At 41.8% G+C, this 144179-nt stretch overlaps 2 protein-coding genes across 4 annotated transcripts; one reads left to right on the top strand and one right to left on the bottom strand.

Annotated features, from left to right (window-relative positions):
• The first annotated feature begins 35241 nt into the window (after positions 1–35241).
• LOC147435976 (pentatricopeptide repeat-containing protein At1g07590, mitochondrial-like) lies at positions 35242–80219 on the top strand. Of its 3 annotated transcripts, none has more exons than XM_086488879.1 (4): positions 35242–35388; positions 35472–35605; positions 35692–35995; positions 78777–80219. In XM_086488879.1, exons 2-4 carry the CDS (start codon positions 35562–35564, stop codon positions 79977–79979), a joined length of 1551 nt encoding a protein of 516 aa, XP_086345005.1. In that variant the 5' UTR covers positions 35242–35388; positions 35472–35561; the 3' UTR covers positions 79980–80219. The 3 variants fall into 3 exon arrangements, with proteins under 3 accessions (XP_086345005.1, XP_086345004.1, XP_086345006.1); XM_086488878.1 differs by having other exon boundaries at positions 35245–35388; positions 35469–35605; XM_086488880.1 differs by having other exon boundaries at positions 35246–35388; positions 35482–35605.
• Positions 80220–82732: 2513 nt separating this feature from the next.
• LOC147435975 (uncharacterized) lies at positions 82733–85153 on the bottom strand. Its single transcript, XM_086487814.1, has 3 exons — positions 84989–85153; positions 84303–84590; positions 82733–84198 (listed from the first exon to the last, which is right to left on the bottom strand). Exons 1-3 carry the CDS (start codon positions 85151–85153, stop codon positions 83383–83385), a joined length of 1269 nt encoding a protein of 422 aa, XP_086343940.1. The 3' UTR covers positions 82733–83382.
• Positions 85154–144179: the final 59026 nt, after the last annotated feature.

Below are 144179 nucleotides of genomic sequence, written 5' to 3'. Positions count from 1 at the left end.
AGTGGATCTTATGGATAATCCATATGTTAATTGTAAGAGATAGCACGTACTGAAAGAGAAAGAAATTCACATCATGTGGATACCTTCATTCATCTAAGATATTGTTGAGTATGGGCAAAATGTAGATGCGAGAGAAGTGAAAAGAAGATAATTTTCCCTCCCAAGCCCTATTCTTGCATGTAGGTAATAAGGATATTATGGGGAGAGATATACATGTAGCATGGAGAACCTAGAGCTTGTAGAAAGAATGAGCTTCTAAAGAGTGAGAGAGGTTTAGGAGACTGTTTGTATGTGAAGATAGACTACTCACCTTATGCATTAGCAGAGCTTCCCAAGAAGGTTTCTTGTTGCTAATTTGATGGAGAGAGAAAGAGAGAGAATACTTCAAGCCTTGATTGATGCACCAAATTCAATTACTTCTTTGAATAGAGTTTATATTGCAAGGAATGCTTATAAGATTGGTTGGTATTCCACAAGGAGTAAGTATAGGGCTTAATTCTATGGCTAAGTAATGCTTAGGAATGCTTATAAGATTGGTTGGTCTTCCACAAGGAGTAAGTATAGGGCTTAAGTCTATGGCTAAGTACAATTTGGCATTAACTCTCTCACCTCTTATTGCATGCCTTTCAAGGAATAAGAGTTCTCTTTTTATAGGTGAAGGAAAGCCCCAATGGTTACAAAAGAAAGAGAGGAGCCAGTGTGAACAAGAGCTAGCAGTTTTGAAATTATCTCCTGCATTCTGTGGACAGACTGGGGTCTGCTATTTTGAGCAGATATCCTCAACCATGGCTCCACCAAAGAAAATGAAATTATGTCTAAAAATCTCAGCTCGTGGACTGCGATCCTATATTATATATGTTCTCCAAAATTGACAAAAACTATGTGTACAAAATCATCAAAATATGGTATCATTTTTACAGCAATAGACTACTTGTGTTCCCCTCAGCTTAGACTTCTACTTGATTAAAATGGACACTTCATGCAATATGAAATCATGACATTGATCCTTGACAAGGTTTTAAAATCATCCTTTCAATAATGGATTAAAATAGGTGCATCTTTGAAAATTATGCAAGCTAGTGTCCCACTAGGATTTGATACCTTCCTAGTATACAACAAAAGGAATATGAGAAAAATATGAAAAATAAATGAAAACTATATACATTGGGAATGACACTATCTATATGAGCTAGCTAGAGCGTGATATGATAACGGGATAATAGAAAAAAAGCACCAATGCTTTGTTGACCACGTTAAAGAGACACATCTGTTGACACTAACACTTTCTAATGGTAAAGTAAAAAAATGTTACCCTGAAATAAATACTAGGATGAGACAAAAAAGCTTATCCTTATACTTAGACATGCATATGTATATTATGGAAAATATACTCATGCATCTAAAATGTCACAAAATAAATCTCCTAACATTCATTCCCACTATGTACATCCCACTACACGACATCCACCCCCTCTAACAACCTACACATCTTCTGATATGTGCCACATTTTCTTTTTTGCACGTTCAATCTCCTTGTCGATCTTCCATGATTTCATCTTCATTGATAGATTCCAAAGTTTCGTTATCACTTTGATCTTCACCTATGTTTTTCTCTTCCTCTTCCTCAACATCTCCTGGATCACTATCCTATCTTCTCCTAAACACTTTGATGCTTTTCCCTGCAATGGGAACCTTTACTTATGTCCCATCTAGTTCAAACAAGCTGTAAGTAGCATTTTCATGCACATGTTTTACAACATATACTCCAAACCATCTTTTTGAGAATTTAGGCATGATTGGGTGTTGGTTATCAAGGCAACTATCATACACTAAAGCCTAGTCACCTTTGTCAATTTCTTTGTCCCTGAGCCAATGTCACTTATCAAAGTATTCCTTGTTTTTCAACCTTGAATGTTTTTAAATTGCTCTTTTGTAGCCTCAATAACTACAGGTTTTCCCTCTAGTTTCCTTATATGCAATGCAAGAAGCTCTTCCCTGCTAAGCCTATGTTTCCAAGGTAGGACATTCCATGTGGGAATTGTATCTTCAATTGGCATTTCGCGCTCTTGACCATACATCAGCTCCGTAGATAGCCAAATATTGAGATATGTGTTGTATGATCAGCCCATAAATCATATGGAAACAATTTTGGCCACTCATCAAATATTCCTTCACAACCCTTGTCCAAAGCTTTGATAATGGGACTATGCTCTCTTTCACTCTTTCCCTTATGCTAGCACATAGCTAACATCGTGAACCTATAGCCCTAAAGTGTTGTAATTATTTTGTTTTTAAAATTATTGTGTAACCATTATATGATTATGAGTCAGACAGAATAAGGCCATGATGTCGGGTTCTGTGTGGTCTAGCTAGGAAGGTGTGAAACTTATGCCTGTGAGAGTTCGTGATGAGAATCACAAACACTTTTTGAAAAAGTGATTATAAAAAATTACCAAACCTCCTCCTAAATATGGTCTAAAGTCTAAGAGCATTCGTAAAAAATTAGTCGCAAACCCTCTCTCCTATTGTGCTTGGAATTTGCTTGTTCTTGAAAGCAAGTTTGTGATTAAAAGATCAGCAATTCACATCCAAGTTTACTTACAAAGTGCAATTAAAAACACTAAACTTTCATCCATGAAACCTCAACTCCCATACTAGCACAAATACCATTCATAATCCAAACCTCTTTTATGGAATCATGTAGCCTCCCCCAATTACGTTGTCGTAAAAAACTTCAAATAGTTGAAAGGAATACATGAGTTCTCACCTTCATGGTGACCATTTTCTCATTTTTCAGGGATTTAAGAGTTTATAAAATTGAAGCCCACACATTATTTTGATCAGGGGAAACCCTAATTCACTCCCTCACAAGCTCAGATACAAGATTGCAAAGAGGCGGGACAGCACTACACACAGATTGAGCAACCATGAAAGGGATTGCATAGTAGTAAAAAATTGTAGGATTTTCACTTAAAAGAAGCCTTCTCTCTCTTCCCCATAGAAATATGAGGTGATGTGTCAAATTTTAGGCCATTTTTCCACTTTGGACCAAAACTAGGTCATTTTTAGCTCAGTTTTGATCCAAAAAGGTCATCTTTTATGTGAAAATTCCCAAACGCAGTTAGAAGAATTCTTAAATTTATGGGATCACTTGCATGATCATGAATAGCATAGACATGCATCATTTTCATCAATATTCCATTTTGGGTGACTTGTCATTCAATTCTACTTGTCAGCTGCTATTTTTGGCAATTTTTGCTCGTATCGATCTTTGTAGGCGAGATGAGTGTTCCACCATGAAACACTTGGAAAATGTACCAAATTAGGCATGTTATCAAATAGCAAATCATGTAACGATGCCACATCTAGGTCCATGACTCTCCATATGGGTATGTACATAATAGTCACCGCTTCAGCATATATCACATAATGTACCGGCATGCTTCTATTCCCATGCATCAAAAGGTGTCAAAAGTGGGGTGAATGTTTTTATTTCACATTATGCACGTGCCACAGCATGACATCCACCCCCTTTAAACATGCACATCCTTCGGCATGTGCCAACATTTTTGCTATGTAGGTTTCATCTTCATTAATATCCACAAATATTTGGATGTGATTTTCATCTTCTGCAAAGTTTGGGAGATCATCCCCTGCTTCTTCATCCTCATCAATGGAAATTTCATTAAGTTATTCATCTTCGTTCTATTGTGAATCAAAAGAATCATTATCATGTCTCCTCTAGAACATCTTGATTATTTTGCCTATTAATACAGCTTCAGTCGCACACTGTTCACCCTGTCCCTAAGAAGCTTGCCATTTGCGTGCACCAACTGGTATGTCCCATTAGGAAACGCCTTATGTAATTTGTATGGACTATCCACTTCTTCTAGAACTTATTTTGGAAATTAAATTCAAGGTAGCTCTCATACTTCATCACTAAGTTGCCTTCTTGTATCTTCTTGCTTGGTAGGTTTTGATTGAACTTCATGACTCACTTCTCCCGCTGCATCACATAGAAATTTTCCATCACCTTTGGCCATTTGCAAGGCTTCAATACAAGTAATTTGATCATGCAAGACATCTTGATGAGTTATGTTGACTTGCCACATACCCTTCAAAGATAAACTAGATCAAATGAGGTAAAGTTTGTGGCTACCTTGTAGGATGTCTTGAAAGCCCATATACACTTTTCAAGGTTAGCTTCCCACTCTGCCTTCTACTTGTACACATACTTTGTAAGCATTTTAATGATCTGCACATTAGCACTCTCCACTAAAACATTGCATTGGGGATGATAAGGTAATGAAACCAATGCTGAATACCCAATTTCTCAACCAATGTGCATATGAGAACACCAAACGTAAGTGCCTGATAGGTACATAGTCGACCCACAGCTATGGGTCAAGGAGAAGATTCAGGAGGGAGATATCAAAGTACAAGGATATGGTCTTTATCTTAACCTATGCTCACTCTTGGATATACCAAGTCGTGAAATCATCCTTAGTAAGAAGGCACCCATGCTCAATCAAAGATATGGCTTTTGAGAGAAAGTCATAATCTGAGTCTGGAAGAAGCCAAGTAGTAGCAACCAATTATATTATGTACCTCAATATTGGTTTAGTAGAGTCTATGGACCTATCCTTAAGTTCAATCCTCACAATGTCACCATCACTTTTGATGATTATGAGAAGCCTAGATGTGTTTGGGATTTTGCTCAAGCATATCCAATGGCAGTGAACTCAAGTAGGTATTTCTATAGAATCCCTGACCTCTATCAAAACCAACACCCAAGGTACTCCAAAACGACAACAGATACAATAAAGCACAAATTGAGTCGTTATATGAGCATTCACCTCTTTAACTGCCTTGGCCTCGACCAACCTAGTAAGATAGCCAATGGCTACCAAGATGTACTTCTTACCACTCATTCACTTAGGGAGTAGGGCAATGGCATTCAAACCCCACTTCTCAAAAGCTTTTTGGGTTATACTAACGCCCTGCAACTATGCTACTAGTCGTCTTTCACCCATGGTTTGACACTCGTGGCATGTCTTGCACTACTATTGCACATCTCATACAATAGATGGCCACCAAAAACTAGCTCTAATCTTCATGATGTTGCTCCAAAACTATGCCAGTTTTCTCTTTGTAGATGACCCTTCTCAACATTCCATCCCGACCATATACCATCAGGTCTTCCCCTATCAATGTGAATTTGTTTTATCCTTTTTGAACAATCCCTCTCTTTTGTAGCTTGCATAAACCCTCCAAACATTGACCTGTTCTTAGAAAGTCATCTATTTCCTTTTAGGTCTCTCTACGTGCATAGGTAACAAGTGCCACATATAAACCTGCCACATGGGCTTGCACTCAACTATTTTCCAATTGATTAGCTTCTTGATTTTTCTCCCTCTTGACATGCTTGAATTGTATTTCTTCGAAGAACCTCAACAATTTTTTTATGGAAAAACAACCAATACTTAAGGGAATTCCTCTTTACCTGTTATTGACCCAAAAGTGGCTCGATAAATGAATCACCTTTCACCGCTAGCTTGGAAATTCCAAATCCCACACATTGCTTCAGGCCCAAATGGAGAGCTAGGTACTCTAGTTCATTGTTGGTGTGGACACCTTCAAGATCATAAGCTTTGGAAAAGATAACCTTACCCTGTGGGTCTTGAATCACCACATTGCCTCACAATTTTTGCACCACTCTTTTGTACTCCCCATTGAACCACATCACAAAAGCACCTTCCAAATCAGGTTCTTCTCTAGCTTCTTCTCATACCACCCTTGGATATATTGGTAAATCAGCACCCTTATTCACAAATTTTTTTTGCTAAATGAGACCTGCTGGTATGATTGATCTTGAACTCAAACTCAAACTCCTAGAATTCTAGTACCCACTTCCTGATACACCTCCATGGCTTCAAATGCAGTACCACTTTAGGTCATGGATTGTTAGATGTGAGCACATAAAGCTTACATACTATCAAGTGGACTTTAAACTTCCTACATGAAAAAAACAATGCCACCACCCATTGCTTTGGTTCAATGTAAGTCATTTCCCTAGGGCTTATCACTTTGCTCTCAAAGTAGATGGCCTTGTAGCTCCTATCTACCTTAGATACAGCAACATGGCCCCAATAGCAATTGTACCTCTACTGTCATGGCAACATAAAAATAATCTTCATGACTTGGAGGACACACCATTGATAGCTGACAAAGAATCTCCTTCACCTTGCCAAAAGCTTTATGTGCATCTTCACTCTACACATATTGCCACTTTAAAAGAGGATACACATATTGCAAAAGCATCCAAAAAAACTATGTCAAATACTTCAGGTTATGCACAAACGAATCCAAATCTTGAGCACTTGATGGAGGCTCCATCAACACTAGAGCCTTAACCTTCTCTAGATTGGCCTCTATCATCCCATTTTCTGACACCACATGATCCAAAAATTGCACACAAGGATGTACCAGTTTACAATTCTTGGGGTTCAATTCACCACCCTCTTTGTCAAGACTTTCAAAACATAGCTTTATCTTTTATAGATGTTCCAGCCTAGAAATATAGCATCCAATATTGTCCATAAATTCTGATTTTGCAGGGATTTATGAGCTTCTAAATTGAATCCCACACACCATTTTGATCAAGGGAAACCCTAATTCACTCCCTCACAAGCTCAAATACAAGATTGCAAAGAGGCGAGACAGCACTACACATAGATTGAGCAACCATGAAAGGAATTGCATAGTAGTAGTGGAAAATTGTAGGATTTTTCACTTTAAAGCAGCCTTATCTCTCTTTCCCACGGAAATATGAGGTGATGTGTCAATTTTTAGGCCATTTTTCCCTTTTGGACCAAAACTAGGTCGTCTTCGGTTCAATTTTGTTCTAAAAAGGCCATTTTTTATGTGAAAAACCCCAAACGCAGTTAGTATTCTCCACATGTGGAATACGTCTCAAACAAGGATATCAAGAAAAGTGACATCCATCAAGTACGAGATGTACTTGTGTGTGGAGGTAACTACAAACACTCTGCGACAAGAGTGAGAGGGACCCTCGTTATCATGCTCCACACTGGCTAAACTGAACTCCTTGAGTCCCTAGACCATGTTGTATCCCATGTGACAACATGTGCCAAATCGAACCCTACAACTAGGTTCGTAACAGCATAATGTATAGTGGATACTACGGTCCAAAATACTCTGTTCCAACATGCCCTTGGCATGGCTTTGAAATATTCAAGCTTATTTATACAACTTGCACTGGAAATCGTGGGTCTTGCCTGCACAATCCAACCCTTTTGGTTAACATCTACGTAGTCAAATCCCTTGGTAAGACCCTCTGTAGAAACTGCTCAACTAGCAGGTAACGATTATCAACATAGTCAACCGTATAGAATCTACGTTGTCAAACCCCTTGGTAAGACCCTGTGTAGAAATTGCTCAACTAGCAGGTAACGGTTATCAACATATTCAACCATATACATAATGATTGGAATCAACCAAAAAAGTTGAATTTGTCCACTACCGTGTGGTAGATTGCGAAATTCGTTCCTTGAAAGGCTAACTGGGAGAGATCAAATTGTGATCTTCAATGCCTATGGGGTGATGTAGCAGTCACCCTCCGGGTCGTACCCCAAACAATATGTCCATAGACACTCTGTAGTGCTATAGAGAGAGCAATAAATCCACACAAGTGAACTGCGTAGCTCTTGTGGACAGCCATGCTGTCTTAACTGATTGCTGCATCTATACTTCCTTGTAGAGATCAGCTGCTGTGAGTGGAAGATTTATCAAAAACTCAACTTGAGTGTCGCACTGAAAACATGTAGTGCAAAAATGACACTTTAAACATCCTGAATGACAAGACCCTTGCTTGTCCATTAACGTCGATGTATACTTCCCTGGGTAGATTGATTCACTCTTGAAAACAATCACCCAAAGAATGCCAATAGTTGGGTCTTACCCTTGGCCTGACAATAGCTCTTAGCCCGTGTGGCTCATAGCCCTTGTGCAAATTAGTGTTCAATGGACGAGCCGATGAAGAGTAATTTGAGTAGCATCTTAGCCACGTGCTAGCTGAGAGTTAGAGCACCTTGGCTCAGACGAGCAAAACATGTATCAAAAGCTTCTTAGAAGATTTTCATTATTCCCTTAAAGAGAGAGAACGAGAGAGAAGAAGAAGAGCATGCTCGGACTGCGGAACTTTCCTTGAATGACTATGACGTGTATAGTTGATTGCCATGTTCGTGTGCATCTTATGCCTAACGTGCATCGTATCCTATAAGCATGCAACAAGTTTCTGCTATGACTCTCTTATTGAGAGAGGTAACAGAAAAACACAACCACATCTTGATCTACCTGCCTTGCAGGGTCGTGATTGTATGAAAATGACTTAGCATTGGCACATTGCCCGTGAAATAAGTCCTAGATTTAGGTTCCTTTTAGTGTTGTTGGGTGTTGATAGCAACCAACTAGCAGGTTCAACAATCCATCACTTAGTCTGTCCTTGACAGAGTTGCGAGTGTGATAGCGGAAACATAATACATAAAGTGGTGGAATTCATGCCACCTGCTTAGCATGCCTTGCATGCAAAAACGTAAGCCCTTTGCTACTATGATGGCCTCAAGCGTGCGAACCAAAACCATAAGTGCCTTGCACAGAAGAAACTGGTAGGTTCCCCAAACTTGTGTGCCAAAGCCCTTGATTCCAAATCAATGGCAGTATCTCGGCACAAGGGAGGAGTCGTGCTTCATGTAAAATTGCCAAAGCACTTTGCTTTGCACAATAACAGTAATTGCCAAGTAAAGTGTAAACATGGAAAAAAAAAACTAGAAAAAATTGAACTTGGCTAACCTGGTAGGTGTTGCTGCACATCTTCCGTACTGTTGAAGCACGATGCTCGACAGTTTCTGCAGAAATTTTTGAGAGGCTCGAAAGGCTGCAAAGCGAGCAAGTCTCGGTCGGGTCTAGGCCAAGGGCCATTTCTATCTTAAATTTGGAACTCACTTTGAGCTCCATCATGCCAAGGTTACGCGCTGAACAACGGGATCATACGCAAGGATACGACAAGCTTGGTAACTCATGCATTATGCAAGAATTTGACAACACAGTACGCCGAGTCATGTGATTCAGGTATGCACTCAATTTTGCGGCATCTTTTGTTTGCAAAGAATTAATGTTTTGGTTGACGGATCGGAATCAAGCATGGCTTGAGTACACAATCCCTCGCCACCACCCGCAAGTCGGAGGTTGATTGTTGATACAAAGGCAACTCAGGCAGGGCTCGTGACCTATCCGATTATGGTATTCGGCAAGGCCGACCGGTAATTATCCTTTCAAGCAATTGTCGACCATCAGATACATTCCAGGAGCAAGGCTCCCTTTAGCGACACTTCAATAAACCAATTTGTGTCTTACGTCGGTTGTTAATTTTTGATCTCTCCTCGTTGTGCTATCTCGAGGCGGAGGAAAGCAAGATTTCTGGGAGCGCGGCTCCATGCATTGGATGCATACTCTTTTCCAAGCCATTGCTGCTTGCTAAGAGCAGGCCATATGGGTACATGAAGCATCGTGGAACAGACATTGACATTCACAGCTAGGAGCGGAATGCAATGTTGAACACCATATGAATTTTCACAATGCCAACTTGTCAAGCACAGGTTGCTTTGATCAAGCAGTATTGGACAATCGCTGACATTGGATAGTTCAGCTGTAGCTGATATCTCTCTCACCGTCGAGCAATCTTATGATTCTCAATCAGAAGCAAAGTTTGGCAAGGCCAATTTCCTATGAAATTTTGACAAGGTCAATCTTTTTCTGCTCGGACATATGTGTGTCACCAAGAGCATCTGTTAGCTATGAGCTTTTAGGTTACATTCTTGTCTCATCCATTTGATGAACTTACGTGAAGCAAGGCTTCTATTTATGCATCATGCATTGAAGCTCCCCACGTTTGGCATATGCTATGAGCATACAAACTTGGGAAGGATTTGGCAAAATGTTTGCAGATTCATTCATTCTTATACGAGAGATGTATGTGATACAAGAGGGCGAATATACATATGCGACAACTCTCTCTCTCACGGCAGATTTGGCTATGAGCCACCTTTACACAAGCTTTTCCTTTGGAATTTCATGACAACAGGTTGCAGCAACACCTACCAGGTTAGCCAAGTTCAATTTTTTTTTTTTTTTTCCATGTTTACACTTTACTTGGCAATTACTGTTATTGTGCAAAGCAAAGTGCTTTGGCAATTTTACATGAAGCACGGCTCCTCCCTTGTGCCGAGATACTGCCATTGATTTGGAATCAAGGGCTTTGGCACACAAGTTTGGGGAACCTACCAGTTTCTTCTGTGCAAGGCACTTATGGTTTTGGTTCGCACGCTTGAGACCATCATAGTAGCCAAGGGCTTACGTTTTTGCATGCAAGGCATGCTAAGCAGGTGGCATGAATTGTTAAGTATGGAGCCTGATTTACCCTTGTAATTTTCTGTGGTAAAAGTGCACATTTGTAAGGCCCTCACTATGAGGAGAAGCCATTGTGCGTGAAGGAAAATCACTCACCGGAAACCAAAATTTTCACGGACAAGAATCAGGGGCAACTTTAAAGGCCTTGCGATCAAAAAAACGGTAAGCAAGCGTGCGAGACGACTCCAAATATAAAAGGATAAAAAACGATGAGACGTTGAAGTACCATAAAGTAGAATGGTTAACGAGGGCATTAAGGGGTGATTAGGGAACAAGGGGGTGGGAATATTATGGCCGGACGGCGGCCGGAAAGTGGTCGGAAAACAACCGGTCGGTTGGTCGGTGGCCGGTAGTCAATGGCCGATGGCCGGTGGTCGGAAGTCAATGGCCGGTGGCCGGTGGCCGAATTCAAAAGCGGACTTGTCTTCTCAAGGGCGGCCACACATGGGCGGATTGGAGGGTCCGATTTGGACTTATTCACACAAAGGCGGATACACATGGCTGTCTCTCATAAGAGAGGGCAGCCCTTTTGGCCTATAAAAGGAGGCCATTTCTACACACATTTCATAGTGTGAAGTTGATGCAACAAGGTGAGTGTGAGGTGGTGAGAGTGAAGCAAGGCTGGAGCTCTGATAAGGGTATAATCTCTTTGTAAACTACTTCTTGTTTTGAAGTACTAAAGCCATTGAGTGGCTGCTTTCCCGTGGACGTAGCCCACATTGGGTGAACCACGTATATCGTGTGTACTCTCTCTCTCTCTCTCTACTCTATAATCTCGTGTATATAAATCTGTCTCTCTCCATTAAGTAATCTACTCAATTATCTATTTAGCTACGTCTTATTTCCTAACAACTGGTATCAGAGCAAGGTTTGCTCGTAGCTAAATTATCTCAAGGAAAGGATTCCTTGAATTGAGTGGGAGTTATGGCGGAGGAAGGGAAGCTCAAGATTGAGAAGTTCAACGGCAAAAACTACCAACATTGGAAGATGCAGATTGAAGACTATCTCTACCAGAAGGACCTCTATTTGCCACTAGGCGGTCTTGAAAAGAAGCCCGCAACAATGGCAGATGAAGCATGGATTGTCCTTGATCGAAAGGCAGTGGGAACAATCCGGTTAAGCTTGGCGTCAACGGTGGCCTTCAATGTTTCGGATATGAAGACCACGGAGGACTTGATGAAGTCACTTGACTACTTCTACGAGAAACCATCGGCATCCAATAAGGTATTTCTTATGAAGCGCTTGTTCAATCTAAAGATGGCAGAGAATGGTTCAGTTGCAGAACACCTAAATGACTTTAACACAAACATAAGTCAACTTCGATCAGTGAAAATCAATTTCGATGACGCAGTGCGAGCTCTCCTTATACTATCATCTCTACTGGATAGTTGGGACAGCCTTGTGATGGCTGTAAGTAATTCTATCTCTGGCACAAATACTCTTAAGTTTGATGATGTGGTTGGTGTTCTCCTAAGTGAGGAAATGCGAAGGAGAAGCACAGGAGAATCATCAAGTGCTGCACTATCAGTGGAAACAAGAGGAAGGCTTAAGGAGAGGTTCAAAAACCAAAAGGGTCGTGATCGCTCAAGGCGGAGCAAGTCACGCACAAAGTCAGTTCTTGAATGTTGGAATTGCGGCAAGAAGGTCCACGTCAAGAAAGATTGCTGGTCCAGGAAGAAGAAGGAGACAGAGTCTCAAGACAACAAGCCAACATCGGAGGCCAATGTGGCAGGTAAACAAGAGCAAGATGCTCTAATTCTCTCATTAGACAATGTGTCTAATTCCTGGATAGTAGATTCCGGGGCTTCATTCCATGCGACACCACACAAGCAACATTTCCAAGACTACACCAAAGTTAATTTTGGGTATGTATACTTGGGAGATGATGAAGCTTGTGAGATTGTCGGCAAAGGTACATTTTCTGTCAAAACTGCTAACGGAAATGAATGGAAGCTTAAAGATGTTAGGCATGTTCCTTCTCTTCGCAAAAATTTGATCTCTACAGGACAATTGGACGATGAAGGTCACAACATTGCATTCGGAAACAAACGGCGGAAGATCTCAAAGGGATCTTTGGTGGTTGCCAAGGGTGAAAAAGTCGGTACACTTTACTTGTGTACTATTAGCACGCAACCTTCAGCTTGTGCAGCAACTACAGAAGTTGACAGTGCGGTGTGGCACTACTGACTTGGGCATATGAGTGCCAAAGGAATGCAAATCCTTCAAACAAAGAAGCTTCTACCAGGTTTGAAAGAAGTGGACTTAGAGTTCTGTGAAGATTGTGTTTATGGTAAACAAAAGAGGGTAAAATTTCAAAAATCAGGAAATGAAAGAAAAAATAAAAAACTTGAGTTGGTTCATTCTGATGTTTGGGGTCCTGCAAGTACACCATCACTTGGTGGCTCATTGTACTATGTAACATTCATAGACGATGCGACTAGAAAAACATGGGTTTATGTCATGAAGAATAAATCCGATGTATTTTCCATATTTCAAAGGTGGAAAGCCTTTGTGGAGAATAAAACAGGTACCAAGGTTAATGCCTCAGATCCGACAATGGAGGCGAATATTGCAGCCAAGCTTTTGAAAGATTTTGTGCTAGCAATGGCATTCGGAGGCAAAGGACAACCCCAAGGACACCTCAACAAAATGGGATTTCGGAAAGGATGAACAGGACAATCATGGAACGAGCACGAAGCATGCGGCTACATGCAGGCCTACCGCTTGAGCTTTGGGCGGAAGCTGTAAGTACGTCTGTGTACTTAATCAATCGGTCACCCTCAATGGCATTGGATGGGGGAGTTCTAGAAGAGGCATGGACAGGTAAACCGGTGAATTATGCATTTCTCAAAGTGTTTGGGTGTGAGGCTTTCATGCACATAGATAGAATCCTAAGATCAAAGTTAGATGCAAAGTCCAAAAAGTGTTTCTTCATTGGCTATGGAGAAGGAGACTTTGGGTATCGCCTATGGAATCCTGAAGATGGTAAAATCTTAAGGAGTAGGGATGTAATTTTTAACGAACAAAATATGTACAAAGATTACTTGGAAAGAAAACAAACAAAAGAAACAGGTGATGAGTACATGGAGCTTGAGGACGGTGAAGACTCAAGGACTGCAAACGGTGATAATGTGCAACAACGTCAACCAAATGAGGAGCCTCAACCTATTCCCCAAAGATCTACAAGAGCAAGTAGACCTCTAGAAAGGTTTGTTCCTTCCTTCAACCATCTCTTGATCTCAGATTCTGGAGAGCCGGAATCATATGAAGAAGCTATGCAACATGAATCCAAAGAAGAATGGACGAAGAGCATGCAAGTGGAGATGGACTCACTACATCGCAACCAAACATGGGAGTTGGTTGAGTTGCCTAAAGGTAAGCGGCACTTCAAAACAAATGGGTGTACAAGCTAAAGAAAGAAGAAGGTGGGAAGAAAAGGTACAAGTCTAGGCTTGTGGTAAAAGGTTTTTCTCAAAAGAAAGGTATTGACTTCAATGAAATATTTTCTCCTGTTGTAAAAATGAACTCAATTAGGCTTGTCTTAAGCCTTGTGGCTGCTCATGATCTAAATCTCGAGCAAATGGATGTAAATACGGCATTCCCTCACGGTGACTTAGAGGAGGAAATCTACATGATTCAACCAAAGGGGTATGAAGTAAAAGGTAAGGAGAAAATGGTTTGCAGATTAAAGAAGAGCTTGTATGGTTTAAAGCAAGCATCAAGACAATGGTACTTGAAGTTTGATCGATGGATGTTGGATCATGGATTCACAAGATGCAACTCGGATCACTGCGTCTACACGGAGAATTTGGAAGATGGGAAATTCATCATCCTAATGTTGTATGTTGATGACATGTTGATTGCAAGTGCTAACATGCAGGACATCAAAGACCTAAAAGAGGAGCTGTCCAAATCTTTTTCAATGAAAGATTTAGGTGCTACAAAGAGGATACTTGGTATGAAAATATCAAGGGACAGGACGAAGAAGACAATAAAGCTATCTCAAGAAGATTACATCAAGAAGGTACTAGAAAGGTTTGCAATGCAAAATGCAAAACCAGTTTCTACACCTTTGGCTGGTCATTTTAAACCAACGAAGGATATGTGTCCAAAGACACAAGAGGAGATAGCCTATATGTCTAAAGTTTCATATGCTGCAGCGGTAGGTTCTCTAATGTATGCTATGGTCTGGACAAGGCCAGACATTGCACATGCAGTGGGAGTTGTGAGTAGGTTCATGGACAACCCAGGTAAAGAGCATTGGCGAGCTGTGAAGTGGATACTTAGGTATCTAAAAGGGACAACAACAAATGCTTTGTATTTTGGAGGAACTGATATTTTTCTAGAAGGGTATGTTGATGCAGATATGGTAGGTGACAAAGATACTCGAAGGAGCACTACTGGCTATGTGTTCACGGTTGGAGGCACATCAGTAAGCTGGGCTTCAAAGCTGCAGAAAGTGGTTTCACTTTCTACCACGGAAGCAGAGTATGTAGCAATGACGGAGGCAAGCAAAGAAATTCTGTGGCTTCACAGATTCTTAGAAGAGCTTGGATTCAAACAAGACAATTGTGTCTTGTACAGTGATAGCCAAAGCGCTATCCATCTTGCGAAGAACTCAGCCTTTCATTCAAGGACAAAGCACATTGAGGTGAGATATCACTTCATACGCACTCTTTTGGAAGAGGGACAACTAAAGCTAGGAAAGGTGCATACAAGTGAAAATCCTGCAGACATGTTTACAAAGGTGGTCAACAAGGAGAAGTTGAGCTTTTGCTCATCTTCAATCGGCATTCAAGGATAAGAAGCCAGAATGGAAAGCAGTCACAGGTTTGGTTTGGAGATCAGTCTCCAAGTGGGAGATTGTTAAGTATGGAGCTTGATTTACCCTTGTAATTTTCTGTGGTAAAAGCGCACATTTGTAAGGCCCCCATTATGAGGAGAAGCCATCGTGCGTGAAGGAAAATCACTCACCGGAAACCAAAATTTTCACGGACAAGAATCAGGGGCAACTTTAAAGGCCTCGGGGGCGGAGACCCCCGAGACTTTTTTCCGCCGGAATATTCTCTTTCGCCAGAATATTATAGCCGGCCGGCGGCCGGAAAGTGGTCGGAAAACAACCGATCGGTTGGTCAGTGGCCGGTAGTCAATGGCCGATGGCCGGTGGTCGGAAGTCAATGGCCGGTGGTCGGTGGCCGAATTCAATGGCCGGTGGCCGAATTCAAAAACGGACTTGTCTTCTCAAGGGCGGCCACACATGGGCGGATTGGAGGGTTTGATTTGGACTTATTCGCACAAGGGCGGCTACACATGGCTGTCTCTCATAAGAGAGGGCAGCCCTTTTGGCCTATAAAAGGAGGCCATTTCTACACACATTTCATAGTGTGAAGTTGATGCAACAAGGTGAGTGTGAGGTGGTGAGAGTGAAGCAAAGCAGGAGCTCCATTAAGGGTATAATCCCTTTGTAAACTACTTCTTGTTTTGAAGTACTAAAGCCATTGAGTGGCTGCTTTCCCGTGGACGTAGCCCACATTGGGTGAACCACGTATATCGTGTGTACTCTCTCTCTCTCTCTACTCTATAATCTCGTGTATATAAATCTGTCTCTCTCCATTAAGTAATCTACTCAATTATCTATTTAGCTACGTCTTATTTCCTAACATGAATTCCACCACTTTATGTATTATGTTTCCGCTATCACACTCGCAACTCTGTCAAGGACAGACTAAGTGATGGATTGTTGAACCTGCTAGTTGGTTGCTATCAACACCCAACAGCACTAAAAGGAACCTAAATCTAGGACTTATTTCACGGGCAATGTGCCAATGCTAAGTCATTTTCATACAATCACGACCCTGCAAGGCAGGTAGATCAAGATGTGGTTGTGTTTTTCTGTTACCTCTCTCAATAAGAGAGTCATAGCAGAAACTTGTTGCATGCTTATAGGATACGATGCACGTTAGGCATAAGATGCACACGAACATGGCAATCAACTATACACGTCATAGTCATTCAAGGAAAGTTCCGCAGTCCGAGCATGCTCTTCTTCTTCTCTCTTGTTCTCTCTCTTTAAGGGAATAATGAAAATCTTCTAAGAAGCTTTTGATACGTGTTTTTCTCGTCTGAGCCAAGGTGCTCTAACTCTCAGCTAGCACGTGGCTAAGATGCTACTCAAATTACTCTTCATCGGTTCGTCCATTGAACACTAATTTGCACAAGGGCTATGAGCCACACGGGCTAAGAGCTATTGTCAGGCCAAGGGTAAGACCCAACTATTGGCATTCTTTGGGTGATTGTTTTCAAGAGTGAATCGATCTACCCAGGGAAGTATACATCGACGTTAATGGACAAGCAAGGGTCTTGTCATTCAGGATGTTTAAAGTGTCATTTTTGCACTACATGTTTTCAGTGCGACACTCAAGTTGAGTTTTTGATAAATCTTCCACTCACAGCAGCTGATCTCTACAAGGAAGTATAGATGCAGCAATCAGTTAAGACAGCATGGCTGTCCACAAGAGCTACGCAGTTCACTTGTGTGGATTTATTGCTCTCTCTATAGCACTACAGAGTGTCTATGGACATATTGTTTGGGATTTAATGCATGGAGCCGCGCTCCCATAAATCTTGCTTTCCTCCGCCTCGAGATAGCACAACGAGGAGAGATCAAAAATTAACAACCGACGTAAGACACAAATTGGTTTATTGAAGTGTCGCTAAAGGGAGCCTTGCTCCTGGAATGTATCTGATGGTCGACAATTGCTTGAAAGGATAATTACCGGTCGGCCTTGCCGAATACCATAATCGGATAGGTCACGAGCCCTGCCTGAGTTGCCTTTGTATCAACAATCAACCTCCGACTTGCGGGTGGTGGCGAGGGATTGTGTACTCAAGCCATGCTTGATTCCGATCCGTCAACCAAAACATTAATTCTTTGCAAACAAAAGATGCCGCAAAATTGAGTGCATACCTGAATCACATGACTCGGCGTACTGTGTTGTCAAATTCTTGCATAATGCATGAGTTACCAAGCTTGTCGTATCCTTGCGTATGATCCCGTTGTTCAGCGCGTAACCTTGGCATGATGGAGCTCAAAGTGAGTTCCAAATTTAAGATAGAAATGGCCCTTGGCCTAGACCCGACCGAGACTTGCTCGCTTTGCAGCCTTTCGAGCCTCTCAAAAATTTCTGCAGAAACTGTCGAGCATCGTGCTTCAACAGTACGGAAGATGTGCAGCAACACCTACCAGGTTAGCCAAGTTCAATTTTTTCTAGTTTTTTTTTTCCATGTTTACACTTTACTTGGCAATTACTGTTATTGTGCAAAGCAAAGTGCTTTGGCAATTTTACATGAAGCACGACTCCTCCCTTGTGCCGAGATACTGCCATTGATTTGGAATCAAGGGCTTTGGCACACAAGTTTGGGGAACCTACCAGTTTCTTCTGTGCAAGGCACTTATGGTTTTGGTTCGCACGCTTGAGGCCATCATAGTAGCAAAGGGCTTACGTTTTTGCATGCAAGGCATGCTAAGCAGGTGGCATGAATTCCACCACTTTATGTATTATGTTTCCGCTATCACACTCGCAACTCTGTCAAGGACAGACTAAGTGATGGATTGTTGAACCTGCTAGTTGGTTGCTATCAACACCCAACAACACTAAAAGGAACCTAAATCTAGGACTTATTTCACGGGCAATGTGCCAATGCTAAGTCATTTTCATACAATCACGACCCTGCAAGGCAGGTAGATCAAGATGTGGTTGTGTTTTTCTGTTACCTCTCTCAATAAGAGAGTCATAGCAGAAACTTGTTGCATGCTTATAGGATACGATGCACGTTAGGCATAAGATGCACACGAACATGGCAATCAACTATACACGTCATAGTCATTCAAGGAAAGTTCCGCAGTCCGAGCATGCTCTTCTTCTTCTCTCTCGTTCTCTCTCTTTAAGGGAATAATGAAAATCTTCTAAGAAGCTTTTGATACATGTTTTGCTCGTCTGAGCCAAGGTGCTCTAACTCTCAGCTAGCACGTGGCTAAGATGCTACTCAAATTACTCTTCATCGGCTCGTCCATTGAACACTAATTTGCACAAGGGCTATGAGCCACACGGGCTAAGAGCTATTGTCAGGCCAAGGGTAAGACCCAACTATTGGCATTCTTTGGGTGATTGTTTTCAAGAGTGAATCAATCTACCCAGGGAAGTATACATCGACGTTAATGGACAAGCAAGGGTCTTGTCATTCAGGATGTTTAAAGTGTCATTTTTGCACTACATGTTTTCAGTGCGACACTCAAGTTGAGTTTTTGATAAATCTTCCACTCACAGCAGCTGATCTCTACAAGGAAGTATAGATGCAGCAATCAGTTAAGACAGCATGGCTGTCCACAAGAGCTACGCAGTTCACTTGTGTGGATTTATTGCTCTCTCTATAGCACTACAGAGTGTCTATGGACATATTGTTTGGGGTACGACCCGGAGGGTGACTGCTACATCACCCCATAGGCATTGAAGATCACAATTTGATCTCTCCCAGTTAGCCTTTCAAGGAACGAATTTCGCAATCTACCACACGGTAGTGGACAAATTCAACTTTTTTGGTTGATTCCAATCATTATGTATATGGTTGAATATGTTGATAACCGTTACCTGCTAGTTGAGCAATTTCTACACAGGGTCTTACCAAGGGGTTTGACAACGTAGATTCTATACGGTTGACTATGTTGATAATCGTTACCTGCTAGTTGAGCAGTTTCTACAGAGGGTCTTACCAAGGGATTTGACTACGTAGATGTTAACCAAAAGGGTTGGATTGTGCAGGCAAGACCCACGATTTCCAGTGCAAGTTGTATAAATAAGCTTGAATATTTCAAAGCCATGCCAAGGGCATGTTGGAACAGAGTATTTTGGACCGTAGTATCCACTATACATTATGCTGTTACGAACCTAGTTGTAGGGTTCGATTTGGCACATGTTGTCACATGGGATACAACATGGTCTAGGGACTCAAGGAGTTCAGTTTAGCCAGTGTGGAGCATGATAACGAGGGTCCCTCTCACTCTTGTCGCAGAGTGTTTGTAGTTACCTCCACACACAAGTACATCTCGTACTTGATGGATGTCACTTTTCTTGATATCCTTGTTTGAGACATATTCCACATGTGGAGAATATGAGTCTCTGGGACTGACACTGGCGCCCACTATCTAACAATGTGTCGCGACGAAGTCCCTAGGTGTTGGTCGCATCCATGGCTTCGACCATTTTGAGCACACAGTATCAGGAGCAATTTCAGTGGCCAGAAATTGTCGGGTACTAAGTACAAACTTGTTACGATTACAAGTGCTGTGAAACCACCTTAACGGAGGGTTGTTTCTACATATAGCTAAGTATGCTATGTCCATGCGAATGTCTCATGGTTGGTACCTAGGTGTGACTGGGTTGTCACACTTTGTTATGGTCCAAAGTCTCGTCATGGAATTGCGGTTCGGATATGTTTGTGTTAAATGTATGCACACTAGGTGTTATGGGCCCTAGTGTTTAACACAAATTTATTCGGAGCGGCATGCAACTTCATGGACATTATTGTTTCTGCAATTTTTTGCACTGCCAGTGCAATCTCTCTTGCAGACTTAGTATGAGTTTACACCCTGCCATACAAGGTGATGGCTGAGTATGGGTGTTTGTGATTGGCTGCTTGAAACTCCAATCTGCTTTCAACCTAGTTGGTTGTCTCCATTCCATATCGAGTATATGGCTGGATACTCAATGATCGAGTCATAGTTTGTCGTCAGTCGTGGGCGACTTTCTGTAAGTGGTTGGGGGAAAGCACCTCACTCTTACTGCTGCTATTCATCCCGCGTAGGATGGGCAGTTTACAAGCATTCTATTTAGTACTAAAGGATATGCAAAGTGCATACGTTAAAACACGCTAAAGGATATGCTAAGTGCTTACGTTAGCAAGAAGTGGAACAACTAGATCGGTTACCTTTCTAGTTTGGAGTTTGCTTCATATGATGCAAGGCATGTTACGGCTAGTTTTAGTCTCTGCCTGTTATTCTCAAGTTATCAACCTTAATCATCAGTTTTGGGACCTGGATCCTCCACCCAACCGCCCATACTTATAGGCTCTTAGCCCTAGGATCCCCTGTCCACACTGCTAGCTGGCCCGTGGCCGGGGTCCATGACTCCCCTTTAGGGTAGGGCCCTGCCCGTAGGACCCGTGTCTTGACATTGGGTGAAGAGTGGTTCTCTTCCATTCTTGTGGTCTCCCACATGGCCATCAAGTGGGAGAATGTTAGGTTTAATGGGTGGACGACCGCCCATCACTAACTGGTACTAACCCTAAGTGTACAACTATACACTTGTGTGAGTCACTAACACTAAGTACAATGTGTATTGTGCCTTAGTACTGCATAAGATAGAGAAGAAAGAAAGGGTGACACACAGTGTGTGTTGGCTCTCCCCTCCAACCTGTGTGTGTGTGGCTATGGTGGTGTGTGTGTGTCTTCCTCTCTGCTGTGCTCTCGGCTCCTCTCCTTCATCAGCTTGCAATGACACCATTAGCTTTTTCTACCAAACCATTTGACAAGGGATAGTAGGGTGTTTAGTGACGATGTAAAATGTGAAGCTCTTCACGAACTTCTGTGAGCAAACCCTTCCTAAATCCTAGACCGTTATCAGAATCAATCTCCAAAGGTGTGCCAAATCTACAACAAATGTGAGTGTAGACAAATATGCTCACTATCCTCTCATTTACCCTTGCCACACTTTGTGCTTCCACCCACCTGGTCATATAGTCTACGACCACTAGGATGTAGAGTTTACCATTTTTGTTCTTGGTAGTGGACCCATAGCATCAATGTCCCACTTTTCAAAGGGTCCATTTACAAGCACTATTTTCCTTGGACCGTGGACCAACCTTCTATTTCCATTAACTTGGCAATTGTGACAATTTCTATGCCAATGTTGAACATCAATGTGCAAGCTTGGCTAAACATACCCTGCCATATAAAATCTTCTTCACATTTAACTCTTGGACAAAATGACCACCACAGGCTTCCTCATTCAAGACTCTAGAATCGTTGGAATTTTCTCGTTTGTTGGTACTCTTCTATGCACTTGATCCTTCCCTCTTTGATTGAGAGAGCCTTCTAGGAAGAGATAGGAGCTTACTTTCCTCACGAGTCTCCTCTTCTGAGCCTTTGTGAAGCCTTGTGGAAACTCCCCCTCCAGAATGTAGCCAATAATAGAAGCCAATGTCTCCATTCCCTGGTACCTTGGTTGTTTGACAGTTGTTGCTGCCATGATGACCTGCACTTTTTTCTCAACACATGTAACCACTTGTTGTGCAAGTAAATCGGTATTCTCGTTTTGTTTCCTAGGAATATGATATTGTTGCACTTCTTCAAATTGATTGAACAACCTACGGATAGCATGAACTTTTTTCCTTAGGCTGTCATTCTTGCATGCCCAAATTCCTAAAATCTTCTTCACAATGAGAAGTGCATCCCCCTTTATCATGAGATGTTGTATACCTTGACCAATGCACATCTTTAGACCATGAAGTAGCATGTTGTACTCTGCTTCATTGTTGCTAGTTGAACTTGGTAGATTGACCTTCTCTTTCATGACCACCTCTCCACTTGGATTGATCAACACCAACCCTCTCCCTACTTTACCTGTGGCTCATCAAAAAGCTCCATCAAAGAACAAGGTTAAATCATTGGGAATACGTTTAGATGGTGGCAATGGTAGCGTCTTTACTTCAAGCACCTTAATCTCCTTCTCATGCACCCTATAAGTGAGAATCCCTGCCGATTATGCACGCACACTATCTTCTACCTTGAAAGAGTATTGGAACTCTTGCAGTTCCATAATCCACTTTGAAATCCTAGTGTTAAGGTTCGTTTGAGATGACACCCAAGGAGAAAAAAATTATTGATGCAAACATGAGAGCAAGCATCATGAATTCTGCCTATGTGTAGCCTCTCTCCAAAGCATTCATGGCCCTACTAGCGAAGTAAGTGAGTTGCATCCGAGTGCTGTGCGGATCTTATTGTAAAAAAAACCACACCAATTGTTTCTTTCCCAACACTAGAGATAACAAAGAATGTGTAATCCCAACAAGGAGGCATAAGTGTTGGTAGTTCTGACAGAATGACCTTAATGTTACAAAATATCCTTCAAGCTCATCAGACCAAACAAACTCAACTAGTTGTGTCAAATTTTGCAAGGGGTGAAGTAACTCCGAGGCTAAGTGAATGAAGCGTGACATATACTTGACATTTTGAATGAATGAGATGACCTCCTTGAGACTCTTGGGTGATGGTAACTCAATAAGAGCCTTTGCCTTTAAAGAATGCACCTCCTTGATGTCTTTGTAAGAAACTTTGTGACCAAGAAAGATGATTTCATCCTCACCTGTGTGGCATTTGTCGGGATTGAGCTGACCTCCCATGTCGTAAAGTTTCTTTAAATCTTCTTTTACCTTTTGTAGGTGCAATGATTTTGAGCTATAATTACAAAATCATCAATAAAAACCCTAACGTTTCTGAAGTGTTGGAAAGTTACAGGATCATTTGTCAGGCCAAATGGCATGACTCTAAAAGCATAACAGCCCCAAGAAGTGATGAAAGTTTTTTTCAACTGATCCTCCAATACAATCCCTACTTGAAAGTAACCCGAGTAGCCATCACACACAGTGTACTTCTTATGACCAGCTACCTCATTTAGTATCCCATCCTAAAATGGGAGGGGAAAGTGATCTCTCTTGGTTGCCTCATTGAGTGGCCTATAGTCAACACATACTCTTCACTTTCCATTCTTTTTAGGAGTGACCACAACTGGAGAGACCCACTGTGAATTCTCCACTAGATAAATGAAACCTGTTGTTAAAATCTTTCTTACCCCCTTGAATAGAGTCTGCTGTTTGATGACTCCTAGCCTACATAGCTTTTGTGCCTTAGGTGTGGCATCATGATTTAACTCGATCTTGTGTTGAACAACATCTACTCCACGCACGTCTGTGTATTCTTTAGCAAAAGGCCTAGGAAAATTCCTTATAGCACACATTTGAACTCCTCTCTTTCTTCCTTTGTAAGTGTTGTTGATAGCATACCTTCTAGCATCACTTCATCCTGTACGCCGTGGTTCTCTTGGGGACCTACCTCCTCCAAGCCTAGGTAAGAGGTCTCTTGGTTGCTTAGCTTAAACCTTACCCCCATCACTTCAATGGAAGACTCCTCCTCCGTAGTGCTACCACTACCTTCTTCTTTTGAAGTGCTATCAATCCAATCTTCCTTGTCTCACTTTGTGATGATTCTTCATGAAGCTCCTCTTGGCTTTGCTCCTTCATGTCAAAGCCTTCAAAGCTCGCATTTTCATCAGCCATGGTCTTTATAGGATAAATGGGTGATCATTTCCCTTAGTCGGACATAACATAGAAATCAAAAGCATTCTTAATGTCAAATGCCTCCACAAAAATATTTTTACAAATGCCTAAGCACCTAGATTTGGTATTGTATACCATCTTGACTTTGATTTCAGGTGTCTCATGGATGTGCATGCCTAACCTTTGCTTGAGGCCTTTCATCATGATGCAAATATGTGCACCCTCATACACTAGACCTTTTCTAACCAACTTCCCTTTGATATAACAATCTAGGACAGGTGTGATATCCTCATTCATTTTGGCTTGTGAAATCTTCAAAACAAACACGTTTTCTTTTACCTTTCTTCTAGTGCTAACCACCTTTGTTAACTCCCTCCTAACTTGTGGACACAATGCATAAATTGAGGCCATGAAATATCAGGATCCTTACCTCTCATGTCCTCCAATAGGTTGTATGGAGCCATATCATGTCCAAGAGGGAAGTCTTGGAGGTTAATACGAGATCGAGTCCTCTCGGCTTCCTTGGTCTCCTTTCCCTTCTTGCCTCATCCATGGTCACTTTGGATATGACTCCTTTTTCCACGGCCACACTTAATACCATTTGCTTCCATCTCCACCTCATTTGAATTTGTCACCTCTACCATATGAACATTTGGATCTGACAAAGGTGGAACTCCTTCCACTCCTCATGGAGGTGGTCTTGTTTCATTTGGTCTTTGCACAAGCATCGGTTGTTGACTAGTTCCTTCACTTGCATTCATCACTGGATAATTCAAGTTAGGTCTCCCCGGCTCCCCACGGGCCAAAGGACAATCATACATCCCATGTCCAGACTCCTTGCAATTCCAACATTGTATTATTGGCCTAGGTTGTGGCTCTTGTTCCTCAGCTTTCTTTGTTTGTCCCTTGGGACCTACAACTTGTGCAAGGTGAATTGACAGGTTGTGTTGGGGTATAAAGCCCAATGTGGTCGCCCAGGTAAGTGGGCGGGCCGCCAGGTATGTACACATATTCTTTTGTAAAAACCTAATAAGAACTCACTATGCTCTACACATTACAGTAGAGCGAGTTCACCATATTGTCGTGCTCTTCTTCTCGCACTCTCTCTCGCGTCGCACTTCCGCTCGTACTCCTTCAACTGGTATCAGAGCTCAGATCGAGGCTCGGGGCAGCACTGCAGGAGGCTAGAGTCACCAGCTCAGATTGGAGTGAAATTCGACAGGCAAAGACACGGCCCCAAATCTTGTGGGGGAGCCCGTTCTGAGGTCATCTAGATCACCGTTCAGCTTCGACAAAGTTCTACGCAAGCCATTTTTGACTACGTGGTCTCAGCGGGTGCAGATCCGACTCTGCAAATTTGGGGTTTTCGGCGTACGACTGCAGGTGCTGAGGATATCGACACTCCCAGAGTGTTGATTTGTGGTTGTCTACACATTGAAGGACGGCTCACAGTTCTTGGAGGCGTGTCACATACGACACGGGCGCATCTACACACAGACTGGAGGCGACATCCACTAGTTCATCAGGTAGCTTGTGTTTGCTGCTTGATATTCCAGATTTCATCCTGACATTGCAGGTACTTCCACATGGGATGTATTGTCAGAGATGATGTATGTTTGTTGAGGGTTTGCTGGCTGTGAGTCACGCAGCAAACAACCGTCGCAGCGGTTACAACATACAGTGGGAAATTTGTGGATGTATGACTTTGTGGGAAGTCTATGTACTGTCATATTCACTGCAGCCTTTGTTGAGGGTCGAGTGAGGTTTTATTGAGCTGGGGGATTCTCGAATGTTGAGATCCTTTCGGTGATACAGGTCTTGGAGCGATCCCTCGAGCACCCTTAGATAGGCAACTAGGATGTATTGACTGTGAGTTAGACAGTTGGGATTGCATCTTTGCTTTACTGCCGTTGAGGCATTGTCGCAGTCTATGCTTACAGAACAGTGACAGGACAGTCAGAGACAGTACAGGTGCAGGACAGGTTTACCCACAGCTTACAGTGTTAGAGAGACAGTGGTTTTTTGGTCTGTTTTTAGTACACCATAGCCATTTTACAAAGGAGACTCTGCCAAAATTTCTGCAGAATCTGAAGCTTTCTTGGTTCATTTGACAGGTTGATATTGGTTCAGAGGTCAGTTTACAGGGGAAACTTTGCCGAATTTTTCCCACGAAAGTAAACTACTGTGAAGCGTAGCTATGGCTGGATCACACGACACTGCTCTTTACAATATCAAGAAGCTGGATGGAACCAATTTCCCATTGTGGAAGAAGCAGATTTGGCACGTGTTGGTACAAAAGAAGCAGATAAAACCTATAAATCTCAAGGGGATAAAACCAGAAGATATGGACGAAGATGAATGGAGCGAAATGGATGAATTGGCACTTTCTACCATTATGCTGACTTTGGCAGAAAGCGTTTACTTCAATGTAGCAGACGAGATGTCGGCTTATCAAGCATGGTTAAAGCTGAGTGATCTTTATGAGAAGCAGAGTGTAGCTTCACAGGTATACTGGCTTAAGAAGCTTGTTGACTTGAAGATGAAAGAAGGGACACCTATGTCCAATCATCTGAATGAATTCAACACAATCTATAGTCAGTTGTCAGCTCAAGGTGTCAAGTTTGATGAACCTGTTAGAGCTATGTTCCTGTTGATCACATTGCCGGAAAGTTGGGACACTTTTCGCACAGCTTTGAGTAATTCTGCACCTCCAGATGGTTTGAACATAGCAGGTGTAGAAGGAAGTCTGGTTACTGAAGAAACCAATAGAAAGACAATGGACAAAGGCAAAGGAACAGCCTTAGTTGTCAGGGGAAGGACCAAAGAAAAGTACAAAGGTGGAAAGAGGAATCAGTCTCGTAGCAAGTCCCGCAGTGCTAAAGGCAAGAGTGACATAGAATGCTACCATTGTGGCAAGAAGGGTCACATGAAAAGAGACTGCAGAGAATGGAAAGTAGAAAAAGGCAAAGAGAAAGCTGAAGACCATGGTGAGAAGAACAAGTCCTCATTGAAGATTCAAGAAATAAATGTGACAAACACTGTTGCAGAGGATGACAGTCTAGTGTCAGAAGACATCTACTTCTTGAAGAATACAATGGACTCAGCTCTTCTTACAGCATCTGATGGAAATGCACTGAGTGACTGGATTATAGACTCAGGGGCATCACTTCATGTGTCTCCAAACAAGGAGTGGTTTACCTCTTATGTGACCACTAAAGATCATGTTCGGCTAGGCAATGGGCAGACATGTGAGATCTTAGGTGTTGGAGATGTTCAATTGAAGTTTCGGAATGGCTCTTCTTTCACGCTGAAGAATGTGAGACATGTTCCCGCAATTACAAAGAGCTTGATCAGCACAGGTTTACTTGATGATGCTGGCTACGTCACCACTTTTGGACAGAACATGTGGAAGATATCCAAGGGTTCTATGACAGTAGCACATGGAGTAAAGTCTGGAGGACTTTACATGATTTATGTATCAAATGTATCTAAAAATGTAATCAATGTAACCGAGCAGCCGAACGTTTCTTTGTGGCATAGCCAATTAGGACATATGTCCAAGAAGGGAATGGAAATCTTGTCTCGTTCTGGTTATTTGCTTGGATTTTCATTTAATGATTTTGAATTCTGTGAACATTGTCAGTATGGTAAGCAAACACAGCAGCCACATAAGCATAGAAGCAGTAGAAGAGATACACAGTTGGCACTTGTTCATAGTGATTTGTGTGGACCTATGCCTAACCTATCTCTAGGGGGAGCTTCTTACTTTATGACATTTATAGATGATTACTCGAGGAAAGTATGGGTTTACTTTCTCAAGCACAAGGATGAAGCGTTTAGTGTTTTCAAAACGTTTGTGACACTTGTGGAGAATCAGAGTGGCAAGAAGCTTAAATGCTTACGCACTGACAATGGTGGTGAGTATGTTTCAAAGGCCTTTCAGGACTTTTGTGAGTCAAAAGGTATAAAACGTGAACTTACTGCTCCTTACAATCCTCCTCAAAATGGTGTTGCTGAGAGGATGAATAGGACCATACAAGAGAAGGTCAGAAGTATGTTGTCTAATGCACAGCTGCCAAATGGGTTTTGGGCTGAAGCTGTATCAACAGATGTTCATCTTGTAAATAGATCTCCTAGCAAGGTTTTGCAGAAGGATTCAGTGCCAGAGATGGTATGGTCACGCAAAATGCCCTCATACAAGCATCTCAGAGTCTTTGGCTGTGAGGCATATACTCACGTTCCAAAGGAATTTAGGAACAAACTTGAGCCAAAGAGTAGAAAGTGCATCCTTCTAGGCTATGGTAATTCTGGTGAGATGGGGTACAGACTTTGGGATCCCGAATCCAGAAAGGTTGTCCGCAGCAATGATGTTCACTTTAATGAATCCAAATATCATTCTAAACCAGAGAGGGTTGAGGAGATTAGAAGAGTTGTCTTCCAAGAAGATGGACCTGCACGTGCAAGACAAAATGTCAGGGCTCAAGAGGAGCAAGGACAGGATAGAGTGGAACCACAAGTTGTGGCTGAGCCTGAGACACCTATTGTGCGTAGATCTGGACGTGTCACGCGACCTCCTGATAGGTTTGTTCCATCTATGAACTATGTCATGTTGATTGATTGCAATGAGCCTTCATGTTACAAGGAAGCAGTGCAAATGAAGGACTCTGGGAATTGGCAATTGGCCATGCAGTCAGAGATGACAGCTCTGCATAAAAACAAGACATGGAAGCTAGTTAAATTACCACAGGGCAAAAAGGCTCTACCTTGTAAATGGGTTTACAGGTATAAGATCACCGCTCATGATAGTCAGCCAAAGTACAAAGCAAGGCTTGTTGCCAAGGGATTTAAGCAAGAACAAGGCATTGACTTTGATGAAGTCTTCTCTCCGGTGGTCAAGATGACTACATTGAGATGCTTTCTTGCATTGGTTGCCATATTAGATTTGGTGTTGCACCAAATGGATGTCAAGACAGCGTTCTTGCATGGTGATTTAGATGTGGAAATTTACATGCAGCAGCCAGAAGGGTTTGTTGAGAAAGGCAAGGAAGATTGGGTATGCCAGTTGTTAAAGAGTCTTTATGGCTTAAAACAATCACCAAGGGCATGGTACCATAAATTCCACAAGTTTATGCTTTCTCAAGGCTACAAACGTAGTGAGTTCGATCACTGTCTATATACAAAGAAGGCTAAGCATGGTAGTTGGTTGATCCTTATTTTGTATGTGGATGACATGTTGATTGCTGGCAAGCACTTGGAAGAAATTTCAGCTTTGAAGTCAAAGATGGCAAAATCGTTTGACATGAAAGACATGGGTGAGGCAAGTCATATACTTGGTATGCGCATTGAGAGAGACAGATCAAAGAAGTTGATTTGGTTATCTCAAACAGAGTATATTGACAAGGTTTTGCAACGTTTCAATATGGAGAAGGGAAAGGCACTGAGTGTTCCATTGCCACCATATGTGAAACTTAGCAAACAAGATTGTCCTGTGTCTGAGGAAGAACAGGCTGAAATGGATAAGATTCCATATGCGTCTGCAGTGGGTAGTTTGATGTATGCTACTCGCCCAGACATTGCATTTGCAGTGGGAGTAGTAAGTCGATACATGTCAAACCCAGGCAAGAAACATTGGGAGGCAGTGAAAGGAATATTGAGATACCTGAAAGCTACAAAGAGTATGCGTATATGCTATGGGAGTCAGGAGCTAAGTGTAAAGGGTTTTACAGACTCAGATTATGCAGGTGACTTAGACAACCGAAGGTCTACGTCAGGGTATGTCTTTACATTGGCTCGTGGAGCAGTATCATGGCGTTCTAGATTACAAGATTGTGTTACTCAGTCTACTACAGAGGCTGAATATGTTGCAGCATCAGAGGCATGCAAAGAATCAATTTGGCTTAATCGACTAGTAACAGATTTGGGAATCAAAGAAGAGATGCCTGTGTTATATTGTGATAGTCAAAGTGCTATACAATTGGCTCGCAATCCAGTTTATCACTCAAAGACAAAGCATGTGGATGTGAAGTATCATTTCATCAGGGAAATGGTCGAGGATAAGCAACTTCAGCTTGTCAAAGTTCACACCACAGAAAATCCTACTGATCTACTTACAAAAGGACTTCCCTTAGAGAGCTTTGCGCATTTTCGCAAGCAGTTAGGTGTAGGGTAGTACATCACTTCTCTACATCTCTTGTATATTAGCTTGTATAGTAGCTTCTCTCACACTTAAAGTACCACATTGGACTTTAAGTGGGAGGTTGTTGGGGTATAAAGCCCAATGTGGTCGCCCAGGTAAGTGGGCGGGCCGCCAGGTATGTACACATATTCTTTTGTAAAAACCTAATAAGAACTCACTATGCTCTACACATTACAGTAGAGCGAGTTCACCATATCGTCGTGCTCTTCTTCTTGCACTCTCTCTCGCGTCGCACTTCCGCTCGTACTCCTTCAGGTTGCTCAAAGATTCGTTCAACTTTTTGATTACCTTGGCTGTCATCTCATGCATTTGTTTAGAAGTTGGTGCTTGTGTTGTCTCCTTAGGTCTAGGACCTTCTACTGGATCTCTCCTTGAATGCACTTCAATTTCTCGTACTTCAAGGCAGCCCTAGTTTCGGTAGCATCAAAGGTGGCAGGTCGCCCGCCTCAACTTCTACCTTGAATGCGGGAAATAAACCCGCTATGAATCTCTCCTTCTTTAGAAATTTTGCACCATCCCTGGGGTTAGCAATGTTCCTTACCCATATAACCCAAAGACGTAGAACCTCTTGCTTGTAGGTGTAGTAGTCATATAGGTATGTTTGCTTGTGGGCAACAATGTATTGCCATAGTTTCTGAGTGTTCTGGGGTTTGATAAAATATGGTTGAAGTGATCCAAAACCTCCCTATAGCTCTCTCTAACTTCCTCAGGCACCGAGAGGAAAATCAAATCCTAGCATCCTTCTTCAGAACTACCTCAGACATTTATAAGCATACCTCATCTTTTATCACTTTTTTAATGCAGCAAGCCATTTTGAAATTTTCTAGAAATAACTCGACATGCTCGCCAAGATCTCCAAAAAAGAGAGGATATCCTGACATTTAGCGTTGGGTCTCCATTGAAACAATTTCAAAGTGACAACGCATTTCTTTCTTTCATTTTTTTCTTTTAAAAAAAATATTTACATAATAATGTTTGCTAAATTACAATCTATAACAAAATAAAAATATGCACATTATATGATCTATGATAGTCCACAAGAGGCAGAATGATAGGGTTTGGTGTGATGGATTTCTCCTACCCTTTTTGGGCACAAAACTTGAACACCATACGTTGTTGAAAATGGATAATTCTACTAATTGCAACGTTTATTCTAATGTGTGGAGTGAAATGGAAGGGAAAAACCTCTATTCCTGGACCATTATCCATGGTCTATGCATGGCCTAATGCTTAAAACAAAGCAAAAATATATACGTCCAAACCAAGGTTGTACCTAATGAGAGGCAAAATAAAAGGATTTATTGAAGCGTTTATTTCAGCCAACCTGAGAGGGCCCAAAATTCTATGAGAATTACTCGTTGAACTTGTAATTTAGTGCTAACAATAATATACACCTTTTTCCTTGCAATGGGAACAAATGGGTCATACAAGTTTTCATAGAACCTACTTGAGTATGTTCAAAGCTAAGCATTCATGCAATATGCAGCAACAAAAGACACCAAGCCCTCCTCAATGGGGGCACCAAAATTGAGGCGGTCTAGGACGGCCACAAAATAGGCGACCTCTAAACACCCCTCAAGGCTCCCGTGCTGCTCAATTGGGGATGGGACAACCACAAGCGATAAAAAACAACAACAAACCCACAACCAAACAAGTGAAGGGGCACCACCTAGTTATGGGATGCGAACTAGGACGCAAGAGAGATTTTTTCACAACCAAGAAGAGGCGCAACAAAACACACACAAGCAATCTCACACCAAGACACACACCAAATGGAGGAAAGAGAGCTAGAGCAAAGGGAAGAGAGATATAGAGGAATGGAACTTGTGTAATACCTCGTTTGTGACTTGCAAATTGGAGATGGTTCGTCATGAAGATATTGTAGAGCTTGTACAAAACTAACCCAATGCTTAGTGAATGCCAAACATTGCCAACACACACACACACACACACACACACACACAATCTTAGGGTGTGGGAGACCTCTCACTATAATACCCTCTTACAATGGACACAAAACTGGCAATGAAAACACACTAAAACACTTTCTCAAACAAGCTCAAATGATGAAAACTTAAAAAGACACAAGTCACCTTGAATTCACCACCTACACAATTGACCGTACACTTGACCCTATTAAATAGGTAAGCTTAGTGCTTTCACTCAAGATATCATTGAATTGAGCTACAACGAGGTTTCTCTCAAAGACTCGAATGTTTTGAGCTTTGCAAATCTGCTTAAGGTACGAGTAGATGGCTATTTGTGCGTATATGAATTTCTTGGTTCTGAAATCTTCTCCCTCCCAGCACCAAGTCATTCTTAAAGTGCAAAACCTTCCACATCCTCTACAACATTCTAACTAAGGCTTCTAGCATTTTCTTTTGTGAGAGAATGCTCTCACCATTTGGCAAACATGTAAAATTTAACATATTTGACTCTTAGGAAGAATGCATTGAAGGGGTACATAAACATTGAGGAGTTACCTTCATTAAAAGCTTTAATGATTTTTAACCACACTATATATAATATAAATTTGGCTCCATTTCACATATTCATTACATAGAATCTCATGTAGATTCCATTGCTAACTCTCTATACAAAGCTTTCCTTTTACCTGCTCTATATAGTTTTACCCTTTCATTTTACCTGCTCTATATAGTTTTACCCTTTCATTTTCCTTCTAGCTAAGGTCTTCTACAACTACTAACATAGTTCAATTCTCTTCCTTTTCACAATTTTTATCATTTTATTTGTTTATATACTTTTGAATGAGTGTCACAAAAGTATTTATATGTGATGAATGCAATGCAAAGGAGTTCGATTCTAATTATATTTCAATTTCAAGATCCATTTGATATACATGCATGTGCACACATGTCAAGTTTTTGGTTCAAATAGATTACTATAAATATAAATAATGTATATTGTTTTACCTTTGTATTGAGCTATCTCTCAATGTTTTTGAAAGAGTTTCTTTTTGTATATGAGGGATCGTATTTTTGGAATTTGAGCCTATTTGCACAAATACCTATGTTCATGCTATATTTTTGTAATTTGATTCTATTTGCAAAGGTACCTCCGCTCACGCTACCTTGTTTCTCTCTAGGACTCTGATTCACTAAATTTTGCTTCAAATAGATTATTATAAGTATAAATATTGTTCTACCTTTGTATTGATCTATCTCTCAATTTTTTTGAAAGAGTTTATTTCCGTATATGAGGGATTTTATTTTTGCAAATTGTGCCTATTTGCACGAATACCTGTGTTCATTCTATAATTTTGTAATTTGAATCTATTTGCAATGGTACCTATGCTCACGCTCCTTTGTTTCTCTGTAGGATTGTGATTCAATGAAAACAACATACTTAATTATAGCTTTTATATCCGATTCTTTTAGATATGCTTATGATTATTTGATTAAATTTTAGAGATGCAGATTAAATTTCTCTCTAGGAATCTAATTCAATAAAAACAATATACTTATTTATAGGTTTCATATTCAATTCTTTTAGATATGCTTGTGATTATTTGATTAAATTTAGAGATGCAAATATGATTTTTTCTCTCTCTAATTTTTTCCAATCTCTTTTAAATCTAATAAATATTATTTGAGATTTTGGTGGATTGTCATGCACATATATGTTCTTTATTTTACAAAACAATGTACTTGAATTATGATTCCTTCTAAGTATAAATTCAAAGTTTCCCAAGATACTCATTAAGTTTTGGATCCTATAGGATTTGGGGGGCTTGCCTTTTCAATTTCATTACACGTGTCTTATTTTGTAAAGTTTAAGAAAGAGAAAAATGTTGCGATTCTTTTTGTGGATTCTCAATCAAGATTTAAAGAAAAATGTATTGCATGCTTTTGTACGATGGTTAAGTTGATTCTGTTTAACTAATGTTTCTAATCAAAATTTTAATTTTCCTCATTTCAAATCAATATGTGAAGCTGCATGCTGTTCTCAGATTCTTTGACGATGTGTCTAAAATATATGTGCAAATTCTTGCTAAGATAAAGATGTGATTTTAATCATTCTTACATGATTAGTAATTTGATTTGATTGACTTAATAATGGTTGGTAATTTGCATGACCATCATGTTTTACGTAACCTTTATGTCATGCTTTTATAGAAACGGACTACCAAGTACATGGTTATATTGTGACACAAAAAAATTTGATTTTTGTGGTGCAACCATTCTAAGCAAAAAGATGATAACAATAATGCTGGATGAAGCTAGGAGAATGAATGCACAAAGGGACCTCACTAGTTTCACATTCACCTCAAGTGCTAAATCGTATGGAGTGTGCTGTGAGTGAGAGTGTGTGTGCGTCCTCTCCATATATAATTATTAAACGTATGCATAAAAAGTATCAGTCATGAACACATTATTTATCATGCCGAAGATTATAAACTGTATGAAATGTTTTATTTTATGCTTTCATATGCCAAAGTACCCTTTGAAACAAGATGTTGTGTATATCCTCATCGCTCACTATTCTTCTCCAACGAGCAGATCACGATTGTACACGTAGGAACTATGCCAAAAAGGTTACATGATGGCTTATAGTGTGGCTTGGAGACTAAGTAACACACAACATTAAATGAGGGGTGGTAAGGGGATCGGCGGCACGGAAGTGGATGGTGGGATCCTGAGGCATATTAAACCCATCTCGAGGTGGACTAAACCCGGCCAACACGAAAATTGAGGTGCGCTAAACTTGGGCATGGCAAAAATCAAGGCGATTATGGGGGCTCGGCCAGTCGGTTTTGAGCCCACAACCTCTCGCCCCAAGCTTTGAGACACATGGGCTAACCACCTCACCTACACACACATGATGTATTCCTCATTGTTTTTATGATTTTTATTGTGACCCAACATGCTCTGCCTGAGTTTAGGGGGTTTAATTTCTGCTTGGGTTTGGTTTTGATGTGAGAGATGCGACTGTGAGCCGTGGATCCCCTCACCACCCCTCATTTAATGTTGTGTGTTATTTAGTCATGAGGTTACTGTGGTGCCATATCCCATAGTTGGTGACTCAAAACTTGTTCAACTATCCTCACCACCCCTCATTTAATGTTGTGTGTTATTTAGTCATGAGGTTAGTGTGGTGCTATATCCCATAGTTGGTGACTCAAAACTTGTTCAACTATCTTTTATTCAAATTAGAATGGGAGGGTGTAACATGGCGCCTGTTCCATCATTGGCCTTTAGCAAACTAAGATGGTCTTCACAAGCATTGCATGAAGGTAAGAATTTTCATCATTGACCCTAGCAAGCTGCGATGGTCTTCACAAGCTTTGCATGAAGGTAAGAATTTTGAGGCTTACTCCTAAAATATACGATGCCATTTTGTATCCTGCACATTGTTAAATGAAGGAATACGTCAGAAGCTCTCTTCAGGTCTGCATCATGGCAGTGAAAGGTGTGTGGCGACGTTTCAAAACATAGGAACACATGGGGTATGAGGTTTAAGTCGATCAATGAGATCCATAGCAAGAGCTTTCTACATCAGAAGCCTCTCCAGGTCTGTTTTTTCACATACTTTCGGTGCTTTACGTTTTTTGGTGTGTCACAGACTTTCTTCTGAGCTTGCAAATGTTCATGCTGCAGCTCTCATGGTAGGATGCCAGCTTGTACCATAGGTCCATTTTTAATCTCACACTATTCACGACTCTGCTGTGGAAGTGATTCAGAGAGGGATGCCACGGAAACAGGGTTCAACACTGATGAGTACAAGAAGGGGTTTAAGTCCAATTTTTTGTTTTTGGAGCGACTCCAAGGAGTTCCCAGGAATCAACCGCTTGTACCCATGCTTCAGAGCTGGATTAAAGCAGGACATCACCTCGGACCTGTGGAGATGAGGCTCATCTTTGGCAAACTAGAATGGAAACAGAAGTATTCACAAGCCTTGGAGGTATTACCATTTCTTTGCTGACTTCATATCATTTTTTGATGTTTTTCCAGTCTTCAGTTAGATTTGAACAATGTCAATCAGTTGGCTGCCCTTCTACTCGATAAATCTGCCTAGATGAAGCGCAAAACGAGATGGTCAAATTTTTGGTGCAATTTCATATTCGTAGGTTGCATTCGAACACTTGAATTCGATGCGAAAGAGGCAGAGTCCACCTTTAGAGAGTGTTGTTCAATGCGGAAGAGGCGGAGTTCATCTTCAGAGAGTGTTGGCCCCCAAATAGGCGCCCTTGGTGGTATTTCTTTATTTTACTGATAGAACTCCAAGGTTACAAATCCAGTGTGTGACCTCACAGGATTCCTTCTTACGACTGAGGACCTTGGGCTTTGATTTATAGGCACAGGGCCGAAAAAGCAACATAAAGATCAATGTTATTTTTGTAAGTGCTCTAAAAGCACCAAAATCATTTGTTACCTTTTACGGATGCATCAAAAGCATCGTAGGTCAACTTGCTCTAAAATTTGGCACCAAAAAATCAGTCCCCTACCGTAGATTTGCCACATCAGCGCCGTGATTTACCGCTCAAATTGCAGGCGGTCGTACAGTCAGCTGGGCGAGGTCTTCTGGGTAGTTTGCTGGTTGGGTCTTTTCTGTCCATTTGGTGGAGATTATACCAAGTCATCAAGTGACATTGCCCCCTCTTCGAGAAAAGTAAAACACTTGCTAGTATGCTGCATAAACTGATATTAGAGCTTAGAGTTGGGCTTTTGGTTTGGGGGGGGGGACTCTCTATATAGGAAGCCGCCCCTTATGTCTGATCCAAAATGCCACCTCGGCCAAAAGTAGACACATCATATTAATGTGCCTAGGTGGCACATTTATGCCACATTATCAAAGATGACACCATGCCTGAAGCAATGGCTTTCCTACCTTTGGGTGACTTAACCAAATCCCAAGTATCATTGGCATGCAATGCCTTGATTTCTTCTTGCCTAGCCAGCTCCCAATTGCTCTTAGAATCACATGACATGGCCTCTCTATATGTAAGAGGCTCTTCCTCATCAATTAGCATAATGTATTGCAAAGAGGGGTCAAATCTCTGAATTGGTCTCCTCACCCTGCTAGACCTCTTGACCAATGATCTACATTATCTGTCATAGGTTCTAGATCAAGTGGGACGACAACATCATCATTTATGGGCTGCTATCCATCATTTTCAGCTCTATTTCTGCATGCTCTCCTTCAAGTCAATGCAATGGCTGTTCAACATCTTCTGGCTCTGGCTCTGGCTCATTAAGAGTTTCGGGCTTTTGTGGTGCATCCTGAGGTTCAATTTCAGGTGGCTGTACATGCTGAAATTTGACCTTTTTAGAGTCTCCATCCGAGGCAACATTGTTTTTAAGCAGCTTGGCCTCATTAAATACAACATCTCGGCTGCTTATATGTAACCGGGACGGCATGGCGTGCCAATAGAAGGAACAGACTGAACAGACTTTTAGCACTTCAATTTTAGAGAGAGAGAGAGAGAGAGAGAGAGAGAGAGAGAGAGAGAGAGAGAGAGAGAGAGAGAGAGAGAGAGAGAGAGAGAGAGAGAGAGAGAGAGAGAGAGAGAGAGAGAGAGAGAGAGAATTCCATCCCAGAAAGTACTGGCTCCAAAGGTTGGTGCCCCTTTTGGTATTTCTTTATATTGCTTGAACACAATATAACGCGGGTACTCGAGAATGATCAGTCGGCTCCCTCTTCATGTGGAGATGCGGGTTGGGATCACAACGAAGATTCAGACAGAGAGTATGGCCCGCCTCGGCCTACTCAGGCGGAGCAAAGAGAGATGGAGCGTCGTCAATTGATTGGCGATGCAACAAAGATGATGCTCAATTTTGCCAAGGACGCGAAGATGGCAAAATATATGAACCAGACCTCTTTGGAAGATTTGGAAGAGGTACAGATGGAGTGACAGAGAACCACAACACCACTCCCGAAACCTGCTCTCAAGAAACCTTCTGCCTCCAAGAAATATACGGAGAAGGAACTGGAGAACGTGGTTGCTGCACGGATTGCTCAGGCTTTTGACGTTGTCAGGAGTTTTTTTGAGCAAGGGATTGCGCATATGTACATACACATGCATGGTGCATCGAATAAAGGATTACCCAATTTCCATAGCCAGGTGGTTACGTGGGGCCCACATGTGTACAAGTAGGACAACATGTACATAGTGCAGCGATTTTCACTATTATCAATACTAGTGTGTTTTTTCTACAATAGAGAGGAGTTGGTAGCGCGTAAAACTTCTCGAGGAAGCTATCCGCGGGCCGACGACGTGAGGTCAGCAGGTGCGTCAGATGGCATCTAGTGGCGTCAGGAGGGCGAACGAGGTCAATATTTGCACGCGGATGAGGACGGACACAACGTGGGTGTTTTCTGGTGAGAGTTATGCAGAAAGGTCATCATTAGGACCACTTTTTGGGGCCACTTCACGTGGTGGCGAGATGCATTATTGGAAAAACGCTGAGTGCCAGGTGTGCGAATGATGCAAAAAGGTGACAACTATGCACTGCGAGGTCAGTTTTTGGCCTGTTCGGGGTCCGTTTGAGGTCATCTAAAAGGCCAAGGGTGCCCAACTAATAAAGCTAAGTGTGGGAACTGAAAAAAGAGAGAGAAGACCAGAAAAAACGTGGAGAAGAGAGGAGGAACAGCCGCAGGTGTGTTTTTGCTCATTTTGGAGCCTGTTTTGGCCGTAAACTGCTCATCCGAGGTCGGATTTGAGCACTTTGACATTGTAGACTGGGGTTTTGGGCCGTTCCGGACGCGATGGCGCTGTCCATTTTGCCAAATTCCTCACTCTTTTTCTGCTGTTTTTCTGTATAAGTTTCTCCTATGAGCGAAGTTTCTGCTCCAGTTTGTGATTGTATCTGGTATCTTTTACCCATATTGTGTGAGCTGTTTGCCCCATTGGTGTTGGCCCAAGCTCATTTGTATCTAAAAATCAGAAATTCTCCTCTTTTGAGCTGAGTTTTTTGGGTGTGTGTGTGTGTGTGTCTGTGTGGAGTGGGCAAGTGGATAGTCTCTCTCCTCTCACTCCAGAGGTGTGTTCCCTGTCTCGGCCAGGTGTGTTGTCTACGCCGAGTGGTGCCCCATAGTGTGTGTGTATCTTTCCAAGAGTGTGTCGGGTCGTTATAGAGGCGCTGTGTGTGTTTTCATCCCCCTCACATTCTTTTGGCGCCCCCACCGAGGATCTTCTTCGAGTACCTTCTGCTTCGAGCTTCGAGCTTCGAGCTTCGAGATTCGGGGTTACAGGTTACAGGTTACAGGTTACAGGAACAGGTACAGGTACAGGTGATTCACACAGGTACAGGCAGCTGGAGTACAGTGATATACTAGCAGTGATGTCACTTGCAGTTGTTGTGGGAATGCATCACTTGGCGCCTATTTGAGCGCATTGTCTGCTGGATTGTACGTTACTTGTGGAAACTGCCATTGTACGCATTTGTGGAGCCATACTTGGTTGTATTTGGCAATCCCAGCCATTTCTGAGACTTGGTCTGGAAGATAGTCATTTCTGAGACTTGACTATATGCGATTTGCATTAGCCTTCATGTGAGGGTCGATAGCGTGAGGTTTTTATTGAGCTGGGGGATTCTCAAATGTGGAGATCCTTTCGGTGATACAGGTAGCTGGAGCACCCTTTTTGTGACCTCGCCATAGGCTATGTACTAGTGAGTCCTACTTGATGCTCGGGTTCTATTGTTGACAGTTTATGCATACATAGACAGTCTATATTTTGGGTTCCTACTGCTCTACTTCTGGGGAAATTGTGTCGAAATTTTTCCAAGTTATGATGGCTGGTCTTTTGGTCTTTTGAGCCATTTTATGCTGTGATGCTGCTGAAATTTTGGCAAAATCAGAGGTTGAGTCAGGTGTGCCTTCTTGGGAGCTTCATGGTTGGCTTTAATGGATGATCAAAATGGCCCTCAGTTCACTCCTTTTCATTTAACTCAAAGAATTCAGATTAATGTTCATGTGTTCAGGAAGATCTTTTTCCAGCAGCGCATAGTCTTTATGTTTGGGCCAAGAAGATTGAGAGAGATCCTGGAATGTCCTTTGCCTGTTGTCATTCCGATGATTAACTATGAAAACTCATTTGATGTGCATGTGTTTGTCCTTATCTAAAGTTGAGCTCCATTGAAGTTTCTGGGATTGGGTAGTGAAAAGTTTTGGGTTCTTGCACGTGTGTTCGAAGGGGTTCTCAAAGCATCATAATTTGGGTAGCCATGGCTTTCTCTTATCCGGAGTTTCATGGAAGAAGTGATGAAGATGTGGAGGACTTTCTGGAAAAGATGGAGGTTGCCTGCATTAGCAACCAGATTCATGACCCTGCGCAGATGTTACGCCTTCTCCAAATTTGTTTGAAGAGTGATGCACGAGTTTGGTCTAAAGCATTTGAAGAGGAGTTGCGTGTGGATGATCCACCTGTAAGGTTGAGTTGGGACAATCTACGACATGGGTTGGAAGTGGAGTTTGTGAAGATAGAAGATCCTGACAAAGTGTGGCAAGAAGTACAGGCTTTGGTGCAAAAGGAAGGTGAGCCAGTAGATGCGTACATATGTAAGTTTTCATTGGCATGGGAGCGAATGTGCAAGGCCTTAGCACCACAGGTACCCCGCCTGACATGATGAAGGACAGGTTCTTAGCTGGTCTTTGGGAGAATATACGTTGGAGGGTGGAGCTAAAGAAGCCTAGAACATATGAGGATGCACTAGAGGTAGCAAGGAACAAAGAGTGGAAGCTGAGGAAAATGAGCCAGTTAGGGGTGGAATCTTTGCCAATGAGGTCTGAATTTCAGCCTATAGAGTCTTTACAAGGGCGCATGTCAGGGGTTCATCATGAACCAGTAGTTCCTGTTACTACTCAGGTTATGCCAGCAGTGGTCACTACAGCAGTGCAAGATGATGGGCTAAGGCAAGACATGAGGCAAATGGTAGATTTGATGAAGAATCTCAGCCTAAACATACTAGGTCAAGTGGGAAATAATCGAGGTCGAGGGCGGTTTGCAAATCAGCAAGGAGGTGAAGAAAGGCCTAGGAATGGTGTTGGACAAAGCAATGTTAGGTTTTGGAGGCAGACGCCCACATGTTATAATTGTGGAGAGTTGGGTCACATCAGCCCGCAATGTGATAAGCCACCAAGGATGGGGGGAGACATGTATCCATTGCCAAGACAGGTGCTAACTAGGTCAAATGATTATGGCATCGAAATTAAGGGAGACGAAGGAACCAGCGGATTAACCCAGGAGGAAAAGGGAAAGACAAAAGTGCTAAGTGTAGTCACCTTGGAGAAGGCATCAAAGCTAGAGGATACATTAGTGATGCCTATTGGGAAGAGGACGACAGAGGAAAAGGAAGGAAGAAGTGTCCCAGGTCCTAGCAAGAAGAAGGGAAAGAGCCATGAAGGCGAGGATGTCAAGGCCAAGAGGAAAAGGAGAGCTCGTCGAAAGTTTCATGTTTCAGATTTTCCACTAGGGGATGGGCAATTAAGCTATGACTTGAAGGAGGATCTGACGAGCAGGAAGGCAGATGTTACTTTTGGCCAGCTTATAGAGATGGTGCCTAAGCTAAAGCGACAGTGGAAGAGGATGGTTAACCCAATGGAGAAAGAGCCAGAGAGAGGTTCAGTAAAGGTGTTGGCAATGGACGAGCTACCAGACATTTGTCCAATAGTAGATGTGGGGCATAAAAGGAAAAATTTGGGACAAGGTTATGTGGATGGCGGAGCCCAAATATGCGTCATAACACACTCATGCGTTGAGAAGATGGGTCTCACAGTGGCTGGGGTGTCAGGTTTTCGGATCAGATTGGCAAACCATCAAAAAGTAAAATGCTGGGTGCTGTAAAGAGCTTAGAAGTGGAGGCATATGATGCAAAGGCAGTGGTTGATTTTCATGTGATGCCAGCAGGGTTGGGAGCATATCCTATTATACTGGGCAGACCATGGTTACGTGCAGTGGGAGCTGTTCAAGATTGGCGACATGGTACGATTAGCCTCTATGGAAAGACAGGTACCAAGAAGCTTTATAATATGGACACAAGGAAACGATTAGAGGAGCTTTATGAAGATGAGGATGAGTCTAGTGATGAAGACTCTTCCACGATGACAGATGAGGACAGTGATAGCACTACCAGCAGTGATGGATGCTGATGTTGCATTTCTTTTGATGGATAAAGAAATCCAGGAGTGTGGTTTAGTCGCATTTGCGAATGAGGTTGAAGATGAAAGTGAAGGGCCTTATGAAGTGATTGAAGGGCTGATGCAAACCAAGGTTGAGTTGTCAAAGAAGCAGGAATTGATGACACAAATGATCAGTGGAGACCTCTCAGCTATGGAGAAGGATATATATTTGCATATGCTGGCTAGTTTTCCTGATTTGTTCATTACTTCATATGAAGAGATCAGAGGGTTCAAGGGTGAAGAGATGCATATAGAGCTGAAAGAAGGTGCTAAGCCAGTGCGGCAAAGGCTAAGAAGGATGGGTCAAGAGCAAATGGAAGCCTTGCGAGAAGAGGTGGACAAGTTATTGAAGGCAGGTTTCATAGTCCCTGTGGAGACCACAGAATGGGTGAGTCCAGTAGTAGTCAGTCCAAAGAAGGATGGGAAGTGGAGGATTTGTGTAGATTTTAAACCCTTAAATGCAGCCACTGAGAAGAACCCATATCCTCTTCCATTCATCGATCAGATCTTGGATTCAATGGCAGGTTATGAGAGGTACAGTGTGTGTGATGGTTTTTCAGGCTATTTTCAATTGAAGATTGCTCTTAAAGACCGCACAAAGACAACTTTTATTACGCCATGGGGCTGCTATTGCTACACAGTATTGCCATTTGGGTTGTCAAATGGACCTTCCTTCTATCAAGAGAGAGCAAATTGGGTGTTGGAACCATTCATTGGTAGTTGTGTTAAAGCTTTTATGGATGACTTCTGTGTCTATAGCAGTAGGGCTGATCACCATGAAAAGCTGCAGATGGTATTGGCTCGATATGATGAATGTGGAGGACAACTAAATCCAAAGAAATGTCATCTAGCACAGCCAAGGGTGAAGTTATTCGGCCATATGGTGTCAGAAAATGACATTGAGGCTGATCCAGATAAGGTGAAGTCTATTATTCTTCTTCCATCACCTACGAGTACGAAGCAATTGGCAACCTTTATACACAAAGTGAAGTACATGGCACGGTTTATTCCATTGTCTTCGCAGCTTCTTTATCCATTACAGCAAGTGGCAAAGCATGATCCATTGCAATGGGATGACAAGTGTGAAGAAGTGTTTCAAGAGGTGAAAGAGGTGTTAGGGGGTTTGTCAGCCATGCAGGCTCCTGATTGGGAGAAAGTTTTTTATGTAAATCCATCAGTAGGGGATGATGCCATTGGAGCTATGCTATTGCAAAAGGGGAAGGGCAGCCATTATATGAGGCCAGTGTATTGTGCAAGCCGAGTGAAGTTGGTAGCGGAGAGAAAGTTATCGGAAGTAGAGCTAGTGATGGTCAGTGTAATATTTGCTTGTCGACGATTTCGTCATTACTTGCTACCACGGCCTTTTGTTTTCTTGACGAGTTATGCCTTTTTGCCACAGTTAATTAATGGTACTAACATGTCAAATGTGGTGAAGAAATGGGTAATTGAGCTGCAAGAGTTTGAGTTCTCTTTTCTAGTGGAAGATAGTACAAGGGCTACCCTAGCTGATTTGTTGACCTACAAGGAGAATCCCCTTATTGTTAAGGAAGAGGTGGTGAGAAAGGTAGTTGAAGAAGTGCCAGAGATCAGCAATGCACATGTGTTGTTCTTTGATGGTTCATACAGAAAGAGCCATGATGCAGCTTCAAGGGGTATAGCACTTTATGATCCAGAGGGGAAGCTAGTATGCAAGAGAGGGTTCAAATTGGATGCTCATAGTAACAATGAGGCTGAATATGCTACATTGGAAGCCGGATTACACATTTGTTTGAAGCATGGGGTTCGAAGGTTGAGCATAAAAGGTGATGCCTTGTTAGTGGTGAAGCAAGTGCTGGGTGTGTGGAAGAGCAAGAACACCTCATTGAAGGAAATGTGCTTCAGAATTAAAGGCCTGTTAAAAAGGTTTGAAGCATGGAGCATCAGACACATTGAACGTGCTCTAAATGGAGAGGCACATGAAGCAGCTCAAGGCATGATTGGGGAGCTATTCGTGTTGAGGACCAATTTACCTCTTTATCATGGCCGGGAAAGTTTGGCTCAAGAAGAGGAGTTTTTGCTAACAGGAATCATTCCAAAGGAGATTCAGAAGTCTAAGAAGTATGGCTTTGTGCGTAGAGCATACAGGTACAAATTGATTGGTGATGTCTTATACATGAAAGGGGCTGATCTCGTGTTGAGACGTGTACCTTGGCGGGAGGAGCTTTACAGAGTGTTGGAAGAGAATCATGAAGGCGCATGTGGTGGCCATTTTTCTCTAAAGATCACCTTGCATAAGATTTTGCAAGAGGGGTATGTATGGCCTAGTTTGCACAAGGATGTTCACCATTGGTGTAGGTCTTGCAATAGGTGTCAAGCATTTGGGAAGAGAGTGTTGAAGCCAGAGCTACGAAAAACCATTATGGCGTTTGATGTGTTTGAAAAGTGGGGAATTGATGCAATAGGCCCGTTACCTATCACAAGCAAGGGCAAAAGCTATATCTTGACGGCAGTGGACTATCTCTCTAGATGGGCAGAGGCTATAGCAGTAAAACAGATCACTGCAAAGGATGTGGCAAAATTTGTGTATGATGAAATATGTTGCAAGTTTGGGGTGCCATTAGAGCTACTTTCAGATAAGGGGCCAGGATTTAGAGCTAAACTGCTAGACTTCTTATGCACAAAGATGAAGATTAGGCACCAGCATACCACTCCTTATTACCCGCAGTGTAATGGCTTAAATGAAAGATTCAATGGTGAGTTGGTACAAATTCTTTCTAAAGTGACAGAGCACCAAGGAAAGAATTGGGATTTGGAATTGCCTAGTGCATTATGGGCTTACTGTACTTCGGTGAAGACAGGTACAGGGTTTACTCCATTTCATTTGGTGTATGGAAAGGAAGCACTATTGCCTGTGGAGGTAGAGTTGCCTGCGGTCAAGATGTTAGAGAAGTTGCTTGGGCCGCCTAGTGATGCATTCAAAGAGAGGCTCTTGCAGTTACAAGAGGTCCAGTTGGATAGGATGAGCGCATTGGAGCATTATGGGCAGATGCAGGATAAGGCTTTGGCAAAGATAAATGAACAGGTCAAAAGTAAGGGTATCAAGAAACATGACTTGGTTTTGCGCTATAACAGTAAGCTGGAAAACACCTTCCAAAAGAAGTTTCAAATTAAGTGGGAAGGCCCTTTCAAGGTAGTGGAGCGTTTTCCAAATGGCACATATCAGCTGGCTAACCTGGATGGTGTTCTACATAAGTCAAGGGTAAATGGATTGCGTCTTAAATTGTATCATGCTAGATTGATGATGGTGGAGCAAGATGAGCTGTCTGTGGAGCAAGCAATGTTGGTGAAGGATGAGGAGACCTGTGATGCGGCGAGTCTCATATCTCTCTTTGCTGCTGCTGATCATGAATGATCTAGCAGGCTAGGGGATGGGCAAATTATGTCAGGAGTTTTTTTGAGCAAGGGATTGCGCATATGTACATACACAGGCATGGTGCATCGAATAAAGGATTACCCAATTTCCATAGCCAGGTGGTTACGTGGAGCCCACATGTGTACAAGTAGGACAACATGTACATAGTGCAACGATTTTCACTATTATCAATACTAGTGTGTTTTTTCTACAATAGAGAGAAGTTGGTAGTGCGTAAAACTTCTCGAGGAAGCTATCCGCGGGCCGACGACGTGAGGTCAGCAGGTGCGTCAGATGGCATCTAGTGGCGTCAGGAGGGCGAACGAGGTCAATATTTGCACGCGGATGAGGACGGACACAACGTGGGTGTTTTCTGGTGAGAGTTATGCAGAAAGGTCATCATTAGGACCACTTTTTGGGGCCACTTCACGTGGTGGCGAGATGCATTATTGGAAAAACGCTGAGTGCCAGGTGTGCGAATGATGCAAAAAGGTGACAACTATGCACTGCGAGGTCAGTTTTTGGCCTGTTCGGGGTCCGTTTGAGGTCATCTAAAAGGCCAAGGGTGCCCAACTAATAAAGCTAAGTGTGGGAACTGAAAAAAGAGAGAGAAGACCAGAAAAAACGTGGAGAAGAGAGGAGGAACAGCCGCAGGTGTGTTTTTGCTCATTTTGGAGCCTGTTTTGGCCGTAAACTGCTCATCCGAGGTCGGATTTGAGCACTTTGACATTGTAGACTGGGGTTTTGGGATGTTCCGGACGCGATGGCGCTGTCCATTTTGCCAAATTCCTCACTCTTTTTCTGCTGTTTTTCTGTGTAAGTTTCTCCTATGAGCGAAGTTTCTGCTCCAGTTTGTGATTGTATCTGGTATCTTTTACCCATATTGTGTGAGCTGTTTGCCCCATTGGTGTTGGCCCAAGCTCATTTGTATCTAAAAATCAGAAATTCTCCTCTTTTGAGCTGAGTTTTTTGGGTGTGTGTGTGTGTGTGTCTGTGTGGAGTGGGCAAGTGGATAGTCTCTCTCCTCTCACTCCAGAGGTGTGTTCCCTGTCTCGGCCAGGTGTGTTGTCTACGCCTAGTGGTGCCCCATAGTGTGTGTGTATCTTTCCAAGAGTGTGTGTCGGGTCGTTATAGAGGCGCTGTGTGTGTTTTCATCCCCCTCACAACGTGCAAAAGAAAGGCAAAAAGCAGAAGAAAGGCACTGACTTCCTGGGATATTTGGGTCGTCGGTCGACATTTGACAAGGCAAAGAAACAGAAGAAGCGTGTTCGATTTGAAGGAGTACCCAGTTCTTCTTCTTCTTCTTCTTCTTCTGACAATTCTTCTAGCTCTTCAGATTCAAGCGAAGAAGACAAAAAAGGTAAAAAGCGAAGCAAGAAACAAAGCTTCGGAAAGGGCAAGAAGAAGGCTATATCTCGCCCATAGACTGACAGTTCTACTGAGGACTCGTCTTCAGACAGCTCAGATTCCGATGACGGAAAGTTTTATGCGAACAAGAAGAATTTTTACAAAGCCAACCAGTATGACTTTCTCGAAGATAAAAGCAAGAAAGTCCGAGAGTTTAAGGAAGGTGGCCACTCGATCAAGTTTGATACTTTTCAAGATACTCAGATGCTTCGAAGGCTTTGTCTTTTATACAACAGTTTGACATCGCTTTCGCGGGAGAACGCTATTCAGAGCACTCCAAGATTCGGAGAGCTACCTCTTACCTTAAGGGGAATGCTCGCACTTGGTGGTCCACGCTTCTTTTAACAAGAGTGTGCCAGTTAAATGGCTGAAATTTAAGAAGCTTTTTATTTCTTCTTGGTAGACGCAAGAATATGAACGAGATGTACGAGCTGCTTGGAACCATCTTCGGATGACCAAGAAAGATACAATCAATGCTTATTGTGAAAGATTCTGGAGCTCTTTTCTACCCGCCTCTTCATTCAAGAAGATCTCGTTCAGAGAACAGATTGAGCGGTTTACCTTGGGTCTACCTACAGAGATCCGAGATCACTGCTTGGAACAGAAGTCAGCTTCTATTCAGGAGTTGATGAGTCATGCGAAGCGGGGCTTTGCCATTCACTCTGGCAATCTGACCTACCCCACAGATAAGGCTATGACACAACGAGCCGAATAGACTTCTGGGAATGAAAGTAGAAAGAAAAAGAGCAACACAGAGAAAAAGGATGCACGACCCAAGCTTACTCCTGAGGAGAGAGCTCGCTTCATCAGAGAGGGGAAGTGCTTTGGATGCGGGGAACATGGACATATCTCCGCGAAGTGCCCTAAAAAGCACAGAAAGAACAGAATGATAAAGACGACGACAGGTCTGAGAGTTCGAGAGCAGCTGAGGAATGTGGCAGAAAAGGCAGATAGAAAAGCAGAACTGGTACCACATGGCGTGGGACCTGCACCGAATCTAATGAATGAAAGTACAAACTTTGCCGCTTTTGGGGCAAAGTGAAGGATCAGGAAGCTCTTTTGAAGGAGCCAAGGCCAACTTCTTTTCACTTGGAATTGGCGGCTCGATTTGGAATTACGCCCGACAGACTGACGCCACAGGCAGAGGTAGTTCGATTGGCACCCGGATGGGATGTTGCCATTACACTGAGCATTGGCAAACTTTGTTTGCAATGACAGGGGTGTTTAGGGCAGGCGAGTGACGTTCTACTCAGGATCCCTTGGTACCACAAGAACTCTGCCGTGGTTGACTACCGGGCCGAGAAAGCGACTTTGATAAATGAAGGGCTTAGAGATTGTACTTGATGAACTTCAGTTTCTTACTCATTCTTTTGGGAGAGAACTGAACGCTGGATAAAGGTTGAATATGTTTTGACCTGATTAAAAGAATGCCAAGATTTTTCTCCACACTCATGTTGATTGCTTTTCAGAGGGCCTGAAGATCAAACCATTGATCTGATACCTGGAAGCACGCCACCGAATCGGCCACCTTATCGTGTGAGCCGAGTATAGAATGAAAAGATTATGAACCCAGTGAAAGACCTCTTGGAAAAGGGTCTTGTCCAGCCTAGTACTTCACCGTATTGCTCTCTAGTGTTATTGGTTTTGAAGAAAGACGGATCTTGGAGAATGTGCATCGATTATAGCGCTCTCAACAAAATCACCATCAAGAACAGATTTCCGATTCCTAGGATCGATGATATACTTGACATGTTACAGGGATCCTCGTGCTTTAGCAGGATTGACTTGAAGAGTGGATATCATCAGATCAGGATAGCGCCAGGAGATGTCTACAAGACAGCTTTTCGGACGACTTTTGGGTTATTTGAGTTTTTGGTGATGCCTTTTGGCTTAACCAATGCTCCTGCGACATTTAACCGGACGATGGACATGATTTTTCGAGAGTTCAGGCTATTTGTTGACACTTTCTTTGACGACATCATTGTTTTCTCCAAGAATGAGGCAGAACACAGAGATCATCTGCTTTAAGTCTTTCAGGCATTACGAGATCACACGTTAGTGATTAATGCAAAGAAAAGTGAATTTTTCCTACCAGAGATACACTTTTTGGGACACATTGTGTTAGCAGCAGGAGTCCAAATGGACCCGGCCCAAGATAGAGACTATCCGTGATTGGCCCGATTTGAGGAATGTCCATGAAGTTAGAAGCTTCTTGGGATTGTGTTCGTACTACAGGCGGTTCATAGAAAGTTTGCAGAGGTTGCTTCCCCTTTGCATACCTTGACACAAAAAGGAGTATCTTTTTCGTGGGGACCCACAAAGGTGACTGCCTTTCGGACATTGAAAGAGAAATTGACTACGGGACCTATTTTGACTTTGCCGGACTTGCAGAAGTCATTTGAAGTATATTGTGATGCTTGTGGTCGTAGTCTGGGTGCGGTCTTGATGCAAGAAGGCCATGTCATAGCTTACGAGAGCCGTTTGTTCTCTAGGCCGGAGATGACAACACAGATCTATGAGAAAGAGCTTTTGGCGGTTATCCATGCTCTTACTCAGTGGCGGCATTACCTACTCGGAGCGGATTTTATTGTCTTTACAGACCATCAGAGTTTGCGTTACTTCTTGTCATAGAAGCAGCTTTCGGAAAAGCAGATACGGTGGGCGAATATCTTGTCACAGTTCCACTTCTAGATTGTCCATGTGCAGGGACAGAAGAATGTGGTGGCAGATGCTTTGTCTCGGAAACCGTTGGTTCTGGCTGTTTCCGCGATACATCATAGGAGCTTCGAGGATATGGTCGATCAGTATGCCATAGATACAGATTTTGCAAATATTTTCAGACGGATATGGGATGGGGAGACAGTAGCTGGATACGCCCTTCGAGAAGGCTACTTGATGAAAAAGACTATATTGTGCGTTACACAACCGTTGAGGGATAAGGTTATGATTGAATGCCACTGTCCCCCTTTTACGGGTCACCGCGGCATTGCTACCACCATGAAGGGGGTAGAGAGATACTTCTTTGGGCCGAGACTAAAAAAGGATGTGGAAGAGTTTGTGCGCAGTTGCTTGGTATGCCAGAAGGTCAAGTTTGACAGGCATAAGGCACATGGATTGTTACAGCCTTTACCCATACCCACCCACCCCTGGGAAAGTATTGCAATGGATTTTATTTTTAATCTCCCAAGAACACAGAATGATCATGATGATTTTCCGATTACATGGCACGTCTGAGACGATTGTCTACGACAGAGACCCCAGATTTATGAGTTTGTTTTGGAAGGCAATTTGGGAGAACATTGGCACGCAGTTGTAGTTCTCGTCATCGTTCCACTTGCAGACTGACGGGCAATCAAATTGCCAATTCAGTGATTTTAGATTTATTGAAGTCTTGTACCTCGCATCCGAAGACTCAATGGGAAAAGAACTTACCTTTGGTGGAATTTGCCTACAATAACATGATACACTCTTCGACGGGGAAGACACCATGTGAGATTGTTGAAAGTGCTGCAAAGGTTCCATCCTTCCTGAGCACGAAAGATTAGATATTTGAAGCGGATGAATATTCGCGAGATTTGGATACGACTTTTGCCAAGGTTCGCGAGACTTTGCAGGAGTCTCAAGAACGACAGAAAAAGGCAGCGGATCGCCATCGTCGCGACTTGAAATTGAAGGAGGATGATTGGGTGCTCTTACTTTTGAGAAGGCACGCCTACGAAAGAAAAAGGGAAAGGAGAGGCTTTTTCTAAAGCTTAGTATGCGATACTACGGACCTTCCCAGATCACTGACAAGATAAATGATGTCTCCTTCCGATGTGAGTCTCTTGAAACCTGCTAAGGGTGACGTGCCTGATGGTGGGGAGCCTGATGAGCAACCCGAAGTGGAAGAAAACGAGGAGATCCTTGTTCCTGAACAGATTTTGGCACATAACGATACGAAGAAAGGTAAAGTCCGAAGGCGGTGCTTGGTTTAGTTTAAGAACTTTCCTGCATTTGATGCGAAGTGGATGGAGGAGGAGGCCTAGCAGATACTCCTCGGATTGTCCTCGATGTTTTGGTTTAGCATAGTCTACTCCAAACGGAACCCAGAATTCAGCTTGGCCGGAGATCTGGTGCAGTGGGATGCACAAGAGGGGAGTCACTCCGCTCCTTTGTCAACAGATGCCTCGATTTTGATACTGAAGTCATTGATGTCTCTTTGAGCTTCAGGGATACTGAGAGCTGACAGTATTCTGTTGGATGACTTTATGAAATGGAATTCCTGATAATGATACTGATTTGTTCTGACTTCTTGTGAGTGCAGGAACTGATAGCCGGAATGACTGCAGCATTTTGGTCTGATTGATCTCGAATAGACATGGTTGCAATAGGGGTTAGTCAATCGTACATCGATGAGGTCCCGATTGGACCTAGATGTGATTGCTAGCTACATTGCCGATAAATCATGGTCTAAGATCCGAATGAATATTGAATGTCATGTGATGTCCTATGATGTCTGTTGATGTCCTATGATGTCGTGTGATGTGACTATCGATTTTGTACATGTGCTAGATGTGTGTTCCTAGTACGTAGGTACTAACAATCTGTGTCTGCTAACGGTTTATGGCTTTTGTCGGTTTTGCAGGCGTAATCACGGTCGATTACAATGCTTTCAAGAGGGGGGTATGTCACAAAGTGATGACGTGGCTACGGACAACAGAAACCCTAAAATTCCTGCAAACCCTAATTTTTGCCAAAAACCCTAATTTTCGGAAATCGCGGAGGCTGATTTTTTTTTCATTTTTATTTTTATTTTTTTTGATAATGATGAGCGACGCAAATTTCGCTTTTTCTCTACTTAATGAGAAAGAGAGAGAGAATGCTTTTGCTTTCAAGTTTTGACTCTCTCTGTGAGAGAGAGAGAGAGAGAGAGCAATTGCTTTTGATTTGAAGCTTTTGGGGCTCTGCTTTTGGGCATCCCTTGTAACCTTTAAATTAGTGGTGAGGGCCTCACTTCTCAGGGCATCTGGACGCAGAGTCTGAGAGTGAACCCCGAGCCACTCTCTTGTACTTTGATGATTGATTGATACAAAAAGAAATACCGAAAGGGGCGCCAGTCTTTGGGGCCAATATCTCTAGGCACGGAACTCCGCCGGGCCAGTGCAAATCAATTGTGATCTATGAATTGTTTTGAAGTGGTTATTTGGTGCTGTCGCGGTTGATTCTTGACTTGGAGTGTCCAAGTCTGTTACAGGGAGCGTGGCCACCACGTGATGGGCCGCCATGGAGGGAAGAGTGGCCAAGAGAGCACAAGAAGGGGAAAGGCTAGCAAGGGAAGCCATGCTGGAAGGCTCTAGAAGCCACTCTCGAGCGGGGACTACAAGGGGCGGCCAATAGCGCAAATTGCAAGGAGCTGAAGAGAGCCGTCAGAGAGGCAGTTGGAGCAGAAGGAGATAGCATTGAAGGGGCTCGTGGAGGAGGAGAGAGGGAGTTACACCAAAGAGGAGGCGGGGTTGGCCAGTAGCTTATTAGGGGTGCACTCTCGGCCATATGGCATGACCGACGCAAGAGAGGGGGGCCTGTTGTGAGGAGGCACCATTGCAGAAGAGCTCATGAGAGCTAGGTCGAGGTCAAGAGGGCTGCAAACGAGAGAATCTGCCATGCTCAATCAAAGAGCTCAGCTCGCCTAGAATCAGAGGAGGAGGGAGTGCTCAAGAAAGTGGGCGTCACCAAGGGACACAAAGGGGTTGAAGGCCGCGAACTCGACAAAAGAAGAGAGGGCTGAAGCTCAGAGATCAGCTACAGGTAGGGCCGTACTAGAGGTGCCGCCATCTGTAGGCTGGGCAAGATGACGAGCAGGAGGGCGGCTGCTTGTTTTGGAGAGCCGGCCATGCCAAGCAGGGACCTGAGGAGCGCTTGAGCTCAGAGGGGTACTCACCATGCTCAGCACATAAGGAGGGAGACGAGCTGAAACCGGCGACGTATAGAAGGATAAATGGAAGGAAGGAGCGCCATTGCAATATCCATATTGCAGCCGATCGAGAGCTACTCAGAGAGGCCGGGGGTAGAGGGAGCTCAACGGGGAGCTCACCACGGGCCTAGTCATCATCCGATTAATTAAGAGGGTTGGACAAGAGCAGCCAACACAGGGAAAGAACTAGAGGGCTGCAAGCAGGTTGAAGCAACCAGCTCAGAGTGCACCAAGCTCGTGTGAGGAACGGCTGGCCAAATCCAGAGGGGGAGCTCTGAAACGGAACTGCAAGCAAGCATGAGAGAATGAGAACCGCAAGTTGGCCAAGAGAGTAAGGGAGCGCCTTCAACAAAAAATAAGAAAAAGGTAGAAAGGGGATGCGCCACTCAGTGTGTGAGACTTCTGCAAAGAAGAGAGAGGAGGTCAAAGGCAAGTCGAGTTCAATAGCCCGACTAGGTGAAGTAGCTCGAGTGTAAGGCGTCTGCAAGTCCAAGCAGGAGTTTGAATGTGTATATATGATCATTTTAGGTCTCGATATGCTTTGGGTTCTAGCACCAATGTTATTTTTGTATAAAGCTTGAGCATGAGGTCCATTGAGGTTTGCAGCATGTGCCATGTAGGTGTGTAGAGAGAGAGAGAGAGAGAGAGAGAGAGAGAGAGAGAGAGAGAGAGAGTCCCATCTATGCGTTCTCTAGAATGAGAGCTCTTTGTGGTGGAGGGGTTTTCTTCTAAAAGAGCCGGACAGTGTGCACACTTAGGCTACAGACAAGAGTGTGAAGGTTGTGTGTGGGTGTGTTTGCCCGAGCCCCATCACCGGCTGAAAAAAAAACGCAGGTTCATCTCCCAATAAACGCAGCAGCAGCCCTGAAAACGCAAGGGCCTGCTGTAAAGGCTGATGGAGAAAGGGGGTATTCCGTTGATGAAATTGAGGCGAGTGCTTGGGGCCAAGAAGATGGTCGCCAGTTGGGGGGAGAAAATAAACGCTGCTGTCTGGGAGTTTCTTCGCGAGGGAAAGGCTTCCCAGACCTCCCTAGACCCCTCGAGACCGTGATTGCTAGCTGAGCTGCAGGAGATGCTGATGCTTTCCAAAAACGTTGGCTGTTGTGATCTCATGGGTAGAAACCTTTACTGATGATGAAGCGTTCGTCCCATGGAGAGCTTGAAGCTGCTGATACCATGTGAGTGCGCGTGTGCAGAAGAGAGAGAGAGAGAGAGAGAGAGAGAGAGAGAGAGAGAGAGTAGACACCAAAACGCTGGGTGTAGGAGGGGGCGATCAACCCCCCATCACTACCATGAGCAGAAGACCCTTAATACAGGAGTATGATGGAAGTGGGTATCCCCTGGCCCTATAAATAGGTGCCCAAGGGGAGGTAGGGCAAGGCCTGATAAAAATCCCCACGACCCAACAGAAAAATGATATATGGAAATATATGAGGCCACCCATAAAAAAGTGGGCGGCCGGCCCCAAACTCGGGCGGCCGGACCAGGAGCAACCTAGACTATGGGTGGCCAGCCCGAAGACATACTAGCAGTACAAGTATGCCCTAGACCTGTGTAAGTCTAACATGAACCCTTCCCACAGCCCTCAACATCTTGAAACGCTGCCGGTGGCGATGCCTTCCCCAGAAGTGGTCTAAAACGCTATCATCCCAACCCGGTTGCAGTTCTCGTCATCGTTCCACCCGCAGACTAACGGGCAATCTGAGATTGCCAATTTAGTGGTTTTAGATTTATTGAAGTCTTATATCTCGGAGCAGAAGACTCAATGGGAAAAGTACTTACCTTTGGTGGAATTTACCTACAATAACACGATACACTCTTCGACGGGGAAGGCGCCATTTGAGATTGTTGAAGGTGCTGCGAAGGTTCCACCCTTCCTAAGCACGAAAGATAAGCTTTTTGAAGCAGATGAATATATGCGAGACTTAGATACGGCTTTTGCCAAGGTTCGCGAGGCTTTGCAGAAGTCTCAAGAACGACAGAAAAAGGCAGCGGATCGCCATCGTCGCGACTTGAAATTGAAGGAGGATGATTGGGTGCTCTTACGTTTTGAGAAGGCACGCCTGAGAAAGAAAAAGGGAAAGGAGAGGCTTTTTCCAAAGCTTAGTATGCGATACTACGGACCTTTCCAGATCTTTGAAAAGATAAATGATGTCTCCTTCCGACTGAAACTGCCCGACACTTGAGGATTCACAATGCATTTCATGTGAGTCTCTTGAAACCTTTTAAAGGTGATGTGCCTGATGATGGGGAGCCTGATGAGCAACCCGAAGTGGAAGAAAACGAGAAGATCCTTGTTCCTGAACAGATTTTGGCACATAAGGATACAAAGAATAAAGGTAAAGTCCGAAGGCGGTTCTTGGTTAAGTTCAAGAACTATCCTGCATTGGATGCGAAGTGGATGGAGGAGGAGGACCTAGCAGATACTCCTCAGATTGTGAAACTTTACCTCGAGGCTTTTGGTTTAGCATAGTCTACTCCAAATGGAACCCAGAATTCAGCTTGGCTGGAGATCTAGTGCAGTGGGATGCACAAGAGGGGAGTTACTCCGCTCCTTTGTCAACAGATGCCTCGATTTTGATCCTAGAGTCACTGATGTCTCTTTGAGCTTCAGGGATACTGAGAGCTGACAGTATTCTGCTGCATGACTTTATGAAATGGAATTCTTGAATATGATATTGATTTGTTCTTGACTTCTTTTTAAGTGCAGGAACTGATAGACGAAATGATTGCAACATTTTGGTCTAATTGATCTCGAATAGACATGGTTGTAATAGGGGTTAGTCAATCGGACATGGATGAGGTCCCGACTGGATCTAGATGCGATTGCTAGCTACATTGGCGATAAATCATGGTTAAAGATCCGAATGAATGTTGAATGTCATGTGATGTCCTGTGATGTCAGTGTCGATTGGTACATGTGCTAGATGTGTGTTCCTAGTGCGTAGGTACTAACAGTCAGTGTCTGCTAAGACAGTTTATGGCCTCTGTCTGTTTTGTAGGCTTAATCAAGGTCTATTACAATGCTTTCAAGAGGGGGGTATGTCTCAAAGTGATGACGTGGCTGCCCGAGAGCAAAAACCTTAACCCTAATTTCTGCCAAACCCTAACTGTTGCTGAAACCCTAATTCTGGAAACCCTAACCCTAAAACCTGCAAACCCTAATTTCTGCCAGAAACCCTAACTGCTGGAAACCCTAATTTCTGTTGGAAACCCTAATTCCTTGGCGGCAGTTATGCCACGTGGCAGCAGTACGGACGCGGAATTTGCGGTGGAAATTACGAGCTGTTGACGACAGCCTTTGACATTGCTTTTCTCTACGCAATTATTAGAGAGAGATTGAGAGAGAATTCCTTTGCTTTATTTTTAGGCTTTTGGGGCTTTGCTTTTGGCAACCCTTGTAATTAAATATGTGGTTTGGGCTCACACTCTGCAGAGCATCTGGACGCAGAGTTTGAGAGTGAGACCCAACCACTCTTGTACTTTGAACACTGATTAATACAAAAAGAAATACCGAAAGGGGCGCCAGTCTTTGGGGCCAATATCTCTAGGCACGGAACTTCGCCGGGCCAGTGCAAATCTATTGTGAACTGTGAACTGTTTTGAAGTGGTTATTTGGTGTTGTCGCGATTGATTCTTGACTTGGAGTGTCCAAGTCTGTTACATCAAGAGACGTGCCTCTTCGCCAAAAGCCACACTCCTTCGACGACTGGTCACACCCCTTCGCTCTACGGTTGCGACTCTCCGTCCAATGGTTGTAGCTCTTTGTCGAAAGGATGCGTCTTTACGTCTAAACTTTAAAGTCGCGTCTCTTCACTATGAGACGTGTCTTTTCATTTGTGTCTCTTCCTCTCCTTTGTAAGAAACCTATTGTACAGAGTTTTAAAGTATTCATTCAATCAATCAAACACGCATTCAGTCTCTTGAGTCTCAGTTTGATCTTAAGTATGAAGTTTTAAGTCTTAATTATAGGATTAGCACCACTAATCCTCACAGTGGTATCAGAACAAAATTTTTCTCCGGACCCGAAGGTTGTGAGCTTCTCACCCTCGTTGCTACACTCTACCCATTTCCTGGTGTTGTATGGAAGCAAAAGAAAGGTGTTACATACATGCTCTTGAGCGTATGAGGTAACTTGAATCTTTTCTGTTCCAATTCTATAAGTAAAGACAGAACAAAGATGTGTGCGTGGCGTACCCGGAGAACTTCATGCGCCCTTTCATGCGAAAGGGCATTGACCCGGCAGAAGGCCACCCATCTCTCCCTTGCTCGCACCTTTTCCCAAGGCGATGTGCCCCTTCGTGGCACCCTTCCCCACACAACCCGAAGGGCTGAATTCTGGAAACGCTGGGCTGATTGCTGAATTTGCGCTGGCTGATTTGCTGGGCTGAATTGCACCTCTGCTCTCGCATCGTTTCACGCGAACAGCCACATAGCAGGCATTTCCTCTACGCTTGCACCCTTCCCAGGAGGCACGCCCCTTGGCTGGCTGAAACGCTGCGTTGGCCGCTTTGCACCTCCTCGCAGGTTCTTTTTTGGCCTGCCCAAAGGGCTGTGTTCCCTTTTTGCTAACGAAAAGAGAGAGGTTAAATTTTTAAAAATACACAATTTATGATTGCTTAGAGGAGCCAGGAAATACTCATGACAAAGACAAGTCGGAAATATATTTAGATCTCTAATGAATCATTGAAAGGAGACCCATCCACGTGGTCACAATACCTTTATTGCTAATGAAAAAGGGAGATTATCTACAAGCGTTAGCAGCCTCTTCATCCACTGTGGCATCCACCCAACCCTTGCCAATGCAACATGCACAGCAGCGGAGCCAGAGTGGGCGCCATCCATTGCCAACTGAGCATGCAGTGCATGCACGGGAGGCAACGTCCAGTCCCGCATATCAAGGGGGTAGCAGACTCCTTGCCTTGAGCAACATCCCGCCGCCCAATGGATGCAAGCGGGGTTCTCACCTCGAGTAGTGGACAATACAGCCAGCAATGCAATAGCCTCGAGCTGCGAATAGTCCAGGTGATCAGTGGCACGCTATATTGCAGCCTCGATCAACGGGGAGACTCAAGAGGGGCCAATAAATGCATGGCTCGGGACTTTCATCACCACAACAAGTGGCCAATATTGCCAAGCCGCGTGATGGGAGAATGGAGGAAACCAGCAAGATCAACTTCCTCTTCCGTCAATGTGAGATGGGCTTAGGTGTGATGGAGCTGCAATTTGACCTTCATGCTTTGCACTCACTTCGTGCATGTCGATGCCGTTGTGCTCATCAAAAGTTGGAGTCACTGCATCGTGCAGAGAGAGCTGTTGGTATTGGCCGTGGTGGTTGTGGTAGCGACAGTTCGATCATTGACGTAGGAGCAGGAACCTTCTCTGTTGGCTCAAGATTGTATTTGGAGCCTGCCATGGAAGCTTCGGTAGAGGTGAGGCCGGAGTGCGAGGAGATCAGCTTGGAGAGCAGGTACCTGCTTGTCGTCATGTAGTTTTAATGGAGACAAATACTCCACATCCGTTATACTCCACATCTGTTGGAGCGCTGCCGGTGTAGACAACACCAAGAATATAATTAAATTAAGCTTGATCAGATGTTGCTAGAGGATAGCTAGAGCTGCGGCTACGGTGGGCTCGTTGCAACGTCCTTGAAAACGTTGTGTGCTTATTAGAAGAGGAGGGGCGAGTGTCACGTGACACATCCAACCCTAAGTGTCCGTGGACAAGCTACACCATAACAGGGTTTCCATCAAGTCCAGTCAGTCTAGATTAGAAGTGATCTGGCACTTTTGTGAGTCTATTCGGAGACCGTGCATGCCTAGTCACTTGGTATCGATGCATATCCTCTGGTTGCACACAGCATGATCATTAGTATACCCATCAGAATCCATCAGATTGCATCAGGGGAATTTTCTAGTGCATTTAGCACATTTTTCACTTATTAATTTAAGTGACTTTCCAACAAAAGTAGGTAGGGCAATTTGGGTAAGAAAATATATAAGCAAACCAAAGTTAGCACTAAATGGCAGATGAGCCAGGAGTACAACAGGCCTTCGGCAATAGGTCCTCCCCTCTCTCAGCAAGAACCCTGAAGCACCCATTTGCCTAGCGTTTCCACTCCCTAGCAGCCTGGCGTTTTTGGTCCCAAGCTTCATCGCCAACAGCTTCAGCCCTAGCGTTTTGTAGCATCGCCAGGAACCCTTTTTGCCTTGGCGTTTTCAGCAAGATCTGGACCGCATTGCCTCCTTTGCATCTAGCGTTTTCATCACCATCAGAGGGCTGCAAATTACCAGCGTTTTCAGCTTTCATTGGCAACAAGACAGGCAGCGTTTTCAGCCCTAAAACACTGCAGACATCAGCGTTTTTGTCAAGCAAATTCAGCCTCCAAAAACGCAGCCAAACCTGCGTTTCAGCAGTCCAAAACAGCCTCGGAAATTCAGCAATCATCCACAGCATATTTTCAGCAGATAGCGTTTTTGGACAGCAGTTAGATCCATCCCCATTTCAGCCCTATTGTCGTCATGGCCGTCCCGGTTGTCGTCGTCGACATAGCCTAGATTTGCATCAGCCACATGCATCAACATTGTACCACTTTGTGCAATCAATCGTAGACCACTCTCGCCAACGAGAGTGGGGCCTTCGGAGGAGGGTTTTACGTCGTCTTTGGTGTCGTATCTCTCTTCTCTCTATCTCTCAGTCTCATACTCTTGCACGCACAGTGTCCACTCACTTTGTTCGTGATTATAGCACTCTCCATTAAGAACGGAAGGCTCTCCCTTCCATAAGAACTAAAAGGAACCTTGAGCAAATATGGATCACTCATCTTGAGAAAGTACAACATTCATTCCGCTGCACCTTACATTGGTATCAGAGCTTTGGCAGTGTTCTGTATCACTCAAGGAAAGAATCACAAGAATTGTTTTTGCTTGTTGTGGTCGCACGAACCCAAGTTTGCTTGGGCGTGTCAATTCCTATTCGTGTTTTTTGAAGAGTGATAGGAATCCCAAGAAAGAAGGGCTTGTCCAGCCTCCCCTTGTGTCTCTTTTCACTCATTGAGAGCGGGACCGTGCACTTAGCGGCCGGCCAATCGACATGAGGTGGGAAAAAGCAACCTTGGTGTTAGCGCAAGGCCGCCAAGAGGTGCGCCCGCGGAAAGGTGTAGAACTCGGGTGAAGAGAAGATGCTTCTTAAACACGGTTTGCAAGCGAAAGAAAACCTCAAGAACCTCAAGACCTTCAAGAACCCAAGTTCCTCGTGAACTTAAGAACCAAAGATCCCAGTGCATGGTCGTCACCCGAAGCGGAATGGATACTTCGCATACAGGTGATGAGCATGAGAGAGTCGACGAAGAGTTCTCCCCACCAAGAGATTTTTCCGACCCTCCCCCTTCGCCATCTACGCCACGAGTTGGACCAACTTCTAGGGAGGCGATGGTCAAGTCGATGTTGGACATGATGGCACAACAGCAAGAAACGAATCGAGTTGCGTTGGCACAACTAGCAAGCAAAGCAGAACAACAGGAAGCTAAGGACCGCAAGCGCGACGAAAGAAACGAAAGAATTGCCGCACGACAAGAAGCAAATCGCATCGCTAAGGACCGCGAGCGCGACGAAAGAAATGAAAGAATTGCTGCACAACAAGAAGCAAATCACATTGCTTTAGAACGCGAGCACGACGCACGAAAAGAACGAAAAGAACAAAGAAAGGAGGAAGCGGCAGCACAAAGCGCGGCCTTGGAGATCGAGCGTGAGGCTTGATGAGCGCGCGGCGGTGTGTGCAAGTGATAGAGCACGTGAGATGTGCAGGCCTTGAGGCTTGAAGTGGAGGCACTGTGCTGCAGAAGGGAAGCGCTAGTAGCAGAACGAAGAGGGAGAGAGAGAGCTCACGTTTTTGGGGAAAACTCAATAAGTGAGTTTTGGGTTTTCCCACTTTTATTATAAGTGACTTTAAAAAACGTGTCCAGGTTCATACTGGACAAAGTATAAAAATGTACAAAAAGGGGTTATTTAGGCCTTTAACCCAACAACCTCCCACATAAAGGCATAAATGACGCCTTTAAGTTAACCAACTCCCACCAGCTGTATGCAATGCTCATGTTGAGCCTTAGCAAGACTCTTGGTGAGAACATCTGCAGGGTTATCTTGTGTATGGATCTTAGTCAAGCTGACTAGACCATCCTCCAATACTTGTCGCATGAAGTGGTGCCGCACATCTATGTGTTTGGTACGCACATGAAACATGGCATTTTTGGCTAAATAGACAGCACTCTGGCAATCACAACCCAACACGGGTGTATGAGCAGGCATGCCAAGTTCTTTTGCAAGTCTGCCCAACCAAATGGCCTCTTTTGAAGCTTCTGTGGGCTGAAATATATTCAGGCTCAGTAGTACTCAATGCCACAATTTTCTGTAACCTAGAGCACCAAGAGACTGCACCACCAACAATGGAAAATACAAATCCACTGGTAGATTTCCTGGTATCCATGTCACCTGCCATGTCTGCATCACAATATCCCTGCAACTTTAAGTCACTTTTGCCATGACAGATACACTTTGATTGTGTACCTTTCAAATATCTCAGAATGCATTTGATAGCTTCCCAATGTGCTTTGCCAAGATTCGACATGTATCGACTAACAACTCCCACTGCATAAGCAATGTCGGGACGAGTGGCAACCATAGCATACATAAGAGAACCACAAGCTGTTGCATAAGGGATTCCCTTCATTGCTTTCAATGCCACCTCATCCTTTGGGCAATCTGCTTTGCTAAGCTTAGTGTATGGAGGTAAAGGTACTCCAAGAGGCTTAGCATCAGCCATATTAAACCTGTCAAGTACTTTTGCAATGTACCTTTCTTGAGATAAAAACAACAATTTCAGCTTTCTATCTCTTTTAATACGCATGCCCAAAATATGCTTTGCATCACCCAAATCCTTCATAGCAAATGTTGAATTTAGCTTACGTTTCAGAGCATCAAGACTAGTCTTATGTTTCCCGGCAAGAAGTATGTCATCAACATAGAGAACAAGTATGATGGGATTACCATCTTCATCCCTTTTCGTATACAAACAATGATTTGCATAGTTGCGTTTAAAGCCTTGAGATAGCATAAAAGTGTCAAACTTCTTATACCACTGCCGTGATGATTGTCTCAAACCATACAGAGCCCTTTTCAGTTTGCATACAAGTTCCTCACGTGTAGGAACTACAAAACCTTTAGGTTGTTTCATGTATATGTCCTCTTCAATGTCACCATGCAAAAACGTTGTCTTTACATCCATTTGATTCAATTTCAAATCAAGCACCGCAACGAGAGCAAAAAGGACACGTAAAGTTGTAAAGCTAGCTTTACAACGGGAGAAAAGATTTCTTGAAAATCAATTCCTTCTTTCTGTGCATATCCTTTTGCAACCAATCTTGCCTTGTACTTGGGTTTTTCATCCACAATCTTAATCTTGTATACCCATTTGTTAGGAAGAGTCTTTCTCCCTTTAGGCAATGGCACAAGATCCCAAGTATCATTTGCATACAAGGATTTCATTTCCTCTTGCATTGCAAGCTCTCACTTACTGCTTGACTCACATGTCTTTGCCTCTTTATACGTAAGAGGCTCTTCCTCATCTGTTAACATAATGTAATGCAAAAGAGGGATCGTATCTACTCACAGTCCGTCTTGGACGAGTAGACCGCCTCACCCAATGATCCACATTATCCGGTAATGGGTCTACATCAGGTGGCATAATAAAATCATCAACAATGGGTTGCTGTACATCATTTTCAGCACCATTTTCAGCATTGTTTCCTGGCTGTAAATGCCCTTCAGGAGCCTCAATTTGCTGTCCAACATCATCTGGCTCAAACACCAATGGATCATCTACATTTTCAGCCATATGTGGTGCATCCTCAGGGTCAAAAATAGGCCTAACAGGTGGCTGGTCATGCTGAAATTTGACCCTTTTATGGTCATGCTTTGAGGCACAATTGTTTTGAAGCAGCCTTGCCTCACTAAAAACAACATCCCGGCTGCGTACAACCCTTTTGAGCTGAGGTAACCAAATCCTGTAACCCATTTCGCCTTCTTCACCATATCCCATGAAAAGGCCTTTAATGGATTTGGCATCTAGTTTACTCCTCAACTCGGGTTTGACATGCACAAAAGCCTCGCAACCAAAAATGCGTAAGTGATCATATGAAGCAGCCTGGCTAGACCAAACCTCTTCAGATATGCACTGCAGTTTTCAAAGCTTCTCCCCAAAATCCATGAGAGAGATTAGCTGTGAACAGCATGCATCTCACCCTCTCACAAAGTGTCCTATTGAATCTTTCAGCCACACCATTAGAAGAGGGGCTGTATGGCACAGTAAGCTTCCTCTTAATGCCCAAATTTTCACAAAATTTGTTAAATTCAGCACTTGTGAACTCTCCCCCCATTGTCCGTACACAAGCATTTTAGCTTTCTACATGTTTGGGTGGTCACAAATACATGAAATCTCTTAAACGCAGCAAAGGTTTCATCCTTAGATTTAAGCAAATAACCCAAATTTTCCTAGAATGATCATCAACAAAGGAGACAAAATAGCATGCACCTCCCATAGACTTAGTAGGCATGCTACATACATCAGAATGTACAAGATCAAGCACACAAGATTTACGAGAGACACCGGAGTAATAAGAAGGCTTTACTTGCTTGCTATATTGACATTCATTACAAAAGTCAAGCTTTGTGCCTTTAGCATCAAGCTTGTTCAAAGTACAAAGTTTAGAAAGGCCCTTTTGGCTCATATGGCCAAGCCTCTTGTGCCACAACTCCATGTGAGAGTTAATTTCAGCCAATGCAATAAACTTGCCCAACACGGCCTTTCCATGCATGCAGTAAAGTGTCCCTTTCTTTGTGCCCTTTACAATCAGCCTTGAGCCTTTAGTCATTTTCCATGATTTTCTCTCAAACAAGATGTTGTAACCATGCATAGTGCCAATACCCTCAATGGAACATGCATGATTGTTTCCAAGGTATACATGGCCACGCTTGCCTGCATCAAAAGTAGAGAAACACTCCTTGATAGGAGTCACATGAAATGAAGCACCGGAAGCAACTATCCAAGTCTGGGATAATGCATCATTGACAGTCAACAAAGCATCAATAAGATCACTCTTGGTGATCTGCATGTCCTGTGAATGAACATTAAGAGAGGCATCAAGGTCATAAGCATCATCATCTGACAAAGTGGCACACAAGATTTCCTCTACATCTGACAGCTCCTCAATCACAATATTAGAAGCCACATTGGCCTTCTCTTTGTCCTTTGAGCTATCCTGTGCATCTGTGTTGACTTCCTTCTTCTCTTTCTTTTTGTCTCTGCCATTCTTTTTCCGTTCTAACTCGGCTTTGTAGTACCTGCAATTGGGTTTCTTGTGACCTTTTCTGCCACACTGACAGCAAGTCACATCACCCTTGCCTTTGCTGGCATTTCCCCTTTCCTTACTCTTACTCTTACTCCTTTGTGCATAGGCATTCTTCTTTTCTGTCCTGCCTCTAACCATGTTGGCAGAGTTGCCTCCCTCTCCACTTGCTTTCCTCCTGATTTCCTCATTCAAGATAGAACCCCTAACACCATCAAAGGTCAAATTGGGTTATTGGACAATGAAACCACCAATGTTTCCCATGACTCGGGTAAGGTCATAAGCAAGAAGATAGCTTTCAGCTTATTATCAAAAGGGGGCAAGCCTGAATCCTGTAACTGCGACTAAGTGCCTCACGCTCACGCTCAAAGGCTAACCGGCTTTCTTCGCGCTCGCAAGCCAATGTTGCTTTTCTTTCTTGGTGCTCGCGATCCATTCCTACTTTTCTTTCTTGGTGCTCACGGTTTATGGCTGCCATTCTTTCGTTGTGTGCACGATCTAATTCTGCCTTTCTTTTTGCTTTTCTTGCTTCGTGTTCACGATCAAATTCTGCCTTTCTTTTTGCATTTCTTGCTTCATCTTCTAACTTCCTGTCCATCATCATCTTGTCGAAAGCCTCCATAGGAGTAAGTGCAATCTTTTGCGAAGATGGGGAAGGGGGAGGGTCGGAAAAACCTCCTGGTGGGGAAAACACTTCTTCGCCACTGCCATGCTCACCACCTCCATGCGAAGTATCCATTCCGCTTCGTGTGATGACCATCCACTGAGATCTTTGGTTCTTAAGTTCACGAGGAACTTGGGTTCTTGTGGGTCTTGGGTTCTTGGGGTTCTGGAGTCTTGAGGTTCTTGAGGTTCTTCTTTCGCTTGCAATCTGTGCTAGAGAAGGATCTTCTCTTTCCCGAGCTCTACTCTTTTCCGCGGGCGCACCCCTTGGCGGCCTTGCGCTCACACCAAGGTTGCTTTTTCCCACCTCACGTCGATTGGCCGGCTGCTAAGTGCACGGTTCGCTCTTAATGAGTGAAAAGAGGCACAAGGGGAGGCTGGACAAGCCCTTCTTTCTTGGGTTTCCTGTCACTCTTCAAAAACACGATTAGGAAAAAGAGGACTTGGGTTACATGCGATCGCAACAAGCATAAAAATAAAAATAAATAAATAAATAAATTTGTGGTTCTTGTGGTTCTTTCCTTGAGTGATAGCTCTGATACCAATGTAAGGTGTTGTGGAAGTGAATGTTGAACTTTGCTCAAGATGAGTGTTCCCAACTGTGCTCAAGGGTTCCTTTTACTTACGGAAGGGAGAGCCTTCCGTTCCTTTAGTGAGAGAGTGCAATGGACACAAACAAAGTGGTGAACACTGTGAATGAAGGTGCATGAGATTGAGCGATAAGAGAGAGAAGAATACGACATCAGAATGTTGTCAAACCCTCCTCCGAAGGCCCCACTCTCTATGGCGAGAGCGGTCTACTATTGATTGCACAAATCTCTACAATGCTTTGACTTGCCTGCAATGTCGATGATGAGATGGGCTGAAATCTGAAAACACTAATGGTTGAAATTTGCAAATCTTTATCTGCTGAATTCTGACCCTATGTCGATGACGACGGCGATGACGACGATGCGACGACGACGCGCTGAAAACGCAGATGCTGAAATCTGCGTTTTCCTGGCTGAACCTGCAAACTTTTGTGGATCTGACCGTGCGGCTAGGATCTGCTGCGGGAAGGTGAGATCTGCGAGGTTCGGGACTTCTACTGCGGTGTCTGACTGCTGAAAACTGAAAACGCTGATGCTTCTGATGATCTTGACGCGATGAATTTGCCAAACACGGAGGCTGATCTGCAAACCAAAAACGCTAGGGCTGAATTGGAGTCTTCTGCAAAAACGCTAGTCTGTTCCTGCTCTTCTGCTGTCGCTAGGGCTACTGCAAATGCAAATGCTGGGTTGGTTCTGCAATTGGAGAAAACATTGGCTGTTCTTGGCTGAAAACGCTAGGTCATCCGCCTCGGGGGGTCTTGCTGAGAAGGTGCACTGTGGATGTCAGGTCCCTGCTGCCTCTTTTGCCAGAAAGTTCTAGCGCTAGCTTTACTTATATACTTGCTTGCTAAATTTGCCCTTCCCAGTTTCCCAACAAGTCACTTAAAATAAGTGAAAATTGGCTAAAATAGGGAAAATAGGTCTATGCATTGTAAAAATGCTCTTGATGGGTTTTGATGGAAATCTGATGATCATGTTGTGTGCAACCAAAGGATATGCATCTAATCTAAGTGGCTGGACATGCACGGTCTGCGAACAGACTCACAAAAGTGCCAGAACACTTTCAAAGCTAGGCTCATTGACTGAACTCAACCCTTGCCATGAAGTAGCTTATCCACGTACACGTAGGGTTAGATGTGCAGGTGACACTTGGAGGAATTCTGCGGCCCTTGGAGTGCGAGAAGGAGCACAAGAATCCATATCTTGCAACTTCAACATGACCTCCCCTTGCTTGAGCACTCGCGATGATGACGACCAAAACCAACAAGTGGCTATGGATAGCAGATCAACCATCCAGTTAGCGGCCTATGCTTTGACCCAGTTCTCAAGGAAACCAGCAAATTGTTTGGCTCGAGATTGTGAAGCATAATGCAAATGGACAAGCTCGCTAGAGGACAACGACAAAGGCAAGCTTGACAAGGATGAGAGTACTAGTACTCAATTTGCTGCCTCGATACCTCGAGGTTCGACCACAGTTGTTCTAATTGTGACTTGACGCTTTGTTTGGCTTGGGAGTTTGAAGCAAAGCAGGAACTCATAGATTGACAAATATAAAGGCAAGGTGGACATAGATTACGGTAGTAAAGATTTGACAAAGGAGATCGGCATGGCACACATGGCGGCGGCCACAATGGCCTCGACGTCAGATTTCTAATCAAAGTGCAAGTGTCGCCACTAGCTTCAAGGAGAGAGACTTGTGAGTGGCAGAGAGAGGCAAGAAGTGCTCCGCATAATTAATTTGGACCCTTGTGTTGGAGTTGTTTAAGTTATCAGTGTTTGAACTTGTAGGTCGGGGTTCAAGGCACATGCATCTGGCAGGGAACCAATCAGACGTATCTAAAACACTATGGATGAGTGCACCAATCTATTGTGTTGTTGGTAGGATTATGGATAGGATGTGTTTCAAAGTTCATTATCTGGAAAGTATTTTCGGAGGTGATGTGTTCACAGTTCATGAATGGGGATTCTTGGACATAGTGTGGTCTACAATTCAATTTTCTAAAAGGCAACCGATGCTCAAGATGGCATTCTTCTAAGGCACAAATTTGAGGGTACCATAACCGAGGTGTATCCGGTAGACTGATCAACTACCGGGGCGTCCATGGTAGCTTCATCATCGAGTTGGTCTCACTATTTATGTGCACTATGAGCTGCAGAGAGGGTGTTAAGAGTTTTGGCATCTCAAGTGAACTACCCAATGTGATTCCATTATTAGTTTGACTTTTAGGTATTTATTTTACTTTTTTGTCAAAGTCTAGGTAGGGCAATTTACTCAGGTTGCTATATAAGCAACCCCCAGCCCCCATTGTATTGTACATTAGCTATTCATTGCCAAGGTTGATTGGTTTAGAAGACTCTCTCTCTCTCTCTCCCCCCTTGGTCTCTACGCTTCCGTATCGTCGACTTTGACAGCTATATGGTGGAAATGGTCTAGAGGTGACATCTGGGCATTTACCCTAACACTGTCCTTTGCGACTTATTGCATCTGCAACGGGGTTAGCTTTACGAGGAACATATTCAATGAAACCACCAAATTGCTCAAAAAACTGAGATCACCTTGCCTGAAGGTCACTCCAATGTGCACTAGGCATAAACTGGAGCCACTTGAGGGCTTGATGATCAGTACAAGCAATAAAATCTCTATCGTACAAAATTTGCTTCCAATGCTTTAGAGTATGAATGGCAGACAGAAGTGTTAAGACTTACACCACTCTGCTGCTTCACAGGTCTAGGGCATGCATGTACGGCTAGTGTGCCTGTGGGCTGGCCACCTTTGCATATGCATTTAGACTGCACTGTCCGGGTGCGCGGCCAACTTTGTCCGGGTGCCCTCATATATCTCCATATATCATTTTCTTGTTAGGTCGTGGGGGATTTTGATTAGACCTTGCCCTACCTCCCCTTGGGCACCTATATATGGAGCCAGGGGGGTACCCACTTCCATATCTCATCATACAAAGATCATCTGATGTATTGACAGGGTCTTCTTTTCATGGTAGTCATGGGGGGCTGATCGCCCCCTCTTCACCATATCTTGCGTTTGTGGTCTCTCTCTCTCTCTCTCTCTCTCTCTCTCTCTCTCTCTCTCTCTCTCTCTCTCTCTCTCGCACATGTGCACTCTCACATAGTATCAGAGCCTAGGCATCACATGGTATCGGTAGCTTGAGGCTGTGCCTGTTCCAAGGCGCTACATTGCATCAAGAACTTCTCCCAAGATCAGCAACAACTAGCATTTTTTGCAATAACCACCAGATCAGCAAGCGATCTTTGCACAAACAGGGTGGCGCCATCATGCGGACAACATCTATCGCGACGGATGTTCCGCCATACCTGCGTTTTTTGCAGATCAGGCCTAGCGCTTTTGCATCATGCTGCCAGCACTACCTTTCTGGACATTTCTGTCGCTGGAAAACTCTCAGATCCAATTGCGTTTTTGGACAGCTTGTGTGTTTACACCTTTCTGCGTTTTTGGGCAGCTGCTGCGTTTTTGCAGCAGAGGGGACAGCGCTCAGCTTTGCCCACCTGGATCTTGCCTACAACACATAGCCTTGCATCCGGTGCATTGCCGGTCCGATTCCTCTTCAGATCTACAGATTTCAGCCATACACCTGCTGTGTTTTCTGTGTTTTCAGCCCAGCTGGGGCTGCTACATTGATTCCTTGCCCTCCCCACACCCTCTGCACCGCTCCGGATCATTCCGGGAGCGTATGAGCACGCTGAAAATCTCTGGACAGCAGCGTTTTCATCACCTCGCAGTTGCGTTTTTGGGTGGACAGCAGCCACATGGCTTGTGTTTTTCACAGAGGATGAAGTTACCTCTTGCCAGGACACCATCCGGTGGTGGTCCGTGCGGTCTCTCAGTGACTGCTGTAGTACACGGTATCTTCGACATGGCTTGATCATTTACGGGCGTACGATCCTTGGGAGATCCATTCATTCCAGCCATCATTCGGCGGTTGCGCACTCCAGAAGGGGTGATGACTTGTGATTTGCTATAGACACACCTATACACTGATCAAAGGGCCATGCTCATGGCATATGGGATTTCGACATTCCCGTAGAAGACACCACCACCTTTGGTGGATAGACACTTACCACTTGACCTTGACACGTCAGATCACTTGCTTACAGAGGAGCATCTAGATGGACTTAGGGAGAGGATCTTGGATCTCTTCTTGGACAAATTCATTGCTTGGATCTAGAGACTGGAGTGGGACCTCAGTGCTTTGGACTCTCTTCGAGAGTTTACATGCAAGATGTGGGAGATTAGGCATCATTACGCGACTACATTCGGAGTCACCCGGAGCTGGCTTGGATGGTAGTGCAGTTGCTCTTCTATACTCCTGATCATTCGGTTTGCTACCTTCAGAGTTGCTTACACTCACCCTTGGTAACCTTACAGTAGACTTATCCCCCGACCTGGGCAGTAGGCCACTCCCAGCTCATTCACATTGAGAGCCACACCGAGTTGCGATTTGATGGCGTTGTTGGCGTGGATTATGTTTTGGTTGACACCAGAGGATTGGAGGCAAGAGATACAGGCAAGACGGCACAGATAGATTGGTTTGGCCTTTCCTCTTCTCAGAGGTTATTCACAGCGCAGACTGCTCAGTCTGGCTTCCCTTCTTCATACAGGATGATTACTGTGTAGACAACTTGGTCTGACCACACCTCTTCTCAGAGGCCCTTCATAGTGCGGACTGTTGAGTCTCGCTTTCCCCTCATCTTGGATTACCCTACCTACTGATAGGACACCATCTGGTGGTCGTCCGTGCGGTCTCCTGGTGATTGTTGCAGCTTACGGTACCTTCTACAATGCAGACTGATTAGTCTAGCTTTCCTTGTTTCGGAGGACGTTTACGACGCAGATTGCTACATCTGGCCTTCCTGGAGTTTTACATAGCTTAGCCACCTGGCCACACTGGGTTACAGGTTCATGCATTGATAGGCTTCTGGCCATTCTCATGACGGTTCCTAGGCTTCTCCATTTTCTCTAGACGGTTTGACTATTGTGCAGGACACTTGCAGGTCTATTTGCACGTCTTTCACGACAAGGGGTTATTTTCACACTCAGTTCGAGACCTTCATGCAGTATCTTCACCCTGTATTGGCGGAGTACAGCAGTTTGCTACACCGCTTGTGACGACACTTTACCAAGGAGACCTCTCGGAGGTTGGGACACCCCAGACTGCTGCTACACTCATGGAGTTCGCCGGAGTATTGTCCTTCAGTGGACATCGCAGTAGACATCTTCATCGTTTGCCTCACATCTTCGGCTTCATACAGTTAATTCAGCATCTGGTGTTGAGAGGGGGTGTTAATCTTACACCACTCTGCTGCTTCACAGGTCTAGGGCATGGTTCCTAGGCTTCTCCATTTTCTCCAGACGGTTTGACTACAGACACCACAAATCCTATTGGGCAGGACACTTGCAGGTCTATTGGCACTTCTTTCACGACAAGGAGTTGTTTTGACACTCAGTTCGGGACCTTCATGCAGTATCTTCACCTTGTATCGGTGGAGTACAACAGTTTGCTACACTGCTCATGATTGCACTTTACCATGGAGATCTCTCGGAGGTTGGGATACCCAAGATCGCTGCTACAGTCACGGAGTTCGCCGGAGTATTGTCCTTCAGTGGACATCGCAGCAGACATCTTCATCATTTGCCTCACATCTTCGGCTTCATACAATTTGTTTAGCATCCGGTGCTGAGAGGGGGTGTTAGACTTACACCACTCTGCTGCTTCACAGGTCTAGGGCATGCATGTACGGCTAGTGTGCCTCCGAATTGGCCATCCTTTGCATATGCATTTAGATTGCACTGTCCGATCGCCCACTTCTGGGCGGGCCGTCCACCTTTGTCCGGGCGCCCTCATATATTCCATATATCATTTTCTTGTTGGGTCGTGGGGGAATTTTTATCAGGCCTTGGCCTACCTCCCCTTGGGCACCTATATATGGGGCCAGGGAGGTACCCACTTCCACATCTTATCATACAGAGATCATCTGATGTATTGACAGGGTCTTCTGCTCATGGTAGTCATGGGGGGACTGATCGCCCCCTCTTCACCAAATCATACGTTTGTGGTCTACTCTCTCTCTCTCTCTCTCTCTCACGCGCACTCTCACGAGAAGTTCCTTATGGTGCAATGACCGATTCTATCTGACTATGTATTGAGAGATGCTACTTGATTGTGTGTTTTATCCCCTACAAAACATTAGAACCACATCGTAGTTGACCCATTAGCCGTTCTTGCATTCCCTCTTGTGCATTTGATGCAAGGTACGCGATCTGAGGGTTGAATCTGAAAACGCTGGCTGATCTGCTATCTTAGGCTGAAAACTAAAAACGTTGGTACTGATGGCTGGGTTTGCGATGGTATGGTGAGCTTGTGGCTGAAAATTGAAAACGCTAGTGGTGATGGCCTGATCTGGTGCAAAAACTGTGGGTACTTGGTGTGGGTATTGACTTATGCTTGAGAAGTGACCCCTAGGGTCGCTTATATATGGGATTAAAGCTGGGTCGAGCAATGCCAATAAAAATAATATGATTTCTAAAAATGTCGTTTATAATAAGTTAATAAACTCACTTATCAGAGGTGCTTCCCTAGGTTGGGTACTAATGCAACTGTAGGGAACACTCCCCGATGCCACACGTAGCAGATATTGGCTATGCTAATGTGCAATTAAAGGGTATGCAACTAATCTAAAGTGCTTGGACATGCAAGTCTTACGTACAAGATCACAAGGGTGCCAGAACACTTCCTAGGCTTTCCTAAACCCTAGAAATAGGAGTTACTGCTTGTCCACATGCACATAGGGTTAGATGTGCACGTGACAACTGCCTTTCTTAGTTTATCATTTTACAACAAAAAACTGCTTTTTATGAGTTAAGCTCACATCCACATAGGGTTAGATGTGCACGTGACAACTGCCTTTCTTAGTTTATCATTTTAAAACAAATTATGAGTTAAGCTTGTATGATTGTCACAAACTGTTGACGTGTCAAGTCAGTAAAGAGCAAAGCAAACCTTCAGATCACGGCCGAGGGGCCTAAACCCTAAGAAGAAGAAGCAACAAAAGAAAAAGTCTTACCAACTTATGGGACCCCGTCCGATGGGGCTCAAGTGACATAAAGGATTAAAATAAAGCAAGACCCACACACACACTAAAAGACTTGCGTAGCAGTTGATGACGTGGCAGTTGTTCGAAAACCCCCCCGGAAATTGCGCTGACATGATGATGTGGCAGATTGTACGGATTTCCGCGCTTTGCGCTGATTGCTGACGTCATAGAAATAGGGGACCTGGGGACGGGGGCTTTTACAGCGGTGACGTGACGTGGGACGGGGGACGAGACGCGGGAATGAGACGCTCAAACGTCTCTTACATGGGCGCGCGTCCCGGGACATGCGTCCCTTGTGATGGGTGCGAATGGGACGTGGGCAGAGGGCGCCAAGTGGGCTTTTTCAAATTTCAAAAGTAAAAAATGGAGCCGTTTTGTGGCCGTTTCACTAGGGGGGTCTTGCTATATAATAGGCCCAAGGAGGACAACATTTTCAAGCTGACTTGCTAAGGCCTCATACTACATACTACATACCCAAGGGCTTCAAGCTTGACTCTTGAGCCTTGAGCCTTGCCCTCCCCTCTCGAGTCTCTCCTTCCCCTCTCTCTTTCCCATCTCTCCTCTCTAAGTCGAGACTTTGGAGCCTTGAAGCCTACCCCTCTCTCCTTCTCTTCGGATCTCCGAGCTTCCATTTTTATTTTTATGTGATATCTATGGCATCTCAAGATGGATCCGGAGCTTCTCTAAGCCCTTCTCCTTCTCCTCCCTTCTGCCCCGCCATGGCTTCTCAACCCCCTTCCTCCCCCAACTTCACAGGGCATGGTGGAATGAACAAGTGTTTTGCCACGTCTCCATCCACGGGACCCGTCACGTCCTCGAGATCCGTGCCCGTCCCCATGTGACTATGGCAATTGAACGGAATTCCGTGATTTACGCTGGCAGCTTTTTGGCATTGCTTTTAGACCAGAAGCTTTTGAGTTTGAAGGCTTTTCATGTAAATTGCTTTTGGGGCCTAAGGCCTTTAAATATGAGGCCATGGGGCTCATTCTATGGCATGCTTCTTGGAGAAGGTGTAGAGTCTGGAGTACCGGCTTGTACTGTGTTGATGCAATATAAAGAAATACCGAATGGGGCGCCAAGGTTTGGGGCCAATACTCTCTGGGGTGGAATTCCGCCACTCCGTATCACGTGTCGTCTCTCTCTCTCTCTCTCTCTCTCTCTCTCTCTCAGTTCAGTTGTTATTGAAGTGCTAAAAGTTTGCTCAGTCTGTTCTTTTCTATTGGCGCGTGGTGTCCGTCTTGTGACAGTGGTATCCGAGCATTAGGCGTGTGCTTTTTCGAAAGCATACCGGTCCTATAAAAGAGCAGACATAGCAAACTAGAGACTATTGGAAATTATTATTAGTATCTTTGGGTCCCGACCCCAGACTTACTAGTCACTTCCACCCTTACTTCATCGCGCATAGGGCGCGCTCCCGTCTTCGCTCTGTCTTACAGGGCATAAGCCATAAAGAACCCAAGACATGGAATTCATGGATTCAACAAAATATTTGCAGTTTCTGCTCGACGAGCTTCATGACATTCTTTTGCGGCACTCCTCAGCAGAATCTTCCGATGGTGCAAAGTTTTCAACAATTTTTGAACAACATATTACCCCCTCTGATGCCCCAGGTGGTACCTCCTCCTCCGGCACCAGAAAGTACGAGAGCTTCCAACTGGCAACCTTCTCAGCCGTTCCAGTGCAACCGCCTTCGCCACCGCCATTGCCCCCACCTCCACCACCACCACCGTCACCAGGCTACAATGGTTGGAGCCCATATGGATATGCACCTAACCAACCCAAAGATTTCAAAGATGGCGGCACGATAGTCAAATTTTACACCTTTTCCGGCGTGAAAGATCGCAAGAAAGCATTGCAGTTCCTACAGCAATTCGACAACATCTATGCTTTGGGGAACTATACAGAAGAATCCAAGATTTCTCGAGTAGCGGGATTTCTTAAAGATAATGGTATGCAATGGTGGAGTTCAATCGCGACACAACCGCATGCTCCAAGGACCTGGCAAGCTTTCAAGATAGTTTTTGCACGTAGTTACATGACTTCGATGTTTAAAGTCCGGATTTTGGCAGAGTGGGGCAACTTGAAAATGCTTGCCACCGAAACCATGGACGACTATAACCAAAGGTTTCTCGACGTGTACCTTCCGGTGTCCTTCTTTAAGTTCATTTCCTTGGAGGACAAGTGCGAGCGCCACACCATTGGACTACCATCACCATTGCAGGAATATTGTCTCTCTAAGCAAGTACCATGCAAGAGCTTATGGACCATGCCGCAGTCGGCTACAAGCTCATGAAGGGAAAGTTGGACTTTACCACAGAAGAACCTCCGGCCACTAACCAGAACTCCTGGCAACAACGAACAAATTCTCGGGAATCCCGTGAAAACCAACCTCAACGGCCTCGTCTGACACATCGTCAATGAGACGCCTTGTTACAAGAAGGCTGATGCTTCGAATGTTTCCAAACAGGGCATATGTTCAATACATGTCCTGAGCGAGCCTCGATGTCCTCAGTGCAACCTTCTGCTCCCACGTCAGACAGATCCCCGGGGCCAGCTTCGGCCAAGAGGGCTAGACCTGCTATTGGACCAGTATCCGATATTTATGGTATACATCCGAGAATTTTAACGAATTATGCAAAGCTTATGGAAAAGTCAACGGCTTGAAAGCCCTTATTTATTTTGATCCCGGAGCTATGGAGAAATTCATCCATCGAGAATTCTTGAAGCAGATGCACTTTGATTATTATGCAGAGGGTGGAGAAATTGAAGCTGAGCTAGCCACGGAGCAAACTCAGAAAGTGGTACTGCTCATTGGTGCCCTTCCAGCGATTATACAAGATTATCATGGAAAAGCCGATTTCCACATTATGAAGCTGGGCAATTGCGACGTTCTCTTGGGCATGCCCTGGCATGACAAGAATGATGCAACTCTCCAGGTAGGGGACTGAACCATCACCGTGATGCAGAAGGGCAAGCCAATTGTCCTCAAAGTTCGCTTGTTCGAACAAAGCTTTGAACGACCTCTCTAGTATACTTTTGAACATTGTTTGAGAAAGTATTGTTTGAAATGGATGCTATTTGTTTTAAACTTGTCTTGGTGCCGATTTGAATTGTTTGACTTTGGTTTTAAATATTGGTTTCAATGATTGGTGATTTTAATCCCGGGTGGAGAAGTGAGAAATACTGTTTTGGTATTGTTTGAACCTCGAAACGACGTAGGCCGATGCCTGGGGAGCGTTTCGATGTGTGTTTGAAAACCTCGGAACGACACATGCCGATGTCTTGGGAGCGTTCCGTTGTATGCTAGAAAACCTTCGAACGACGTAGGCCGATGCTTGGGGAGCGTTTGGTTGTAGGCTTGAACCTCCAAGCGACGTAGACTGCAGTCTGGGGAGCGTTTGGTTGTACAATCCTCTGAGCTCATGGCTTGGACCTTTTTAGGTTATTTGCGGGGGGAGTGACGAGGTAGTCGTTGAGTAGCTTTATACCGCAGACCGTTTGTCTCGGGGGAGTGCTCAACGACGCTGCTTGTTGTGTCTTGTAACATGCATATGTAAGCATTTGTGTTGCATTGTGATGTGCCAGTTACTGAATATTCCTAACTGGATGAGATTGCCTGGGTATGTAATTTTAGTGCATCAAGATACTCATGGAAGATGAGTGCGATTTGGGTGTGATGGCTAATTTTACTACACCAGTATATCAAGAGTTCCCAACTGGACGAAAGGAGAAGCCAACTCCTTGATCAAAAGAGCCGAAAGGAGAAGCCAACTCCTTAACAAAAAAATAGCAAACCGATTGTTCCTCGGAATTTTTTAAAAAGCTAACTTGAGTTGTTTTGTAGATATACTGTAATCGCGGACGATTACTCTCTTTCAAGAAGGGGGGATGTCACAAACTGCTGACGTGTCAAGTCAATAAACGAGCATAGCCAACCTTCAGATTACGGTTGAGGGGCCTAAACCCTAAGAAGAACAAGCAACAGAAGAAGAAGTCCTACCAACTTATGGGACCCCATCCGATGGGGCCCAAGTGACATAAAGGATTAAAATAAAGCAAGACCCACACACACACACAAAAAGACTTGCGTAGCAACGGATGACGTGGCAACTGTACGGAAAAACCCGGAAATCGCGCTGACATGATGATGTGGCAAACTTTACGGATTTTTGTGTTTTGTGCTGATTGCTGACGTGGTAGTTGTAAGGACGTCCGTGATTTACGCTGGTAGGTTTTTGGCATTGCTTTTGGACCAGAAGCTTTTGAGTTTGAAAGCTTTTCATGTAAACTGCTTTTGGGGCCTACGGCCTTCAAATATGAGGCCATGAGCTTTTTCTCTGGCATGCTCCCCGGAGAAGGTGCAGAGTCTGGAGTACCGGCTTGTACTGTGTTGATGCCATATAAAGAAATACCAAAAGGCGTGCCAAGGTTTGGGGCAAATACTCTCTGGGGTGGAATTCCGCCACTCCGTGGCGCGTGTTGTCTCTCTCTCTCTCAATTCAGTTGTTATTGAAGTGCTAAAAGTTTGCTCAGTCTGTCCTTTTCTATTGGCACGTGGTGCCCGTCTTGCGACAATGATGGTCTGGGAAGGTGTAATGTGGAGCGAAAGTGATTTATGGTGAATGCTCAGGATGAGTGCTGAGTGCATACTCAAGGTTTCTTTTACTGAATGAGAGAGTTTCTATTACTTCATGAGAGATGTGCAAAGACTAGAGAGAGAGGACTGCTCGGGATGAGTGCTCAATGCGTACTCAAGGTTCCTTTTACTACATGAGAGAGTTCCTTTTACTTCATGAGAGATGTTGCAAAGACGAGAGAGAGAGAGAGAGAGAGAGAGAGAGAGAGAGAGAGAGAGAGAGAGAGACACTAACACTAGATGGGGTCCCAAACCCCTCTCCAAGGGTCCCTTCTTTCTATCCCTAGAGAGGTATTTGCTTTAGATTGAACAAATGTTGATACAATGGTCCTAGATGCTGAGATGCTGATGGGATCTTGCGGTAGAGGCTTTGATCTGTGAGTCTAAGGGATAAAAATGCAAAATGCCAAGGATGTTGAGTGGAATCTGCAAGCTCGACGAAGCTATGGGCTGATTTGCTATGGCCCATGTCGAGGATGGGCTGAAAATTGAAAAACGCTGGCTGATCTGAGGGCTGAATTTGAAAACACTAGTATGACTGCGGGATGTGCGACAGTACGGAGAGGCTAGGGCTGATGGCTGAAAAATGCTGGGCTGATTCTGCAGCCGAAGTTGGCGATGGGCTGATGGTGCAAAAAAGCTATGAATGCTGAGGTACTGTCACCTATGGGTACTTGTTGGTGCTTGTATTGAGGATATTGACTTATGCTTGAGAAGTGATCCCTAGGGTCACTTATATATGGAATTAAAGCTTGGTCGGGCAATGCCACTAAAAACTCATGTTTTCTTAAAATGTCACTCTTTAATGAGGTAGTAAACTCACTTATAACCCTTGGTTAAATTTTGCATGGAAATTGCTTAAATTATTAGTTAGCGATGACTATTATAGGCTACCATGTCCAATAGTGATTTTAACCAACTTGTGAAGCTGAACTTATCAACTACCCCTTGGCGGATTAAGGACTTATTTTCTTAAAAGTATAATTGTGAAGAGATCAATCAATGATCATCAACACTCATGGAGTGATTTGGGGGTATGCAATTGATCTAAGTGCCTGGGCATGCATGTCCTGCGTACAGACTCACAAGGGTGCAAGAACACTCTCTAGGGGTGCTAAGCCCTAGAAATAGGAGTTAGCTTGTCCACATGCACATAGGGTTAGATGTTCACATGAGAGAAGATGCATATCATAGACAGATAGTATGGATTTTCTAGTAGCCCCAAAGGCAGTTTTGACTTTGCGGATTGCGACAACTCATCTTGGATACATTGGGCTACTTATTTTGAGTGTACATGGCACTCTCTTGAGCTGATAATGACCTAAGTCGAGAGCGTTTGAATTTCTGTTTCCTTTTATATTGCAGTTGTAACCAATTTCTTACCTCGTTCTTGCAGGTTATGGAGTGGCTCTTAAAGGAGAGGCCTTTTGAGCCGGAGGAACATAATTATGCTCGGTGGCTTATATACTTAGGAAAAGTCGGTGATTATGGAAAGGTCGAGAGAGCCTTCAAGGATATTCCTTTTGAATATCTGAAAGAGGTGGTCTATTGCAGACTCTTTGATGTAGCTTTAGAACATAAAAAATTGAGTAAAGCTATAGGTGTGATGAAGAGCATGAGGAAGCAGGATATCCCAGTACCTGTGTACATGTTCAACAACCTCATCAAATATTATGTTAGTAATTCAATGCCAGATAAAGTCCATGTCCTGCTGAGGCTTATGGAGGAGCAGAACATAGAATATGACTTGCAGACATACAATACTCTCCTATCATTGAGCTCTAGGAAAGCGGACATGGAGGGTATGGAAAAAATTTGGGGGCATTTGCAGGCAGACATTTCTGTGAGGCCGGACTTTGTGTCGTATGCAACTATGGCATCTGCATACTTTTTTGCCGGTCAGCATGAGAAAGCATCAGCAGCTGCCCGGAAGGCGGAAAGGCTTCTTACGGGCAAGGCTGCAACGGTAGTGAGACTGAAGAAGCTGATAGTTATGCATGGCTTGCTTAAACAGGAAGAGGGTGTGAGTCGCATCTATCGGAGGCTTAAAACTGTGCCAGGTAAGACGTCCATTTTTAGCTACACGTGTGTTGTGGAAGCCTATGGTGAGGCAGGCCTTGTGGACAAAGCAGAGGAAGTTATGAAGGAAATGGAGCTTCAAAAAAGAATGGACCACCTTGCACAATTCAATACCATAATAGGAGTGTACTGTAAGAATGGGATGTTAAAGAAGGCAGAGGAGTTTTTGGAGAAGTTGGAAAAAAACCACAAGCCAGATGTCATCACCCATAGCCACTTGCTGTTGGGCTACTTGAAATCCGAGCAGTTGGAGAAGGCACTGGAGAAGTTGAAGAAAGTCATAGTTTTAGTTAAGGATGGCACGGCCGATCGTTCTGTCTTTGAGCTGAGGGCGTGGCTTTTGATCATACAAAGTGTTATTGGGTTGCTTGGAGAGAGAGGTGACAAGAAAATTGTTGATATATTGCTGACTGCATTGCAGGAAGCGAATTTTGTGAATTTTCCAAGTTCTTACAAATTCATAACAAGGGCCTATGAACAATCATTCGGGTGTGCCTGGCTTGGGCAAGCTGAAAAGTAGGCAGCAGGTTGTTTGAATACTCTCCTTTTATTAGTTGTCGTTACTTCACTGCAGGTGAAGCTTGTTGCTTAGAGGTATCTCTTGGTCAAGTGCTTTAATAGTAGAGGTCATCAGCACATGGAAGATTTTTGTTCAATTATTCTTTCCCAACATGTGAAGTCTCTGATATCTATGTGGTCTAGGATTACTGCTAGGTGCCCTATTTTCTACTTGCATACAAAGGGTAGACTTAACTCCTCATCAATTGTTTATTTGAGACTAATAGTTAGGCAAATGTTGTATAATTCTCTTCCTAGCTCAACTTTATGTAAGAAAAATGAAGGTGCCTTTAGTGTGGTGGTTGTATGTGGTCTAGGATTACTGCTCGGTGCCCTATTTTCTACTTGCATCCTTCTCACACCCAGGGTCTTCACAGAGGGTAGGCCTAACTACTCATCAATTGTTTGTTTGAGACTAACAGCTAGGTGTGTGTCGGATTTTTCTCTTTCTAGTTCATCGGTATATAAGAACAATGCTGGTGCATTTAGCCTGGTGGTTGAGCAAGTCTTAATTCAGACGCGGAGAGATTTGAGTGATGGATGACTGAAAAAGCAAGTTCTAGTTTCCTGCCTTAGGAAAATGAATATTTTTGTCATCAGAGGGGGAAAAGTGTGCACATATGTTTGTGTCAAATTTGGAAAGTGTAATGGCCTGCAAAATCTTCCTTAAAGATCATGACAAGTTGTCTTAACTTGATGGGGTTCCTCCATTTTGGATAGACTAACAATTATTCACGGTTGCAGTTTTTGTTAGCTTGCAAAGTTGTCAAAATTTGAATTGAGCTTCAATTAGACAAGGTGAAAGAACAGTTAATCTTAATTAGGTTCTGACCTTGGTAATCTACAACCATGCGAAAGGATTAATGAATGTAAGCACTGTTCAAACATGATAGAAATAAATATATGGCCAACTGCTGTTGTTAAAAGCACAAGGATTTACAATCTCTAAACTAATAAGGGACTCTTTTCTATCATTGGTTTAACATGTTGCACATGTTTTTGTATGGCCTCTACGAGATACAAAATCTCTCTCTCTCTCTCTCTCTCTCTCTCTCTCTCTCTCTCTCTCTCTCTCCATCCAATTTCTAAACATGTGTGACTTTGCCCAACACGACACACCTTACAAACATTCCACAAACATAATGAGCATAAAACCCAAATTCTAAACACTTGCATGCAAGCAAGACATCATACAAGAACATTGTGTTAAACTGAAATCAATACACATCAACAAGTAGAAGAGGTTGTTGATAAATTCGATCCCCCACAATTCAATAAAGCACCTAATTTCAATTAAATCGTTCCTACAATATGAGATGGTGCCAAAAGGCAACCACTTACCTCTTCTCAATTCGACACACTGTAAGAATTTGGAATAGATGTAGCTCTATTAAATCTATTCATAACACTACTATAAGCATAAAAAGAGAGGATGGATATGTGAGGTATACAAGGCATAAAATGTGGTGTTGGGTTTGTGGGTGCCTAAAGTGATACGAACTTTGTAAGGGCTTGCATGATTGCAAGTTTCTAATTGGAACAACTTATCTTACTAATAGCATTTTGCACAAGCCAAGGGTGGTTGTAGAAGCCCACACCTAAATGCAAGCATCAACAAAGGTTTAATATGCTAAAGTCTAGTCAAAACTTGTCATGGTGGGGCAATCCCACCCCCTACCTGTGAGACCTTTGTATAGTTTCTTTACCTTTCATTAATACATTTCTACTTTTCTTCAGAAAAAAAATCTTGTCATGGTGACTCACAACGATAGCAAAGAGTCCTTTTATAGGGTTTCCTAGGTTGCCGTGGTCAAGGCTAAACATTTGGTACTTCCATGTTGAGGCCACACTATCAAGCACACATATCTTGCCATAATTGAATCGACCACCTGAAATGGCACCTATGTCTTTGCCATAACCGACTCTTTTGTGAAATGGTACAACTTACGGACAACACCTTGAAGGTGAAATTGGCCAAGGTCTGTGGGCCATGGGCTTGACTTGTGTTTTGAGCGAGTTGGCACTAATATCCGAGGTTTCTGTAGGAGTGCATGACCCATCCTCTTGATGGGGGGAGAGACAGAGGAGGAGATAGGGAGAGAGAGAGGGACAAACAATGAGCTCCCAAGGCAAAAATGATGGCGCATCGTCGTTTAGTAGATAGAAAAAATAGAGATAACCTTCTAGAATCTAGGACAAAACTTGTTAAATTATGATTGTATGGTGTTAGTTTAAATATATTTTCAACCTCCACCAGTTGATGGTGGTACTGCCAAAAATAAAAATAAAAATTCTTTTTACATCTTCTATATGCCAAGTCGTCACCCAAATGGAGTACTGGGGAGATAATATCTATGCCTTCAAATGCAGAAGGGCTTACTCACTCTTGAGTCTTACGCTTGTATGCACCAAGTCTCTACTTTCCCTATATGGAAAGTCTAGTCTTAGAGATCTCAGAGATCTGCTTGGATAGCACCTCTGGTAATATGCAACTTGTTAATGAACATACACTGGTGTATTAAGGTTTTGCCATCACATGTCTCCACTTCAAAAGGTAGTATGTTAGGCTTGTATTCAAGTTGTAAGGCCTTGTCTGGGGTTTGTATTCACAGAGAAAGGCTAAGAGCTGAGGCCCCTTACAGATATTTACTATTAGCAGCTTCATGACATGAATATCTTATTTTGTGTTCGTGACAAACGTTACAGACGAATCAATAATCTTGTAAACTTTACTTAAACCCCCCACCACATACATCATGTGCAATTATGTAAACTGTCATTAATAATACACACAAGTAGCAAAATGGCTACAAGGATTACCATGGTTTTTCAGTATCAAACTAAGTACGAGGCAAAAAGGCTGTAAATGAATTGGAAAAAGCCATCCAACTTCCATGTTAGTCGATAAGGTAAGAGCTCTGTTGTTGTAGGATTGCAAAAATCCAAAGATTCTATGGCTGAATATATGTTTAGTGCAAGACATAATACCTGTTAAGCAGGCCATTAACTTTTGCTTAGATGCCATGATATGAAAATGAGGCTTTGTGAAAGGTATCAAGGGTATTTCGGTCTGAAAGGGGGCCCTAACTTTCTCTCCTCTCTCTCTTCTTCCATGGTTCCATGACACAGTCTGAAAATTTCATGGGCAAGGCATGGGACCTTGATCTCCTTGTTGATAAAACTACTTCTCGTTCTTCCTGCTCTTTGGTCTTAGTCAATTGCAGTGCAACCGAGGGCACTGTTTGCTTCCTTACTTGAGCTTGCTTTCTCTTTCCATTCTGCCCATCTTTTAAAGCATTTTGAGAGTTTGCAAGCTCTTGATAAGACTTGAATTTACCTCCATTTTTGTGAGGATCATCTTTGATCTAGAGCCTGGCGCACCTGCTGCTCCTTTTCCTTACAATCGCAAACTTTCCAACAGGTGGAGATGATGGTACATTGGAGTGCAACTCAGATCTCTTCCTTTCAATCTCTTGTGCACCAAAGCTGGAGTGGATGCCTCTATACACACCTTCCAATGGCGCACACGGCACATTCTTTACCGATGTGTGCTTGCTGAAAAGCTTGCCAGCTTCTTCCTTCGCTTCTACCGATCTCTCTTTTGAAGCTACCTCTATAGCATCAAGCAGCAACTCTAAGAAATTGCGATCCGTTTTCTCTTCATGGAAACCATTGCCTTCTGATTCTACAAACTTGATTCCACTGTCGACCTCTTTGCTTGTGTGCGTGTCACACCGCCCAACCTCACTCATGGTGCTGGCTTCTTCCTCAGATTTGCTCTCACCATCTCTCATGCTATTTGGTGATCTGCCGATGTCAGCTTCAACATCTTCGTGACAAGAAATCTGCGCTCTGCCAGGACAAGAATCTGCTTCGTACTCTCGATCGTTCTCTCTCTCTTTCACATCCATATGCGCGGGAGCCTGACCATCAGTATAAGAGTGGTCTTGCAGAGAGGGCAATCGCAATGATGGTAGGGCAAAGTTCAATCGCTCCATGCTGTTGTTAGACTCAAGTGCAGATGAGGAGTGAGTACATAACCCCGAACAACAGAGATCAGCATCTTCACAGACCTTTTGATTCTCTTCATCCGGCTGTCGAAGCTGTTGCTTGGACCGTGCTGAGGGTCGAGCTCTGAAAAGCGCCATGGAGGGAACGAGAGATGAAGTGCAAGGAAGGCCCTGCAGAAGAGAGATGGAGGTCTCTAAAGTGCAAGCCACGCTCTGGAAGAATTCTTCTCTATCGTTTAGTCTGAGTCTGGAAGACGGAAAGAGCAATTGCTTACCGATTTCCTCCACACGGAGATGAAGGTAGCTTGCAAGCTCCATAGCATCTGAGTAGCGTGAGGAGGGTTGGGAAGAAGGGCTCGAAGAAAGTGCAAAGGCATTTTCCATTGATCATAAACTGCAGACTTTCCTTTGTAGCAGAGAGCAAAGAAGCGCGACGCAAAAATTGCAGTACAAGAAGGTACAAATTCTAGCTTCGTAATGCTTGAGTTCTGCACGGCGATGGTGGCCTTCTGCTGCTTCGTTTGCTTTGCTCTACCGAATGAAAGAACGCTTGAATTTAAATACTACAACGCACAAACACAAACCTTAGGATTTTTTTTTTTGTGTGGGCAAATCGCACAACTCTTGTGCGAGGTGACAAAGTACGTCCCCGAGCGGTGATGACCTGGTCACCCTCAGCACTATCTCACACGGGCATGGGTTGGATGGGATCAATGGTTTACGCCTTTTTTGGAGAGCGTGGGTATCGTGGGCTGTTGATCTCGTGATGTACCCGAATTTACTAAAGCTGACCCAAATTTACACAACGACGAGTTTATCATAAAAGAAACCTTTCTCCCATTGCTTTCAACGAGCACGTGCAGGTGAGGTGGTTAAGGTGATAGGCTTGCAAAGGTGGCGTATGGGGTTCAAGTCCGGGGGATGAGAGGGGGAGGGGGGGGGCGGGGACGCCCGAATTTACCTGTTTTCTTGAATTTACAAATTGCATCGGATGGCTCATATCACACCTGATCCCCGAAATGGGTGTGGGCCATTGATCCCATCCAACCCATGCCCATGTGAGATAGTGCTGAGGCCTGGCCACCAAGGATGAATGCTCAAACAATGAAGCTAGATCCTTTGCCATCGGTCCAAGATCACCATTGTTCTTAGACGGTCCAATCTCTTTGGGTCAAGGACTTAAAGGTTGGGCGATGTTGAAATCATGGCTTGCTAGATCTCCATTGATCTTGGACCGTCCAATCCTTTTGGGTCAAAAAATTAGAAATTGGCCAAGTTGGAATTCATGATAACCTTGTCCCGGGTGATTGCCTTGCCTCTAACCTTGCCTCTACGCTAGCACGTCTGATTTGTTGAGTAGGGGAGATGGTAGCTTGACATTGATTACTTTCAACTTGCCGTTGTTCCTAGTCCACAATAAGTTCATTTTAGGTTATGTCGACATCCAATTCACATCACCTAAGTGCAGTTGGCATAACTACATGTGTTCATATGTAGTTCACAATTAGTTCACATGCAATCTCACAAAGAATTTATATCCACTAAGTTCACATTTTGATCAACGATTGCAATGTTTTGACATGTGGACAACGCGATACTGAAAATGTAATCATAGGTTTCCTCCAAAGGTGCGGTGTCCTTCAGTGAGGAGAACCCTACTTCTTCCCCTACATATTTGCAATGATGTGAAGAGGGCAACAAATTAAAAAGTGGATTCAACTTAATGCTATAGGCTACATGATTGAAGGAAGGAAGGGCACAGCTACACGAGTCAAGCCATAGATTTGTGAATATGAGGTTTTCTAGGAATTGTTGAACACACTTGCTAGAGCTAGAAGTAGAGTTTTGCATTTTCGTGTTCTAGCCACGAAAAACTATAGTTGTGCTTATGGAAACACAAATCCTAATGTATATTTCCAAATCCCCTCATCTACAACACAAGACCTCCCAAGAAAAATCACATTCTTCATGTTTATATTCGGTGTGAACATATGCCATCGAGAAAACACAACAAGCAGTGATGCTTTTCTCAAGAGGGAAAGATGCAAGGAGGCATATTGTAGAGCATCTTTTCGACTTGTGAACTGCCGATGATTCAATGTACCCACAAGAGCGTCACGTCTATTTTCTAATGTTACTATATTTTTCATTTCTTAGGTGACAGAAAACAAGGTCTCTTATGGTATACTCAACGAATGGAGACCCAAGCAATATCTACAGAACAACAAAGGCTGCTAATGGAGAATGTTCATCGAAGTGAAGACGCTAAATGGGGAAATCAAGAAAATATATATGGCAAACAATGAAATCATATGTAATTCATAGAAAAAGATTAATTCTCTAAGAAAGAAAGAGATAACATTAGGACTTGGCAAAACAAAGAGGCAACTATGCAATATAGAGAAGATGAAAGTGAGACAGTGGTGGCATGAAGAAATGAATACCATGAAGAAATGAATACAAGCTATGAGATAACATTTCAATGTGTTATGTCTATTTTGCATCCATAATCTCCTTGCATGCCATTTTGTCTTCAGGTCTTTATTTCAACCGGAGTCCAAGATCGGTTCCAATGGTGCTAGGCATTATAACCATTTGGTTATTAAACATTAGCTAAACTATGGACTATTTAAGAAAAACAAAGTTAAAGTTGTATCTCTATTGCATGATTAAGAGACATGCATCATCGTTTTTTTTTTTCAATTTTCAGGCACACCTAATTTTTGGGCCATTAAGATCATTGGTAAAGTTATGCTGCTCGATTTTTCTCTTTACAAATTTTTTTAGTTAATTTTAGAATTCTTAAGATATAGAAATTTATATTAATTATTCATATAAATTTAAAAAATAAACCCTTATAGTTAAAGGTTGATTCTAATTTTTTTCAATTTTTGCAAAATTTTTAAAGTTTATTTACTATTTATCAAAATAAAATAAATAAATAAATGAAAATCACTAAAAATTATGAGAGTGAATTTGATAGCCCTACTGCATTCTTGGCTACCTTTGAAAGTTAAGAGAGGGTAATACAATAATCTAAGCATAGTAGCTACCATCTACATATGGCATCACAAAAGAGAGTTAGAGATCAATTGGCGAACGACCATGAGGCTGTTCTAGCAACCGGGCGACAATAGTGAGCAAACAGGCGGCACAAGTGGAGCATCAGGAAGTGATACTAGTTATACATGCCATGGATGCCGTAAAGGTTAGCAATGTTAATCAAGTTATGCATACATTGCATACGTGACCATAGAAAGTCAATAGGAAACCCTCTTAAGAAAAGCAATGAACAAAACATAGGGTTTACCCCTAAAGTGAACGAGAGCTGACATATACTGTATACAGAAGTGACACGCTCTAAGGACATGATCAATCTACAAAGGGAAAAAAGCCCAAAGCTTTGCAAAAAGCTTCAAACTTCTCAAGAGGCAATGCCTTTGTGAACAAATTTGCAAGGTTGTCTTGTGTCGGCACATAAGCCAAGCTGATCTTTCTTACTGAGAGTCTCTCCCTGACATAGTGATAATACACCTCAATGTGCTTTGTGCGAGTATGAAAAACTAGGTTCCTTGCAACTGCCAATGCGCTTGGACTATTAGAGCAGATGATGTTGGCACTTGGCAGTGTCCTGTCTAGCACCCAGAACAACCATAAAGCGTTTGAGCCATACAAACTCAATAGTAGCTATGAAGAATGCCCTATACTCAACTTCACAATTGGAAGTGACTTCAATAGGTTGCTTCTTGCTCAACCATAATATACATACACTGTCGAGCATGAAACAAAAACCACTTGTGGACACTCATGTGTCATAACAAGAGTCTGAAAAAGCATGCAAATTTGATGGCAATGATTCCACCTTGGGATAAAACAACCCAAGATGTAAAGTTCCACTCAAGTAGCGAAAGATCCTTATAACAACCTGTCAATGCTTAGACCATGGACTATGTGTAAATTTGTTGAACTATGAGACTGCAAACTGAATATCTGGCCTCGTATTGCATACATAAATAAGACATCAACAATAGTTTGATAACCAGTGACATCAACAATATCTCCAACATAATGAAGAATCAATTTCAAACCTATCTCCATTAGACTAGAAATAGGTTTGCAGTCCTTAAGTCCAAACTTACATTTAATAATGTTTCTATGTATCTTGCTTGGCAGAAAGCAATACCTTCAACACATTGCTTAAAATGTATGCTCAAGTAATGATGCAAAATCCCCAAGACTTTCATCTTGAAAGTGATATTCAATTCGATCAATGTATATCTCATGCAGACCAGTAATCAACAAATCATCTACATACAAAACGACAATGAGAAATACATCACCCTCATGTTTGACATACAAAGTGCTTGGACTATTACAATTGCTTGTTTAACCAAATGAGCGTTAGCTTTCTCATACCAAGCACGAGGAGACTGCTTCAACCCATGCAAAGCTTTCTTACATTTGTACACTTTATTTTCTTGTCCTTTCTTGACAAAACCGCGAGGCTACGTTACATATACTTATATATCACCATTCAAGAAAGCAATAACAATGTATGATTGATATAAATTCTATTTAAAATGAGCTGCCAATGCACATAGAAAATGAACAGTAGTCATGTAACAAGTGGGAGCAAAGGTCTCTTCATAGTAGTCAATGCCTTTCCACTATGCATTACCTTTTGCAACAAGTCTAGCCCTGCAATGATCCGAATCTCACCAGCCGACTTATGTTTCAACTTGTAAACCCACTTTGTACCGATGAAATTTTTACTAGGAGGCAAATCATGTAAAGTCCATGTGTCATTCTCTATAAGTGCATCATATTCTAAATGCATGGTAGCCATCCAATTTTTTGAATTTTGTGCTTCATTAAAAGAAAGAGATTTCTCTTCATCACACAAACTAGAAGCACCCATAGCATCACAATTTGATGCATATGATGCATGGCAAGAACTTGAGTGAGTATGACTAGACATACGTGCATCCACTTTACTATCACACAAACTATGCATCAACCATTTTAATATACATTTACCTCTTCATTCTCAGACCTTTACACATCAAGTACATCATGTACCTTATTGGGGTAAAGGTGATGTGTCTCTTACCCCGGCCAAATGCGCTAGAGGCGTCAAACCACCCATCACTTGTACACACACATTATTCTTTACTAGATAGAAGAATATAGGCCTCTCTCACATTGTGGTGAGTAGCATTACCCACATCCTATGTCTCCTAATTCTCTTGATACAGAGAAATGGTTCTTTTTGATCCTTGGTACATAAAGTGCATCAACAAGTGTAAAAGAACTGCCATTTGCAATAATTAGCTGAATCTTTCCAACTCCCTTGACCAAATAAGAGACATTGTTGACACAAGTGATCGTATTCGCATGAGGGACAGCCTCAAGAGAGGCAAACAAGTCATGGTGTGAAGGAATGTGATTTGTAGCATTCACTATCAAAGTATCAACACGTGAGTCTGCAACAATCGACATACATGCATCATGGATAGAAGGATCATAAGTACACACTGCACTAAATTCTCACTCTACATCTACATCAACAATCCAATCTCCATTTCCAGAATATTCTATAATTGTTGCACAAATAGTGGATCCAGACTCTTTCTTCTTGGCCTCTTTTGCCTTCAACTTAGGACATTGCTTTATCAAGTGGCCATTAGCCTTGCAATAATGAGAACACATTTTCTTCTTGCCTTTTTCACCAGAATTCCCAAACAAGTTGTTGCTAGCAGAATCATTAGATACAAGTGATCTACTACTTATTGAAGAATCATGAAAAGTGGCTGCATTGCTATTACCACCTTTTCTTTAAGCAGCAGCAAAAGCCCGCTCAATTGTACGCTGTTTAGCCCTATTATTTCTTGAAAGTGACTCCTCCAACAATAATGTGCAACTGTTAAACTTGGGATCATGATCACTCAATATATTGTTGGGCAGCTCGTATAGTCGTTGTATAGATTGTCAACAAATAATTTTACTAACTTTGCAGTTTTAATTGTGGACTTGGTTTGAAGGATTTTGCAAAGTTTAGTCAACCAATTTACTACCATCCATACCGATTCATGACCTCGTATAAGGTTGGTAAACCCACAATAAAATCCATAGAGATACTTTCTCATTTACCATTGGGGATCTCAAAAGGATGCAAAGAGAATTCCTACTTATAGGTGCTCTGATTTATTAACTTGACATTTTTTGCAATGTAAGACATAGTCTTGAACATACCCGTATAAACTTGGCCAATAAAATTGGCACTGTACGAGTGCATAAGTTCTCTTTATGCTTGGGCGTCTTGCACTGGGAATGTCATGACATTCATATAGAATTGGTACCAAATGTCGGCATCTGTCGATACATAAACTCTTCCCTTGTGAGGTAGCTACCTATCATCTATGGAAAAATTCTTCCATCTCTGTAGCTCATCACTCAAAAGAGGAGAACTGGATGTGGAGGAAAAATACACGCTACTGCATTGAAGCGAGAATGATCCCTCATTTTCATGGTCCCTCATTTTCACATGGCTCCACACTTTGAAGTATGTTTCACCATGCTCATATTTTCCCTTTAAAGATTCCAAAAACTCACATTGAAGCTCTGTAAAAAGATGAGAGTCGACTAAGAGCATCAACTACCACATTGCATCATCCTTTATGATACCGAAGCTTTGCATCATACTCTTGAAGAATCTCAATCCACTTGGCCTTTTGACCCTTCAAATCTGTTTGTTGTGTAAACCATTTTATACTTTCATAATCAAATAAAATCTCAAACTGAGTCCCATACAAATAATGTCGCCACGTGTCTAATGGAGACACTCTTGCATAGAGTTCTCTTTTGTAAACATAATAATTTTATTGTGTAGAATCAAGTTTCTTGTTTTCAAATGCAAAAGTCTTCCATCTTGTAGAAGGATTACTCCAACAACACAATTACTAGCATCCATTTCAAACATAAATGGTTTCAGAGGGTCTACACTATCTAAAATAGGAGTTGTAGCTAATGCGATCTTGAGAGCATCGAAACTTTGCTATTGAGCCTCTCCTTCCCACTAAAAGGTTTTCCCCTTGGCTTTAGTTGGTCCGTCATAGGAACAATAGTATGAGTATAGTCTTCAACGAAATGTCGATAAAATCTACAAATCCCAAGAAAATCTGAAGTTCTTCTAGATTTTTTGCAAAAGGCCATCTCCAATTGGCATCCACTTTGGATTTATCTATATGACGTCCAAAAACTGAAATTACATGCCCCAAATAGTGAGTTTCCTCCTTGAGGAAATCACACTTGAATTCCATGGCATACAACTTATTTTGCTATAGCAATTCAAATACGTACTTCAGATGTTTTTAGTGCTCCTCATCAAAGGAACTATACACTAGGACTTCATGGAGGAAAATAATAACAAACTTGCCCATATAAGTTTCAAGAAACTGCCTATAAGCATCATGAAAATAGTTGGTGCATTGGTAAACCCAAAGTGCATAACCAAAAGCTCGTAGTGTCCAAACCTTGTTTGAAAGCAATTATGGGTGTATCAAAAAGTCTAATGCATACTTGATGATACCCTAACCGCAAATCTATCTTCATAAACATATGAGCATGGATGAGTTTATCAAATAACTTATCCACTTTGGGCAACTGATACTTGTTCTTAACAAGAACCGCGTTCAGGACACGATAACTACACACATATGCATACTACCGTTCTTTTTCCTCACCAACAACATGGGAGAGGCCCATGTCAATGTTCCACCTCAATAGCATCAAAATGACTGAGGTTGGCAGGCTTCTCATTCTGTAGGGTGGTATACTAACGGGCTTACTGCCTGCAACCACGTCTATGTCGTGTTGCACAATAAGTGTTGAGGGTAACCCTGGTGGAAAATCATCTGGAAACACATCCTTGTATTCCATTAATAACTCTTTTGATTTACTAGCAACATTTTCTGGCTTTGGTGATAGATAAGTAGCATGATGGAACAGAAGAATGCGGCATAATTTGAGAAATTGTCATTTAAATTTGACAAAAAATTGACACAATAAGTAATACAAAAATAATTTTTCTATTTCATTTTGAGAAGAGAGCTTCATAAGCTCAATTGTAAAATAAGTGGCGAGGAAGGAACAACTTTCTCCTCCAATAACAACATGTGCATATCATTGGATTCAAACATCAAACTACTATGCTCATATCTATGCTTTACTTATGACCTTGAGGTTCGTAGGCTTCTCATTCTATAGGGTGGTATACTAACGGGCTTACTGCCTGCAACCACGTCTATGTCGTGTTGCACAATAGGTGTTGAGGGTAACCCTGGTGGAAAATCATCTGGAAACACATCCTTGTATTCCATTAATAACTCTTTTGATTTACTAGCAACATTTTCTGGCTTTGGTGATAGATAAGTAGCATGATGGAAGAGAAGAATGCGGCATAATTTGAGAAATTGTCATTTAAATTTGACAAAAAATTGACACAATAAGTAATACAAAAATAATTTTTCTATTTCATTTTGAGAAGAGACCTTCATAAGCTCAATTGTAAAATAAGTGGCGAGGAAGGAACAACTTTCTCCTCCAATAACAGCATGTGCATATCATTGGATTCAAACATCAAACTACTATGCTCATATCTATGCTTTAATGATGACCTTGATCGATATAACCACTCTTGACTAAGTGCCACATCCACCCAATCCATACTCATGACTTGGAATTTAAGGCGTGTGATACCCTTGAATCTCGAGTGGTACATCCTTTACTTGTGTATCCCACACCTCGGCATCATGGCCGTTAATCATCGCTACCTTATAGTGGTGGAAACTAGGTTATTTGGGATAAATTTTGCCATTTCACTAACTTATAGTTAATGAAATTCTATGAAGCACCATCGTCTACGAAGATTCTCACCTTGTGACCTTGGATTAACCCATGCCTGTATTCAAGCTCAGGTAGACCAAAGGTCAATTTCGACATTGTGTGATATAGCACTCGTGCACCACTTCGATGTGTGTTACTTCCACATTGGAAAAGTGAGAAGAGGACTCAAGAGTAGCAACTGCACCATGTGCACCGCTTTCTCTTTACCTTAGATGGCAGATTTTCCCTTGGGACAATTGTTTTTTTTTGTGTCCACTCCCTAAACAGTTGAAACATAGCTTTTAATTCTTTTCTTTCTCAAACTCTTCACTAGACAGATGGCCCCTTGGGCTTCTTGGACGCATTAGATGAAGCTACTATAAATTTTCTCTTATTATGTCCACACGGTGTTCGTGCATTTGCATATGCAGTGTTATGCATGTGAGTGCTATGCCATGCTTTTTCATGGGGATCATCATGTGTATGTGCCTGCATCATAGCTTCTCAAGCGTCTTGGGATCCTGGATTTTAACACGTTTCTTAAGCTTTGGTATTAACCCACGGATGAGCCCCACACACTTGTGAAAAGGTGCCTAGACCCTTCAGCTTGAGAATCACATCATGATCCTGCAAGATATACTCTAATAGTGTCTTATGCTGACACATAGAGCACTTGTCCCACTATAGACCAAATTTTATCCACTTTCCTTTTGAACACATCCTTGAAGGCTACCCATGCCTATTGCATGATGCTCTTCTCCTTGAGCAACATCCACCAAAGTTTTAGGCCTTACCCTTTAGTGTTAGACTTGTTTGCAATGCCTTGACTGTATCTGGAGTGCGTTTAAGGTCATGAATACCATCCGATTTGCTCAAGAATATATTCACAACATCTTTGTTGCGTTCCTTTTTCTCTTCTTGAAAAATTGGTGGCTTGGTATTCTTTAACAGGTCATCCATTTGTTTTTGAGAGAGAAGGTGCAACCCCTCTAGATTGGAGCCTTGCTCCTACAAACCAAGGGTACTCCCGCTAGGCACGGGGGTCGTAAAAACCCTAGTCTCCTCATGAATTCGACCCTTAGTTGACTGTTGCATGAATGACACAAGCATATCAGACATCTTAGTGACATTTGCATTCAACTCTACAAAATTGGAATGTAAAATAGTAATGCGTGTTTGTAATGCCCTAAATTCTTGAATGTTAAGAAATTCACTGCTATCATCATTTGGTCCAGGTGCTGTGCGGGAACCCTTGAGGACAGTGACTGATCGCAGGGATGTAGCACGAAAAACTGGTGTAGGGTTCTCAAAATTAAAAGTATGCTACATGTCAACATCGAATCCACGGCATAACATGTTGTGCTAGAAGAAAACATGAGTACCTTCTTGTTGCAAAAAATGCATGGCAAAACTAAAGAGTAATCGTCTATAAGAACCACAAGAGAAACAATTAGCCATACTATATCAAAGTCATCAATTTGTAATAAAGTACCAATTTTGCTATAAACCAATTTTTTTTTTGAGCAAATGTCGTTTGTGCTGATTACCATGCTTGCAAAATCTGGCCCAAATTCTTCTACTCTCCACAAATTTCACGAGTTATGGGAGGGGGTGTACCTGTGTGGGCACGCTCCCTTAGGGGATTTTAAAGTCAAAATGGGTCCCTCTTAGGTGGCCAAGTTTGAACCATGGAGCTCCAAACGATGGAGGGCGCACATAGCGACTCAGGGAGAGAGAGAATCTATCATCGTGCTCAAACCAAGGGTTGATGGAAGATGGCCATGAAGCAAACTTTTCTCCACACGTTGATCCACACCCATAGAGTGTAAGAGCTTGCAAATCCATAGAGATTCCCGTCAACCCAATCCTTCCCCCAAGGGACCGTTTCCACCAATGCTTGATAGAGAACAACTTTGTCTTCTTCTCCACGGCTCTCCACATGCAAAACTTTGCTTAGAATAGACCATTCCTAGCTAAGAATAGCTATGATACCAATGTGAGACTAGGGTGTCTGAAACTTGTCTTTTTTCCTAGCCTTTTGTCCTTAAATAGGAAAACCACTGAGCTTGGTTCATATTGGCCCTTGGCCTCTAGACCCTTGGCTTGACAGATTCCCATAATATAACAATATTGCTCTAGGTTTGAGCACATTGTCATTGTCAAGCTTTGCACTTGTCCGTAGCCCTATAAATTTTACATTAACAACCATAGTTGACTAAATGAAAGCAAAGTGAACCTTGCCTTATCTGGTTTATGGAATCCCTTAGGAAAGACATTTGGGCATGTGTTATGCAACAACATGTGTACCTATCCTTAAGTTTTTGGACAAAGTAGGACTTAAGATTCATGAAAGATCATTGCTAAATACTCACATTTGGATGACCCGTTTGAAATTGAAGGAGAAATTCTACCTGTTGAAAACATACAAAGCTTAGTTGACCCACTTGCCTAAGCGCAATGTAACTAGAAAATAAAAATGATCACACCTAGTTTCTATCATGCACTAGAATTTGCCTGCATGTGAAAGTTGGGCAATAGATTTATGTATACTTATAGCTACCACACTTCAAAATACCATCACTTGAGTACATGAAGCTAGCACTTTGTATGCAGTTCAATGAGTTCATAAGGTAGCTACCCTTCTTTAGAATAGAGCGACTTAAAACTCTTATTTAATTTGCTCCAGTATGAGGTGGCTAGATGTAGGATCAATAAAAGTACCGATGTTTGGTTTCTACCACCATATGGCACCCAACCTCAATTCAAGTGAAGTGATAACTACCTATTTGGTAGCTACCTTTCGGGTAGCTACCTTTTTTTTAATGAACGTATATGGTAGCTATTATACATGGAATACGTATAATGTAGCTACCTTTTTTATTGTTACCTTTCTATTATCTATGTATCTGATAGCTACCTATATGGGAAACCTCTCTGGTAGGTACTTATCCCGCTATTTGGTAACTACCTATCTAGTATTGACATTCAAGGCTTGCTGATTATTCAATGATTCCTTATATGGTAGCCACCCCCTAGGGGTCAACTTGTAAGTGATTGTAGTCTTAGTGAGGTAGCTATCTTATTGAAACTACAATCATAAATTGACCCCTAGGGGGTGGCTACAATATAAGGGTTGGTCACATAACAAGAAAGGAAGAAATTGGCCAAAAAGCTAGCTACCTATCTGGTAGCTACATCATTTTAAACTAGAACCACTTACAAGCTCAACCGTAGGGGTAGCTACCATGTGAAGAAGCTAGCAAGGAATAGGTTACATACTGTGCAAGCAAGGAACCAACCAAAAGGCTAGCTACCTAAGTGACTGCTGTAGTGCCAATGAAAAGGGTAGGCATCCATTGTCTTGGTAGCTATCCCCCACAAATAAAGTGGTAGCTACTAAGAAAGGTAGATATAGAAGGTAGAAACCTAGGTTATACTTGTCATGTAATAGGGGAAGATAGCTTTCCTGTGTCCTAGAGAGCTCTAATCCCACCATAAGGAAAGAATTTCTTGATGTATGAGAATAGAAGGGGCCGGATTCCACCACAAATTTGATAACATATGGTGTTTTGGAAGATAATGGAAGTGGACAATAAACACTGAACTCTATATTGAAGTACTTGTATTTGATTGTGAAAATACTTATGTGAATATATCATTCATGTTAGATAGTTTAACTTGTATTTAACTTTAAGCTCTAAATATCTAGCAGTCAGATACAAGACAACTTCTTTTGGGTGAGTTGACAACTTCTTTTGGGTGAGATGATTTACATTTTGAAGGGTAGGATTGTGTGATTTATTTTATGTTTCTATCTAGTAGGTTGGACAAATGCTTCACTTAAGCGATATCTTTGTAAGATACCCTCTTTTATAGAATCCTATCTTCCATGGCCTATTATTTGGAGGAATGAAGGTCTCTTGAACACAAGACCTTGCGCATGCTAAGCATCATCTAGGGTAAGCCAATCGAGCAAGGCGGACACAGTGTCAGCAATGCGACAAGTTGCAAACAAAAAAAAAAATCCCCTAGCTGTCCCCTCTCTCTCTCTCTCTCTCTCTCTCTCTCACTCTCACACACACACACACACACACACACACACACACACACACACACACACACACACACACACACACACACACACACACACACACACACAAATCCAGAGACATGTTCTAAACAAGTTATAGTGGTCCGCTTTTTCTTTATGGTGATAACCGTACCAAACTCCTGATATGAGGGGCTCTTTTGAGATGATCTTTTGTCAGGCATGATTTGGTAGCCAAACTATTTGGATATGAAGGGTGGGTTTTTGTAAATGGTTGATATGGATAACTTGCATTTTTTACCTATCAATATAAGGGTACCCAATTTGTACTAATTTAGTCTCCAGACTTTAAGTTTTTGACCTTATGTGAGGGTCTCTCATGCGATGGTCACGATTGGTTATTTAAACCTTGCCCATAACACAAACAAGAGGTAGTGTAATTGTTTATTTGATGCTATGTTTAGATAAGGATGTTTTGAGGCTTGATGCAAGGTGGGATTGCTGTACAATACAAAGCTTTGACATAGGCCACCAGACTTGAGTTCAAGATACTATTTGTGATTCATATAATACATTAAGATTACATTGTACTTGATTTTGCTAGGTTGATAGTTTTGTTATAATCCTTGACACTGATAAAAAGAGGGACGGGTCGTTAACATCTGTCTTCCCGAGTAAATGCCAAATACTGATAGGATTTTTCTTTTTCTTGGATGGTGGTAGGTAAGAGGTTGCTTCCTTGGGATTATGACAACAAAAACAACAATAACAAAATATCATCCATTGTTCGGTTGTTTTTTGTGATCGATAGATAGCCCTTGTATACACTTTCATATTTTACATATTCACAAATAATACAATTTGTGCCAAATGTCAAGTTTAAATGTAGCTGCAGTCTTATCTCTATCAATGTAAAGTTTACTTCTTATTTACTGGAGGCATATTTTTCGGTCATTATGTACAAATTGTCTAGTCTCTAGTCCCATTGTGTGGTTCAATAGTTTGTGAAATCAAAATTTTTATTAGATAATCAATCTTAAACACACACATACTTGTTTCTAGCTAGCCTTTGGTCATAATAGCACTATACAATGGGCCTAGAACAACTATATATATTTTCACTTGACCTACCTAATCCAAGAGGATGGGTTGGGGCCACATCTCCTTATCTAGTCAAGCACATATAGCATAGAGTTTCTCACCATAGACTGGAAGTTGGTCAAAGACAGCCTATCCCTCTTGCACTTTTTTTTCCTACCTAGTGCAAAAAAGATGGATTAGGACCTTTAGATCTATAATATGGTTAACAGAATATATAACCAATATGTTGTAGAATCTAACCTTTTTAAATATGTTTAGTATGCATACACAAATTTGTAAAAATACATATATAATTGGTAGTGGTTTTTTTATCATTGATTGCCTCTGAGGATATCAACCTAATATATAGTGTTTTTTAGGATACTGGATGCTTCTAAACAATAGAAACTATTTTCTTGAACATAGATCAATTTAGCTATGGAAAACAATGGTAAGCGATTTTCTAATACTCAGTACTTTCTACTACTTCTTCCTCAATAACCTTCCCTCCCTCTCTATCAACTGATGTCTCTTTATTTGGGATTTCCCTATCAACTCCTTCATTGGTTCTCTGTACGATAGAACCGTGCCTCTTGGCACGTCAGGCACTTCTTTTGGACATGTTCTCCTAGATGTGAGTATCCTTTGGCATTTGGATGCTTGCAGGGTCTCTTCCGGCATACTGCTCCATGGTGGCTCTTTTGCCTTGCCTCTACTTGGTAGAGCCTCTTCCTTGCTTCTGCTTGGTCCTGTGGCTCCTCCACTTGTAGTTTGGATGTACCTATACACTACTTACACAGTGAAGACCTCATGGATGTTACTTGCTTTGCTGGTCTACTCCGAGTCTATGATTTCTACAACAACGGTCATTCTTCCTGATGCATCCTCTAAGCCATCCTTAACCTCACCACATTCCATTACTCTCACAGGGGGGGAGTTCTCCTATGTCGCATGTCTTCAGGACTTGCACTTGCAGACTCTCTCTTGGATTTTTTTTTCAGACCCCGGTGGTGGATGTGCTCCCACAGATTGAGTTTTCCTAGGATCTCCTTTGACTCTTTTGTTCGATATTGTGTGTCTTCCATGAAACAACAGATCATATTGTAGCTTATTTATACCATTGAGAGGAGACTCCTCTCCCGAAGATTGCACATACTACGATCTCTACATGGATGGATTGCTTCTCTTGTCATCTTGTCTAGTATGGTGGACGATGCCTTCCCTATTCAGCCTCTTCTTCCGACTCTTCCTCCTTCTTCTGCTAGAGCTTCTTTGACTTGGATATGCTATCGGTTTCCCACCTCGACAGGTTCCTCTCCTCGTGGTTAGAGTGTTCCTCTTCAAGGTGGTCCCCATGTCTTATCTCCTACTACTACATTGGGCTCCTCCATCCCAGTGGTGATCATCACCAATGGGATCTCTACATGGATGGATTGCTTCTCCTGTCATCTTGTCTAGTATGGTGGACGATGCCTTCCCTATTAAGCCTCTTCTTCCTACTCTTCCTCCTTATTCTGCTAGAGCTTCTTTGACTTCGATATGCTATCAATTTCCCACCTCGATAGGTTCCTCTCCTCGTGGTTAGAGTGTTCCTCTTCAAGGTGGTCCGCATGTCTTATCTCCTACTGCTACACATGGCTCCTCCATCCCAGTGGTGATCATCACCAATGGGTTGTTGGACGCTCATCTCAGGTTACTTCCTCATATAAATCCTCTTCAACGACTTATTTCGTAGCTTGCCACTCCATCAGCTTCCTTGTGCGACTTGATCAGAATTTCCTCACCCTTGGTCATCATCACATTGGTGCTGTATGGATTGTCGTGCTATTTGGCTAGCGCTCCTCATCCCTTTCTCTCGGGATTTACATCTTCTCCAGATTTACCAGGTGTGTTGCATTCTCCTCAACAGCTTCTCCGCATCTGTTGTTGAGGGGGGTGTTAGATTCTTCATCTCCACATGCTTCGCACACTGTCTACAAGCTTCACACACATCACGTGCACTGGCCCTTGGTTGTGGGTTGGCCACTCGTACACTTGTTGGACATGGATCTCAAGCACACTTAGGGTTGTTTAGCACATTTTCCACTTTAGACCTGTTTTGGTCACATATTCCCCCACTTATATTGGAGGGTCATATTTTTAGGTCATTGGGCTATATTGAGGATTATTGCCCAACCAGCCCCTATTCTTTACATAGGAGGGGGGCACCCTCATAGCCTTGTCTCATCATCATGTAGAGTTTTCCATCTGGAGTTATTGGGTTGCCAGCCTTTCCACCATTTGTTTTCTGTCATGTCTCTTCTCTTTCTCTCTCTCACCTTCCGCTGCACACTCTGACACCACTTTGTCTGAGCGTGGTAAAGAGACTTCATTATGAATTTGATGACCCACCTATTGCCTTGCTCTTTGCTTGCCCTCCCCTTGTATATTAAATACATTTCCTTAAGGATTACTCTCCTCTCGAGCAATGAAGACTATTTTTGTATATCCCACTTTGGGTCTCGGCTGACTGTCTCTGAGAAATCGATGCATATGTATGTCTCCTTGCTGTGTGGTGATATTTACAATACTGTACCCAAGCCGGCCTTGTATGATGGTGATCCCTTCTACACCAATGCTATGGCAACACTCACATACCCGATACTATGGCTACAAGTATCCCTCTCATCTCTATGACATGCAATGGGTTGCCTTGCTCTACTACCATGTCATAACCTTGAAGCTTTGGCTTGGTTTTTGGACCAATTGGGTAAGCACAAATGGAGGCTTACACTGCTAGATGCTTGCTAATAAGACTTCCCCTTGCAACCTATTTAAACTAACAGGTGAGGGATCCTCTCATCCCTCACTTAGCCTTTCTATACGTATTATTGTCTTTTGATTTGTGAGTAAGGGTTGTTGTTTACAATGCCGCTATCCATACTTTTAGAGTGGTTTGAGAACTTTGATTCCACACAGGTTTGTGCCGAACTATCTTTAAATAATCTCATAATGTTTAAATAAATAGCATTAATGGGATGAATGGCTAAAAGGCTAGGGTCATCTGGTTTTCATTACATGATACAACATGAGGTCTAAGATTGTACAATATTAAATGTTGTGACCTTTGATATATTGGTGTTTATAAGTGGATTTTTTTTGAGAATATTATAGCTAGATGTTTCTACTGATTGAACTGCGTCTGAACAAATATTGAGTTTTCCATTTTTCTGGATGTAAACAACTCCATCTTTGATACTACTTTGCAACCTTTCTTTTTTGGACTTTCAAAAGGATGTACTAGTTCTTTTTTTTTGTTGGAATTTTGCATCTAGTTCATGTTTAAGACATATCCTAATTGCATCAAAAATCTGCTAGTAGCATCCGGTGGTAATCTAAAACGATTGTATATTGTTAACTAGTTGCACTATGCAGAATTTACTTTGGATCTCCTTCATTTTTTGAATCTAAAAATATTTAATGATCTCGCTCAACTCACCTTGATACATTTACCCCATTAAGCGATAAGATTTTTCTGCCATATTGGTAACCTAAACTGTTTCCTAAACCTATCGAGAGTGTTTGGCATTTCTTTTTATTAACCGAGAGCGGACCTCACCAACGGGGTTGGTTGAGAAGATGGCATATATAATCCTAGGTTTTACAACTATAAATTCATATGGGATAATACAGAGAATGCAACTCAATTCTTAACATGTTGATTTGGGTCCTTGAAATCCATCATATTTATGTGCCCTTATGATGCTTGTTCTGGTTTTTTTTTTGTATTACCTATACTTCATATTTTCCAGTAAGTTGTGCTTGAATTTATTTTTATGAAATGATAATTAGGATGGCATCATCTATTGATAGATAATACTCAGTTTGAATGCTATAGCTTATAATGTTTTGGTCTAACTAAACCCTACCAGATCTTTGTTAAAACCGACTCTTACTTGTTGAAATTTAGGCTTGCATTTGAGAACTTGGCTTTAGTACTAGATTTTGCAATATGGTTAGTACTCTTGCTTATATTCTGATTACTTTTTTAACACACTACGTATGACTTTGGGCTTGTAGTGTGGTTAACATTATAGACACGGATAATGGTTTTATGGAGATACAAAGCTATGGTTGTTGCCTTTTTCCTTGGCTGTGACCTGTTGGCTGTGACCTGATGCTTGATGTTGGTTGTTTACTGACCTCTTTTGTATCCCTTTTGATAAAGTCTTATCAAGTCTCTTCCTGGCAAGGATTATGAAGGTTGACTTGGCAATACTTGGGCATAGTTGGTTGTTATAAGGTACCTGGCTTAGGCATTTAGGTTTATAAAACCATGGGAAACCTTTTTGCTACTAAATTTGTGAGCCATGATAAGCTCCATTAATATAATTAGTGTTTATGGACTTAATCTTGGGGGTTAACTACTGTGATATGGTCCTCAAAGCAGGTTATGGTTTGATCTTTGCTAGACTTTTTGGATACTCTCACTCCTTTGAGGGTAATAGTTGAGATGGTGTGCTAGTTTAGTTTAGTTGTAAGCTGGGTGTGATTTTAGTTTACTTAAACCTTACAAGATGGTTGTCAGAATATATAGGATGTTCAAAATCTTTACCAGCTCATAAAACTGGAAAATCTTTAGGATACTCAAACTATTGGTATGATTTGACATACTCCCATAATAGTAATGTCTAATTTTTTTAAAAAATGGTTTATGGTTGTCAATAAAAAATGTCATTTTTGGTGATTATTGAGTGAGCACTATGATTCAGAAATCACCTTGATAGCACTAGTGAGTTAAATGATTATGATTATAGATTCCATTTTCTGTATAAACATGAACAATTGTAAATTGGATGTCGTTTAGCTAATGAAACTTCATATGTTAACTCCTCTGGGTCAAAAAATTGGGCAAACCACCTGGATCAAAAGGGGAGATGCCCTTCTCATTAGAACTTAATCTTTAATTAAATAAATATGTATAAATTCTTTAAAAAAATGGTGTTACTAGTAACCTTACTTATAACTTATGATTTCATTTGGGTATGAAGGAGTGAAGTTTAGATCACAAATTTAAACAATAAAAAAATGAAACACTTACACTTAATTTGGAGGGGCAATGGCCTTTTGATTACAAAAAAAAACACTGATAGCTTCATATCAATTGTTTTTGAGAATGGATACTTGCAGATATTTTACAATGATTGGATGGTAGGTATAAGTTAAAAAGATTTTAAGTAGGACATGGATAACAATTGATAGGGTTTGTTGACATGTGTAAAATGAATTCAAAGCTGACAAATCTGTTGTCTTGTTTATATGGATGCATGTGAGGACTCTATATTTACTTAGGATCTTTTTGGCATTGCTTTTGTTCATCACCGTTTGACTTGACCTCTATCACTTTAGTATCAGATATTCTTGACTATCTTATGTACAAATTACTAGAATGATACCCCATTCTCACTATGATGTATAGAAACGAATTAAAAACTAAGTCATTTTTGTGCTACTCCTTGTCTTTTGTCTAAAGCCAGCTAACTTTTGAACCGTTATGTTCTTTTGTGTATAAGTATAAGTTTAAAAACAACACAAGACACATCCTAAACACAAGGCTCTCATAGAATGCTAGGTAACCAGAACACTGGCTTTGGAGATTTTTGTCTATAGGCTTTGATGGACCCACCATCTATAATTCCTTATTAGGTTGACAGATGTTAGGTGGTCTCTCCTTGTCTATAGATCTGATTCCTGCTCACAGCTACTATGGTCTTTGACACTGCTGGTTTTAGGTTGCAGGTTAAGCCAAAATTACTTACCCTTATTTTTTTTTTTTGATTCTTATGATTTCAAGGACATTTTACCTTTAAATGACTACTCTTGGATGGACGGTTCGTTTGAGGACTATCCATACAAACTAGTAAAAGCATGGAAAACTTCTTTGACTAACTATGAACCACATCCATATGGTTTTCTACTGGCTAATAAAGCCTTAAAACTTTGTCTAGAGAATAATACTCTCTGTTAACATTGTCACTTATTGCTCCGATGAGACTCATGGATTTTCTAATATGATAAAGCTCCTTGGCTTCATACTTGACTATTATACATTCATCAACTTGATGAGGTAGTATGGGCCTACTGTCGACTTATTGAGCATGGTGCCTAGGTTAGGGCGGGTGCACGTGCGCGTACACACACACACACACACACACACACACACACACACACACACACACACACACACACACACACACACACACACACACACACTTGGTCACTTCATCTAGCTATGATTGCTTCACCCAACTACACACATCTAAGCTAGTGATAGCTAATGATTATTTTGTCTTATAGGGGGCTACCTTGAGTCTGTATCTTGGAAGAATTTGTTTTTTTTTTGAAACATAATGAAACTGATGAGTATACAGCTTTACCTCCCTTGGGTGTGACATCTTCCTATATTGTCTTGGCATAATTGGATGGCTTAGATAAATATGCCTATTGGGGGTTGATGGTTACATTGTCTAAAGGATACATACATACATATGTTTTGATAGCACTAGTGAGAAAAGATTATGACCGTAGATTCCATTTTTTGTAAAACCATGAACAATTGTAAACCTGAAGTGGTTAGCTAAAGAAACTTCATATATTATCTTCTCTGGGTCAAATCGGATTGGGTAAAACACTTGGATCAGAAGGGGTGATGGCCTTCTTATCAAAACTTAAACCAACTTAATACATATGTATAAATTCTTAAGAAATGGGGTTAATACTAACCTTAATTATAGCCTATGATCTCATTTGGTTCTAAAGGAGTGATGACTTTCAGGTCACAAATTTAAAAAAATAAAATATGAGACACTTTACACTTAATCTGGAGGGGTAAAGGCCTTCTCATTACAAAAGAAATAGTGACAGCTTCATATCAATTGCTTTTGAGAACGTATACAGGATGGTAGGTATAAGTTAAAAAGGTATTAAAAGGTTTGTTGAAACCTGTAGAACCTTTTCAAGGATAACAAATCTATTGTCTTGTTTATATGGATGCAGGTGAGGACTCTATCTTTACTTACGATCTTTTTGGCTTTGCTGCTATCCGTCACCGTTGAGCTTGACCTCTGTCTCTTTAGTATTAGTTATTCTTGACTATCTTATGTGCAAATCACTAGAATGATACCTCATTCTCACTATGATGTATAGAATTGAGTCAGAGACTGAGTCGTTTTTATGTAATCTTGTCCTTTGTCTAAAGCTAGATATCTTTTGAGCTATTATGTTATTTTATGTATAAGTATAAGTTTAAAAACAGTAGCAACAACACACTCACACACACACAAGAAATATTTGTACATCAGACGATGGACAACCATACTAAAACCAATGCATAAACTGGTAATCATCATGTATTTTGAATCATAGAACATGCATGAAAGTAATTAATACTACTTTGTCAGTCCTAGGGTAAGATCGAGCAGGCCAAGGTCTAGGACGATGCTTTGTGGTCAAGGGGGTACTATTATTAGCAGGCAGGGCCTATATAGGGCATGGTTGGGTGGAGATTAGCATGATCTAGTCCCCTTGATCTTATAATGGTATTAAAGCAATGTCAGGTCAAGGGTAAGACCGGACAGGCCAAGGTCCAGGAGCCATGCAGTCAAGGGGGTCCTGTTATTAGTAGGCATGACCTATATAGGGCATGATTGGGTGGAGATTAGTAGGCTCCAGTTTCCTTGGTCTTATAATTATATCAGAGCTCAGGGGGAGGTAGGAGCTATGGAGAAGGGGAGAGCCTTGCATGTCTTTTGCATGCATGGTTGCATGATCTCTCCCTCTCTCTCTCTCTCTCTCTCTCTCTCTCTCTCTCTCTCTCTCTCTCTCTCTCTCTCTCTCTCTCTCTCTCTCTCTCTCTCTCGGGTGATGGGTCACCGCCCCTACAAAGCCGACTGTGGAGAAGAAGACCGTGGGAAGGTAGGCTTAGCCGGGGAGTGGAGCAAGGTTGAACTGCATGAAATGGCTTGTAGGTGGGCTCCTTGAGTTTGCGAGGGCAAGGTGAGCACTATTCGTTAGTGTAGCATGGCGAGAAGCCGCATGTAGCGGATGCCCTCATCAAACTGCTCTTTGACTGTGCCCTGTCTTTGTCGACGCCATGGGTTTCCTTGGCTTGGGTAAATTGGCCATCTCCTTTCAAGGGGGAATTTCCCACCCGCCTGCAACACGCCAGGCCACCCACATGCTCCACTAGAGCTGGCCGCCATAGCCATTGGATCTAGAGCTCAAGGAGTTTGGCATGTATGGACCGCCTATTTACAACAAATTGTCATCGTGACTACTACCAAAAGAAAGTTCTCTCAAAGTTTTCTAGAGGATTATACATTTAGAGCAAGGGAGTAATCTTGATACGACATGCCCAAGGATACGACTTCATTGAAATGACTACTACCAAAAGACATTTCTCTCAAAGTTCCCAAGAGAATTATACATTCACAAAGGGAGTAATCTTGATATGACGTGCTCAAGGATACGGCTTCAATGATGCGTCAAGGGTCATTTCAATGACCGCTACAAGCAATTTGATGAGGACACAATCCTTAAAAAGGAAATTTCTCGAGTTCCTAATTGCTAAAACATACATTATCATAGCAATTGATAAGCAAATAGATTTTACCATTTTAAGTTATAACTTCATGGAATTTTTAAGATCTATTCACATTCCCAACACGAAAAGCAAAGGGTGCCTCTGTTTGACAAGTTTTTACAGTTAGGCAAACATATCATGCAAAGGCATGGCAAATTGAGATTTTGTCTATCAAGAAAAAACTATAGGGGTCAAGGATTGCCTATCTTTTGACATACATGGTAAGAAAAATTAATGACCACTGTCAAGGAGCAGGTCAACAAGGTTGTGGGCTATGAGTCGGGAATTGAGGGTGAGGTAACTTTCTTTAGCTTCTTTTATTTTAATTCCTCAATCATAGCTAATGCATGTAGGAAAGGTTTCTTGGACATAAAGGCAAGCCAGGCAAGGCCTGAGGCTTATAAGATCAAGTTATGCAACAAGGCCGACCAATGTTGCAATTCCAAGAAGTCAACCGGCCTCTATTTCCATAGTTCATAAATAGGTAGATTTTCCAAACCCAATACACTGAACATACCATTGTTTTCAAGACTACATGGCAAGGCATGATTTTACTAAAATCTTTCTATGTCAATATGGTAACAGGAAGGGCTAATAGCCATTTGTTTTCGAAGGGCAAAAAGCCACCTATTTTGGAATGGCTAAGAGCCATCTGTTTGTAATCCATTAGTGATTGCTGTCAAGATCAAACAATTTTGTCTAGTTGAGTACCCATCGATTCTAATGGACAAGCAAGAGTCCTACCATTTTGGGTGCTATTTTAGCACTACATACTTTAAGTGTGAAGATCAAGTTGAGTTTTTGAACATCTTAAACTCGTAAGGGCTTATCTCTACTAAGGTGTATAGATTAATCCATCATTTTAGACAACACTTCTATTCACAAAAACCCAAGATTATGGATTTTTGGGTCTGAAAAGATCCAACTGTGAATACGATCCCAACTTCAGTGGATCCCCTAGTTTACCTATAGCACTGAGAGTGTCTATACGAGTACAATTTTTGGGTAGGACCTTGCTCATGATTACTAAATTACTTATTAAGTGTTGATGGTCAATACTTGGAACCTTCCCACTTGCACTTTCAAGGAAATAAGTCCACTAGCTAACAAGGGGTAGTGGATAATTTCAACTTCCAAAGTTGACTTCAATTACTATTGGCTGTTAGTTGAGCAGTTCCTCTGCAAAGTCTAACCAAGGGGTTTGACAATGTAGATTTTAACCAAGGGGTTTGGATTGCAAAGGCAACAGCCACGGTTACATGTGTAATACTACTTGAATTTCACTCATTTTCAATTAGTGTTCCTAGGCCTTTACAAGCGAGAAATTTGGGCAGGTGCTTTTGACTACAAGTAAGTAAACACTATGTTCAACCTCTGTTATGCATCTGCTTTGTTTTGTTTCTTTTTTTAATATGTTTTTGTTTACTTTTGCAAGTAGGATGTATAAACTTCTGTGTTTTCATCCATTTTTCTCTTTAAGAGACACGACAAGGTCATGTAGGAGCAAAGTATTTTGGATCGTAGTGTCCAACATACAATCTTGCATTATGAAGTAATGAACCTACATGTAAGGTTTTCTTCGGCACATGTTGTCACATGGGATACAACATGGTCTAAGAGCTCAAGGAGTTTGGTTTAGCCAATGTGGAGCAAGGTTAATGAAGGTTCCTCTCATGCACATTGTAGTGTGTTTGTAGTTACCTCCACACACAAGTACATCTAGTACTTGAAGGATGTTCTTCTTATGGACATCCTTAACTGACACATATTCCACATGTGGAGAATATGAGTCTGTGGGACTGAAATTGGCACATGGTGTCTCAATTATGTGTCGCGAAAAAGTCCCTAGGTGCTGGTCAAATCCATTTTATAGACCATTTTCAGCACGTAGTATCAGGAACACTTTAAGTGGCTAGGAATTGTTGGAGACTTAGAAAGACTTGTTAAGATTATGAGTGCTGCTAAACAACATGAATGGATGGTTGTTTATGCATATAGCAAGGCTATGTGTTGTTAATGAAAATGTTTTATTGTTTGTACCTAAAAGTGATTTATGTTTCACATTCTCTTATGGTTCAAAGTTTTTAGCAAGGCTTGCAAATGATTACAATAGATTGTATTTAGTTTCTTTTTAGGACTATTTACACTCCTCTTTCATGTGTGCTATTAGCATCACATTCACCATAAATATGGATAAGTACAATAATGGATATGCAGGTTCCGATCTATTTTTGCTAAATGCATGCACACTAGGTGTTATGGGCCCTAGTGTTTAGCAAAGGCCAATTTGAAGCGGCATGCACATTCATGACATAGATCTAACAATCACCAATAGAGATCATGGCTCGGTTTGAGTGCTCGTCAATATTTCAAGTTAACCAAGAAGGTTATTCATGACATTGTTGTTTCCTTAGCAATGTCGTAAGGCAGTGTGATCCTTGTTTACCAGTCCTTTTGGAATAATGTTTGTAAACGGCGGGGAAAAACACCTTAATATTGTCATTTATCGAAAGAGGATAAACAAATTACAAGTGTAAACTTGTGCTAAAGAATATGTGAAGCTACGTTAGCACCAAGAAATCCAATTACAAAGCATGTATTGCTCTAGTTGGAGTTTGCTAACCATAAAGTCAACCATGTTTGCGACTAGGTTTAGTCTCGTCATGTGTAAGTTACTCAACCTTGCACACTACTTTCATCATTGGGATAGCATCAAGTTCCCAAAATTTTGGTAAGGAAACATACACACATGCACAAACATGCAAGTGTTATGACCAAACATTCTCGGGCATATACACATGCATATGGAGCCTTTCCATACTTAACGGTTTTTGCATTTTGGTTATTTTGTTGGTGTAAGAAGTTCGTGGAATTAGATATTTAATCTGCATGATTCAAAGCTTGGGAATAGCTAAAGGTATTTGCATAGAGTTCTAATATAGACTAATATTCCTTGGGACCTTGAAATTACAGGAAAATGGCGTACAAGCAGCATGGTTGCTAACTTTTGTTGAAATGTTATTGCAGGATAATTATTTTTATGTTTTGTTCTTGTAGATGGCTATGCCATTTTTCACGAAAGATTGAAAGCCCTTTCATATTGCCTTTATACAATAAACCTCAGTGTAAGACATGACTATTAGACATTAACTACATCATAAAGTTGGGTTTGTTTTTTTGATAGATGGAAAAAGAGTATTTTCAGCTTCTTAAATACGCATGATTAACATAACTTTGAAAAAATTGTTCAGCTATCTATATGAAATTTGGAATGATTTGGAAACCATGCTATTTGCATATCAAGAATAGTTTTTGACATAAGTAGGTTGAATTTTTTGGCATACATAGTGGAATTTGACCAACTTATTATTTCTATTTCCATTTTCTCAAAGAATAGGATTTTGATCTAATGTCTAATATGGAATTAACATCAATTTTGATAGTATCTTGGGGTCATGTATATAGTGAGGGTTTGTCGTATCCTTTTATGATGCTTGTAATTTCAAAGTTTGAAATGGAATTTCACCATGGCCTTATGGCTTTGGACAGACAAGGCATGGATTAATTGGTTTTGAGTTTTCTTCTGTTATGAACACATGGAACTTGTTTTCTTTTGATGACATCCTTAATCGTCAAGCGAGTGTCTCTTTTGAGATGACCGTTATGGAATTTTTTGAAATATTGTCCGAAATACAAACAAGATGCTGTCCAATGTTTTTCAAATGGAAGTTTGCAATTTCTAATAAATTTACTTTCTTAGCAGTGAGGTTTTTGTGTAATTTTTGACACGGGTAATAGGGAATAGGGGTCATTGAAATGTCTCCCATGTCATGCTAGTGCTTTGGAACATATGATTACGTTGTTGACCAATATTTACTTAACCTCTGCTTATTTGTTAGTTTCTTTGTAATTCTTGACACTGATAACAAGGGGAAGGGGTCATCGACACTTGTCTTCCCAGGTAATGCCAATTTTGACGAGATTGTTTTTCTTCGATGGTGGCAGGTAATAGGTCCTTTCCTTGGAATTACAAATGTAATTGCAACTATAGCAGCAAATCTACATACTGGACGAGTTCTACACACAAGATGTGTTCTAATCTTGTAAAGTAGCATAGATGGAAAAATTGATGTAGTGTTAGTAGATCAGATAATTTCAATAGACAGATACAAATCTTCTATTTCTTGCCCATGTGTAATGTAACTTCATTCATGATACATTATTATACATCTATGAAGTCTAGTTTGGTCCATTATATAGTTCAATATAGTGTATAATTCAAACTATTATTAGACAATCAACTCAAACTCTCTCTCTCTCTCTCTCTCTCTCTCTCTCTCTCTCTCTCTCTCTCTTCAGTAAGTATGTTAGGAGTAGTACACTACTTCTCACATGGTCTGACACCACAAGCGCACACAAGCACCCTTGCCACTACTAAATTCTCGTTACTGGGCCATATGCATTAACACTAATAATGACATCTGCATTCTGCTCTGAATTCTTTGGAGAAGTCGGTTTGAACTAGGCAGCATTTTTTTCATAGCTTGCCACACACACACACACACACACACACACACACACACACACACACACACACACACATAGGGGGGAGGGGGAGAGAGATTTGTACACACACACACACACACACACACACACACACACACACACACACACACACACACACACACACACACACACACACACACAGAGAGAGAGAGAGAGAGAGAGAGAGAGAGAGAGAGAGAGAGAGAGAGATGGAGAGCTGCTTACACACACACACACACACACACACACACACATATATATATATGAGAGTGAGAGAGAGAGAGAGAGAGAGAGAGAGAGAGAGAGGGAGAGAGAGAGAGAGAGAGAGAGATGATGGGGGGAAATTGTTCAAAATTTGAATTTGACATTCTAGGAGGAGAAAGAGAATAGAAAATGAGTCAGAGTTTGTAGATGTAGGGAAAACAACTTAAAAAGTATTTTTTCATATATATATGACTTGGAAGAAGTTTTAAACTAAAAATGGGTCCAAATGACTTTTTTTAAATAAAAAAGTAAAATTTTGGCACTTAATTGTGCTTTTGATTGGGTGGCATGAAAAGAAAAAGAGAAGATTTGACCGGGGAGTTAATGGCATCCCACCTTTTCTCTCATCACTCTCAAAAGGTAGAGAGAGAAGATGGCTTCTTAGCTCCATCCCCTACTTGGACCTTAAAAAAAATGAGAGAGAAACCTATGAATACATAGCTTAATAGATGCACTTGTCCCCTTAACCATACACATTATTAGACTTGATCCCTTAAGATTAGGCTTTCTTACAAGGCCCATGCAAAGTCCATATTTTTCCTAATGTATGAGTTAGTTATATGTATAGTAGAGTGATTCTCAACTTGTCAAATTCATAAATTCAACATCTTTGCTAATGATTTGTTCAAATACCATGGTGAAAAAGACAAAATTAATAACCTGATTGATGTTCAAAATTTCCATTTAGTTTGCTACAACTGCCTGGTTCAAAGTCTGTCGTGGCTGCCTCGTCAAGGTTTGCTGCGACTGCCCGAATGAAAGTTTGGTGATGTGATTGCATTGATTTCTAAACATGGCCATTTGGCGCCCCCTTGTGGCATGGCCGTCTTTTTGCACCCTTCTCGAGCCTCGAGCAAGCATGCATAACAAAATTTAGAAATCAATGCAATTGCAGTACCAGACTTTTTGCCTAGGCAGTCACAACAAACTTTTGACCAGGCAATCACAGAAGAATTTGGACTTCAAGGACTAGACTTTTGACAACTTTAATTCTAAATTTTGTTTCAATTACTCCATCTAGTTCATAGGTATACCTCTACTCCCAACTTATAAAGATGATCTTGTCTACCCAGCAACTTCATTCTTACCAGACTTTTCTTTTCGCTCAATTGTAAGCACCACTATCTCATTGCAATTAAGAGAATAAGAAACGCACCACCAAGGAATTCCACATATACATTTGATTTTAAAATGAACAAGGGATTTATAATCCCACAATTGGGAAAATTATTTGAGCCACCAAGTTTTGCTCTTGTTAGATACAAAGCTTTGGGTATCTAAAGAAGATGTCATCAAGGCAAAGAGTAGAATTTATCAATGTTATAAGTATTTTTGCAATTTATCATACATATTACAAGAAGGTTCTTGTAAGGAGCATTATAAAATTATTAATTGAACTCATCCTTATTTCACCCTAAAACAAAAGGAATTTGAGTCTTCTGATTTCCATATGCATTCTAGACATTGTACCTATTCAACACAAGATTAGTATACGAATGTTGGACTTTTAAAATGGTAGAGAGAGAGAGAGAGAGAGAGAGAGAGAGAGAGAGAGAGAGAGAGAGGAAGAAGAACTGATGAACAAAAACTCGTTTTCATTGCAAAATAGGGGTTACATGCTACACATTGTAGCAATTTATGAAGAGATTATACATCAATATAGGCTCGTGACGAGTTCAATACACATGTTAGGAGTTTAAGACTCTACATTTTGCTAAGAATAACAATTTACAAGGGGGATTTTGGTACTACAATACAAAAGGAGCTTGCACAACTTGTCCTCTGAGGTGGCCAAGGTACTGAAAACTTTTGTCTTCAGCCTCGAAGGTACCAAAAACCTTTATGTTCAACCTCCATGTCGTATTTTCAGTTATGAACCTTCATGGTCAACCAATGTAAAAGATTTATATAGTTATAATGAGGCATTATTTGTAAAACAAAAAAAAAATATTGACAATCTACTTAAATTATATCTCAAAACTACATGCATGGCAAGAACTTGGAATAATGAAAAATGAAACTACTTACTATATCAAGAAGTGAAAGTCTACCATAACTGTATGCACAATCGTGAGGTTAACATAGGAGTGTAAGTAAAATAAAATTTTACTTTGCACCAAATTGTTTGGGCAAAGGTTGAAGAAAACCATCGATCGAACATCCGCATGAAGCTATTTAAAGTGCACAAGAGGATGTGAAGTGACTTCTCCTCCGCCAAAAAATGACCGCAAGATAACAAAATCACAATTAGGACAATGAAAAAACCTTACAATGTGACAACACACAAAGTTCTATGTTGCTAGAATAGGTACTCACAATTTGATGGAAGTTTGCCTTTGAGCAAGTTGTTGCAACCGCCTGCTCGACATTGCAAAAATAGATTATAGCTATGCTCCTCTTGTCCCTTCAATTCTTTAAACCAAGGAGATTTCCCTTCCAATGGTGATCAAAATTCCACCATCTCAAAACATGGTTGCATGTATACACTTCCACCTTTGATGAGATCTTGTGGTACGTAGACTTCATCTTGCTTGCTTGGTGACAAAAAGGGAGGTGGGACAGGGAGAGAAAGGAGAGGAGGTTTCTTGGTGTGACAATGGGAGGTGGAGTGCTAGAGAAGGGGGAGGAGTTTTTTTGGTGCTATAATGGAGGTAAGAGAAGGTGGATGAGCTCACTAGGTGTCCCAATTGGGCAGGTGGAAGAGGGAGAGAAGGAGGAGGAGCTTGCATGGCGCTCACCAACGGAGATGGAAGAAGGTGAGTAGAGAGAGAATTATGGAGTAATAAAAAAAGGGTGTATTTTATTTGTAAAAAATTCGCAGACAAGGATTTTTAAAAACAATCCTTGAACTCATGCAATATACACAATTTACACGTAGTAACCCCCCTAAGCAAGCAGCATGGCTAAGGTCTCTCCTTGACTTGCGAGATCCACATCGTGAGTTGCGAGATGCTCAATGATCGTTGTTTTCTCATGCAAATATGTGTAACCCCTTTTGTGAGGAGGGTCTTCTTGATTGGGTTTCTGAGCATGAATCTTCTCGATCGAGCGTCCTTTGTCGACGCCTCCTGTAGTGGGACGATCATTCCAATCTACTTTGAGCCGCAATACATAATAACAATAGCATTGTTGCACAAAGTAAATTGCCACTTGACTATTATTTGGTGGCGATGTGTATACTTGGATAAATCTTTAAAGTATATTTCTTGCGAGTACAATGTGTTGCAAATGTGAAACTTTTAAGAAAGAAGATGCCTTAGCAATTCCACTAACTCGAAACAATGTATTTCGTACGAAATGATTTGGGCACAACTGCCTGCATTGCCTCTAATTCAGTCGCTCCCCTTGAATTTTTGATTCGTCCAATTGGGACGTAGCCAATGGGACGTAGCCAAAGCCCTAAGATCCCCTTGAGCCACCCGAATTTCTTCGTCTTTGTAAATTTGTTGTGTCAATATGTGATTAAGCAAAGGATCATCAAGCTGCTGTGCATTTTGGTCAAGAGCAATATCTTTCATGTTTGAATTGCAAAACAATAAACTTCAATGAGTGAAGTTTATATGTACTTAAAAAAGAGAGATACTTTAAAGAATTTTAAAGATCCAACTTGAAATACTTTAAAACCCTAACTTGAAGAACTTTAAAGACTTAATTGAAAATCTAAACTGAAATAACACCACACATTGCACACCATCAATGGAAAAAAATATTGTTACTTGTTTAATCATCAACAGGCCTCAAGACAGAATCGGTTACAGCATGGTAGCCAACATTATGGACTCCATTCAAACAAAGGCTTAAATCCCATATTTTAGGCCTATCTAAGGGTTTGAGAAATTTTCCAATAGAAATGTGTTTGTTTATGTTTCACAAAAATTCATGCCTGGGAACCTCAGGGGGTTCTAGAATACATGCAAGTAAGCGCTTAAGCATATATAACAGACTATATAAATATCAGATGCTTTGGTGAAAGGAGGAGGATTGGTGTTGATATTTTAAGGACAGTCCATGAATAATCTCGCTCGAATTGAGCTCTAGTTTGAGGGTTGAGATTCAGGAGCTTGAAAATGTTGCCAAAGGGTTCGATGGTGTACTTTGTCCCCAGTCCGTGATCTCAGCATACACTCCTCGCTCGCCAAAATGTAGTAGAATATTTCTAGTATGCAGGTCGTTGTGAATGAAATCGTGACTATGCACGAATTTCATGGTCTACAAAAGAGAGTTGTAGATTGGCAAAATGTTGTCTATGAACTATTGTACAATTCCAAATGTGTGCTAAAACTCTCTGATTGCAGGCTTGATTCCATCATGATGGCAAGCCTGAATCCACTACTCAAGGTGACCTCCATTCCAAAGCTTGAAGATCAACATGGGCCTTTTGCTATAACGAATAAGAGAATGGGGCAATATCATGCCACGATGTTGGACAACAATAGTTGTTGCTTCCTAAGTTGTCTTGCTTCATATCGGGTCCTTGAAGATCTTTGCCGTATAGACGTGATCTTTGAAGAGGGGATGGTCCACTAAAACTTGTTTCACATTTTCAAAACGTCCTTCACCTATCTGGGGTGCTTGAAGGTGAAAGATAGAATGGTCCCCAAGTAAGTGTAGGATAGGAGGACATGTAGTATCATCCAAATGTACTCGTCACCTGAAGGAGAAGGCACATCCTCTTCAATCCTAGGACGTTTAAAAGAGCCTTTGGCCCTATCCTTGCTCTTCAATTCTGAATGTAGCTATGACACAAGTTGCATTTGCTCTCTGATTCCAGGTTTGGCTTTGATTTTTGGATGAACAATATTGTCAAACCTTCTAGTGACTTGGCCCAATAATTGCTTTATTATGTTGTGCATAACTCCATTAGTACATAGAGTTGGGTCAAATGGAATAGAGAATGCTCTGCATAGCTTCAGCCACAACAAGTTCAATCACAAAATCGTTGATCTTTGGCTGAAGTGGATCAAATGCCCGATGCAAATGATCATTTGAAGCTCCATAGAGAGATAAAATAAGAGCATGACAAATGATTTTGCGATGCTGACGCGATACTTTGTCTCTTCCATGACTGAAGCCTGAAAATGCACGAAGCAAATAAAATTAAGGTAGATCTAGAATAGATATAACTTTGAATTATATGATTGCAAATAGAAAAATATAAAATAATTTCATGAATTAAAATGATCATTACAATTCTAAAATTACAATAGTTTGCAAAGAGAAACAATGATATGTATTAGTTGAAAATGAGCAACTATATGATATGATACCTCTTTTTGCAGTGCGATGTGATGGTCAACAACTAGTAACAAAAGATCTAAAAATACATAACCCCTTATTGCAGTGCGACATGGTGGTCAGCAACAACCAGGGACAAAGAACCTATTAAAACCAATCTCCCTGCAGTGTGACGTGGTAGTCGGAACAGCCAGGGACGAAGGATTTAAAATACCTAACCCCTCCCTGCAGTGCAACATGGTGGTCATCAACAACTAGAGATGGGGAATCTATTAAAGCCAATCAACCTGCGGTGTGATGCAGTGACTAGCAAAAACCAGGAATGGAGGATTTGAAATACCTAACCCCTCCTTGCAGTGCGACATAGTGGTCATCAACAAACAGAGAGACGGGGAATTTATTAAATCCAATCAACCTGCAATGCGACACGGTGGTCAGCAACAACCAGGAATGAAGGATTTAAAATACCTAACGCCTCCCTGCAGTGCAATATAGGTGGTCAATAACAGCTAGAGACGGGGAATTTATTAAATCCAATCAACCTGCAATGCAACGTGGTGATTAGCAATAGCTAGGAACAAAGGATTTATAATACCTAACCTCTCCCTGCAATGTGATACGGTGGTCAGCAACAACCAGAGATGGGGAATCTATTTAACCCAATCTTTCTGCAGTAGTGCGGTGCGATGGTCAACAACAACCAAGAATGAAGGATTTAAAATGCCTAACCCCTCCCTCTAGTGTGACACGATGGTACAAGAAATCTATTAAACCCAATCTTCCTACGGTACAACAGGGTGATTAGCAACAACCAGAGACGGGGAATCTAATTGTACATCCTAAGCTACTCCTTGTAGTGCAATACGGAGGTCAGCAACAATCATGGACAAAGTATCTAAAGTCTAAATCTCCCTTGCAGTGTGTCACGAGGATCAACACAGCCATGGATGGGTGTCTAAACTCTATCTCTCTCTTTATAGTGTGACACGAGGGTCAACACAGTCAAAGAGAGGGCCCTAACCTACAAACTAACACCGAGGTGTGAGAAATGCTCCACAACAAAAGCTCTAGCAAATACAAATTCAAAGAAAAAACAAAAAAAAGTAGCAAAAACGGTTACCTATGGCTACTTGCCCTGTGTGTGTCTCCATCGCAAACATCGTATTCACGACAGTTTGAAAGAATTATCGTGGTGCTTTTGTTTATAGAGTAAAACATATTTTGATCAAATTATGTTTTATTTGGATATATACTATATGGATATACAACGTATAGTACCAAATTATACATATAATTTTTGTTATACGTGCATATAAATGCAATTTAGATTGTCAATGTTTCTAAGAGGTATTACATTAGCTGATAATGCAACAATGTTAGAACATAATGCAAATGTTATTATTAGTGTTAATGCATGTGGCCCAGTGAGGATTACTTCAGTAGTGGTAAGGGAGTATGTGTGTGCAGTGTCAGATCCTATGAGAAGTAGTGTACCACTATGAAAGAGCCCTTTTATTAGTGACTAGTGTGTGTGTGTGGCCCTTCCCAACCCAAAAAAATGTCCACTTGGTGGGGGATAGAGCACCAAGTGGACCTATCCCCCTTCTAGTGATTCAATAATCAACTTGATATTATACCTAATTCGAGGGAAAATATATTCAATCACGAATTTCAAGATAAAAGCCTAATGAGTGTTTTCCTAGAAAACCCTTTTTTTTTTCAAACAAAGTTATAAGTTTATGTATGCTCAATAGTGCATATGTAGCATGGAAAATATTATATATGATGGGTAGTATCTATGATATGCACACCTTAGTAGCCATTTTCAATGGTCTATTCCTTTGGGCTTGAATAAAGATTACACTACTGCAAGGCAATTTTTACTTTTTCTAGGCAAGGGAAGATTGGCATCCCCCAATAAATGGCATATGTAGTGTTATCTACATGCTTAAAAACACAATAGAATACTGTTGGAATGTTTTCTTGAATTTTAATATTCTCCACGGGTATATAGAAAAGAGGTTCTCTATGGATAGGGGATTGCAATACAACAAATATCTATCCACAAACTTATTGTTTATAAACATTAGATCATCCATGTATCTATATGTATGCAAAAATGTTGTGATCATGTCCAATTTCCCTAAAAGAGAAATTTTACATATAAATTCAAACTCAAATCATCCTAACTACAAGTTGCACCATAGCAGTGAGCAAGAATACCACATGGGGATTCTAGTTATTTGTTGAAAAATATGGTCTCCCAATTTCATAAAGCAGATATTAAGAATGAATATGTTTAGAAATAAAAAATATTCAAAGAAAAATTTAACCTCCTTTGGTTTCTTAACTAAAGTCATCTTATTACGAGATGGTATAAATCTCAAAAGTCCATCATATTTGATAGTTCTTATGATACTTTCAATGGATTTTATTAAACTATCAGGACTTGTGTGTGGTATGGCTTCATAGCAAGCTTTTACATCAAAGGTATATATATCAATGATGTTTTCAAGAAGGTTAACCAAAAAATTATACTGATGCTCGATCATCCAATATGCATTAGGATTTATGCGACTAAAATTAATTACTTTGGTGTGAAACCCTTCCACAACCATGAAAGGAAATGCTAAACGTTTTCAACATTTTTAGGATTAAAGAAGTAATAGTGGAAAAGACAAAGTTGTGGGCATCAGTAATCCATTGAAATTTTCTTTTGTGTAGTTTAAAATTTCCCATGATATATGATAACATTTTTGTGTCTGGAGGGGGGATATCCATATTGTTCATAAACTCCAAAGATGTTTTTAATATGTTTTCTTCACAATCAAGTGAAAACTTAAACTCAGGAGACAACGTTCTTTCACAAGCTGCCATCCTTGCAAGTTTCTTATATATGAACACAGGGGTTTTTGCCAATTTGTCTAGCCCACAAATAGATAGATGTTTAAGGAGGTAGTTGATCTCATCTATAGATAGGGTTTTTCTTCTTAAACCATGGTTTTTTATTAATCCCATGGTTAAGGAACTTCTTCTAAAATGTGATCATGATAGTTTCCCCAATATATAGTGTAACGGAATTAGGCTATATAACATTGATTGTAACGGAATTTAAATGACAGTAGTGAGCCTTTCATTAAAAACATTCCTAATGAAAATAGAGAGGGAGTACTTGATTATAGATAGTAATACCAAATCATACTATAACACCTGCATGCGTCCGCCCAGCTTGCCACAAGCAAAAAATAGCACAGTGGGGTTTGAGCTCAAGTGCACAAGCTTATTGCTCTATTATTGGTAAATAATTTTATCCTTGTCTTCACAGAGTATGCAAAGTAGCCACACATGCCTTATTTTAGTAAAAAAGACGGTGATGGGGTTGCGGGGGGCTTTTGGCCTTAGAATGGAGAGATTGAGGAGTCTATGGAGAGCTCAACAAGGCGGCTTCGAGATTATGTGAGCAATGCAAGGAGAAAATGAACTCGATGAAATTAATTGAAGATGCAAATTAGCACAAAATCGACATAAAATGTGTTCTAAATGCAAACACAAAAAAATACTAATCCTCTCCCTAATCAAGCCTGCCTAGCCATGGAGGGTAGTGGCCTCTTGGGTGTGCCAAGGACATGCCCACACATAGCTAGATTAGGGCTTAATTAGTGAGAGATGCAACTAGTTATGGAAAATGTCAATAGATCGTAACGAGGTTAAAAATTACTAATAGAGATGCTAATCACTAACACACAAATGCATAATAACAAATCTAGCTAGCACACCATAGCTCTGATATCACTTGATGAGAATGGGATCGTGCTAGCTAAGGTGGGTGATAGATAAACATCGTGCACACAAGTGAGTGTGTGTAGACTAGATTATCACTCAAGCGAATTAAGTTCCAAGATAGATTAACTTGGACTCATAAATACGATCTTGAGTAGTTGCTAACCCATCACAAGCTCACCATAGACATGACACATGTAATGCAAACTTGGAAAATGATTAAGGAGCTTTAGGTAGCTCTATAGTCTTGCACCATTTCAGGTGGGATAATTCCTTTCTTCTCTCATTCCCTCACTTTCTAGTGACTCTAGAACAAAAATCATACCTTACAGGAAAGGGATGTCTCGCTTTGAGGACATGCATGCAAATGAAGGGGTTGTTATCCACGTTTTAGACCATGTGTGCACAAGAGAGAGAGACCATCACATAGCCTGTGTGTGTGTGTGTGTGTGTGTGTGTGTGTGTGAGACCATCACATAGCCTGTGTGTGTGTGTGTGTGTGTGTGTGTGTGTGTGTGTGTGTGTGAGAGAGAGAGAGAGAGAGAGAGAGAGAGAGAGAGAGAGAGAGAGAGAGAGAGAGAGAGAGATTTTATCGTCAAGCTCATAGGGACTCCGTCTCACCAGGGGAATCCTTGACCTTCAAATTTTAACGAGATTATGATTTTCTTGGCATTATAGCATATTTTTAAAAATGTAGCTAACATTTTTATTCTTCAAAAACGAGAAAAATGCCTTAAAATAGTTAAAATACCAACAAAACCCAATCCTAATACTGACACCTTGAATGGGGAGAGAAATTTCGAGTTGTGGGGTATTTCATTCTTTTAATTTTTAAGAGTTCAATTGTGGGCCACAATTAAATGTCTATAAATTCTATAATGTATGTAGGGTCTATTTCGGTCTCTGAACAATTTGATGTCTTTACATGGTTTAGAGTCTAGCGATAGGGTCCCTAATTGCTATTGGCTTGATTTTCTTTTGTCTATTATGTGCAACCATAAGCTTGTCCCGATTTTGTTGTAGCTTAAATGAATCCCGAGTAATGCTCATCTGAGTTGTCTATCTGTAACCCTGTTTACCAAAGAGAATTAGAAACATTTAGTTAATATCCTATGTTAGAGCCCCATATTTTGCCCCACTTTATAAGTATTTATGAGTATACACATATGTCTTTTTATGATTCCGCCAAATGTTTACTACTATGGTATATACACCCAAGTGCTTATTTTGAAAAAACAACCAACATGTTGCTCACTTGTGATACTATAGAATTACTTCCTAAAATTTTTGGCAGCATTTCCTTTGTAACATCACTCTTTTTTCAAAAATAACCAGAAGTAATCATTGTATCATTTATCCTTAGAGGAGGTTGTCATAATCCAGATGCTATATCTTTACCAATACCACTATTAATGCTAACCAATTATCAAAGATCGTACAATACTTTTTCAAAAAAAGAGAGAGCCTTTTTTTTAATCGATTTAAGTGCTTGCTCAGCACGTATAGAGAACTTATGCACAAATTCAAAACAATTGTATCTTGGTACTTGAACCGAATTTGTTGTCATCATTTGTGTACTTGTAATCACACTTATTACCCAAAACTCTGCAACTTCCTTACTGTATAGACTTCAAAAATGGTATTAGTTTTAGGATGATGATTATTACATATGTTTTTTACCACTGTTATATGTTATTGATAAACTATGCACATGATTGCATGTGTGTGTATACATGCTACTGTGTTGCCTGTGTGAAATCCTTCTTCAAGTGTTGTGTGGATCTGGTGTGTATGCCCGTGTGTATGTGTGTGTACAAACCATAATATTGCCATACTTTTTTCTACTAAGAAAGAGGTTTATGAGCATGCATGTGCTTGTGTGCGAATTGTTTATATTGCCTAACTTATCTCGTTATTATGGCAAAAAATACATTACAGAGACGGTTTGATGCATACTAGTATGTATATCAATGGAAATATAGCCGCTTGTTCTTTCCCTGCTACATATATACGTAATGATTTCATGATATTTAAAAGATGGTGCACTATACAGAGCTCGTTTAAACCCTTATGCATATGATTGTGTACATGTGTGTAACTAACAAGCCACAAAACATGCAATTTGAAAAAAATCGCAAGTGTAACCTTATGTGCTACGTCAAGGGGTGGAGAACCAATCTCTCGTGTGCTTGTTTTGCCTGGAGGTTTACCAAGTAGCATTTGCTTGTGTTTGGGGAATCATGAGTGCGTGCATGCCGCAATGCAAGGGGTAGTGAGTGCTAATTGCTAGCACTGTGAGTGTGTCTTTGCAAGTACTACAAAGTGCAGCTTACTCTGTGTGTGTGTGTGTGTGTGTGTGTGTGCACGTGCGCGCTAGAGAATAGGCTTCAACCTACATTCAACCTTTGTGAAAGATTCTCTTATAAGAATACAATGTGTGCGATGCTCTTTAATGATCCATGCGTGTTGTTTTGCTTATCTGGGAAGGGTGAACCACCAACCGGATATTTCTCCAATTACCTCCTTGCCATATTGGATTATCACAAAACAAAAAACACTATCATCCTTGAAACCTAGGGATTTTATTAAAAAACTCTTGGTACATCTTTTGATGGGGATATTAAATATAGGAGCTTTTCATTTAGAGCTTTCTCTACAAAGTTAGAGCTTTTTGTGGGTAGAAAAATCAGATGTAACCTTTTGCACATACTAAGGTATATAGCTTTTGAACTAGGTCGATAAAATGCATAGTAAAAAATTTGTGCTCTACATGTTTGTGACACAATTAAGGGCCATCGTAATACAACATAGATTTGATTTTTAAAAAAATAACCATATCAATGTCAATATATTGATACTGCAATGTCATATACGTAGTATTTATAAGAAAGATCGTCACAAAGTCTATGTTTATGATCCACAAGAATTTTAGTACAAAGTAAAATATTTGAATTTTTGGTATGAGGTAAGTTGAAGTCTACTCTAGCACAACGAGTCTTTATCTTGTTCGCATTATAAGTCAAGTAGAGAGAGAGAGAGAGAGAGAGAGAGAGAGAGAGAGAGAGAGAGAGAGAGAGAGAGAGAGAGAGAGAGAGCAAAGTGAAATATTTAAATATCTTGCATGAGATAAGTTGAAGTCTACCCTGGCAACAAGTCTCTATCTTGTTTTCTCTACAAGCAATTAGAGAGAATATGAGAGAGAGAGAGAGAGAGAGAGAGAGAGAACAAAGTGAAATCTTTGAATTTTTGGTATGAGGAAAATTGAAGTCTACTCTAGTAATGAGTCTTTATCTTGTTCATGCTATAAGCAATTAGAGAGAATAAGAGAGACCCCCCCCCCACCCCCCCCCCCCCCCCCCCCCCCCCCCCCCCCCACCCACACACACACACACACACACACACACACACACATGATGATTATTGAGTAGGCATTTGCTTGCATTACCCTAACCCCAATAAGAACAACAAGAACAAGATAATGACATGAGAAACACAACATTTTCCCCATAATTGAACAACATATAGATTGAGCCTCGATTTTCAAGTCAAGGCACCATGATTGTGGATGAAAAAACCCTTGTGGGGACAAGGGAAAAACCCACAATCTCCATATGTTGCTCGTTGTTGCATTAAAAAAATACTATCTCAAACAATACATAGAGTCAAGCCACAAAAATAATTGTCCACCAATGGAAGTAGCTAATCTACTAGTTTTCCTCCTCAGGAGGAGGACCACAAACTTTCTTCTCTAAACACTCAGAGAAGACAAAGAAATCACCCTCTAACATTAGAGAGTGACGTATCTCCTTTGTGCAAGCAAGCCCCAAACCACCACACCTGGCAAAGATGTCCATAACATGGTTGTCCTCATATGTGAATGTTTCTAGCAGCCAACTGTGTTAAACATAATAATCAAAGTTTAACGACAAGAGATTGCATAGAACTATCAAGATGTGTGTCCTGATTCACAAGAGTTCATGGCTAGAAAGTTACCTGTAAAAAGTCTAAGTACGCTCTGCTCCCCCTCGAATCAAATCTCCAGCTAAACTTGTATAATCATTACATGAACGAGGAGGAGACTCTGTGAGGTAGCTTCTTGAGGCCGGAAAGAACTCAGGAGAAACATCCTCCCCAGCCTTTCTATCATAATGAGGTGTAATGCTTTGAGCATTCTTACGATAAAATAGACCAAGAGTGAGATCCATCACCTGTGAAAGGAGAGAACAAATCACTTAATAAGAAGAACTCTAAATTCATACGCAAGCTTTAGATAGAGAAGGCAACCTCACCTGCTCACCAGTCTCTGGGTGTAAATATCCCCCATCACACATCAAAGTCCACGAGCGATGGAGCTGCAAACTAAATCTATTAGCTTGCATGACAAGATCTCCCAAATGTTGTGCAAGAGACAAAGTCACCAAGAAACCCTCGTCTGCCAAGTGAACATCAGCAATCTCCATGACACCAGTTGCCAAGGCAGTGGAAAAGTGGTTCCACTCAGGAACAACTTTTACATTACCTACACAAGCAAGTTAAAATGAAAAATTACATCATAACATATATGCATTCTATAACGAGCACGAAGCCTCCCAAATGACATAAAAAAAGTTCACCTATAGTGTGATTGTGAATACCATCAACTAACATGGACGTAGGGAAGTCTGCAAAGATCAATCTTGCCACATATTGGGAGATTTCCCCCTTCAATGCATACTCGCGCCCATCATAGATTGGTGTTTTCTTGAACCACATTTCAATACTAACACAAAACAAATGATTATGATAAGAGTACATTATGGTAATATAACTTTTTAGAGAAATATGTAAGTCTTACCTATGCCATGCTAGGTCATCAATTGCTTCCACATCCAATAACAAAGCATCCACACATGTAATAAACTCCTCTCCTAAACATGAAAATGCAATTTTCAATTGCTTAGAATCTCAAAGAATGCTTAGAAAACCATAGGACATGTCAATGGTTAACGCAAGTAATAATTAATTAGAGTAATAAAAAGCAAATAAACAAGCAAAGAACGTCTACCTGTGGTACGTTTTGTTGGCATCCGCTCATTTAGAGAACGACTCATAATAGTCTCGGAGAAGCAAGACTTTGATGCTAAGGTGGATCTTTTTGGTAGAAGAGAAGTTGGAAAGCTCTCCTCCTCAACATCAACATCTACAGGCACACATTGGGGGGTTTTTTCTATACTTTTTTTACCTTTTCTTGCACGTGAGGGTGGCTTGGTGGATGGCTCAATGTATGTAGCTTGGGGTGAGATTACACCGTCATTAGAGATGGGACTCTCTTCCAAAAAACCTTTCCATACAAAAGTTCACAAAAAAAAAAGATCAACGAAATTCTATTTTAACTAAAATATAGTACTTCATACAAGAGATTGTAGTTCACTTACGAGCATGAATCTCTTGCTCGCTCTTTGGGATAACACCTAGGGGATACTCCAACCACCATGGACAGTGAGAGCACTCCCAAGGTGTAATACCCTTTTCCAAGAGTGTTGACGAGAACATAGTATTCTTGTCCTCTTTATCTAACCATTCTTGTACATCCTCTGGCATAGACTCTATCATCTTTAGCCGCATACAATTCAATAGCCATCTAAATGAAAATTCAATATAAAAATGAGACAATAAAATACATCATCATGAAACAAAATTAGTATTCAAGAAATCCAATACCTGTACACAAGACGTTTGCTTGCATGCATCACTTCGGGTAAAGAGACATAATCTGAAGCACTCTTCATGTTTGCCATAACATGAGTATAAGCCAATGAAACATGTGTCTTCCTAGATGCCTTAAAGAAGGCCTCAAATGTTTTTGGCAACAAAGGACCCTCCACCTCAAACTTAGCAATAATAATTGTAGCTTCACCAGACATTCCCTGCCAATAGGTCTCTTGCCTCATGTAAGCTCTAAGTTTCTTATAGTCTGCAAAATGACCTCCTTTGGAGTCCTTAACTTTGGTCAAAATCATCATGTGAAGAAGTTCTTTGCGTCTATTGAATTACAATCGTTGATCCAAAAATTAATGTTACTAATTACATTGCACATAAAAATAATAAATCAAAGTTTAAGATGAAATAAAACATACCTCTCTATTGTGATCTTTGCGGCGCACAAGCTGTATAATTTATCACGAGTGATCCCTACCATTGTTTTGTCATGCCAATCCTTGTCAAATAGCATAGTAAAAAACTCTTCACCATGTGCAGGATTTGCAATAGAAAGGTACTTATATCCGCTATCCCTCATTTTTTCTTCTTCCTTCTTTAAAGCTTCATTCATCTTCTTTTTTAAATCCTCCCCAAGAAGACCTAAAGTTCTAAGCCTTCTCTTTTCATCAGCCAAAAAGGACTCCCATCTCCCCTTCAAAGCAAACCAATTATTTGGCAATGTTTTCATGAGCCCTTAGCAACACAACACAAACAAATCCATGACTGCACATAAGCTTCCCATGCAAGAATTCAAGGTATATTTCAAACCATCACTCCCTCCATATCTTGCCACCGCCGCAAAAGCTTCCCACATGGGAATTCAAGGCATATTTCAAGTCAAAATTCATCCATAACTTGCCACCTATGCAAAGGCTTCCCACATGAGAATTCAAGGAATATTTCAAGCCAAAATTCACCCATAACTTGCCACCTCTGCAAAGGCTTCCCACATGGGAATTCAAGGCATATTTCAAGCCAAAATTCACCCATAACTTGCCACCTCTGCAAAGGCTTCCCACATGGGAATTCAAGGCATATTTCAAGCCAAAATGCCATCCATAACTTGCTACCTCTGCAAAGGCTTCCCACATGGGAATTCAAAGAATATTTCAAGCCAAAATTCCATCCATAACTTGCCACCTCTGCAAAGGCTTCCCACGTGGGAATTTAGGGAATTATACAAATCGTAACCCAATCCATAATTTGAATAGACTTCCCACATGAAAATTAAAGGCTTATTTGAAAACATGGAGTCATGCATATCTTGTAACCTTCAACTAAGGCACCTTCAAAGTAAAGTAGTTGAAGACATACTCATTCTCAAAGTACTTGCAATTTAAATTTTTTAAAGAAATGTATTTATTATCCCAAACAAGTTGAGCATCATGACATACCTTCCAAACAAGCTGAGCAATCAAAATGCATGGCGTTGAGTACCATGGCACAATCCCTTGGTTATGTCTTGCCTCCAATTTAAGCTCAACCTCCATCCAAGATCTCTGCTCAGGAGTGAGATATTCCATTATGCTCGACTTATTTTCTATACCAAACTTCTGAAACATAAATACTTCATGTGCCAAGTTGGGTGGAGCTGTAGCCCGCGAGATTCTAAAAGCAAGAGTTGAAGGATAATCAAATGAAAAAGCACATTACAACCAGAGAATTGAACAACAATAATCCATATAATTCTTACTCGTTTGTTGTATCAAGACTCAAAATCAACTCTGCTTCCTTCTTTTTATCTATCTCAATAAATTCACAACGAACTTGCACATGATATTTTTCATCCTCAGAGTGCTCTACAAAAGAAACATCCACAAGTTTATGATGGTGACATTTCCTTTGAGCTACCCCCCGTTGAAGAAGGTTGTAAGAGGATGGAAGGGATGGAGCAAAAATTTGATGGTCATCTTTGGACTAGGCCGCATAAAACTAACATGTCCATAAATTGTATTGTTAGGCTTAGTTATTGCTTGGGCTCATTAGTTCGTCATAGAGTTCTTTGCCCGTATTATTTGAACAACACCAAGTTCAATGTATCCTTCTTTCATGGTTACTTGGATAAGCAAGTAAGCAAAGGGCTTCTATGTGAAGACGAAAACCTACGTATCACTTGTCATTATTGCAAAAAAGTTGTTTTCTATGAGAGTCCTTGTTCTTGTAAAGTGTACTACATTTTGCCCTCAGATCCAAAGCTTACAAGAATGATGATTCACATAGGTCATCACTTGCATGAAGTTCAAGCAGGTACGTCAAGAGCCACAATAGAGAGAATACGGTGTCAGGAGTTTTTTGGAGCAAGGGATTACGCATATGTACATACCCATGCATGGTGCATCAAATAAAGTATTGCCCATTTTCCAGAGCCAGGTGGTTACGTGGGGCCCACATGTGTACAGGTAGGACAACATGTACATAGTGCATCGATTTTCACTATTACCAGTACCAGTGTGTTTTTTCTACAATAAGGAGGAGTTGGTAGCACGTAAAACTTCTCGAGGAAGCTATCCGCGGGCCGACGACGTGAGGTCAGCAGGTGCGTCAGATGGCATCTAGTGGCGTCAGGAGGGCGAACGAGGTCAATATTTGCACGCAGATGAGGACGGACACAACGTGGGTGTTTTCTTGTGAGAGTTATGCAGAAAGGTCATCATTAGGACCACTTTTTGGGGCCACTTCACGTGGTGGCGAGATGCATTATTGGAAAAAAGCTGAGTGCCAGGTGTGCGAATGATGCAAAAAGGTGACAACTATGCACTGCGAGGTCAGTTTTTGGCCTGTTCGGGGTCCGTTTGAGGTCATCTAAAAGGCCAAGGGTGCCCAACTAATAAAGCTAAGTGTGGGAACTGAAAAAAGAGAGAGAAGACCAGAAAAAACGTGGAGAAGAGAGGAGGAACAGCCGCAGGTGTGTTTTTGCCCATTTTGGAGCCTGTTTTGGCCGTAAACTGCTCATCCGAGGTCGGATTTGAGCACTTTGACATTGTAGACTGGGGTTTTGGGCCGTTCCGGACGCGATGGCGCTGTCCATTTTGCCAAATTCCTCACTCTTTTTCTGCTGTTTTTCTGTGTAAGTTCCTCCTATGAGCGAAGTTTCTGCTCCAGTTTGTGATTGTATCTGGCTTCTTTCACCCATAGTGTGTGAGCTATTTGCCCCATTGGTGTTGGCCCAAGCTCAATTGTATCTAAACATCAGAAATTCTCCTCTTTTGAGCTGAGTTTTTTGGGTGTGTGTGTGTGTGTGTGTGTCTGTGTGGAGTGGGCAAGTGGATAGTCTCTCTCCTCTCACTCCAGAGGTGTGTTCCCTGTCTCGGCCAGGTGTGTTGTCTAAGCCGAGTGGTGCCACATAGTGTGTGTGTGTATCTTCCCAAGAGTGTGTGACGGGTCGTTATAGAGGCGCTGTGTGTGTTTTCATCCCGCTCACATTCTTTTGGTGCCCCCACGGAGGATCTTCTTCGAGTACCTTCTGCTTCGAGCTTCGAGCTTCGAGCTTCGAGCTTCGAGCTTCGAGCTTCGAGCTTCGAGCTTCGGGATTACAGGTTACAGGTTACAGGTTACAGGTTACAGGTACAGGTGATTCACACAGGTACAGGTAGCTGGAGTACAGTGATGTCACTTGCAGTTGTTGTGGGAATGCATCACTTGGCGCCTATTTGAGCGCATTGTCTGTTGGATTGTACGTTACTTGTGGAAACTGCCATTGTACGCCTTTGTGGAGCCATATATGGTTTTATTTGGCAGTCCCAGCCATTTTTGAGATTTGGTTTGGAAGATAGTCATTTCTGAGACTTGACTATACGCGATTTGCATTAGCTTTCGTGTGAGGGTCGATAGCGTGAGGTTTTTATTGAGCTGGGGGATTCTCAAATGTGGAGATCCTTTCGGTGATACAGGTAGCTGGAGCACCCTTTTCGTGACCTCGCCATAGGCTATGTACTAGTGAGTCGTACTTGATGCTCGGGTTCTATTGTTGACAGTTTATGCATACATAGACAGTCTATATTTTGGGTTCCTACTGCTCTACTTCTGGGGAAACTCTGTCGAAATTTTCCCAAGTTATGATGGCTGGTTTTTTGGTATTTTGAGCCATTTATGCTGTTATGCTGCTGAAATTTTGGCAAAATCAGAGGTTGAGTCAGGTGTGCCTTCTTGGGAGCTTCATGGTTGGCTTTAATGGATGATCAAAATGGCCCTCAGTTCACTCCTTTTCATTTAACGCAAAGAATTCAGATTAATGTTCATGTGTCTAGGAAGATCTTTTTCCAGCAGCGCATAGTCTTTATGTTTGGGCCAAGAAGATTGAGAGAGATCCTGGAATGTCCTTTGCCTGTTGTCATTCCGATGATCAACTATGAAAACTCATTTGATGTGCATGTGTTTGTCCTTATCTAAAGTTGAGCTCCATTGAAGTTTCTAGGGATTGGGAAGTGAAAAGTTTTGGGTTCTTGCACGTGTGTTCGAAGGGGTTCTCAAAGCATCATAATTTGGGTAGCCATGGCTTTCTCTTATCCCGAGTTTCATGGAAGAAGTGATGAAGATGTGGAAGAATTTTTGGAAAAGATGGAGGTTGCCTGCATTAGCAACCAGATTCATGACCCTACGCAAATGTTACGCCTTCTCCAAATTTGTTTGAAGAGTGATGCACGAGCTTGGTCCAAAGCATTTGAAGAGGAGTTGCGTATGGCTGATCCACCTATAAGATTGAGTTGGGACAATCTAAGGCATGGATTGGAAGTGGAGTTTGTGAAGATAGAAGACCCTGACAAAGTGTGGCAAGAAGTACAGGCTTTGGTGCAAAAGGAAGGTGAGCCAGTAGATGCGTACATACGTAAGTTTTCATTGGCATGGGAGCGAATGTGCAAGGCTTTAGCACCACAGGTACCCCCGCCTGACATGATGAAGAAGGACAGGTTCTTGGCTGGTCTTTGGGAGAATATACGTTGGAGAGTAGAGCTAAAGAAGCCTAGGACATATGAAGATGCACTAGAGGTAGCAAGGAACAAAGAGTGGAAGCTGAGGAAAATGAGCCAGTTAGGGGTGGAGTCTTTGCCAATGAGGTCTGAATTTCAGCCTATAGAGTCTTTACAAGGGCGCATGTCAGGGGTTCATCATGAACCAGTGGTTCCTGTTACTACTCAGGTTATGCCAGCAGTGGTCACTACAGCAGTGCAAGATGATGGCCTAAGGCAAGACATGAGGCAAGTGGTTGATCTGATAAAGAATCTCAGCCTAAACATGCTAGGTCAAGTGGGAAATAATCGAGGTCGAGGGCGGTTTGCAAATCAGCCAGGAGGTGAAGAAAGACCTAGGAATGGTGCTGGACAAAGTAATAGTAGGTTTTGGAGGCAGACGCCCACATGTTATAATTGTGGAGAGTTGGGTCACATCAGCCCGCAATGTGATAAGCCACCAAGGATGGGGGGAGACATGTATCCATTGCCAAGACAGGAGCTAACTAGATCAAATGATTATGGCATCGAAATTAAGGGAGACGAAGGAACCAGTGGACTGACCCAGGAGGAAAAAGGGAAGACAAAAGTGCTAAGTGTAGTCACCTTGGAGAAGGCATCAAAGCTAGAGGATACATTAGTGATGCCTATTGGGAAGAGGACCACAGAGGATAAGGAAGGAAGAAGTGCCCCAGGTCCTAGTAAGAAGAAAGGAAAGAGCCATGAAGGCGAGGATGTCAAGGCCAAGAGGAAAAGGAGAGCTCGTCGAAAGTTTCATGTTTCAGATTTTCCACTAGGGGATGGGCAATTAAGCTATGACTTGAAGGAGGATCTGACGAGCAGGAAGGCAGATGTTACTTTTGGCCAGCTTATAGAGATGGTGCCTAAGCTAAAGCGACAGTGGAAGAGGATGGTTAACCCAATGGAGAAAGAGCCAGAGAGAGGTTCAGTGAAGGTGTTGGCAATGGACGAGCTACCAGACATTTGTCCAATAGTAGATGTGTGGCATAAAAGGAAAAATTTGGGACAAGGTTATGTGGATGGCGGAGCCCAAATATGCGTCATAACACACTCATGCGTTGAGAAGATGGGTCTCACAGTGGCTAGGGGTGTCAGGTTTTCGGATCAGATTGGCAAACCATCAAAAAGTAAAATGCTTGGGTGTTGTAAAGAGCTTAGAAGTGGAGGCATATGATGCAAAGGCAGTGGTTGATTTTCATGTGATGCCAGCAGGGTTGGGAGCATATCCTATTATACTGGGCAGACCATGGTTACGTGCAGTGGGAGCTGTTCAAGATTGGCGACATGGTACGATTAGCCTCTATGGAAAGACAGGTACCAAGAAGCTTTATAATATGGACACAAGGAAACGATTAGAGGAGCTTTATGAAGATGAGGATGAGTCTAGTGATGAAGACTCTTCCACGGTGACAGATGAGGATAGTGATAACACTACCAGCAGTGATGAGGATGTTGATGTTGCATTTCTTTTGATGGACAAAGAAATCCAGGAGATTGGTTTAGTCGCATTTGCGAAGGAAGTTGAAGATGAAAGTGAAGGGCCTTATGAAGTGATTGAAGGGCTGATGCAAACCAAGTTGAGTTGTCAAAGAAGCAGGAATTAATGACGCAAATGATTAGTGGAGACCTCTCAGCTATGGAGAAGGATATATATTTGCATATGCTGGCTAGTTTTCCTGATTTGTTCATTACTTCATATGAAGAGATCAGAGGGTTCAAGGGTGAAGAGATGCATATAGAGCTGAATGAAGGTGCTAAGCCAGTGCGGCAAAGGCTAAGAAGGATGGGTCAAGAGCAAATGGAAGCCTTGCGGGTAGAGGTGGACAAGTTATTGAAGGCAGGGTTCATAGTTCCAGTGGAGACCACAGAATGGGTGAGTCCAGTAGTAGTCAGTCCAAAGAAGGATGGGAAGTGGAGAATTTGTGTAGATTTTAAACCCTTAAACGCAGCCACTAAGAAGAACCCATATCCTCTTCCATTCATCGATCAGATCTTGGATTCAGTGGCAGGTTATGAGAGGTACAGTGTGTGTGATGGTTTTTCAGGCTATTTTCAATTGAAGATTGCTCTTAAAGACCGCACAAAGACAACTTTTATTACGCCATGGGGCTGCTATTGCTACACAGTGTTGCCGTTTGGGTTGTCAAATGGACCATCTTTCTATCAAGAAAGAGCAAATTGGGTGCTGGAACCATTCATTGGTAGTTGTGTTAAGGCTTTTATGGACGACTTCTGTGTCTATAGCAGTAGGGCTGAGCATCATGAGAAGTTGCAGATGGTATTGGCTCGATATGATGAATGTGGAGGACAACTAAATCCAAAGAAATGTCATCTAGCACAGCCAAGGGTGAAGTTATTGGGCCATATGGTGTCAGAAAATGGCATTGAGGCTGATCCAGATAAGGTGAAGTCTATTATTCTTCTTCCATCACCTATGAGTACGAAGCAATTGGCAACCTTTATACACAAAGTGAAGTACATGGCACGGTTTATTCCATTGTCTTCGCAGCTTCTTTATCCATTACAACAAGTGGCAAAGCATGATCCATTGCAATGGGATGACAAATGTGAAGAAGTGTTTCAAGAGGTGAAAGAGGTGTTAGGGGGGTTGTCAGCCATGCAGGCTCCTGATTGGGAGAAAGTTTTTTATGTAAATCCATCAGTAGGGGATGATGCCATTGGAGCCATGCTATTGCAAAAGGGGAAGGGCAGCCATTATATGAGGCCAGTGTATTGTGCAAGCCGAGTGAAGTTGGTAGCGGAGAGAAAGTTATCGGAAGTAGAGCTAGTGATGGCCAGTGTAATATTTGCTTGTCGACGATTTCGTCATTACTTGCTACCACGGCCTTTTGTTTTCTTGACGAGTTATGCCTTTTTGCCACAGTTAATTAATGGTATTAACATGTCAAATGTGGTGAAGAAATGGGTAATTGAGCTGCAAGAGTTTGAGTTCTCTTTTCTAGTGGAAGATAGTACAAGGGCTACCCTAGCTGATTTGTTGACCTACAAGGAGAATCCCCTTATTGTTAAGGAAGAGGTGGTGAGAAAGGTAGTTGAAGAAGTGCCACAGATCAGCAATGCACATGTGTTGTTTTTTGATGGTTCATACAGAAAGAGCCATGATGCAGCTTCAGGGGGTATAGCACTTTATGATCCAGAGGGGAAGCTAGTATGCAAGAGAGGGTTCAAATTGGATGCTCATAGTAACAATGAGGCTGAATATGCTACATTGGAAGCCGGATTACACATTTGTTTGAAGCATGGGGTTCGAAGGTTGAGCATAAAAGGTGATGCCTTGTTAGTGGTGAAGCAAGTGTTGGGTGTGTGGAAGAGCAAGAACACCTCATTGAAGGAAATGTGCTTCAGAATTAAAGGCCTGTTAAAAAAGTTTGAAGCATGGAGTATCAGACACATTGAACGTGCTCTAAATGGAGAGGCACATGAAGCAGCTCAAGGCATGATTGGGGAGCTATTTGTGTTGAGGACCACTTTACCTCTTTATCATGGCCGGGAAAGTTTGGCTCAAGAAGAGGAGTTTTTGCTAACAGGAATCATTCCAAAGGAGATTCAGAAGTCTAAGAAGTATGGCTTTGTGCGTAGAGCATACAGGTACAAATTGATTGGTGATGTCTTATACATGAAAGGGGCTGATCTCGTGTTGAGACGTGTACCTTGGCGGGAGGAGCTTTACAGAGTGTTGGAAGAGAATCACGAAGGCGCATGTGGTGGCCATTTTGCTCTAAAGATCACCTTGCATAAGATTTTGCAAGAGGGGTATGTATGGCCTAGTTTGCACAAGGATGTTCACCATTGGTGTAGGTCTTGCAATAGGTGTCAAGCATTGGGAAGAGAGTGTTGAAGCCAGAGCTACGAAAAACCATTATGGCGTTTGATGTGTTTGAAAAGTGGGGGATTGATGCAATAGGCCCGTTACCTATCACAAGCAGGGGCAAAAGCTATATCTTGACGGCAGTGGACTATCTCTCTAGATGGGCAGAGGCTATAGCAGTAAAACAGATCACTGCAAAGGATGTGGCAAAATTTGTGTATGATGAAATATGTTGCAAGTTTGGGGTGCCACTGGAGTTACTTTCAGATAAGGGGCCTGGCTTTAGAGCTAAACTGCTAGATTTTTTATGTGCAAAGATGAAGATTAGGCACCAGCATACCACTCCTTATTACCCGCAGTGTAATGGCTTGAATGAAAGATTCAATGGTGAGTTGGTACAGATTCTTTCGAAAGTGACAGAGCACCAAGGAAAGAATTGGGATTTGGAATTGCCTAGTGCATTATGGGCTTACCGTACTTCGGTGAAGACAGGTACAGGGTTTACTCCATTTCATTTGGTGTATGGAAAGGAAGCACTATTGCCTGTGGAGGTAGAGTTGCCTGCGGTCAAGATGTTAGAGAAGTTGCTTGGGCCGCCTAGTGATGCATTCAAAGAGAGGCTCTTGCAGTTACAAGAGGTCCAGTTGGATAGGATGAGCGCTTTGGAGCATTATGGGCAGAGGCAGGATAAGGCTTTGACAAAGCTAAATGAAAAGGTCAAAAGTAAGGGTATCAAGCAACATGACTTGGTTTTGCGCTACAACAGTAAGCTGGACAACACCTTCCAAAAGAAGTTTCAAATTAAGTGGGAAGGCCCTTTCAAGGTAGTAGAGTGTTTTCCAAATGGCACATATCAGCTGGCTAACCTGGATGGTGTTCTACATAAGTCAAGGGTAAATGGATTGCGTCTTAAATTGTATCATGCTAGATTGATGATGGTGGAACAAGATGAGTTGTCGGTGGAGCAAGAAATGTTGGTGAAGGATGAGGAGACTTGTGATGCGGCGAGTCTCATATCTCTCTTTGCTGCTGCTGATCATGAATGATCTAGCAGGCTAGGGGATGGGCAAATTATGTCAGGAGTTTTTTGGAGCAAGGGATTACGCATATGTACATACCCATGCATGGTGCATCAAATAAAGTATTGCCCATTTTCCAGAGCCAGGTGGTTACGTGGGGCCCACATGTGTACAGGTAGGACAGCATGTACATAGTGCATCGATTTTCACTATTACCAGTACCAGTGTGTTTTTTCTACAATAAGGAGGAGTTGGTAGCGCGTAAAACTTCTCGAGGAAGCTATCCGCGGGCCGACGACGTGAGGTCAGCAGGTGCGTCAGATGGCATCTAGTGGCGTCAGGAGGGCGAACGAGGTCAATATTTGCACGCAGATGAGGACGGACACAACGTGGGTGTTTTCTTGTGAGAGTTATGCAGAAAGGTCATCATTAGGACCACTTTTTGGGGCCACTTCACGTGGTGGCGAGATGCATTATTGGAAAAAAGCTGAGTGCCAGGTGTGCGAATGATGCAAAAAGGTGACAACTATGCACTGCGAGGTCAGTTTTTGGCCTGTTCGGGGTCCGTTTGAGGTCATCTAAAAGGCCAAGGGTGCCCAACTAATAAAGCTAAGTGTGGGAACTGAAAAAAGAGAGAGAAGACCAGAAAAAACGTGGAGAAGAGAGGAGGAACAGCCGCAGGTGTGTTTTTGCCCATTTTGGAGCCTGTTTTGGCCGTAAACTGCTCATCCGAGGTCGGATTTGAGCACTTTGACATTGTAGACTGGGTTTTGGGCCGTTCCGGACGCGATGGCGCTGTCCATTTTGCCAAATTCCTCACTCTTTTTCTGCTGTTTTCTGTGTAAGTTCCTCCTATGAGCGAAGTTTCTGCTCCAGTTTGTGATTGTATCTGGCTTCTTTCACCCATAGTGTGTGAGCTATTTGCCCCATTGGTGTTGGCCCAAGCTCAATTGTATCTAAACATCAGAAATTCTCCTCTTTTGAGCTGAGTTTTTTGGGGGTGTGTGTGTGTGTGTGTGTGTGTGTGTCTGTGTGGAGTGGGCAAGTGGATAGTCTCTCTCCTCTCACTCCAGAGGTGTGTTCCCTGTCTCGGCCAGGTGTGTTGTCTAAGCCGAGTGGTGCCCCATAGTGTGTGTGTGTATCTTCCCAAGAGTGTGTGACGGGTCGTTATAGAGGCGCTGTGTGTGTTTTCATCCCGCTCACAACGGAAGATGGTTGCAAGTGTCTTGAAGGTGGATAGAAGCAGTGGACCAAGAAGACTTCAGATGATTATCGCCATACAATTATTGGTTGACGCTATTGTTGGTTCAGATGAACTAAAAATGGGGGAGTCAGAGCTCTCAAATATATTGGAAGAAATGATTCCACTGGTTCAGAATCAAAGGTAAAACATTTGACATTTAGATTTTTCAGTGCAATAAGGTTATTTCAATTTTTGACTTGTTTTGTATAGATTTAAGATAATGGTAGCTACTGAGAAAAGACAACAATACTCGATTGTTGGGGATGGGTTTGACCACATCATGGTTTTGAAGAAAAAATGTCACTTTCCTTACTTTCATGGGAGTCGTTTCCCTGGACAAGGTGGCCCAAATGATAAGTGCTACATCTTTAAGATGTCAACAAAAGGTCCAGGGTCTGGTATAGACCTTGTCAATCGCATGCGTCGAGGAGGAAATGGAGATTTGAGTGCTTCTTGGGTGCATTTTGATCACACACACAGAATAGATGGATGGGCAACTATGTCATGCTCTGTCTATGATGCAAGGTAATTTTTTAATGGTTTGCAGCACTTTGTCATTGCATCATTTGCATACTTGTTGTGGCTTTGATTTGTTATTTTCTTTAGTTTGAAGGGATTGATGGTTATAGCGGTTTGTGACACCAAAGAGGAGGATACAGAAACACAAGTCTTGTTTTGGAGATCTCTTAATGATGTTTTGGCTCAAGAAGGTTATCCATCAGCAGACTTTGCAGGCTTTATGGCTGATGAGGCTGGAGCAAATTGGGCTGCCGTGCGTACAATTTTCAATGGAGGGCCAAATAACATCATGATTGGAAGGGAAAGGTCCTGTCTCTTCCATTGGGAGAAAAGTCTACAGAAACATACTAAAAAATATATAGCCAAAGAAAAGTTTAGTATCCACAAAGACATGTGTGAGACTTGGCGCAAATCAAGGACAATGGGTCTGGCAATGAAGCAAGCAGAAGCAATTAGAAGATGGTGGTCAAATAATGTTGCAAGTGAGAATATCAAGTCACTGGAGAAATGGTTCAAGTGGTGGGAGACAAGGATATCTCATTGGGGTAGCCTACACAATGAAGTATGATACAATGATGAGCCTAACTTTGACGTTCTCTATTTCTTGTTTCACTGATTCAAAGTTTTGTGTTGGTGGAATGCAGATATCTATGAGTCCTTGGGAAAAAGCTCAAATTCCTAGTACCAATTTGTCAGAGACCATTCATGCATCTTGGCTTGCTGGTGAAGGGGGTAGCAAAAAAATTTCTTGTATGATGCATGTGTCACTGATGTCATCAATGCTTACATTCAATGCACAAAGCAACATGGCTATCTGACTGGTAGATACATAGGGCTTGGTCCGGATATGCAAACGTATCTAGAGAGATCAAGAAATAAAGAGAAAACTCTCAGCCCACTTGCACTGGCACATGCTCTCCAAGGAGCAGTCGCAGGCACACCATTTTATGGGCAACCTTTATTGCATGGAGACAGGGAAACCGTGCAAAGAAATAAGGCAAGAGGGTTTGCAGAAACAGCTTCTCATAAGCCTGGTTATGTGATGGAGTCTAGACAACGAAAAGAGCACGGACGACCACGAAAGATTTTGTTTGATACGGACATGAAGAAAGAGGGACATAAATTTGATGTGACTGCAGATTCCGCAGATGAGGAGATTCATGCAGATAATGACATAAGAGATGACACCGCACCCTCTATTAGTGAATATGCTATATGTGATTTTGAGATTGCTGTGCCAAGGGGTCATTGGGCAATCAGACGAATGCCTCAAAATGTCTCTCGTAAGTGCTTTGGTGTGCTTGAAGGGAGAAGATGTGAGAATGTCATGCAAAGTAGGTCTCCAGGACTTGTGGCCCCGTGCTTTTGGGGAGAGAGAACTTACAAAGACCAGAGGCAACACCAATGGATGTGGTTTTGTGGCCATGATGTGCAGCACACTGAAGTTGTGGCCAAACAAGTATTGTCACCACCGGAAAGGCCAACAACTTGGCTAGTAGAGAGTGGAACAAGTGTATCAAAGGAGGAGTATGCTGGTTTGCTAGGGGCAGGTTTTTTTATTAGAGCTCCTTCTCCAAAGGTTTTCAAGAAAGGGGAGACAATGGGAAGCTCTAGCAAGCACAATAAAAATTGGAGGTCCGGTGTCTCTAAGGAGGCAAATAAGCGCATGGAAATAGGAGCATGTATGGAAGCTTGTTTTGTACAAGAGATAATTATGGTGCCTGATCGTCATGCCGTGTTCAAGATATTAACGCAAGATGTATATGATGTGCATGTGGCTATGGAGCCCTATTGTACATGCCCTGATTTTCAAGGACGAGAGAAAGCAACAAAATATTACATAGCTTGTAAGCATTTATACTTTGTCTACACACAGATTCTTGGGTTGGATGGTAAGCAACATATGATTATACATCAACCAACACTACGTGAAAGAGATCTCACTTTCATCTTGAATCAGCCCCGACGGTATACGCCTTCAAAGAAGTAGAGAAGATAGAAATGCCCAGTAGTTTGCACAATTTGTTTTGACATTTTGGTGGGAGATCGTACACTTTGTGAGGCTCCATTTTGGAATTTCCCAGTAAAACAATCTCCTCGATGGCATGATTTTTTCCTTGTTCTATTTGGACCCTAAATATTATTGCTTTTGGCGAATCTATATTTGAAATGATGGTAGTGCTTGTAGCATGTGCAAACTTGTTTTGAGTATTTAAACTTTGACATGTGCAAAAATAGATACTAATGGTTGTTAGCTGGTAGGGTTTCTCTACAAGATGACACACCTAGAAGTTCTTGTTAGGGTTGTATTTTTTTTAATAACACTAAAACTTACTAAGATAGATAAAACTTAGAAACATCTAAGTGAACACTCTAGTTTGAGCATGCAACTTAGGAAGACCTAAACTATGTGAGAAAGCTCCAAATGAAAAGCTTTCAAAAAATTGACACTCTCTTTTGATGAGTTTCAAAACCTAAGGGCAAAGCTGTATCTTGGAATTTATTACAAGAAAGCCATATGGCGTTATTTTTTAAACAAAACCATTGAGATTGGCTTGTAGTAAGCTTTCGTTTCTCTTCCATCATTCATCCCTTAGTGACGTAGTTGCCTAGTCCAAGGCAAAACATTAGTACATTTCTGGAAGAATGGTGTTTATTTTTCATTATTTGTATTTTTTAATTATGAGATATGTTTAGAAGAATGTTCATCCAAATGCTAATATTTACCTAGTGGTTATGTCAATGGTATGTATGTCACATAGTGTGTGTGTGTGTGTGTGTGTGTGTGTGAAAAACATCAGATACGTTGTGGTGTATGTGTCATATATATCTTGTGTGTGTGTGTGTGTGTGTGTGTGTGAGAGAGAGAGAGAGAGAGAGAGAGAGAGAGAGAGAGAGAGAAAACGATTAAGTGTGGCATTTGTGTCATATACATTGTGTGTGTGTGTGTGTGTGTGTGGCCCTCCCCCATCCCTGAGGAAAGGTACACTTGGTGGAGGATAGGCCACCAAGTGAACCTATCCTTGACCAATTCTGTGTTTTAAGGTGTTGATGCTATATCTAATGCCAGGAAACTTGTTTACTTCAATGAATTTGGTAATACATGTAATAATATGTTCCTTTGTAAAACCATTCTTTACAAACATAGATACGAGTTTATTTAAATCTGTAACAGCATATGATTCTTGGGATGCATTGTATAATATGGGAAGTACTTGTGATATGCACACATTATATGCCATCTTTCTTGGCCGATTACTGGCTGCATGGATAAATGAAACATTGGGACATGGTAGTTTGTATTTTTTCCAAGGGGTGTATGTAACATACTCCCCCTTAATTGGTTCACATAATTGGATATGTGTATTTAAATATGTGAACTTGTTTTCATTGTGTGTGGGTTTGATCCCAATAATATCTGATGGATAAATTGTAAAGGGGTCCTCATGGGACAAGGGTTTTTTGTGTTCAAGATATTGTGAAACAAAGGGGTTATTGGCAAACAATAAATCATCCATATATCTCCAAGAACACAGAAATGCTTTCATTATATCATATCATTTAAGGCGAGATATCTTTTTTATGTATTCAATTTCAAACCATACCAAGTATAAATTACACTATAATGGGAAGCAATTATATCCCATTAGTATACCTTTTTCTTGGCGATAAATTTGTTTTCCTAATTTTGTAAAACAATTGTCTAGCACAAACTCATTAATATTGTGCAAATACTCATATGTCCAAACCACCTCGCATTTCTTTTTTTTGTAAGCACAATCTGTTTCTGGTGTTTCTTAAACCCATGATATCTTATAGTTTTAATGAGTTTAACAATGTTGAGAAGTACCTCAAGAAGTCTATGTGTGCCTTTATGAGGAATAGCCTCATAACAAGATGTTATGTCAAACGAGTATACGTTTGTGATTTGTTTTGGTAGATTAATCAAGAAATCATATTGATTATTGATCATCCAATACCCATTGGTCTATGTCACAGAAAAGGTGTGTAATTTCTTATGAATGATTTTGGTGTATTCAATAAATCCATGTAATAGTCCCTTCAGTAATTTAGTGATCAAAGTTGTACTAGAAGTAAATATGCATTTGTGTGCATTGGTGATCCATCTAAATTCTATTTTGTGAATTTTAAAATTTCCCATAAGATATGGGAGAGAGAAATTTGTTGGGTTTTCTAGCCCAATTTCTTGAGTATAAGAACTTATGGCTTGACAAATTTCTTCTTCATTTGAGGGGAGAAGACGGAACTCAAGAGATTCCAATCTTCTTTGTGCTGCTAGTTGAATGAGTTGCTTACAGATAAACAAGTAATGTAGAACATATTGAATTTCATTCATTAAGTCCGTTTTTTTTATACCAAGGGGTTTGGTTTCATCTGTGAAGATGAAATTTTTGGGAAAAGGTCTCATTAATGGAACTTTGGATGTAGTTATGATGTGATTTACTGTCCTCACACCCTAAAAGGGTACACAGATTTTTAAGCTTTGCTAAGTCCTTTTATTATTGAGACAACGTTAGCAGGCACTAAAGGGATGTGATTTAATCCTTTTTTTATAAATTCTTTAAATAATTTGTGTCTAGCTATGTTATAGTCTGTGGTGATTACATGTTTTCCGAAGGGTTCAAAGTCTACTAGAAAATTAGAATATCGTTTATGAGTTAGTCATCCACATTCTTGTACTTCATCAAACTCTTCAGCAAAAACTGAAGCTGGTTTGTACAGAGTATGATTAAGGTTCTTTTTATATTTCCAGCCAAAATAAGCACGTATTTTAGGCAAGTCTTTGTTAATGTGGAAATCATTTATTATAGTTTGAAAAAGCACTTTAGGGTCGATAAAGTCCATAAATCTGTTATAAAAAAAAATGTGAATAAATCTCCCATGTGTCCTAGCATTGCGTTCAAAATGCAGCAAACCATTATTTCTCATAGTAAGTGAGCATACATGGTCTTCAAAATTTGAGTATTCAACTACTTTAGGAGTATCTCCGTAGTCTTCAGATCCTCTGAACTACCTTGGTTTCTTACTTCTAGATGCCATACAACTTGGTGTGTGTGTAATCTTCTTCAGTTGCTCCTTACCTTTGGAGGTTTGAGTAAGGTTTCGATTGTGTTAGATACTGGTGTATTGTGTAGCTTTTGAAGAAGTGGAGTCCATGGTGTGTATAGGACTAGCCCTTTAGCTGCTTCTAGCATGTGCTCATGGAAATGATAAAAAATGATCACTATATGCCTTAATTCTGTAGGAAATATGGCTACCCATGCTATAAACGCATAGACTTGTGGTGCTGGCCCTGATGAAAATTGAAAGACCCTTGGTAAATTTTGGAACACATACCACAAAAGTTGGTCAAACCAAATGACTGAAGAAGCACAACTTGAATTTGGGTCGACCCTTTTGCATTGGCATTTGAGGAAAGGCCTATAAGAGTTCCAACAGTTCCTTAGAAACCGTTTTTGATCTTTTGCTCTATCCATAAGAGAGTCATTTGGTGCAAGCGATGATTGAAGATCTGGGACATTGTTTACCGTCCACATCATACATTTTGATCTGCTTAAGCTCAAAGAGAACATCCTCTGATAAGAGATGTTTGAAATGTAGGGCTAGGGTTTTACATTGTTCGTCGACAATATCCATGGGAACGCTGCAAAGAAAACCTAGAGAGGAAACAGTAAATGGTGCTCGGTGGTTCAATATTTCATAATGCTAGAGCTTGGGTTCAAGTTGAATAGCATCCAATTCAACTTGTCTGGGTGGTAGAAGAGGGATTACTTCTGAAAAAAGTTTAGAAACTGCTCTTTCTGGGGGTGTATTATTAGTATTTGATAAAAAGCTGAGGGCTACCTTCTCTTCTTCTTCAAGAAGTTCTAGATATAGAAGAGGATTAATAACCCTTTTGGGATGCTTAATTTCAATAGGGGCAGTTGAGAGGTTATTGATGAAATACAATTTGTTCACAATAGTGGGTAAAGAAGTGAAATAAAAATCAAGATCCGACCTATCTTGTGCATCATAATGGATAGTTTGGCTAGGAAGGCACCAAATGTCTCTAAAAGATTTTATTTTCTTTCCTAGAAAGAATAAGCAAAGAGAGCTAGTCCATTGATAGAGACTGTGTTCAAAACTGAGATAGAGTGGGTACCCATAGCTTGTTTCTCAAAATCAAGTAGTTTTTTGTGAAATTCTACACCTTTGAAACAAGGAATGGGAATGTCTTCTTCTACTCCATACCCCAAACGAGTGAGGGATGGAATCCAAAAAGCTTGGATCAATCACCATATAAGTATTAAGCATAACATTAATGATTAAATTATTTCCATACCAATACTAAGTTTTTTCAGTATATGATGGATACCCGAT

Source organism: Adiantum capillus-veneris, chromosome 18 (genome assembly GCF_014529385.1).
Source record: "Adiantum capillus-veneris isolate H3 chromosome 18, ASM1452938v2, whole genome shotgun sequence".
NCBI lineage: Eukaryota > Viridiplantae > Streptophyta > Polypodiopsida > Polypodiales > Pteridaceae > Adiantum > Adiantum capillus-veneris.
The sequence above is the reverse complement of the archived record's forward strand: the minus strand, read 5'-3'. Positions and strand labels throughout refer to the sequence as shown.

Bases quoted from the DNA above. Each gene is read 5' to 3' on its own strand.
- LOC147435976 (XM_086488879.1), top strand. From the start codon at position 35,562: ATGAGATCCATAGCAAGAGCTTTCTACATCAGAAGCCTCTCCAG. The intron at 35,606-35,691 runs GTCTGTTTTTTC...TTCATGCTGCAG, and splicing joins TACATCAGAAGCCTCTCCAG to CTCTCATGGTAGGATGCCAG. The intron at 35,996-78,776 runs GTATTACCATTT...TCGTTCTTGCAG, and splicing joins AGTATTCACAAGCCTTGGAG to GTTATGGAGTGGCTCTTAAA.
- LOC147435975 (XM_086487814.1), bottom strand. From the start codon at position 85,153: ATGGCAAAGGATCTAGCTTCATTGTTTGAGCATTCATCCTTGGTGGCC. The intron at 84,591-84,988 runs GTAAATTCGGGC...TGTGCGTTGTAG, and splicing joins TTGTAAATTCAAGAAAACAG to TATTTAAATTCAAGCGTTCT. The intron at 84,199-84,302 runs GTAAGCAATTGC...TCTCTTCTGCAG, and splicing joins TCTCCGTGTGGAGGAAATCG to GGCCTTCCTTGCACTTCATC.